This window comes from Ceratotherium simum, chromosome 3, assembly GCF_057802395.1.
Source record: "Ceratotherium simum simum isolate JZ-2026a chromosome 3, ASM5780239v1, whole genome shotgun sequence".
NCBI lineage: Eukaryota > Metazoa > Chordata > Mammalia > Perissodactyla > Rhinocerotidae > Ceratotherium > Ceratotherium simum.
This window is the reverse complement of record NC_141902.1, coordinates 71,528,874-71,669,248: the sequence shown is the minus strand read 5'-3', so window position 1 is coordinate 71,669,248 and position 140,375 is coordinate 71,528,874. Positions and strand designations below refer to the sequence as shown.

The following is a 140,375-nucleotide window of genomic DNA, read 5'->3' as shown; positions in this document are numbered from 1 at the left end:
TTGATACATTCATCAGTTTATGGACACTTGGGTTGTTTCCACTTGTGTTTCTTAAGTCTTCCCCTCCCCAACATCCAATTAGTCACACGTTTCACTGATTCTGCCTTAGAAATATCTCTGAAATGTACCCCTACCACCACTGGCCTGTACAACCTCCTAATTACATCTCATCTGAATTTAAGCAATAGCCTCCAACTCCTGTTCTCTTCTCTACATCCCCCACATCCTACCCAATTGATCCTCCAGCTGCTTCTTAAAACACAAATTGAGCAGGTCAAACCTCTGTTGGCTCCCCATTCCTACTGGAGCAGTTCTCAAACTCCTCCAATAAGAATACCTGGAGCATTTGAAAAATTCAGAGTGCAGGTCCATAATCTGGCACAGTAAATCAGAATCTCTAGGGGATGAGCCTGAGCGTCTATTTTTAATAAGCCCCCAGGTGATTCTTATTCTCAGAATAGTTTGGCCTAAAACAATGGTTCTAAACTGGGGCTGACTTTGTCCCCCAGGGGACATTTAGCAATGTCTGGAGACATTTTACGTGGTTATAACTGGGTGGTGGGAGTGTAACTGTCATCTACTGGCACTGGGGATGCTGCCAGACATCCTACAATGCACAGGGCAGCCCCCACAAAGAATTAGTGGCCCCAAATGTCAATCATGCCAAGTTGAGAACCCCTGGCAGTGTTTGTAGGAGATAAAACACAAACTGTTGCATCTGAGGCTAGCCAGTTGGTCCCCAACTCTATCAAAGATCTATTGCTCCATAAGAAACATCCCCAATTTAGTAGGTTAAAACTATTTACTATTTCTCACAATTCTTTGGGTGGACTGGACAGTTCTGCTCTCCCCTGGAGTCTCACATGGAGAAGCCGCAGGTAACAGTTAAGCTGTGATCCTGTTCAGTTGGGTCTCTCAGTCCACATGGTCTTTCATAGCGTGGAGGATACAAAGGGTGTGAGCTTGAATGCCACCTCTGCCATGTTCTATTGATTAAAGAAGGTCACAAGACTGACTGAGATTCAAGAGGTAGGGAAATAGACCCTATCTTTTAAAGCAAGGAGGTTGCAAAGAATTTGTGGCCATGTTAATCCACCCACCAGCGGACCTTTTCAATACTGTCTCTAAGGGCCCAGTGACTTCTAACCTCAGTGGGAACTGGCCAGGGAGGGGTAGGGCCAGAGCAGAATCTGAGGCTCTGCTTAGTGGGGCAGGAAGTACCCTTAGAGAAACTTCTCACAGACTTGTGTTTATCGTGCTTCTTCTAATGACCGTTTCAGAGTTTAAACTAAAGATTCTCAACCTTTTTGGTCCCAGGACCCCCTTATACTCGAAAATTATTGAGGCTCTCAAAGAACTTTTGCTTATGTGGGTTATATCTATCAATGTTTACTATATAGGAAATTAAAAAGGAGATATTTAAACATATTTATTAATTCATTTAAAAATAGCAATAACAAATCTATTATATGTTAACATAAAGAATATTTTAAAAACAAAAAATAACTATATTTTTCAGAATGTAAGTCAGAAAGAAGAGTGGCAATGTGTTTCATTTTTACACATCTCTTTTCTAATGTTTGGCTTCCCAGAAGACAGCTTGATTCCCCTATTTGCTTCTGCACTGTGTCTGTTGCAATGTTACACATCATGTAGCTTATGGAAAACACCACTACACACTCATGAGAAGATAGTGAGAAAGGCAAATAATGACTATTATAATGAAAATGGTTTTGACCTTGCAGACCCCCTCAGGGGGTTTCAGGGACCCCCAGACGCCCATGGATCACACTTTAAGAACCACTGGTCTAAACCACATTGTGTTGAGATAGTGTCTTAAAAATGTTGAAAGGGTGCTGCACTTGAAGAAGATACTCAGGCGAGCAGCCCTGTCAACTCACGGCCATGCTTCTGCCCATCTCCTAACATTCATTACATTCAGTTGCCAGTGCTTTTCATGACCTCAGTCTTGTGTGTGTCCTCTCTGCTTATCCCTACCAAACTCCTACTCATCCCTCAAAACCCAGTATAACCGCCTGCTCCTTGGTGAAGGCTTTCTTGACTTCTATAGGCAAAATTAGGACTCCTCTGTTTTGTGTTTTCATACACTTTGTTCCTCTTTCTGCAATAGCACTTACCATGTTAAATTGAAATTTATCAGTCTGTATGTTTGCCTCCTCTCTAATTAGACCAGAAAGTTGTTTTTCTGAAGTTTGATTTTTTTTTCCATGTTGTCATGAGATGAGGGCATAAATTGGTCCATTTCCAAATCTCTAACCAATTATTCTAACATATTTATCAGTTTTCCCCTTCCTCATGGTTTTGTTGGAGGACTCCTTTATCGTATATTAACTTTTTGTGCATAATAGATTCTAGATCTAGGCTTTTCCACTAATCTTGTTCTTCTGCTTCAGCATTGTATTTGTTTTTTTGAAGACTCATGATACTTTAATATCATTGCTTTATAATAAGTGTTAGTATCTCCTGGATCTTGTCTTTCCATCACCTGTTGCTTTTTTTCTTCTGAACTTTATTTGAAATTCTGATCTGTTTATGCCTCCAGGTTAACTTTAGAATAATTTTGTCAGTTTCCAAGAAATATCCTGCCATTTTAATTGGGATTGCATATACCTAAAACAATTTGAAGGGGCAGGGAGAGAAATGTGTATTTTCACAGAATTTGGTCAGCCCGTAAAGAATTTTGCTGGGTTGTTTTTTCTTTTCATCGATTCAGCTTAAAAAAAAGTCTCAATGTATTTTGTTTCCTTAATCTTATATAACTTAGTGAAATATTAAAGAGAAATACACATGATCATAGTATTTCTCATTAATAATTCACTTACTTATATTATGCTTTGTTGACACTATGGATGAAATTTTGTTTTTTCTTATATTTTTAAACTAGTCATTGATAATATATTATAATGCTATTTAATTCTCTTTACCTATTTACCTGACCATTTAATTGATCTTTTTTTTTTTAAATCTTGGCAAGCCCTTTATTTTTATTTTTTTATTTTTTTTATTTTTGTTGAGGAAGATTCGCCCTGAGCTGACATATGTGCCAATCTTCCTGTATTTTGTATGTGGGTCGCTGCCACAACATGGCCACCGAAGAGTCGTGTAGGTCTGCACCTGGGAACCAAACCAGGGCCACTGGAGCAGAAGTGCACTGAACTTAACCACTAGGCTATGGGGCCGGCCCTAATAGATCTTTTAAAATAGTTTCTAATAACTTTTCAGTTGATTGTTTTTCGTCATTAATCAGGTAGTATTTTCCCTCTTCCTTTCCAATTTTTATACTTTTTATGTTTCATGTCTTACTGCTGTAGACAGCATTTTCCAAGCAAAATTAAATAATGTTGACAACATATGACACTCTGGACTAGTTCCTGACAAATGCTGATTTAATCCCAATAAATACCTTTTTAAAAAAATGATGCTAAGGAAGTAATTTCTATTTTTATATTTAGTTTTTATTAGAAATGGCTATTAAATTGTATGACTGACTTTTCCCCATCTGTGATCATTTCTAAGATCGTTTTCAAATTTGATCTTAGTTGTAAAGTAGTATATTAATAGATTTACTTACTGAATTTTTCTTACATTACTTAACATAGCTACAGTGAGTTTTTTATTTTATTAGATGGTTTAATTACATCTGCTAATATTTTATTTTAGATTTTTCATCTATATCTACTTGATATAGCCCAATTCATCGGTAGTATCAAATGAGTTTACATTAAATGATTCTAAACTCCCATCTTACCTATGGTAAAGGTTTTTCTCCCTTACTGTCCCTTCCATGATAATTCCAGGAGACTTGCTTGGGCCAAAGGATGCTTACCCTCAAAGAGAGAAAACCAGAACATCAATCAAACCAGCAGAGGAGTCTCTCTATTTGTTTGGTTGTTGTTGGTGCCATTGCTCCAGCCATCAGTGTCCCTGTAGTCTTATCCACGTGCTTTCTTCTCCAGCAGTAGTTCATCTGGGCAGAAGAGGAAGGAGCTAGGAGATCTGCTCAGTGGCAGGCTAGTATTCGAACACTCCCCACCCTCTCCCGCCCCAGCAGTAAGGAGGCAGCTAGGGCTAAAGGCTCTGCCTGGACCAAATGCTTCCCTTTGTCTCTCCAGGTCTCAAGTTCCACCTGCTTTAAGATGATCAGATGCAGGAACACCCATTGCCTTGCCCCCTGGGCCCATTGACAGTTCCAAAAGTTAGGGTGTTTATAATTTCCAGTCTTCTCCATGATGCTTATAATCTCCTAAATACGTATTTTCATATGTGAGATTGGTTTTCCGGTATTATTCTTGATAACTTTCTCAGTCTCTGCTTGACTCACTAGTGGAGTCAGGTTTTTCACTTCATGTTTTATCAATTTTGACAATATGTATTTTTATAGGAAATGGTCTATTTCACTGAGATTTTCACATTTGTTAGCGTATGCTCATACTGTGAGTCCTCTGGGGCTAATGTGAGTTGCCTCCAAGCACTGGGATGTAAAGTTGTCTGCTGAGATTAAACTGTAAACCCAACTCATAAGGATCACAATAGAGATGTTTAAAGGTTGTAGTCATCGTTTTAGGTTGTGGACCTCTTTGAGGGTCTGATGAAGGCTGTAGATTCTCTCTTTAGAAAACTGCGCAAACTATACGTAAAGTTTAGAAAGTTGTCATACCCCCTAGGACCTATCTGTGGACCATGGACCTATCCCCATGAACTTCAGAGCTCAAGAGAGAGTGGCCCTCAGGCCTTCCATTGTTAATGTAGCCTTTTCTAATGCCCTAAAATATCCAAACAAAGCATGTGTCAATCAGAAAGGGGGGAGGGTTGGTCACCATGGAATCAGACAAAGGAGTGTCAGAGATGCAACCATTGGCGGTGCCCACTGCAGCACTGTCCAGGGCATAGGCGGGTTCAGCTGCTGGATTTCATATACGCTGGTTTAGCTGGAAAGACCATCCTTATTATAAGATGAAAGTGTTTATCCAGTTTACATTCTCTACAAGGCTATTTTGATGATTAAATGCTCAATTTATCTGACTTCCTTTGTTAGGAGTTAATATAATTGGGCTGTGTTCTAGCCTCAGTTATATTTCTTATTTTTAATTTATAAATTGGTGCTTAGATTTATACATCAGTCTTGTGAACTTGGCTAATGTGAATCTGCCTGTGAGAAATGGATCTGATGACAAAATTAGCATTCTGAGATGCAAGACTGAGGGCCTGATGTGGTAACCACGGGAGGGTAGGGAATGCTGCCCCATGAAGCCTCTCAGGGGACATCCCACTGGCCTCATCCTAATGACATTGTGATGGCCAAGCTAGCCATTCTGTACACCTAGAACTCTCCTAAACCTACCTGTATATCCTTTCTCTTCATTCTAATTGTAATTACTCCCAATCCTTGCCTAGAGTTCAAAGGATTGTCTGTTTTTCTCTCTTTTAAAATGTACCTTCTTGTATTTATCGATTCTACTCTTTTTTATAGCTTCTAATTGATTTAAGTACTTTATCCTAATTACTTTCTTCCTAATAGTTTCATGAGGACATTTCCCTTCTCCTAAAATCATAAATTGAATGTCTGTTTTCTTATTATCTCTCTTATATGGAAGGCTTTTTGATAGTGAATTTACCTCTGAGCTGTGTGTCTCTTCTATATGTAGGTCCCACACTGTTTGACTTCCATATTGGCTTTGTTTCTCCTACACTAGGCTCCTCTCATTTGTATTTCCATAACTTTACTTCTTTTAGCCTATCGTAGTCTGAAAAACTGTCTAGAAGAGCCTAAGGACACATGACAACTAAATGCAACGTGATATCCTGGATGGGTGGGATCTTGGAACAGATAAAGGACATTAAGTGAAAACTAAGGAAATCTTAATAAAGTATGGACTTCAGTTAGTAACAGTGTATCAATATTGGTTCATTAATTCTGACAAATGTGTACCATAAGATGTTAATAATAGAGGAAACTGGGTGTGGGGTATATGGGAACTCTCTACTATCTTCATGACTTTTCTGTGAATCTAAAATGATTCTAAAGTAAAAGTTTTATTTTTAAAAAAACCCTCTCGGTCACCCCTCAGACACCCATCAGAACCTGTTTCCCCTCCGGTGAACTCACATGCATCAGTGACCTGCTTTGACTGGGCCTTGGGCCAACAGACCCCACTCCTGGCCACTTCTTACATGTGTCCTGTTCAGTGAACAAGACGAATGGACGCCCAGCCGTTGCTGGGAACCCAGCACTGATCTGCAGAAGACAGGGTGCTGGGTATTTTTGTTTGCCCCTCTGGATACAATTTTTTCGTATTTCCCCCAGTTCTGTGCCCTGAGAGGCTGACCCACATGGACTGCATCAGTGAGTGTCCTTGGCCCTGGCTCCATGGAAACACTGGCAGGAGAGGGGAGGGAGGAAGGACTGTGAGGTTGGGTATTTATTCTTGGTTCTTGCCTTGCTAGCTCACAGAAGATTGGTGATATTCTTCTACCAAAGGCCACAGCTTCTATCAGTGTGGGCTTTTCCGTTCGGCTTCTCGTCTGGGTTCTCCTCACAGCTCGTTCCCCTCAGCTCTTATCAGCCCAAAGCACAGCCTTCACTCAGCACTGTGGGTATCGAGCTTATAGGTAGCACCTGGCAACCCCACCAGTGCCTGGTACCAGGCAGATATGTGCTTCCCTCATTTTGGGCCCTCAGTAAATGTTTGTTAAGTGAATGAATCAGTCAGTTAATCACAAAGTGTTAAAGTTACCAGAGACCCTTGTGACAAAACAGCGCAGTGGTTAGAACACTGGGCAGTCAGTGCTGGGCTCAAATTGTGGCTCCTTCACTTACCAGGTGTGTGATCTGGGGCAAGTTGTTTATGTTCTCTAAGCTTCAATTCCTAATCTTGAAAGTGGAGATCATATTTTCTTCATTAGGTTGATTAAATGAAAAAACAGTTTATGCAAAGTGCTTAGCACAGTGTCTGGCACGAAAATAAATACTCAGTAAAGAGTAGATATAAATGTTATCTAATCCAGTCATGGCTAAAATTGGATGGTCTTTTGCAATAGTTAAATGAGTAAGGACACACACAGCCAGTTAGCAAGCAACTAAAAGTAATTGGCAAGCAAAGTTGTAAACGTGTTCAGCTACTAGCTAGTAAGCAAGGAAATGCAAAGTAAAACAACAGTGAGATACTATGTCTTGCCTCCAAAATTAGAAAATTTATTGAATAATATTTAAAGCTGGAAAGGACGCAATGAAACAGGGACTCTCAATCAGTCATTTTGGGGCTCCAAAATACCAGAAGGCAATAGTTTTCCAAATTTAAAATGCACCTACCTCTGACCCAGTAATGTGTTTTTAGTAGTCTAGATCACAGAAATACACAGAAAAAGTGTGAATAAAGAAGTTTCTTTGGGCCGGCCCTGTGGCTTAGCGGTTAAGTGCGTGCACTCCGCTGCTGGTGGCCCGGGTTCGGATCCCGGGCGCACACCGACGCACCACTTCTCCGGCCATGCTGAGGCCGCGTCCCACATACAGCAACTAGAAGGACGTGCAACTATGACACACAACTATCTACTGGGGCTTTGGGGGAAAAATAAATAAATAAAATCTTAAAAAAAAAAGTTTCTAACACCATTGTTTGTGATAACGATAGACAGCTAGGTAGCTAGATAGGCAGACAGATAGATGGATAGAGAGAAATCCACTTAAATATCCATCAATAAGGGAACACCTAACTAAATTATGATACAGCCATCCTATGGATTGCTATGTACCTATTGAATACAATCAAGTCCATCTCCAGGGCTGCTGCATACTGGTGTTCAGGTTGTTCACTGCACAAGGGAGCCACAGCCAAGAGAGCTTCATTGACATCTTAGACACATACTGAGACATGAGAGCTCACAGATCCTCATGTTTAAGTTAGCACTGGCACACATGGCCATGCGCACACTCACTGACATACACGTATGCAAGTAAAAGTAGTTAAAACCTGGCCCACATGTGTTCTGGGAGCCCACTGAAGTCTCTTCTTGTTCGCCTCCTGCCCCAATTCCTGCCTCCTGTCCAACTCTAAATCTGACACCGATTCCTCATCTGAAGATGGAGTGTGCACTCTTTGGAGGCCCAAGCACCCAGGTGGCTGGGGAGTTCACGGTATATGCGGGTGAGAGTGTGGGTGCCTGTAGGGGCACAACCAGGCTGCTGCCTGTCATGCTCTGGGACACATCCTTGGCAAGCTGATCAGATGGAGCAATAATACACTAACAAAAATATTTTATTTGAGGAAGGAGTGCCTTTTTCTAAGTCTGGTAAAGAGTAAAGGCATTGAATAGGTTAGTGGAGGCCCTGTTGATTTCTGTGTGTATGGCAAAGGCGAGCTGCAGAACAATAGGTGCAGTGTGATTCCAGTTAAGCAAATGTCTACGTAGATGTCAACGCAGAGAAAAGAAACTGTGACTCGTGGCTGTTGCTGGACAGGAATGTGGGTAGGGAAGAGAGGAAGGCAGACTGTGAGATTTTGCTCTTTTTTCTTCTTTATAGTTTGAAGTTTTTACAATGTAAATGTACCCACATACTGCTTGTATAATTTAAAAAATATCAGGAATAAAATAAGAAATAACAACAACAAAGAAATGCCAAAGCAAATTTCAACAACTATAGCCATTCAGTAGAATATTTCAGTTTACAAAGAGTCTGTGAGCTATCTTTGAAAGTTAAGTAAATAAAGCAGAAGAGAAAGTTCTATGAATATGAAAACCTGTCAATAATATATTAAATGAAAAAGGCAAGTCACAGGACAGTACTATGTTAAGATCACGTTTGTGTTAAAAATATGGATACATACAAATAAAATAAACGCCTGAAAAGATAGATACTAAATTGAAAATAGTGTTTATTATCTCTGAAGAATGGGTTTGAGTGGTAAGAGGAAACGTATTTCTGAAGTATTTAAATTTTTTAAATGAATATATAATATATAATAAAAACTAAATTATATATAAATAGATGTATAAATTATATGTATTTATATTTATATATACATATGCATGTACATATATTCCTAGGAAAATAGATGGGAATGTTATATACCATAAATGTTAATAGTTTTCTTTTAGTAATGAATAATGGGATTGTGGATGATTATTACTATTGGCTTTTTTAAATGTATTTTCATGTTTTCACCAATGATGTTGTATTTTATAATCTCAAAAGAAATTTTTAAAAAAACAAAAGTTAAAAAAAGAAAATCCCAATAAAACTGTATAGTATGATCACTGGTTGGTGAAAATAAGCAAAAACTTTGTACATGGAAAAAAATCGGGGAAAAACTAGAATCAGTGGAAATTTAGATGTTAAACATTTTTCTTCCTCTTCTGAATTTTCCACGTTTACTATTGTGAATGAGTGTTATTCTTGTGCTAGAAGAAAGCATAATCGTTTTCATTTTTTTAATAAGACAGTTAGGTGTGCTCAACGATGATCATTTTAGAGATGAAGACGCTTACGGGCAAGCATAGCATTTGCTGCCAGAACGGGTGTAGCCCTGGAGCCTGTCTCACAGCTGGGTCCCAGAGCTCCTTCCCGTCTCCCTCCAACCTGCCCTCACGCTTCTTGTCTTGCGTTTGGAGAGTCCACAAGCACCTAACTGAGGGCAGACTCCCTCGTTGGCCCCCAGGTCCTGGTTGTCTGATTCTGTTTAGTACTAGGGTGCCTGAGATCAAACAGCCCTTAGGTGGTGAAGTAGGGTGACCAGTTCATCCCTGTTTGCCAGGGAATTCCCCAGTTTTAGCACCTAAATTCCTGCCTTCAAGGAAATCCCTCAGGCCCAGAAAAATTGGGACAGTTGGTCACCCTACAGTGAATTGTGATTCCAAGGACACCACGCTAGGAATCCGGGGAGCACTGTTCTCACTCCAGCTCCCTGGGATGTAAGATATCTCGCAGTAAAACAGTACTACCTGCTCTGACTTCACCTTAAAGGGTCATTTCAAGGAACAAAAGAAAACAATGCTTGTGAAATTGTATTCTAGACTGAGGGCTATGTCCACATATGGAGTTGGAATGGTTGGGGTGGACTTTCCCCTTGGAGGAGTCAGTCAGCTGGAGCCATGGAAGCATGCCCACAGCTTTCTCATCACAGGCAGCTCTCCATTCTTCTCTTTGACACCCAAGATCATGCCCACTTTGAACAAGGTAGAGAGTTGACTTCTCCAAAATTCTCTCATGGGCCCAAGCCAACACATCTTCAGCTCTGGTGAAATGTTACTCCCTACGGTTGCTCTAGTGTAGGGTTCTACAAACTTTTTCTGTAAAAGCCTGGGATGGTTAATTTTATGTGTCAACTTGGCTGGGCCATGGTGCTCAGATATTTGATCAAACATTACTCTAGATGTTTCTGTGAAGGTGTTTTTAGATGAGATTAGCATTTAAATTGCTTTGAATATTTAGATTTAAACATTTAAATACTTTGAGTAAAGCAGATTGCCCCCCATAATGTGAGTGGGCGCCATCCAATCAGTTGAAGGCCTGAATAGAATGAAGACTGACCTCCCCCAAGCAAGAAGGAATTCCCCAGCATATGGCCTTAGGACTTACAACATAGACTCTTCCCTGGGTCTACAATCTGCCAACCCACCCTACAGATTTTGAATTTACCAGCCTCCGTAATCACAATGGCCAGTTCCTTAAATCAATCAATCAATCTCTGTCTCTGTCTCTGTCTCTGTCTCTGTCTCTCTCTCTATATATATATACACACACACACACATACACATCCTATTGGTTCTGTTCCTCTGGAGAACCCTGACTAATACAAAGCCCAAACAGATAATATTTTAGGCTTTGCAGATTATATAGTCTCTGTCACATATACTCAACTCTCTCGTAGCTCAGAAGCAGCCATAGACAATATGTAAAGGTATTCTTGACCTCGGCACTATTGACATTTTGGGCTGGATAATTCTTTGTTGTGGGAGCTATCCTGTGCACTATAGGATGTTAGCAGCATCCCTGGCTTACCCATTATTTGCCGGTAGCACCCGTCAGTTGTGATAATCCAAAATGTCCCCAAAGGGGCAGAGAAGGGAGCATAACCCCACCTCCCCTTTGAGAACCACTGATGTAAATGAATAAGCATGGCTGTATTCCAATGAAGCTTTATTTACAAAATAGGTAGTGAGTTGGATTTGACCTGTGGGCTGTAGTTTGCCAATACTACTCTGGGCAATGAGGACAACCTATACCAGTGCTGACCTGGAGCTCTGCAGAAGGAGACCTGTGGGTGGACAGTGATGAGGGGCATTGCAGGAGACCCATCATGTCAAACTATATCCCTTGCAGAACCTTGGACCCAGCCAAGTCCCAGGTCAAGGATCCTGGCCACATCACAGGTAGAGGTTTTTGGGGCAGATGATGATGCTCTGGCCTTGACAGTACCATTGCTGTGATGAGGGGAAGCCTAAAACCAGCTTTCATATTCTTCCTATGCATCCCAGTTGGGGTTCAAGTGTTGGAGATGACAGGGATAGTAGATGCCTCGCCACACTTCCCCTGGGCTGCCCTCGTGGCTGCCTCCTTTCCTTCTCACCATTTCCAAAGTCCTCCACCAAGCAAGAAACTGTGTTTCCTAACCTTTAATAACCATTTTCATTTGGCAGCCAAAGTACGTTAGCCTATTTCATGTGGAAAGCGATTGTTTTTCACGCTTGTTGGCCTGGCATGCAGATAGGGAAGGGAGAAGGAGGCAGGGGAGGTGTAAACAGAACCCAGGGAGGAGGGAGGAGAGGTACCACAGAGGCTGCCATGGAAGGATTCATTAGCTATGGCCTGTCCTCATGACCCCCACACTGGCACATTTCACTCCCTGACAGCTCCAGTTAATAGGAGCTCCATGGTAATTTACATTCCAACAGAAGAAGATCTTCCTGGTCAAGCTATGGGCTAAGGGGAGGGGGCACTGAGCCCCACTCCAGTTGTATCTGTAAGATTGAGAACATAAAGTCCCCTTTAGGGAAGCCAAGTCTTCCAGGAGCCTTTGGCAGGGTGTTGTGCGAGGGTCTCAAAAGCAGGTGGTAACCAATGGCACCCAATCAGGCCGGCCACCTACAACATGCAGGGGTCAGTCCTGGATTACAGCAATGGTTCTCAAACTCGAGTGTGTATCGGAATCGCCGAGAGCTAACACAGCACACTGAGGCCCAGGCTCATTGAATGAGAAAAGGGTCTGGGCCTTTATTTTTTTACCGTGTTCTCCACCTGGTTCTGATCCAACCGAAGTTTGAGAACCACTGGGTTAAAGCCTTGCTGGTCAAGTGTGGTTTGTGGACAGGCAGCATCAGCGTACCTGAGAGCTTGTTAGAAACGCACCACCTGGGCCGGCTCCGTGGCTTAGCGGTGTTAAGTGCGCGCGCTCTGATGCTGGCGGCCCGGGTTCGGATCCCGGGCGCGCCCCGAGGCACCACTTCTCCGTCCAACGCGAGGCCGAGTCCCACGTACAGCAACTAGAAGGATGTGAACCTATGACATGCAACTATCTACTGGGGCTTTGGGGGGAAAAAAATGAATAAATAAAATCTTTAAAAAAAAAAAAAAAAAAGAAACGCATCACCTCTGTGCCCTCCAGGACCTACTGGATCAGCATTGCCATTTTAACGAGATCCCTAGGTCTTTTTATGCAGCTTATACTTTGAGAAGCACTAGGTTGGATCAGAAACTGACTGGGTAGTGGGTGGGCCCCTCAGAACAAGAGTCTGGGCCCAAAGAAGTGACCTTAGCTGAGCAGGGCCAGCGACCAGAATTAGTTCAGGGCGGGGTCACTCATCTGAACTGAGAGGGACACGGAAGAGTCCAGTCAGACAGAGCTCCCTGGTGGGGAGAGGAAGGAGTGGTCTGTTACTCAAGGAAATGGATCCCGGGTTTGGGGTGGCAAAGAAATCTTGGGAAGCAACACAGGCCCAGACCACAGCCAGAGGCCACTTACAATAGGCCCCATGCATGCTTTCTATTTGCAGGGCCTCTCACAGGCTATCTGTGAACTTTGCCCAGGCTTCCTGCTCCAGGCCAGCAGCTGCCTGAATCCTGAGCCCTCAAACTTGGCTTTCTTAGCCCCAAACTCAGCCTTTGGATCTGATGGTGAAATCCAGATTCTTGGTTTTACAGGTCCTGCTTTCCAGCTTGTATTCACTGGTAGTTGCTCCAAGAAACTGTCCTGAAGACCCACTCCTGCCCCGGGGCCCACCCTAGCATTGGGAGTCTGGGGGTGGGGAGTGTATCTGCAAGCCCCTGGGTGGTCCTGATAGACAGCCTCCTATACATGACTCCATCTTTGCAGGTTTCCTCCCCTCGTCCTTCAGGGCTACCGAGTAGGAGCTCCACTGCTACCTACGGCAGGTCACTGCACCACCTGGTTCTCAGGTATCCCACCCACAACTTAGTCCCTTCCTAAATAAGCCTTCCTCACATTATCCTAATTTGAGCGAGCTACCTGTTGGGACCTGATTGACACAACTGGGAATGATCACTTCCTTCAGGAGAGCTCTCACCCCAACCACCCTGGTGGCCACGGAGCTCATCAGAATCCAGGTGTTCACCATCAGAACACAGCATGCACGATAACTTGCTTGCTTCCTGAGAAGAGATGAATATGTGGGGAAAACTTCCTAACAGCAAGAATGACCCAGCCAGTAACCAGACCCCGGAAAGGGCATGAACATCCCATCGAGGCAGATTTAAGCAAAGGCTAAAGGCCCCTTGATCTGCAGAGTGCGGCAGGATTCCTTTGCTGCACAGGTGGGAGGCTGGGCTGAGTGACCCAGACAGTTCCTTCCAGCTCTGAGGTTGTGCGACTACAAATAGCCCCACGGTCCTCCTACGCCCTCCTCACAGCTCTCCAAGGACTCAGCTGCTAGCCGGTGGTAAATGTGTTGATTAGGAAGAAGAGGGAAGATTGGCCCTTCTCTTGGAGCCTTGTTTTCACTTCATCAGCTGGCTAATTGTAACTGACCCTGAAGGTACAGCTGGGTGGGGGTGGGGACAGAACCCACAGGAGTTGGCAGCTCAGAAGTTCAGAAAAGTCAACATATAGATTTCCCGGAGGAAGCGTAGGATAAAACATAGGATCCTCATCTAGGCAGCTGCCAGACTTCAGACTGTGGGCGACTGGGTAGCCAACACTCTGGAGATCTGCCCAGGAGGGGGAAACCCCGGCACTGGACCGTGGGAAGTCTGGCAGGAACAAGGCAAGGCCAGGGACAGAGTGTTGTCAGATACGGGCCAGGGGCCTGGGCAGCTTAGAGATTTCCCATGGGGTGAGAAAACGAGAGAGGGCTGGGTTCCAGGAAACGTGGGTGCGCTGGGCTGGTCCCTGGGGTCTGGAGGTCCTGTGTCCAAATGGCAGCAGAGAAGACCCAAGAAGGGAGGCACATGTCCTGGGTTAGGGGCTTCCTCTAAGCCCCACTGAATGGAGAGACCAAGACCACTCCTAACTCCTTCATTATTGAGCCCCTGCTCCACGGAGCACTGTGCTAGCTGTGAAGGATAGAGTGAGGAACAAGAGCAGCAGGGCCTCCACCCTCCTTCACGGAGCTCCAAGCTGCCTTTCCTGCCTCTATCAGGACTGATTCAGCAGGTGACGTGTGGCTGAATCAGCAGGCAGCAGGTTTGAGTGGCCTGGATCCTGGGAGCTGGGGAGCTGGGGCTGCCGGATCAGAGAGGCAGGTGCTGACACTAAGATCCTTCTGTGCAGCAGTTGATGCCTCCCTCTATTAGCCCTGATGCAGACCAGCTGCCCTGGAATGTATGCGAGTAGGCAAGTGCAGCAACGGGCGCAGACTGTAGGGAGACCCACTGTACTGGTTTACCCAGGACTGAAGAGTTTCCTGGGACAGTGCTAAAACTGAACCAATCCTGGGGAAACTGGGACAGTTGGTCACTCAGTACAGAGTGGTGACGCTCAAGGATTGGTCCTCGGGCAGCTGAGAGTGAGAAGTGGATGTGTACCAAGTGAGGCCATGTACAAAGTGAGTAATTGCTGGCCCCAAGGCACAGCCCCCAGGCTTGATCCCTGGAAGTCTGAATGCTGCAGTGTTGTTGTTTGTTCCCAGATGCTCTAAAGGACCACACAGCTGGGTGTGTGGGAAACAATTAGTGGCATCTCTGACCCCAATTCCCCCAACTCTGGTTCATAAGTCACTCTTATACATGAGGAAATGGAGTCTAGAAAAACATTGAAGATCAAATAATACATTATTTTGGTTTGGGTGTCTGCTCCCAGTGTCCCCTGGGCGCTGTGTTCTCTTATCACTCTGGATGGTGCGTGTTTATTGTCTCGCTGTCTTTCCCACCAGACTCTCCTACAGAATCTCGAGTCTGGTGACTTAGTGTCTAGCACATAATGGGGACTCAGTAAATGTTCAATGAGCAAATGCACAAAGACGCAATTTATCTGTTGCAGAAACGAGGAGCCAAAAGGGCAGAATGAAATGGTGAAGCTGATCATTTTGAAACATGGTAAAGTCAAAACGAGAGGACCAGAATAGGCGCTATAGGAAGTCTGGTTTCAAGCAAGCAAACAGGAAGCATTCAGGCAACGACCTCACAATCACCCACGGGGCTTTGTGTTAGATTTCCTGGCAAAGGTTCTGTTTGTTTAGGGGCCTCCCCAACAGCTGGTCTGACTGCCAGGTCCAGTGCTCTCTCTTCTGCTGGCTATTCGTTCCTCCAACACGCATTTGCTAGATCCTACTAAGGAAGCACTGGGCTCCCTAAGGTGCTGGGCAGGGCATTGACAAGGTGTAGAGGCTATAGAAAAGGGAGCTATGCACCCCCCACCCCTGCCACAGGGGTGCCTGTGTCCCAGGGGAACTCAGCTCAGACAGACATGTGCACACGCACAGAGCCGCAACGCAGTAGAGAAGTGCTGAAATGTCAGGTGGGGGTGCTTCCTTTCGAAGGCCATGGACCTGGCAGGTGTAAGCCAGAACCTTCGGCATAGCCAGCAGAATGCCATCCCCAGTGGCTTGGGCCTGCCTTGTGGCTCCTCCTTGAGTCTCCTGCACCTGCATCCTTGCTCACCTCTGCTGGCTCTGGGCTTGTCTCCACGTGTGACTCTCAAGGGCCACCGGCATGTGCGTGCTCCACTTGGCTCTCAGCCTCTTCCGTGCCAGCAGATGCTGGCCGTTGACTCGCGCTTTACTCACTCCCGACTCCACCCTCTCCTGCCCCCCTGACTTTGATGCTTGGTGTTTGCCTCCCGTGCCTACTAACTCAGTAAATATTTACATGCAATCCTTCCTCTGTGCAGGCAGTGGGCTGGGTGCTGGGCTGTATTGGTAAACAAGACAAGTGCCTGTGGAAGTCATTATGGGAGAGGAGGAAGACAATAACCAGTCAATTATACAATGTGCTGAGTGCCATGATGGGTGTAAGCACCTGTGCCAGAGGGTGGAGTAGGGGTTGGAGGTGGGCAAACGTGGAGTAGGGACATTGGCAAGGAGGCTAAAGCTCTGTTTCTCAGTTGTAGATTGTGCCGTGAATTACATACATACAATCATATCTTGTCCATCTGTCCCCATCACCCAACACTTCATTTATTCATTCATTTGTTGGCTCATTCACAAACTATTGAGACACCTATTATGTGCCACGTACTCTGCTAGGTCTTGGGAATACAATGATAAAAAGGCTACTTCCTGTGCCACATAGGACTTTTAGGTTCCCAAATAGGTCCTATTCCTCCCTGCCTTAGAACCTTCACACTCACTGTTCCCTCTGCTTGGAAGATCTTAGTTTTACCCCCCATCCCCACTCCCATTGCCAATTTACTTCCTCCATTCTTTAGACCCCAGCCCAAAGGTCACCTCCTTGTGGAAGGCTTCCCTGGCCCCTTGACCAGTTTAAGGCCCCATTATGATGCTCTCATAACAACCTGTCATTTTCTTTCATAGCGCCTGTAATTATGTATTTATTAGTGGAACTATTTTATTAATGTTGGCTTCTCAGTCATCTCTGTCAGACTCATTTACTGTAGTATTTAGACTGTCTAGAACCTAGTAATGCGTTTAATAACTACAGATTGAATGGATAGATGGATGGATGGATGGATGGATGGATGGATGGATGGATGAATGGATGGTTGGATGGAAGGATGGCTGGATGGATGGATGGATGAACTGGAGCTGAGGCAGAGTGAAGGCAGGGACCAATTAGGAGACTGACCCCGTAGTCAGGGAAGGAAAGAGATGAGAATTGGTGAATAGGCCAAGGCAGCAGAAGGCAGGTGAGGAGAAATTTGAGGAAAGGAAAGCTGAGGGGAGAATTGAGAGGAGAGAATCGGCAGGATTTGGTCTCTAGTTGAATGTCAAGCGTGAAGCAGAGGGAGGAATGCAAGTTGATAACCAGGGTTCTGACTGAGGGCTGGGGAGATTGAAAATAAAAGGGAGAGCCAATTTAGAGGTATGGGATAAAGAGGATGACCTGCTGATTTTGAGATATCTGTTGAGGCAATGAAGTGGAAATTTTAAATTCTTTTAGGCCACTATAAAGTTTGAATAATACAAGCTGCTCTAAGACAAACTCCACAATAAAAGTCTGTAACTGCAATAAAAGTTTTTTATTAAAAAAATTGATTTTTGGTTTACATGATGGTCCAGTACAGGTATTCCAAGTGAGCATGATGACGCAGTGTTTAGGGACCCAGGATCCGTCCATCTTGTGGCTCCATCACCTCGGGCCTCGGAGCTGAAGGGGAGAGAAAGTGGAGAACACACACTTGCTTCTTAACCACCTTGGCCCCAAAGTGCCACCTGGCATCCAAACCCTCTTCCAAATTTTATGAGGCAGAACCTACCTCCCACCATAAAGCTAGAAATCAGACTTGCTTTCTCAGACTTCCTTGAGTCCAAAGCGTGGACACACGACCCAGGCTCTGTCATTCAGACACTTGACCCCCAGACTTCGGTTTGGAAGTTAATGACTCAAAGAAGCAGCAGCCAAGCAGAATCCACTCAGGAGAGGGAGGCAGCGGCCAGTGTTCAGAGGCTATGGTGGCAGCTGTTTTAGCTGCAGCATTCACTATTCAGTCTCAGTGATTAGTGGCCCAAGGAGCTATGCCTGTGTCCACTGGTGGCAGTTTTGTGGCATGATCTTTGACGCTGTTCTTTGCTATGCTGCCTGGTTGCCCTTTCAGGGATTCTGGGAGCTACTTAATATCTTTTTAAATGGAGTTTTTTCTGCTTGAGGTGTTTTCTGTTGCTTGCAACTGGACACTGGGTCTCATACAGACCAAGTATAAATGTGCAGACAGCAGTTGGATACACAGGTGTAGAGCTTGGGAGATCTGGGCCAAAGATATCCATGGAGGTGTTTGAAGCCATGGGAGGGGATAAGATAGCTCTGGAGTCTGTGTCATGGCAATGGAAAAGGGCCTGGCCTGGAGACTTGACAAATGAGCAGATGAGAAGGAGCTAAATGTTCAGCTCTGTTCCTAGCCCACTAAGGCCCTGCGGGGAGTTTGCTGTTTGGGAAATCAACTGCTAGTCCAACGAAATAGATCACTTGTTTCTTCAAGCCACCTTTTCTTTCAGGTGATTTTCTGCTGCTTCTTTAATGACAGAGTTTTGTCGTCCTAAGGCTGCCCCAGAAGACTTCTGCCATTGTGATGATAATTACAACACCCACTCATCTAGAGTGATAATATCAAATATGTGACATCTGTGACACCCTCCTTACCATTGCCCTCCCAATGCCAACAATCTCTGGTAGTCACAACAGGCATTTCTACCTAACTGCACTATTTCCCAAAGAACCCAGATACAGCCTCAGAATCCTTCTCAACACAGTTTTCCAGACAGCCCTAATAAATTCATGGAGTTGGCTCATGAGATGCAGCCTACTTGCTAGCTCAGGCCAATAGTTTTTCAGTTTACGCAAGTGTTTTTATATACATTATCTCATTTGCTTTTCTCAACAGCTTTATGAAGTAGTTGGTATCAGACCTGTTTTGCTATCTCAAGAAGTTAAATGATTTGCCCCAAATTATGCATATAAATCATGGGAGGGTCAAGATGTGAACTCAGAGATCCTGATGTAAATCCCAAGGATACCAACAAGATATTCCTCACCTGTGTGTCTTATAGGTTACAAGGGTTTTTTAATGCATTTCAGGAGACAGAGCAAGTCGAGACCAGTTGCTAAACCTCTTGAGCTGGCCCAGCAGACAGTAATGGTTCATCTAGCTGAGAAATGTGATCATGTTCTAGATAAGCAGCTGTAACCTCCCCATCTCTAGTTGGAGTTTAGGAAAATGTTTGGTTCCGTGTTCTAAAAATCCGTGGGTAGAGCCGGCCCCGTGGCTTAGCGGTTAAGTGCGCACACTCCGCTGCTGGTGGCCCGGGTTCGGATCCCAGCGCGCACTGACGCACCGTTTCTCTGGCCATGCTGAGGCTGCGTCCCACATACAGCAACTAGAAGGATGTGCAGCTATGACATACAACTATCTACTGGGGCTTTGGGGGCAAAAAACAAAACAAAACAAAAAAAATCCATGGGTATATACCAACAGGAGCTAGAGAACAGAAACTTTTAAATGTCCGGGAAGATGGGCCTTGAGCATCTGGAAAGTTGGATCATGGGGAGTAGAGCCATAGCCACTGAGATTTAGGGACAGAATTTTGTCCAATAATTCACATTTTTAAAAAAGTAAATGTGTCTGGTCCTTTAAGGACACACACCAGGCCCAGTGAAAGGCACCAGAACATGTATGGTGAATACTTGGATTGATATACACACACCCATTCTAAATGAGAGGCTGGAGCTAAAAATGACATTTTCCAGACTCCCTTGTCCCTAGAATACAAGATGTGAATCAGCTTCTACCAACCAGACGGACTCACATGTGACGTTGAATTATGTAGAGAGAGAAACGTGGCAGGGATTGTGGTAGAGGCTGTATAGAACTGGTGGCTGCTGGTGGCTTCCTGATTTAGGAGGTGGCTTATTGGAGATGGCTGGGGTGGCGGCTTCCTGCTTCTGAAGCTTCTTGATCACGCATAAGCAGAAGATTCCCTGGCTTCACAGTTCTGTGTTGTGGTTTTGGGAGTCCTTCCTGGAGGTTCATTTCAGTGTCTGTTTCTTTAGTCTCTCCAATGATTCTGTGATCTGTCTTTAACCCTTAATAAATGCCTTCCTATTCAAACTAGCTGGGATGGATTCTGTGGTCTGCAACCGAGAACTCGAACCAAGACCCCAGGCCTGGGAGGAATGCATTTGCCTGTAGCTGAGTTCTTCCTGGTGGTAACTCAGAGGCCTTCAGAGGCACATTCTGAGCGTGGAGCAGATGTGCTGCCCTCCACGGGGACCAGGACTGTGCCACTACTCTGGTTCTAGCTGAGGAGGTGTCCTTTTCTGAACCAGAAGCCCAGCTCTTCTGGGAGTTATATAGGCTTCCGACTGGGGAGGTGGTTACTGTTCCTAATATCGCTGGTAGAAAGGAAACAGAAGGAAGAAGTGTCCATTCTGCTTCTGGAAAGAAAATAGAGAGCTGTACCTTGAGCACGTCTTTCAAGAGCCCTGGCCCGGGGGCTGCGGTCTCTGCTCCTACCGTCCCATGGTTGGGTATGGAGTGTGCGTGTGTGTGTGTGTGTGTGTGTGTGTGTGTGTGTTTGCGTGTGTTAATAAGTGAAGGACCAATCCTCTGGGGAATTCACTCACATTAAATACTGGGCTTGCCCTTGTATTAATCATGGCTTCTGTTTGCTATATTCTGATGCTTTGATATCTTGGGGCCCTGCTGAGCCTGGAGGGACTGCCCTTCCCAGGGTTAGGCAATTCCTGGAGATAGTAAACAACTCACCTGGGAGTGTGCCTTTCAAATGCAAACCAACCAATCTAGAGCCCACACCCCCACTACCTCCTCTATGGGCTCTCACACTCCAGGCCACTATCCACCTGCCCAAATTGCCCCAGGACCGAGAAGCAGACAACTAAAGACAGCCCCTCTTATGCCCAGAGTCGGCTGACGTTATTCACACTAACCAATCCCAAGCCTTCTCACCCGGCCTCACCTGTTCCTGCCTGTGGAAACCCCAGTAAAGGTTCTTGCTCACATTTTCCCCTCACTCCTTCTGCCTCCTGACCAACCTGGGGCTCTCCTGCGTGTCCCTCGTGGTTTGGCGTGCCCCCTTCTCTTGGGATCTGTGAGTATAACAAACTATTTTTTCAACGGCAGTCGCCTCCTGGTCTGTTGGCCTTGCCATACCTAAAAAATTATAAAACCTGTATTTTAAAACACCCCTCCGTTCATCCATCCATTTAAAGAATGTCTACCTAAGCCTCTTAAGTGCCAGACATGATTCTAGGCCTCAAGAATCCAGTGATGAGCAAATCAGACACTGTTGCTGCCTTTATGAAGTATAATTAAGGCAACAGACAAGAAACAAATAATCACATAAATAAATGTGTAGTTAAAGAATATGACAAATTATATGAAGAAAAAAATTGCAGGGTACTATGTGAACATGAGGGAGTAGGATGTGGCTTCTAAACTAAGACCTGAAGCATGAGCCAGGTAAAAAGTGGAGGAGAGGGATGTTTTGTTTTTTGTGTGTGTGAGGAGGACTAGCCCTGAGCTAACATCCAATGCCAATCCTCCGCTTTTTTTCTTGAGGAAGATGGCCCTGGGCTAACATCCGTGCCCATCTTCCTCCACTTTATATGGGACGCCGCCACAGCATGGCCTGAGAAGCTGTGTGTCGGTGCACGCCCAGGAACCGAACCTGGGATCCCCGGGCCGCCACAGTGGAGTACGCGCACCCAACCGCTGCGCCACCAGGCTGGCCCCATGGGGAGAAGAATGTTTAAGGAGAGAGAATAGCATGTGCAAAGACCCTGGGGGCAGAAAAGAGGGTATGGCAGAGGAGAAGACAGGGTTAGGATGGCTAAAGCATCACGAGTGAAAAAAAGCAGTTCCAGAGAGGGTGGCAGGATCAGTTCACACAAGCTTCAAAGGACATCTTAAGGATTTTAGATGGCCGGCCCTGTGGCTTGGTGGTTAAGTGCGCGCGCTGCAATGCTGGCGGCCCGGGTTCGGATCCCGGAACCCCGGGTGCGCATCGAGGCACCACTTCTCCGTCCATCCTGAGGCCGAGTCCCACATACAGCAACTAGAAGGATGTGCAGCTATGACATGCAACTATCTGCTGGGGCTTTGGGGGGAAAAAATAAAATAAATAAAATCTTTAAAAAAAAAAAAAAGGATTTTGGAATCCTTCGTAAAAGTAACAACATATCTTTGAGGGATTTTAAGCAGAGAGTTATCTAATCTTTTTAAAAAGACCATTTGGCTGCTGTGAATGGGTTACAGGGAGGACAAAAATGGAAGCAGGAAGAGCGATAGGGAGACAAGTGCAAAGATGCGGACTGTCGAGGACCGGGATGGCGGCAGGAGAGATCCAGAAAAGGGAGTGAATTTGAAATTTGCTTAAAATTAGACTTGGCCGGACTTGGCGATGGGTTGAACGTGGCAGTGATGGAGAGGGAGGAGTGGAGGCTGTGTAGGAGCTCAGTCTAGAGCTCGGCCCGCTGCAGCTGTGGGGCCCTGAGCAGAAGGGATGTGGGGAGGATGACTCTTGGTCTAGACAGCCTGAGTTTCTCCTGTGTAGCCAGCTCTACCTTTACTGGAGTACAGGCCCTGGCAAAGCCCCAGGCCCACCTCCTGAGCCCAGCCTCTCTTCCCAGGGGTCTAAGCGATGCTGGCAGAGGGCTGTCGATTGGCTTAGCTCCCTGCCCCTGACCTGTGCCACCAGAGGACTTGGCCCAGGGACCTGGACCTGGGCTTACCTCTGCTGCCTTGACCCCAGCAGAGCTGCAGGTCCCACAGGGAAGAAGGAGCTGCAGGAGAGTAGGATGTGAATTTTCTCCTTTTCTCCCCACCTATCTTTAAAGTTCCTTGAAAGGAATCATTTGTTCTTTTTTTTTTTTTTGGTGGGGTCAGGGGTAGGGTAGAACAACTTTTCCAGGGCTAATAAGACCTCCCTCCTCCAGGGAGTACAAATTAGGTAATTGCGTTTTTTAAAAGCTGGACACCCTCCTCCACAACTATCTACTTCTGCCACTTCATGCATGGAGAATTAGTTTTTCTGTTGCTAAAGAAATGAGGCTGGCTGTTTTTTAAAAAATCAAATTCACTGAGATAGAATTTACATACAATAAAATGCACCCATTTTAAGTATACACTTTGATGTGGGTTGTCTTTTTTTCAGGTCGACGGATTTTTACAGGTGTCAACTCCCCCCATGTAACTGCCAGCCAGCACGATCGAGTTACAGAATATTTCCATCACCTCAGAAAGTTCCCTTATGCCCCTGTGGAGTCAATTCCCAGACCCCAGCCCGGGAAACCACTGATTTGCTTTTCTCTGCCGTCACAAGAATAGTTCCGCCTGTTCAAGAATTTCGCGTGAGTAGAATCATATGACATATAGTTTTTTGTGTGTCTGGCTTCTTTTACTTAGCATAATGTTTTAAAAATGTCTCCCTGGGGGCCGGCCCGGTGGCGTAGGGGTTAGGTTCACGTGCTCTGCTTGGGGGACCCAGGGTTCGCAGGCCCGGATCCCAGGCGCACACTGATGCACCGCTTGTCAAGCCATGCTGTGGCGGTGTCATATATAGAGTAGAGGAAGATCGGCAGGATGTTAGCCCAGGGTCTATCTTCCTCAGCAAAAAGAGGAGGATTGGCAACGGGTGTTAGCTCAGGGCTGATCTTCCTCATAAAAAAAAAAAAAAAAGTCTCCCTGGTGCTGCATGTATGGGTAATCCGTTTTTATGGCTGATCAGTGTTCCATCGTATGGATGTACCATTTTGTTTATCCATTCTCCTGCTGATGGACATTTAGGTTGTTTCCAGTTTGGGGCTGTTATGAATAAAGCTGCTATGAATATTTGAGTACACTTCTTTATGTGGATGTACGTATTTTTATTACTCTTGAGTAAAATACTAAACAGTGGAATTGTGAAGTTGTATGTTAAATTGGTATTTAACTTGATAAGAAACTGCCAAGGGGCCAGTCCCGTGGCTTAGCGGTTCAGTGCGTGCTCAGCTGCTGGTGCCCAGGTTCGGATCCCAGGTGCGCCCCAACGCACTGCTTGTCCGGCCATGCTGAGGCGGTGTCCCACATATAGCAACTAGCAGGATGTGCAACTATGACATACCACTATCTACTGGGGCTTTGGGGAGAAAAAAGGAAGAAAAGGAGGAGGATTGGCAATAGATGTTAGCTTGGGGCCGGTCTTCCTCAGCAAAAAGAGGAGGATTGGCATGGATATTAGCTCGGGGCTGATCTTCCTTGCAAAAAAAAAAAAAAAAAAAGAAACTGCCAAACTCTTTTCCAAAATGATTGTATCATTTTATACTCCCACCAGCAGTGTATGAGAGTCCCAGTTCTCCATCCTTGCCACACTTGGTGCTGTCAGTCTTTTTTGTTTCTTTTATTTCTATTTCTGTTATTGAGAAGTAATCTCTCAATGTGTTTTTTTACTTTTATTCTTTTCCATTTTTGAGGTATAATTGACAGAAAAGATAGCAGTATAGTTAAAGTATAACCACGTGATTATTTGATGTATGTCTATATTGTGGAATGATTCCCACAATCAGGTTAATTAACACCTCCATCACCTCACACAGTTACCTGTTTTTGTGTTTTGTTTTTTTTATTAAGAACACTTAAGATCTATTCTTAGCAACTTTCATGTATAAAATATTGTGGTATTAACTATAGTCACCATGATGTACATTATCCCCAGAACTTATTCTTCTTATAACTGAAGTTTGTACCCTTTGACCAACATCTCCCCATTTCCACCACCCCCTAGTGCATGGCAACCACTATTCTACCCTCTGTTTACAGTTGGCCTTGTGGGTGTTGCATCTGGGGATGTAGTGGGCCAGCTGTATTCATCGTACTAGGCTATTTTATGTAACGGACTTGAGCATCCATGTATTTTGGTATCCACATGGGTTCCTGGAACCAAGCCCCTGAGGATACTGAGGGACAACTGTATATGAGTTTGACTTTTTGGATTGCACACATAAATGAGATCATATGGTATTTGTCTTTCTCTGTCTGACTTTTTTTTTCACTTAGCATAATGCCCTCAAGGTCCATCCATGTTGTTGCAAAAGACAGGACTTCCTTTTTTATGGCTGAATAATGTTCCATTGTGTATATATACTGCATTTTCTTCATTCATTCATCCGTTGATGGCCACCTAGGTTGTTTCCATGTCTTGGCTCTTGTAAGTAATGCTGCAATAAACATGGGGGTGCAGATACCTCTTCCAGTTAGTGATTTCATTCTCTTCAGATATATACCCAGAAGTGGGATTGCTGGATCATATGGGAGTTCTATTTTTAACTTTTTGAGGAACATCTACACTGTTTTCTGTAGTGGCTACACCAATTTACATCCCCACCAACAGTGCACAAGGTTTCCCTTTTCTCTACATCTTCACCAACTCTCTCAATGTGGTTTTAATTTGCATTTCCATATTGACTAATGATATCAAGCTTCTTGTCATGTGCTTATTAGCCATTTATCTATTGTGAAATGCCTATTTAAATCTTCTGCCCATTTTTAAAAGCTGGGCTGCTTGTCTTTTTGTTATTGAGTTATAAAAGTTCTGTTATATTCTGGGTGCAAGTCCTTTGTCAGATATATGAATTATGATTTTTTTCCTTCCAATCTGTGACTTGTCTTCTCATTTTAACAGTGTCCTTTGAAATTTTTAATTTCGATGAAGCCCAATTGATCAATTTTTTTCTTTTATGGTTTATGAGATGGGCTGGCTTTTTTGTGAAGCTGTCAGGCTCTTCCTGATAGGAACTGTAGGGTTATTGTAAGAAAAAATGAGAAAATAAGGACTTCTGGTCTACACGAGTAAAGCTTGTGTGTAGGAATGTGGAGGAGCCTGGGGAGGAAGGAAAACTTAGGAGGGAGGTTCCAAGTGCCAGGACCTTGTACCAAGATAGTGGAAACAACGATAATAGCAGCTAGTATCTATTGAGTGCTTACTATGTTTGAGGCCCTGTTGTAGACTTTTCAGATCTATTAATCATGGAATCTTCACAACAGCCCTGTGGAATGGGTACTATTATTATCCCTATTATACAGATAGGGAAACTGAGTCATGGGGTGATTAAGTAACTTTCCCAAGGTCATGCAGCTAGTAAGTGGCAGAGCCAGGATTTGAACCCATATACTGTGGCTCCTGGCTCTTAACCACTACACTTTGCTATGTCTTGTCAAGTAGGGCTGCTGGCTGGTAAGCATCAGGCAAATAAGCGGAAAAAGCCTGCTGCAGGGGTACTGTTTGAGTGTCCATTGGTATCCTCGCCAGAGTACCAGCCAGGCTTCTGTTTCCCCCAGATTCAAAGCAACATTTTGTGGCGCACAAAAATACAGAACTCATGCCACAAACAGGGTAGGGAGACCAATGACCTCTGATTCTGCTTCTTGACCTGCCCCAGGAATGTTCTCATAGAATTTTACCTCCTACCTCCCACACTCTGAAGCCATTTCCATCCCTGCTGGGGAGCTCCCTCAGTCCTGGACATTGCCCCTCTATTTGCATCTCCTGCCTCTACCTCCTCCTCCAGCTGTTTTATACCAGTTTGGTCCCTTGGCCCCATTTGTTCCTCAGTTCTGAGGGACTGCCTCCAGAATCTCACCACCCCGCTGCTCACCCCCACAGGCTGAGGGCTGGGAGGAGCAAGACAATGTGGTTCTGTCTTCTATTTCTGCAGGTTGAGTTGCTGCCACTCTTTATAAAGATGTGAAAACATTATACAGAGCAAACATATTTCAAAAGATCACTTGAAGAGAGAAAACTTTTTTTCCACTTTTTTAAGCCAGGAGAAAAACCTGTACATTTTGAGATTATTAGAGTCAGGATGGTATCTGGCTTCTTCTTTATCATAGAAAGAATAGCTGTGTCTAAGCATTTGTAGATAAACAGTTGACAGTAGCAGAGGAGAGAATAGAAAATGGAAACTGAAAGATTATTGTGTATAATTAAAATACTGCTCTTTCTGAAGATCTGGGGTAAAAGAACTCTTCAAGTGGTCCAAGCCAGCAGACAATTGGATGTAATGGAGCCTGAAGGGCCCAAAATGAGAGAGATGAACTATTGAAAATATTAATGAATTCAAGGGTTTGATAAAATTTGAAGCTAAAATGAAGTTTTTATTGAACTCACCTTTGGTGAGGTTTAAGCGAGACCCCCTAGGCCACAATAACCCATACGTATCATGACAATTTATCCTTAATGGAAGATTAATTCTGAATGTGGACAATTTTTTATTTAAAAGTTTCAAATTATATTCTTTTCATTACGTGGTAGTTATACATGACTGAGTTTCATTTTGAGCCACCTCTGCCTCATTTTCCTAAATGTCGTGCAAAACGTATTAGTCCATCAAATTACAAAGGCCCTGCTTTTGAACTATAGTTACAATCACTTCTGGTTTTTCTTGTGACGTGTTTAAGCATGGAGCAATTAACTCCCAGTAGATGGAGCGGGTCAAAAGGGTCAACAACCTGCAACTAGATGTGCCCATGGTATGGAAAACACAGAGGATATTGCCAGGAGATAGGGGTGGTTCCGGGTGAATGGTTGGCCTCTGGGAACAGTGGTATAACATGGACAGGGGGATGCATATCCCTGTACTAACATGCCTCTCTCCCAACATTTCAGCTTAATTTACTCATGTTATACCAATATCCTGACTTTCCAGAGCAGGGAACGAATGTATTGGCAAAAAAATGTGATTGGACATAAAACATGATAGAATATGGTATCAACTATGCAGCTGGATTCCAGTGTTTTATTGTTCTGCTACATCCCGTTTTGGCTTTTATTCAATCAGGATAAAGATTAAAAGCAAAGACAAACTCTGGGTATTACCTTTTGCCCAGGAGAGCATGCAAGAAATGACAGGAATCCTCATCAGTTATGTAGCACAGGAATGGGAAGGTAGGAGCTGGCACTATCTGGAGACGCAGGCAGGATCCACAGATTCTAGGAGAGAGGGGCCCAGGCAGAGAGATTCAGGTCCCTGTGACACAGGGGCTCTGGGATATAGGACCAGCAGCCAGATCGCCTTGTTGCTGAAGCCCCTCAATACCTCTGGGGTCCCCTATGTCCCCCCTGTCCAGGATTGTGGGGCAGATGGGCGTCAGAGAGCCACAGAAAGGAGAGGAGTAAGGCAGGGAGCCTAGCAGGTGCTGACATGCTCCAGATGAATGGTCCACGTAATGTGGCTTCCTACTCACCGCTGTGTACTCATCCTCTTTCGCTGACCTGCCAGCTAATTTGAAGGATGTTTGTTTATACTCAGTTTTTTACTCATCTCCTTGGAGAGGAGGATTTTCAAGACATTCCGCCAACCCAAGAACTTTGTGGTGAGGAACTGAGGTGCAAGGGAGCGGGGTGGGAGGAGGGATTGAAGAGACCCGCCTGGACCGCCACAGGCCTTCGACACATTTTGCCACCACTATCCACAAAGCCTGCCTCGGTAAAATCTCTGCAAACAGTCTGCCCTTTCCATATTTCATATTTCGTAGCAACTGGGACCTGCCCCACCTTGAGATCACCTCATCCCACTAATTACCATAATGGCTTAATTCTTTCGCCATTTTTGCCCTGCCTCAGTAATGATGATGAGTGGAGGGGTGGAGCAAGTCAGTTGGAGATGTTTGAGGAACCCTTACCAGGGCTCTCTAGGTTGCTGGGGGGAGAGAGGTGGCAAAGAAGCCAAAGACTGGGTAGTGGCTCCTCTTCTGGAGTCCTCTCATTCGGGCAAGGAAAGAAGCATTGCACAGACTCGAGGAGTCTGTTATTGAAACAATGCGTGGTTCACGTTATCATTTAGCAGGGCCTCTGGAATCAAGACCCAGATTCTTACAACATTTAAAAAACAAAGTTTCAAAATTACAGGAAAAAATGATATAAGGAGATAGTGTCCTCTCCAGGAGGTACAGCTTTTTGCAAAATGGAAGAGGACTTCCCTTTTTCCAGCAGACCCAGTGTATGCCAGGGTAGACACCTTTGCCCTTTTGGCTGGGTGCCAGTGCACGGGGCACAACTTTCACAGTCTCATGTGGTAGCTGTATTCATAGTCTCTCATAATCTGGCTTCGACTGTCCTTCCTGCTTCATCTACCATTGCTGCCTTCTTTGCTGTGGGGCCACCAGACAACCCTCCCTGTCCCCACCGGGCCACTGCTCTGCAGGCCCCATATCTCTCCGATGCTCTTCTCTCTGTCGTTGAAACCCCTTCTCTGCCTGGTTGAAGTCCTACATATTCTTTTTCTTCCCCCCAGTAATTTTTAAGCCTCTTTTTTTTTCTTTTTTAAAAATATTGTGAAATGTAACACTCACTCAGAGAAGTGTGTAAAACATAAATTCACAGCTCCGTGAGTTATTATAAAGCAAATATCCAAATAAGCAACACTCAGGTCAAGAAATAGAACATTCTGAGCATGCCAGCATCACCTCCTCCCACTTCTGCTCCCCTTTTCCCAAAGCCTTGTCTAATTACAATCCTTTCCCTCCATCATTTTGACTTTTATGGAAACCACTTCCATGCTTTTTCTTTTTTCTTTTTACCACATGGGAATGGAACCCTAAATTCTACAGTTTAGTTTGGCCTGTTTTGAACTGTATATAAATGGAATCTTACAATATGCACGCTTGTGTTTTGCTTCTTTGGCTCTATTTTATACTTGTGAGATTCATCTATGTTGCTGTGCGTAGGTGTAGGTAGTTCACTTACAATGTCGTATAGATTTCCTTTGTATAAATATGCTAAAAATTATTCATTATACTGTGATGGAAATTTGGATTATTTCTAGTTTTTGGAGATTATGAATAAATGCTGCTGTGAACATTCTTTTGCAAATCTCTCGCTCTATACGTGCATGCATTTCTGCAGGGTGCAAACCTTGGAGTGGAATTTCTGGATCTTAGGGTATGCATACTGTCAACTTTAACAAATCCAGCACACTAGCGATTATATCAGTTTATATCTCACATCAGCAGTATATGAGAGCTGCAGGTGCTCTCTATCTGTACCAACACTGGTATTGTTGGTCTTTTACATTCTAGCCATTCTGGTGGGTGTACATGGTTTTAATTTGCATTTTCCTGATGATTAGTGAGATTGAACACTTTTGCATATATTTATTGGCCATTTAGTATTCTCTATTGCAAAGTGCTTATTCAAATGTTTTGCTCATTTTTTTACTGTGTGCTCTTTTTCTTTCCTTATTTTGGATATATATATATGTATATATACATATATATTAAAAAAATATATTTAATAAATATATGCATGTATACACACATATATGTATGTATATATACATATATGTACATTCATGTATATATAGAAAATAAACACACATCATAAATTATGTATATATTTATATATGTAATTTTTATGTGTATGTAAATATGTACATATATCTTTATTATATACACATACAACATATACACATATGTGTGGATAATTAGTTCTTTTTTTTTTTTTTTTGGTGAGGAAGATTGGCCCTGAGCTAACATCTGTGCCAGTCTTCCTCTATTTTGTATATGGGTCGCTGCCACAGCATGGCTTGATAAGCAGTGTGTAGGTCCACACCCAGGATCCAAACCCACAAACCACAGGCTGCCGAAGCAAAGCACGTGAACTTAACCACTACACTGCCAGGCTGGCCCCTATAATCGGGGCCTATATATAATCAGTTCTTTATATAATATGGATATGATGCTCTTTGTCGGTTACGTGTTGCAAATATCTCCACCACTTAGAGACTTATCTTTCTCTTCACGTCATCCTTTGATGAAGAGAAGTTTTTAATTGTTATATAGTCAAATTTACCAGTCTTTCCCTTACTCTGAGTGCTTTAATGTCCTATATAAGAAATATTTTTCATGAATATATTATCCTACAGTATCTAGTAGGAGCTTTTAAAAGTATTTGAAATGGAGATATAACATGTATAAAGTGTGTAAAGTGCATGAAGCTTAAGTAAAGAGCTTAAAGAATTTTTACATATGTATACATCCATGTAACTACCACTTAGTGCAAGATAGATTTCTCTTGGGTATAACGTATCTACAAAAAAATACCCATGGTAAAATTATCATATGACCCAACAATTCCACTCCTAGGTATATACTCCAAAGAGTGGAAAACAGATGTTCAAACAAAAATGTGTCCATGGCAGCACTAGTCACAATAGCCAAAGGGTGGAAACAACCCAAAGGTCCATTAGCTGCTGAATGGATAAACAAAATGTGGTCTATCTACACAGTGGAGTGTTATTCAGTCGTACAAGGAAATGAAGTACTGATACATGCTACAACATGACAAACCTTGAAAACAATACGCTGAGTAAAAGAAGCCAGACACAAAAGGCCACACATTGTTTGATTCTGTTTTAGTGATTGTCAGAGACTGAGGAGAGGGGAGAATGGGAAATGACTGCTTAATGGGTACAGGGTTTTGTTTGAGGGTAATGAAAATGTTCTAGAACTAAAATAGTGGTGATATTTGCGCCACATTGTGAATGTAACTAAAGGTAAATTTTATGTATATTTTACCACAAAAAAAATTAGCAATTACCAAATGTTGGTGAAGAGGTATGGCAACTGGAATTCTAGTACCTTGCTGGTAGGAATGTAAAATGGTACAGCCACTTTGGAAAACAGTTTGGCATTTTCTTTTAAAGTTAAAAGTATACTCACCATATGACTCCCAATTCTACTCTTAGGCATTTACCCAAGAGAAATGAAAATATATGTTTATACAAAGTTTTGTAAAGAATGTTCTTAGAGGGGCCGGCCTGGTGGTATAGTGGTTAAGGTTGGCATGCTCCGCCTCGGCAGCCTGGGGTTCGTGGGTTCCGATCCCAGGCATGGACCTACACACCGCTCATCAAGCCATGCTGTGGCAGCGACCACATACCAAATAGAGGAAGATTGGCACAGATGTTAGCTCAGGGCCAATCTTCCTCTCCAAAAACAACAAAAAACAGGAGAACTGATTATACACACATAAGTGTATATGTTATATGTGTATATAATAAAGTTATATGTACATATGTACATATACATAAAATTACATACATATATAAATATATACATATCTTTGCTATGTCCACCAAAAGACATGTACAAGAAGGTTCATAGCAACTTATTCATAAAGCCCCAAACTGAAACAATTCGGATTTCCAACAACAGGAGAAAAGATAAACAGAAGTTAGAACGGTGGTTGTCTTAGAGAGGGGGGGTGTAACTGACTGGAAAAGGCAGTGGGAAGCCTTCTGGTTTGTCATAAATATCTATCCTTAGGAATGTGATGACCCCCGGGCAGAGAGTCTATGCTGATAGCCATCATCAATGACAACTGAAAGATCAGGGTATAGGGCTTTGCTCTGGTCTCTGGTGCATATCCAGTAAAACCAAAGACTATAAGGAACTAAGACCAGATGTCTGCCCCCTACTTGGAGATCAGATGTCTGCCCCAACCCAGAGACCAATTGCCTCCTCTACCCAAAGATCAGCCCCCTATACAACTGGCCTGTAGTCTTTGTTCTGTAAGATGGTTCTTTTGGACATTAGTGGGCCATCTTTCCCCTTGCTTGCTTGCTTGCTTCCCCCTTGTAATAAAGTCCTTTCTCACCCACCTCCTTGCTTCTTGACTATTGGCATGTCTTGAGGCAGGCAGATGACCCCACTTGGGCGGTGACACATACTCATGGTCTCTACCTTAATTTGGGTCCCAAGTATGTCTCCCCTAGTTACAAAAGCATTAGAAAATTACAAAAGCGTCCTAACCAGCCTCCATCATTTCCAGTCCTCTCCCATACAGACTCTCCTCTGTTCCTGGAATGTTCTTTCTTATATGCAAATCTGACTGAGTCAGTGCCTTGCTTCAGGCCCCATTGCCCACAGGATAATGTCAACTCTTGTTAGCATGCCTTAAGACCCTTTATGACCTGGCCCGTGCCCACTTCTAGCCTTTCTTCCTCTGGTTGTTGAGACTCTGGCTATTTGTCTCTAGTTTATATTGAAATACTTGAAGTTCCCCCAGCTTCTATTCTCTTTCCCACCCCCATCCCTCTGCCTCAGCCATCTCCCGGTACCTCTTTCTTAGCCTGGCAAACTCCTACACATGCTAAAGCATCAGCTGCATGGTAATCTCATCCAGGAGGCTTTCCAGTTCACCCTGTGTTCCCCTCCATCAGAGCACTTGGCACATGGGATTACGATTGTCATGCACTTGGCTATCTCCCTCACTAGATTGTAAACAACTCAAGGGCCACGTTTTCCCTCACAAATCACCAGTGCCTAGCAAGAGGCTGTCACAGATAAGGAATTCCTTAAAATATTAAGGATGTTTACTGCAAACACAACAGACATAGCCACTCTGATTTGCAGGTGTTTCTTGTGAGGAGTTACTATTGCCATTTGTCAGAGGCCTCTGGTTTTCTTCGTCCAGGTCAAAACTTTGGTAATGGTGCCTGCAGCATTTCCACTCCGAGATTAAACACAGAGAGGAAGGGGCTCACAGCCTGCAAAGGCTTCAGTTCCTCTGCTGCAGTCCCACTTGGAAACACGAGGTGGCGCTCTGCAGAGGCCTATGAGATAGGCTCTGAGTGATCAACCTGCCTCGCCCTGCAACAGTGAAGCCCCAATAATCCAGAGTCAATGACAAGACTGATACTCGATTTGACTGTTATGATGAATAGAGCTAACAAATGTGTGCATTTATTCATTCATGTCCATATGTGAATTTAAGAAAAATTTACAAGTAGCATTTTATCTATGTATTTTGGAGTCAGACAGTCCTGGGTTTTATTCCTGGCTCTGCTACTTGTTAGCTGTGTAACCTGTCAAGTTCTAGGTGTCAGATTCCTCCTCTGTGGAACAGAGTTATTAATACATTTTACGAACTTTAAATGAGATGAGGTTTGCCAAGTTCCCAGCATAATTCCTGGCACATACTAAATGTTCAATACATATTCATTTTCCCTTTTAAACATCCTTATATCACTTTATTTGCCTCCTTGACACCCATTGCTTTCTATTTTGTTTTATAATCGCTTCTATGTCTGTCTTGTTGCTGCTTATTCTAGTCTGGGAACCCCTGGAGGGTAGGACTTGTCTGATTTTTCTCTATCTTCAGCACCCAGCTCAGAGCTAAGTACACAGCAGGTGTTTGGTAAACATTCAATGAAAGGATGGCGACTGAATATACTCCTTCCTCACCTCCACCCCAGTGTCCTCTTCCTGGGCCAGATAAAAACCTAAGTTATTCAGGTCTAAGTTCTTGGCTATTTTTGCTTAAAACACACGATTGGGAAAATCTGGTAAAACCTGAACTGGTACTTTTGCTGCCAGTGACCCCCGAGGCTTGTCTGCCTGCACACGCCATCTGCACAGGTTGGAAAGAGCCAGGCAGCCTGCCTGCAGTCATGTCCTTAGAAAAGCGATCCTCCTGGGGCAGACTTGCTGGCTCTGAAGAGAAGCGCAGCTCCTCAGGGTGACACATGATCACCTGTTGTGGGTGGGAGCCAGCAGGGTGGGACTTGCCACTTGGCTTGGCGGGCAGGGAGGGCACAGAGCCAGAAAGGGCAGGTGGGCTGGAATCGCCCTCCCTCTGTTTGGGTTTCTGTCTGAGTCCCTCTAATCCTGCCAGCCCCTGTATTCCTGAGGAGAGAGGTTCAGGCATCTCCCCTAAGAGGCTTTTCCTACCCGGGATGGGTGGCATCCAGATTGCAAAAGGGGAACAGACTCAAGTTCCCTTTGGTTGAGGGAAGGCCTGAGCAGATGGCCCTGCACTATGAACAGTGCACCAATGAACGGCCGTTGAGATGTGAAGAGACTGTGCACAGGCCGTGAGGTCTTCAAACCACTGCCTTGGGGCCAGCCCCGTGGCTTAGTGGTTAAGTGCTCACGCTCCACTACTGGCGGCCTGGGTTCGGATCCCGGGTATGCACTGACGCACCTCTTGTCCTGCCGTGCTGAGGCGGCATTCCACATATAGCAACTAGAAGGATGTGCAACTGTGACATACGACTATCTAGTGGGGCTTTGGGGAGAAAAGGGGGAAAAAAAAAAAAGGAGGAGGATTGGCAATAGATGTTAGCTCAGGGCTGATCTTCCTCACACACAAAAAAAACAACAAACCACTGCCTTGAGCCCTAGCACATTGTCAATACGCCCAAAGTGCTGCAGAACACAATCCCCATAAGGAAACAGGGCAACTCACCTCTGACCATAAACTCCTCCATGCCTGGACCAGGATTCCTAATGGAGATTCAGCTCCAGGGATGGGGCTTTACCCTCACTGGGAGGCCGCCTTAAAGCCCCCAACTTGGCCAAGAGGTTGAGTTTTCCCCTGTCTGTGACATTTTTCTTTACATAAGTGATAGTTCAAATGACTTGAGAAGTGAGAAGTGGGACTAGAAGATTCTGGAAACCCCCCAAGCTTTTCTAATCCTGAAGCAGTATGGCTGTTGAAACTGTTGCAAGGATGGAGATGGGGATACCAAGGATGACAAAGGAAGGGAGTTTCCTTTGGAAGGTACCTTTTACTAGAATGGTTACTTCTTGAGAATACTAGAAAACAAAGGTCATAAAGACACTCAAATTCAATGGGGCTTCTATTTTTTAAAAACCTTTTTTTTTTTTAGATTTTATTTATTCAGTTTTTTCCCCCCAAAGCCCCAGTAGATAGTTGTATGTCATAGGTTCACATCCTTCTAGTTGCTGTACGTGGGACTCGGCCTCGAGTTGGACGGAGAAGTGGTGCCTCGGGGCGCTCCCGGAATCCGAACCCGGGTCGCCAGCATCAGAGCGCGCGCACTTAACCGCTAAGCCACAGAGCCGGCCCTTAAAAACCTTTTTTATCATGGAAACATTTTAACATGCACAAGACAGAGAAAGTAATATAATGAACCGCCGTGGACCCTCCACCCCCGTGGACCCTCCCTCCAGCTTCACAAATTTCCAACATTTTGTCCTTCTTGTTTCATTTCTTTCCCAAGTTTCTTTTTTTCTTTTTGCCAGAGTAGAAGCAACTCAATTTATTTGAGGAGGCTAATAAGCCATTATAAAGATGTAAGATAAGGATCAAGGAATTTATGGAGCTGGGAGGGAATCTGGAAATGTTCTGGTCCATTTTTTTAGGTTACAGGCGGAAAAACTGAGGCCCAGAGAGGAAAATGAGCCCTGGAAGGCAGAGTTTGAGCCTGGCCTGGAAACCAGGCCACCGAACTCCCCGTGTCTGGAGTCTTTCAGCTCCAAGCGATGAAGAGCCACTGAACGAGGCAGCAAAATCTGCTGTGAAGGAGGGAAAGTGCTGGGAGAACTCCGAAAGATCTCAAAGTCCTTAGAGCAAATGAAGCCGCTCACACTGATACTTTCCAGTTTATGAAACATCCTCATCTTGATTAGTACATCTGATCCCCACAACATCTATGAACAATAGGCATTATCATTATAAATATCATGGGAAATTCCAGAAGGTAAAGTATTTAAGTTAGTGGCAGAGCCAGAACTAGCATCCAGGTCTTGAAATGTCTTTTCCAGCCCAGGGCCTTTCTCTCTGCTGGGCTGTGTCCCTGCTGCAAGGTGGATGCTCTACAGTTGAGCCCCTAAGTGTTAATTGCAGTCTTCGCCTGAAGAGGAAAAACCACAAAGCCAGTGGCTTTGTGAAGGGAGGAAATCTGGTCTCCTTTATAAGATCCTGTCGTTGCTGATACTGTTGTGACTTCTGACTCAGGCCAGGGTACAGGGAGTTCCCCGCCAAACGGGAACAGCTTCCCTGGTATGGCTGAAGGTGATACAGGAAGAGTAAGGGGACAGAGCATTCCAGAAGCCTTTGAGCATGAAGGGCTGCAGGCTTGATCTGGAGTGAGTCTTCTCTCTCACTGCCTGCTGGGCAGTGTCTTGAGGGGAGGGAGAGGGCTAGCACCTTACTGCTTTGGGTAAGGTGAGGACATTTTCTGGGGCCTGAGGCAGCCAAGCCAGCCCTGTCACACCATCCTGCAAAATGCTATATTCACAAGTGCTCTAAGTCCCAAATATCTAACCTTCACAGGGTCTTGGGACACAGGCACAGCCATCAGGGAAGAGGCTGCTGCTCCCCTATTCTGCCCTTAGCGTGAAGGGGGGTGTGCGTGGAGAAGCCCGCCCTGACTGACTTTTTACTAGGGCCAAAGTCTTGTGCTAGATCCTTGACGTTTTTTTTTGTAATTCTTGAAACATACCTATTATTGCTATTATTTGTCCCAGTTTACAGATGAAGCAACTGAGGCTCAGAGAGGTTAGGAAACTTCTCCAATGTCACAGAGTTGGAGACTAGCCAAGCTGGGATTGGAGCTCAGTTTCCCCCAGCTCTTTCCACTCTTGCCAGCTGGCCCCAGCGTGCAGAATATAGACTCCCCTGTCTCTGTCTGCCTCAGCTCCTGGAGGACGAGGTGACACTGCTGCTGCCGGCACATGTGCTCAGGGCTGCTGTCCTTGTCTTTCTTCTGACGACTGTCCCTGTAGCCCTTTTGTCACTCACATGGCCCTCCCTGGCCCCCTTCTCTCTACCTCCCACCTCTATCACCCACCTCTTCAATACAACTTCTTCTCTCTGTTGTGTTAGCCCTAAGCTTCACGTATATTTGCATTAGTCAGGACTTTTTTTTTTTTTTGTGAGGAAGATCAGCCCTGAGCTAACATCCCTGCCAATCCTTCTCTTTTTGCTGAGGAAGAACATCTGTGCCCATCTTCCTCTACTTTACATGGGACGCCGCCACAGTATGGCCCGACAAGCGGTGCGTGGATGCGCGCCCAGGATCTGAACCCGGGCGCCAGCAGTGCACTTAACCACTATGCCATGGGGCCGGTGAGAGTCAGGACTTTTTAATTTCTAAGTGACAGATGCTCACTGAATGTGATAAATTGGATTATTGTTGCCAATTCTTCACTCCTTGCCTGTAATGAAGTTATTATCAATCCATGCCTTTTTTCATATAACTTAATAGAACTTCCCACTAGAGTAGGTGTGTATATTTCCCTGAGGTTTCAAATGTGCTTTGTAGTTTGGTTTGGCCTCTTGTGCTTCTGCTATCTGTCGTGAGAAAAGTGTACCCTATGTATTAGCTGCTTCTGGAATACGAGGCCTGGGGGTCTGACTGGAACTCAACCCACAGTCTGAACCAACTTGCAGACCTGCACGTGAGGAAAAGAAATGTTTGTTTCTGTAAGTCGCTAAGACTTGTGAATTGTTTGTTACACAGGATTATTACAGCAATAGCTGACAAAACATTGACTTAAACAAAAAAGAGAACTTTATTGGTTGACATAACTGAGAAGTCCAGCAGTATATCTGGTGCAGGTAAGGCTGGAGTCAGGGGCTCAGATGATGTCATCATGGCTCGGTCACTCTCCATGTCTCAAACAGGCTTTCTCCACTCATTTGTATGTTCCTTCAACAAATAATGATGGCATGCCCACTCTGTTCCAGGCTCTGAGGTTACAGTGGTGAACACAGAAAGGCCTCTGCCCTCGGGGAGTTTATGTTCTAGTGGGAGACACAGACAGTAAGATAAGTAATCTAGTGCCAGGTGGAGATAAGTGCTATGTAGAAAATAAGGTGAGGAAGAACGCCAAGCAGATATCTGGAGAAGGGCATTCCAAGTAGCTTGGAACCATCCGTGCAAAGGCCCTGAGGGCAGGATGCGTATGGGGTATTCCAGGGCAATGGGAGGGGAGGCAGGAATAAGGCAGATGGGGGGCCAGGGACCAGACCACCTGGCCTCTTCTAGGTACGGTAAAGAGAGTTCAGAATCTTGTTCCAGTGTGAAAGGAAGCCATAGAGGGTTTTGAACAGGAGAGTGTCATAAAATATTCTAGATATATATATATTTTTAAATCTTGACAGTACATAAAATGTGCATTTTATGTGTAAGGTGCCAGTTTTTTAATACAAACTATTTAATAAGTAGACTTTCAAGTCTGCTTTGGAGTAATGAGGTAGACATCTTCCAATTCAATATGATTCAGTCCGCCTAATGGTAATCAAGTATGTAATCTTTAGTTTGAAGATTAATCAAACTAGCTTCTGGGTCTCCTCTCTGACAGCCAAGATTGCTGCGGGTACAGTTACAGAAAAGTCATTAAAAGTCAGCTTGCTTGCAAAAGCCACACACTGTCAACACTTTCCTATGCAGAGTTTCCTGACAATCTAGCCTTTTCCTTAGGCACCCTTGTGTCCTGGGTGACACCACTAGCAATATCACACAGGACCGGTTTTTAGGTAGTTTCAAAGATGCCAATAATGGACAGTTTTCCTATTACAGTCAATTCATAATATAGCTTCTTAATACTTAAAGTAGCTGTGTGTGTGTGTGTGTGTTTGTGTGTGTGTGTGTTTGTGTGTGTGTGTGTGTGAGAGAGAAGAATCAGCAAAATAAAAGATGTCTTCAGTTATTTTATAAAGTAAAATAATCTGTTGAAATTGACATCATTTCCTTCCACTCTTACTTTCCTACTCTCCAAAAGGTTAGTCTTCCCTTCCAATGAAACTATTCTTCATAAAGTCAAATGGATATGATCCAGCAACTCCACTTAACGGGTATATATCGAAAAGATTTGAAAGCATGGACTCAAACAGATATTTGTACACCAGTGTTCCTAGTAGCATTATTCACAATAGCCAGAAGATGGAGGAAACCTAAATGTCCATTGACAGGTGAATAGATAAACAAAATGTGGTATATACACACAGTGGAATATTATTTAGCCTTAAAAAGGAAAGAAATTCTGGTATATACTACAACATGGAAGAACCTTGAGAACATTATGCTAAGTGAAATAAGCCAATCAAAAAAGGACAAATGTTATATGATTCCACTTATATGAGGTACTTAGAGAAGTCTAACTCATAGAAACGGAAAGTAGAATGGGTGGTTACCAGGGCTGGGCTAAAAGGGGAATGGGAAGTTAGTGTTTAATGGGTTTGGAGTTTCAGTTTGGGATGATGCAAACGTTCTGGAGATGGTTAGTGATGATAGTTGCACAGCAATGTGAATATTGTTAATGCCACTGAACTGTACACTTAAAAACAGTTAAAATGGTACATTTTATGTTGTGTTTTACCACACGTACATATACACAAAAGTCAAATGGATTTTCTGCTCCAAAAACTTTGCTAAAACCAAGTTCTGGCATAAATCTGTCTGCTACAAATTCCATGTTTTGCCTCATTAAAATGCAATTCATTCCAATAAACCACAAGGCAAGACCTCGGTTAGGAACTCTTGTTCTATCTTAATAACACCGATAATTATTTCTTTTACTTTTTACTCTGAAGGTTTGTACAAGAAGTATTTAAATATTAGGCAGGCAAAGTCACAGTGTAAACCTCACTCTGCCTAGTAATTCATTGGAAAATGTGATCGTAGGCCTTGATCCTCATTTCTTGAGGTAGAATGCTAGTGCAAAAGCGCCAGTGGAGATTTCCTCCACTGCCCCAAAGGCTACCACCTGTTCTCCATAAATAGCTTCTTGTCCCCAACCAGGTCCTGTCAGCCTTCTTTACACAGGGCATAGTTTCAATAGCACGGAAGAGAAAGGCCTCCTCTTTGCCATCTTTAATGCGTGTCAATAAGGAGACTCTATATTTCAGAATGCAAGTTGTCTGTGTCACCTTGAAGCCACAGAAACGTGTTGCTTCTGTAATCTGTACTTTTGGACTAAATCACTGCACCGGGGTTTCATATCCAGCTCCATCACTTACTGCAATGAAAACCCGAGCCTGTGATATAAAATCTCTCTCCACAGGCTTCAGGGCTTCCAGTGCTGAAAGTCCTTGGAGAGATCTACCTCCTCCACTGTCTCAAAGGAAGCCTCAGCTTTCTGGTACATCTGCCAAATGCCATGGTATTTGACAGGAAAAATGGTACACAGCTGTGATTCTCGCTCAGTAGCGGTCCATCGTCCACGCAGGTGGCAGTACTTTAGTTTTAATGGACTTGGGAAACTCCTGGAAGCTCTTCCTCTTGCTCTCACTCCTTATCTGCCAGGCTGAGCCTCTTCAAGGGAGAGAGGTGACCTGTTACAGCTGGTGGTTAGGTGACAGTGGCAAGCAGGGTGTGGGCAGAGAGAATGACGGATGACGGGTGGGGGAGGAGGTGTGTGCAAAGTGAATGAAGGGAACTGGTGGTCCTGGGAAGCACAAACTGTGGGGCAAGGATGGAGGCAGAGACAGCAGGTGGGGGACCATTGCATTTTCAGGCAAGAGATGATGGTGGCTGGACTAGCACTGGTGGCAGTGGAAGTGGTGAGAAGTGGTCGGATTTGGGATATATTTTGAAGGTCGAGTTGTTAGGATATGCTGATAGATTGGATATGGAATGGGAGGTGAAAAGAGAAGACAAGCATGGTCCCAAGTGTTTTGGACTGAGAGGATGGTGATGCCTTTTCCTGAGATGAGAATCACCGTGGGAGGAGTAGGTGAGGAGGCATGTGGGAAATTGAAAGTTCAGTTTGGACATGTTAAATCTGAGGCGCCTGTTAGATGTTCAGCCAGCCCTGGTAGTCTAGTGCTTAAGATGCTGTCACCGCTGCAGGCCGGGTTTGTTTTCCCGTCAGGGAACCACACCGTATGTGTGTCTGTTGTCATACTGTGGCAGCTGCATATTGCTGTGATGCTACGCCACTGAGTATTTCAAATACCAGCAGGGTCACCCATGGTGGACAGGTTTCAGCAGAGCTCCCAGATTAAGACAAACTAGGAAGAAGGACCTGGCCACCCACTTCTGAAAAAAGATTGACCATGAAAACCCTGTGAATAGAAGTGGAGCATTGTCTGATGTAGTGCCAGAAAGTGAGAGGATGGAGCAAAAAGACTGGGCAGGGTTCTGCTCTACTGTACACAGGGTGGCTGGGAGTCAGAATTGACTCAATGGCACTAACAACAAATTAGATATTCAAGTGGAGAGGTCAGGTAGGCAGTTGGAAATTTGAGTCTAGAGTTAAGAGGAAAGGCATGCTGGAGACAAAGATTGAGTGAGAAGAAGTCACAGATTTCGGCATGTTCTGGATCACGCCACTCCACACCTGCCACATCTACGTTGGTAGGAGTCAAAGATAGAGTTCAGAAGTTTCTTTGATGGCCCCCAGTTCACCATAGGCCAGAATTAAGAAGGTTACGTCTTGACAAGGACAGTTTTGGTGGAATAGTGAGGATAAAGGGCAAATTGGAGTGGGTTCAAGGGAGAATGGGAGGGGAAGAATTGGGGACAGAAAGTATAGAAAATTCTTTCAAGGAGTAACAGATTCGGTAGTAGCTATAGAAAGATGGGAGTCAAGGGATGTTCTTTCCCTTATTTTTAAAGATGAGAGAAATTCCAAATGTTTATCTTGCTGATGGGAATGATGCAGTAGTAAGGGACAAATTTGGTGGTCTAGGAGATTGTGGAGATAATTGCAGGAGCAAGGCCTGGGCAAGAAAGGGGAAGGATCCAGTGCCTTCACTGTTGGGGAGCAGAGGGAGCAGGAGGGGAATGCCAAGGACAGTCTTACCCAGACCATGTGGAATTGTACCCCCAGAAAAGTGCAGCTCCGTTAACCAGAAGAATAGAGGTCATGGGATAACCTTCTCGTGCTGGGAAAGGATAAACACCCGAAGCTCACTATACATCCAACTCATGCCAGCAACTGTTCACTCCATTCTACTATGAACAGCATTTTGTTCTCAGGAAACTTTTATCCTGACCCTTTTCCAAGAATGTTTTCAGTAGAGCCTTTTCTTCTCCTGATGGCACTGTGCTAGGGAAATACATTTGTTTGAAGCCCTTAGTTAGAAATGACAATGAAACAACTCTAACTTTGATGAAAAGGAGAATGTATTGAAAGGACTCTAAGATGTCCCAAGTACCTAAATATGGGATGGAACAATTGGAACCAAGGACATGAGGGCCACTAGGACCCTCTCCCCGTCTGTCATCTCCTCTGCTTTCTGCATATGGGCTTCATTCACTTTTACCAACTTCCTTTCCAAAGTAAGAAACCCAGCCACCAAAGCTCTTGGGCCCCACATCCAGAACCTGCACACCAGAGAGGGCTGAACTATCCTTACTGTGTTATCAAAATTCAGAACCTTGAGGGAGGGATCAAATTGGCTCTGCTTGGGTCAGATGCCTACTCTTGAATCAATCAACTATAATCAGGTGGCTGGAGGGTTTCTAGCAAACCTGATACCTCCAATTGGAACCATGTGATTGGAATTAGTAAGTGGAAAATTTCTCGGAAAAAAAGAAAAGTGCTGCTTCTAAAAGAAGGGAAGGGCACAGGGAAGACATAACAATAGATGTCCACTACAATAACCAGATTAGTAAAGATCCAGTTTTTTTTTTTTTTTTTTTTGGTAGCTGGCATAATAGTTTAGATTAGGTGGTAAATATTCACGCCCCTCCCACTAGAGGATCAGCCGTGTGACTTGCGTTGTCCGAGGAGGGTGTTAACAGATGTGACTCAAGCAGAAGTTTGAAGTGAGTTTCTGTGGTTGGGCTTGCACTCTTGTGCTTCTGCCATTTCCAGGAGAAAAGTCACGTAGGCCCCTAGTCCCACAAGAATGAGAGACATGTGGGGCAGAGCCGCCCGAGCTGACCTGCAGACCTGGAACTTGAAGCAGAATTGCCCCCGTCAATCTGCCCAATCTGCCCGCAAACTGATGGGCATGATGCTGAATGATTATCAGTGTATTGCATTGAGTTTTGGAGGAGTTTATCATACAGCATTATTGTAGCAATAGTCAGCTGATACAGCTGGTGCTAGAAGTCCTAGTCCTCAGGAAAACTGCCCTTGCCCTTGACTGAGGGCCTGAAGCCATAGTTGGGAAAAAGCAGGCAATTCTTCACACTCCACGCTTTCCACTGACTTCTCCTGAGAAGGCCTTACCTTCACAGACTCTTTAAGGCTCAAGTGGTGGCAATGTTTGTAGGCAAAATGTCACCCCTCTACTCTTTCCCCAGTGCTACTTCTGTGCCACTGATGCAGTCCCTGTTCTCCACCAAATCCTGTCAAATCTGTCCCCTCAGGTTCTCTTGACTTTCTGCTCCTCTTTAGTCACTGCTATAATCCTGGTTCGGGCCTTATCTTCTCTGACTGAAATCACCTCAAGAGTCTCCATTAGTATCCAGAACATGTAAAGAACTTTAAAACTTAGTAATAAGACAAACAATTCAATTTTTAAAACAATGGACAAAAGATCTGGACAGTTGCTTCAGAGCAAGATATGCAAATGACCGATGAACACACAAAAAGATGCTCAACGTTATTAGTCATGAAGACACAAATTAAAACCACAATGAGATATCACTACACATCCACCAGAATGGTAGAACTAAAAACACTGACAACATCAAATGTCGGCAAGGATGTGGAGCATTCAAGCCTCTTATACATTGTGGTGGAAGCACAAAATGGTACGATCACTTTGGAAAACAGTTTGGCAGTTTCTAATGAAGTTAAACTTATCCTTATAAAAAAAACAAAAACATGGAGTTGGGCTGGTGGCACAGTGGTTAAGTTCGGCACACTCCACTGCAGCAGCCCGGGGTTCACGGGTTCACATCCCAGGTGTGGACTTACACCACACATCACGCCATGCTGTGGCAGTGTCCTACATACACAATGGAGGAAGACAAGCACAGATATTAGCTCAGGGTCACTCTTCCTCACCAAAAAAATAAAAAAAAAGAACAAAACAAGTCTTATCACGTGACCCGCAATTCCACTCCTAGGTATTTACCCGAGAGAAATGGAACAATGCGTCCACACAAAGACTTGGAAAGACAGCTTAGCAGCTTCTTATAAAGTTTCTAAGAAAGTTAAACATGCACTTACTATATGACCCAGCAATCCCTTTCCTGGATGTTTACCTAGGAGAAATGAATACTTATGTTCATTAAAAACATTTGTATATGAATGTTTATAGCAGCTTTATTCACAGTAGCCAAGACATGGAGACAACCTAAGTGCCCATCAATGGATGAACGGATAAAGAAGATGTGGTATATATATATGCAATGGAATACTACTCAACCATAAAAAAGATGAAATCTTGCCATTTGCAACAACATGGATGGACATTGAGGGTATTATGCTAAGCAAATAAGTCAGATGCAGAAATACAAATACCACATGATTTCACTCATATGTGGAAGATAAAAAAAACAATAACAAACACACACAGATACAGAGAATAGATTGGTAGCTACCAGAGGGGAAGAGGGTCGAGGGAGGGCATAAGGGTAAAGGGACACAATTGTACCAAAAAAAACAAAAAAAGAAATTTAACTAATTTGATCGTTTTCATCTGAGGGTAAGAGCAGAGAAATTTGGAGTCTTAAAGGAGTGCCATTATAGAAGTTTGGAAAAAAAAAATCTACATGTGAATGTTTATAGCAGCTTTATTCATAATAGCCAAAAACTGTAGACAACACAAATGTCCATCAGCAGGAGAAAAGATAAACCAGTTAGGGTATATGCACACAATGGAATATATTACTCAGTAATAAAAACAAACAAACTATTGATACACTCAACAACATGGATGAATCTCAAAATCGTCATGCTGAGTAAAAGAAGCTAGACATAAAAGAGTCCATACTGGTTGATTTCATTTTTATGACATTTTGGGATAGGAAAAACTAATCAGTTGTGATGTCAAACAGATCAGTGGTGGCCTATGGCCAGGAGGTAGGATGAGATTGATTACAAAGGGGCCTGAGGCAACGTTTGGGTTGGTCTAAATATTTTATATCTTCATAAGGATGTTTACATTTGTCAAAAGTCTTTGAAGTGTCCACTTAAAGTGGACGGATTTTATATTTGGAAATTATACCTCAATAAAGTTGATAAACAAACTCTGTTATCCCTGTCTCCTCGGAAAACAATCCTGCAGATGTAGTACTGTCCAAATAACCTTCCCCAAATGCAGATCTGACCATGTTACTCTCCTGCTTAAAACCCTTCAAAGGCTTCTCTTATTTTTCAGACAGTTCCAAACTCCCAGCCCAGTACACAAGGCTGCTATGACCTCACTTCTGATCTATCTCCCAACGTATCCACAGCCCTTGATTCTACATTTAGCCTCATCAGAAGTAAACTTCTGGATTCATACCTGTGTATATTTACCAATGCTGTGCTCTCTGCCTGGTAGCATTTTATTCTTCCCATAAGAGCCAGCTTGAATGCCAGCCTCTTCTGGGAAGCCCTCTAATGTTGTTATGTATTGTGACATTTAACATTCTGCAGTTGAATTTTCTGGTGGTTTGTGTGAAACCCCATTACACTGTGAGCACTGTGTCACTGAAACAAAACCTGTGTATCTGCATCCCTGGACCCAGAACAGGGCCTGGCATGTGGTAGATGCTCAGTAGAGTTCGTTGAGCAATTGGCTGAGTGAGTGGCTTTGGCTCTCAGTACTTTGCCCTTTGAAGGTATTCTCAGTTCTTGGCTCTCTGCAGAGAATTACCCTTGAGGGGCTCAGTTTCGCTTGCTATCACAAAGCACACTTCTACTTCCTCCATTTGTACCGTATCTTTTGCCATTCCATTTAAGGCAGTGGAAAGTCCAAGGCCCGCTGCCCAAATCACTTGAAGCTCCTATTCAAATAGGCTTTTCTCTTGAACATTCCCCAAGATGACATTTGGGGAAAGAAGAAAATTTGACTTTTGCTTTGCTGAGTAAAACTCAACAGAAAAACTAGTATAGCTCCAGCCACAGTATCAATTTGGTTGTGAAGTAGGCCATTTGCAAAATACTCGACGTTGTTGACAATGATACTCATAGAATCCAGTCAACATCTATCATGAGCCTTGCATGTGACCATCACTGTGCTGGCCCTAAGGAATCAAAGATAAGTAGGACAGCCCTCTTCCTAGAAGAGCTGCCAGCCTGGAGTCCAGCAGTGGGTACAATCAGCACAGTAGCTGCTGTATAATATACACCATGAGATTTGCTGTTACACAGGCACAAATTCCTGTGGAAGTGCACACTGAGAGATTTTTCCTGGCTAGGGTGGGTAGAGAAGGCTTCATTTGACTGGGCCTTGATGATGGAGAGGATTTGGAGAAATAGGGGTGAAAGGGAAAAGCCATTCTGGTTAAAGACAACAGAAAGAACAAATTCCTAGAGCCAGGAAAGCACCCCGCAGAGTCAGGGCAAGGATCTGGAGTGGGGTGAGATTAGGTTGACTAGGGAGGTCAAGCCAGAGTAAGAAGATCCTGTTAGGAGTTTGGGCTCCTCTTCATAGGCGACAGGAAGCCGTTGGAGGATCCTGAGCTGGTGAGCAGAATGATCAATGGGTATTCAAGTAAGATTCAGAGAGGGTGAGGAAAGACTGGTCTGAGTGCACATCTGTACACACAGATGGGAAGGGATGAAGGACAAATTAGTACATTGTTCCACGTCGTACTCAGAAATTCTATCTTATGTGGGACTATTCATAATTTTAACCTCCCTCCTGGCTTTTTTTTCCCTACTCCTTCCTCTTCCTTCTGTTTTATGGCCTCTGCAGCCTTAGTTAAAAATCCCACCCCACTGGCCACATCTGTTGACACCTCTCTCCTTCCCTCCTTGCCTCTCAGCTCCCTTGGTTCACAACGAGTTGTTCTCTCCAGCGCCCACTTAAGCCTTGCTCCCAATACAACAGGAGAATCAGGGGAAATCCTGCTTGCTTATTTGCTCAAAGGATTTCCGGGAAATTAGTTTCCTCAGATAGAAACGAAGCTCCCACCAGGAGCCTTGTCACATCGGACCATTGGCTTTTCTTGACGAGGAGTGGACTTGCTTCCATTGTGTTCTCTGATTGTCAAGGCTTGGCCCCACTGGACCAAGGGAGATGACAGGGAGGCAGGCAGGTGGCTTCTTGTGCATTTCCCCCCTCCCGTTAGTATTACAATGGTGCTACCATTGAAAACCATTGTTCCCTGCAGAGAATTTTCCAGGCCTTGGAAAAGGGAAGTAGTCACAATAAGCTCAGAGGAGCTATAGAGTAAATCAGGGCTGGGAGTTCCCCTGAGCCACCTCCTCTGAAGCAGCCAAAAACCCACCAAGTTTCTGCCCAAGTTCTGCCTTGGTGAAAAGAGAAGTTGACTTCAGCAGTCTCTCCCCGAGGTCACGCACCCAGGATCCTTGTCCTGGAGCATGGATTCCTCTGGCCACTCATCAGCCAGAGTAGCTTCAAGGTTCTTCCCTCATGTTCTCCATCAGAACTTACCCTTTGTCAGTCATTGCTTTCTGCTTCCTGGTCAGAGCAGGAAGTGACCTAATGACATAATGAGATCCCTGTGATCAGGAGGGAGATAAAATGAGATCTTCTCCAGGCAATCTTGCCTCAACCGAGTTAGAACACTTCTATCTTCAGAGGGTTCTAACCCAGGGGACTCTCAGCCCTGTGGTAGCCGGCAGGGAGAAGAGGCCGGCAGGATGGCATTGAAGTACCTTCTGGTGCCTTAATAGCTCAAAGGATTGTATGAGGATGACATTGATTAAATTGTACATGATTGTGTGTGTAAGTGATCTTGCCTGTGACTTGCACACTGTGGCAGTTTTAAAAACATGGCTGCAAGTTCTTTGTCACTCTTCCTATCTATAAAAGTGGTCTCTATTTCTTCCCCTTGAATTTGGGCAGGCTTGTGACTACTTCTACCAATAGAGAATGATAGAAATGTTGCTTTGTGAGTTCTAAGCTGTGTTATAGAAGGCCTGTCATCTCCTACATTTGTCCCTGGAACATTTGCTTTTGGGACTTTGAGCCACATGTAAGAAGTAGGACCCATTTGAGATTGCCAGACTGAAGAGACCACACAGAAGGATCCTGAGGCTACACTAAGAGAGAAACCTGGCCAATCCCAGTTGTTCTAGTCTCGACTCTTTGAGTCATCCAGCTCAACCCCAGACATCGTGGAGCAGAGACCAGTCATCCCAACTGAGCCCTGCCCAGATTTCACATTCATGAGCAAAATATATGATTATTATTTTAAGCCACTAAATTTTGGGGGGTGGTTTGTTAGAAAGCAATAGATAACTGAAACATATGTGTATAAACTTATGTAAGCATATTGAATAGACATAAGGTTGTAGTTCACATATATGTATGTGATAATTGCAACAATGTAGCCAGAAGCACTTTACAAATGGAAGAAGTTGTTGATTATTAGGATGATTCGTACTCTTCTTATTGTTATTCTCATGACAAACATTAGTAGTTCCCTCAGCCCTAGCCAGGACTCTATGCTTCTACAGTAGAAACTTCTGGACAAACAGAGCATAGAGAAAAACCTTCTTCAGGCCATAGGTACTTGTTAGGTGTGGACAGATTTGGGAAATCATTTTCTATCATCACTCGCTCCCCAATCCCTCTGCCCCTCTCAATCCACAATAGACCAGTGTCACTCATGCGCTTTCCAGAACCTTAGAATTGTTACATGGCCACAAACCTGGCTCCATGGCCCCAGAATGGGTTCCAGGAAGGGTCCTCATGTTTGAAGCTGTACTGTAGCAACTTCCTCTAATTATTCTCTTCTGCAGTTCCTTTGACTGTCTGTAATATGGCATAGTTTCTCCCAGACTGAAAATACTTTAGGGGCAGAAATTTTTATCTCCAGCACCTAACACAGTCCCTGGTACTCAGTAGCATCTTAGTGTATGCTTATGGAATACTTGAATACATATATGGTCTCCAGACCCCACCTGTTCTGGTTGACTCTCTCAGAGTGTACCTGGGGTGGACCCCTAATTTAATACAAAATTCCATGTGTGGACAGAGTGGCTCAGGGGATGGGGAACCAGGTGCCAGTCCTTATGGCCTGTATACTAGACCTGGTGAGTGCAGATACAGATTATAGTGGCACTGAGAAAGGATACCTCCCTTCGTCTTCACACCTGGTTCGTGGTCAGCTACTTGTCTCTGTTCCACACTTCCCTCCCCCCCATCCCACCCCACTCCAGTCTTTTTGCACTTTATTTACAAAGAAATACTTCTTTTTGGAAAACACTTTGTCTTTCTCTCTCTCACCTATCCTTGAAAAGTGATTATTTAGAAACTCTCCAAAATAAACTAAAGCAGGCTACCATATTTAAGAATTTTTAAAGCAACTCCTTTTTGGATCCAGAAGATCAGAAATATAGAGCCCTAAATGTAGTTGGCCCCGGTTGTGTTGTACGTGCATTTTATTTATTCGATAAAGATCAACTACCTGCCTTCCCTGGGTCCAGGCTTAGGCTCTGGTGAGAGAGAGAAAAGGTAGACCTTGCCCTTGGAATGTTCATTGCAACTCTTAAAGCACGTGCTTATACTATTTTTCCAGAAATGCTCATCATCATGGGAACGTAATGGGGGGTAGAAAACAAATTTTCCCATCCTTTTGGTGTTTCTTATGATGCTCAACGATGATTTGAGGAGAGAAAGCTGCCTGTTCTTGGCTTCATGCTCCTGTGGGCCAACAGACATAGTCTAAGAGGGAGTGGGAGGACCTCCCCAGGGGAAATCCTGGAGAATTGGCTTGACCACATGTCTGTATGCTCTTTTGTTCTATACAGGTCCCATGTCAGTTCAGTACTCCCAGAAGAAAGCCAAGAGAGGATTAGATGTGTAAGAGATTTATTGGGGGAAATGCCTGTAAGGGAAAATGGGAAGGGAGGTAGAAGAAGCTGGAAGAACTGTCAGATCACAATGCAGGGCTGACCTTGGCGAAGAGAGAGCAGGAAGGAAGATTGGGGAGGAAGAATCTTAGGCTGTAGTGTGGTCTAAGAAAGTTTCCACAAAGCTGATGGCAAGTCATTGAATCAAAGTTACCCTTCAAAGGAGGTTGACTTTCAGGAACTGGTCTTAGTATTCCCGCCTTGCTCAGTTGTTGACTCGGAACAGCCTGTGGGGAGCATGAACTCAGTGCAAAATCGGTGGTAGATTCATATCCTGGCAGCTGGGGCCCTTAGTCAATTATATTCCTGCAGTAGGAGGTCTGAGAGGTGCATTTTCATGGCTGCCACAAGTCCCTATTAACCAGCACCCTAAGCAGCATCTCTCCCTTCCTCCTAACCCCTTGGTGATAGTTCAGAAATACAAGTTATATGTGACCTTTTTTCCCCCTGTTTGCAGCTGTTCATAGACACTGATGTAACAATCAAAGTCACTCCATACGTGGATGGAAAAAAAAGTGAATTCAATTTCTCCAGAAACCCTGAATTGTCTCCTCTTTCTCCCACCCACTACTCCTGCCTAATAGCAACACTGACCCTTCAGTCAACAGAAAGATGCAGCTAGCAGACAGGAATATGGTTCTCTAACTGCCTTAATTGTCATGTACTCTGGTGAGGAGACTTGAAAGCTGCCTTCAAATCCCCAGCGCTCCTCTTAACCAGTAATTTTGCCATGTCCGCCAGCTGTTTCCCAAAATTGCTGCCGAAGCTAAATAAAATGAGAGATTTGCATTTCACTTCAAACTGTGCACTTATGAAGTTATGCCCTTACTGGGAAGCCCAGTTCCTCATTAGTCCATGAAAGAATGATGGGGAACTAGCATTGATTAAGCGCCTGCGTGGTGACAGGTGCTACATAGGTCGTCTTGTTTCACTTCACCTCAACCCTCTGATGTCAACATGTATTGTCCCATTTTACAAACCTAGGGCATACAGTGAGTAAGGAAAGAGGGATTTGGACCAAGTCTGGGTCCTCTGACTCTAGGTCCGGTTCTTTCTGGTCCCACAATTTCTGATCCATACATGAATTAACGGTGTTGGCTGAAAGCAGGACTTCGTTTTCTATCTATAAAAGTTCTAGAGTAATCTCCATTCCAAATTTTCATTCATCCAGTTTAGCCACTAGGCTGCATTTAAGACTTTTTTTTTGAGGTAAAATTCACATAATGTAAAATGACCCATTTTAAAGTGAACAATTCGGTGTTTAGTATCTTCACAAGATTGTGCAACCACCACCTCTATGTAGTTCCAAAACATTTTCACCACACAATAAACCCCTGTACCTATTAAGCAGCTACTCCCCCCACCCCTCGGTCCCCAGCAATCACCAATTTGCTTTCTGTCTCTATGGATTTCCTTATTCTGGATATTTCATAAAAATGGAATCATACAATATGTGACTTCATATTTGGCTTCTTTCACTTGGCATAATGTTTCTGAGGTTCATCTATGTTGTAGTATGTATCAGAACGTCATTCCTTTTGACAGCTGAATAATGTTCCATAATTTGTTTATCCATTCACTTGTTGATGAATATTTGGATTGTTTCTACCTTTTGGCTATTGTAAATAATGCCGCTGTGAACATTCATTAGTCCATAAGTATTTGAGTACCTGTTTTTGGTTCTTTTGGGTATATCCTTATCACTGAATTGCTGGGTCATATGTTAATTCCATATTTAACTTTTTGAGGAACTGCCAAATTTTCACACGGGCTGTACCATTTTACATTCTCACCAGCGATGTGCTAGGGGTCTAATTTCTCCACATCATTTCATTTAAGACTTTTAAAGCTGAATTAATCATTTACAGGATGAGGAAGTGGCCTCTCCGAAACATTTTCCTCTTTCACATTTTAAACTTTCTCTTTCACATACAGCCTACTCATGAAAGTAACTAGGAGGAAGGATATTATCAAGTGATGCAAACAGAAATTCCACCAGCCTCCAGATATCATTATGTGTCATATCCCGTCAAGTTCTGTGAGCTTTCGCTTCAAATCGCCTCAGCCACCTCCAGGTGAACAACAAGCTCAAGACTTCGCGTTTCAGCAGGCAGAAGATGACGGACTGTGAGTTTGGATATATTCACATGCTGACCCAGGACTATCTGAAGTACGTCCTGCAGATACCACAACCCGGATCTGGTCCAAGCAAAACATCCAGAGTGTTACAAGACATTGCTTTCTCAGTTCAAAACGAAGTTGAGAAGAATCTGAAACCATGCTTGGACAATTTTGATGTTGTGTCCATAGATTCTGCCAGAACAATATTCAATCAAGTGATGGAAAAGGAATTTGAAGATGGCATCATTAACTGGGGAAGAATTGTGACCATATTTGCATTTGAAGGTATTCTCATCAAGAAACTTCTACCAGAGCGAATTGCCCCAGATGTGGATACTTACAAGGAGATTTCTTACTTTGTTGCTGAGTTCATAACGAAAAACACAGGAGAATGGATAAGGCAAAATGGAGGCTGGGTATGTGTGATAGAAATATTCTTCATTGTTCTTTACTTTGAAATAAGAATCGACAGTTTTCTTGGGAATTAAAAAAAAAATCTACCTAAGGATTGTATTTTCTTTGGGTGGTTTGTTTTAAAAGTTTTTAATTTTTAAAATAAGAAGAAATTTCTGGCTCATTTCCAATGAATCCTAGAACTTTACAGTTAGAAAACACTTTTGGTTCCAGTTTTTATTCCTAACTGTAAATTACAGGAAGGAGGTTTGGGGACTTATAAAGCAGCTCTCTAACACATCTTCAGAGGCAGCAGTGCAGAGTCTAGTCTAGGACTTAGCTCTTGCTAGCGTTGGTTGTCATGACAATGTAGAATTAGTACAGGAAGAGTGGTATTAGATGCTGTTATTATGTTGTAAAAGATAGGTCTAAATTTTTGCAAGTTTATTGCTTACAAATTGATTTTTTCCAGTTTTCCAGTATAACAAATTCTGGCTATTGACGATTGTTGATAAAAAAAAAATAATGTACTGCACCAATAGCAAGAAAGGTTATTCAAGAATTTCCTAATAAAAATTCACTTTATTATCAATGCCTCAAAAAGCCAAGACCATATAGGGGGTCTATATTAGAACTCATGTTGATAAGTGGCCTTTCACAGCTGGATGTTTATGTTTTTCTTTATATCCCAATACACTTAATATTTTTTAAAGCACTTATGTCTCCATGGATCCTCTCTCCAACCCCCAATCCTGGCCCTCCCCTCTCCCCAGAGGTAACCATTGCTATCAATTATTTTACATGCAAAATATGCCTATTGAATATATCCATAGAAAATATACATAGTATTTCTTCGTAAAAAAATTTTTTCTTCCATACTTTTTTTTTAATTGAGATCATAATAGTTTATAACATTGTGAAATTTCAGTTGTACATTGTTAGTTGTCAGTCACCATATAAATGCACCCCTTCACCCCTTGTGCCCACCCCCCAAAATTTTTGTATGTATAAATAGTACATGGTACTTTTTCTGCTTTTTTTCACCCAACGGTATTTAAAAATAGTATTTTCAAGAGTGCTGTTGTATGTAAATACTGTCGAATGGCTGGCCATTTCTAGCTGATGGATATTTAGGTTATTTCCAGAGTTTGCTATCACAAATAATACTTCATTGAATATCTTTATTCATACCTTCCTCCCTTTCGCATGTGTTTTTCTAGGGTGGATACTGCGATATAGAATTACTGGGTCAAGGTGTGTGTACATTTTTGAATTTACTAGATCCTTGCCCTCCACAGTGGCTCTACCAAGTCACCCTCCTGTCTGCAGCTTGTGGAGCCCCCGACACTCCCCCCGCCCCAGCTGACTAACACTAGGTTATAGCATTCTGTCATAATTTCCCCACTCAGTTGGGTTAAAAAATATACCTAATTTATCTTGTTATTTTAATTCTTATTTCCTTGATTGCTAGTGAGGTTAAACATCTTTTCACATTGAGCATCTTTTCATGTTTATTGACCATTTGTAATTCTTATTCAGGGAATTGCCTGTTTATATTCTTTACCCATTTTCCTATTATTATGTCTTTTTCTCGTTGATTTGTAGGAATTCTTTGAATATTCTGGATAAAATTATTTTTATATATGTGGCAGATATCTTCTAACTGGTTGTCTTTTAAAACTATAGATGTCTTCGGTCATTATAAATGTTTTAAAATTCGATGCAATCGTATTCATCTTTTGCTTGATGTCTTTTGCATTTTGTTTAAGGCCTTCCGGCGTAATGATAGGGCTTACTGGAACCGCTGCCCTTTCTCAATCACCTTTTCTTTCCGGAACTCTTTTTTCTAACTCAGCTTACTTGGGGCCGGAGGAAGCATGTGAGATATTTAGTCATATTTTCTTCCGGTTGGCTGTGGAAAGCTATACTGAAGGACTGGTGGAAATTTCAGCTATGATGTGTAGGTTTCAAGTGAAGGCAAAAGTTATCTAGCGTGGAGGTTCACGTGTGAGCCTGTAGAGAAATACTAGTTTGGAACCTCCCTGCGGGCTGTCAAGAAAGATAGTTTGCAAGCTCTCTATGGGCTAGGATTGTATTCCCAATGCCTAGCAAAGTATTTGGAACACATAGACAGTGATAAATATTATTAAAAATTTAACTTCTTCACAATAAATTTTGTGAGCCTCTAGAAGTCATAATCACTGGAGGGTGTGGAATTGTCTGAGGATTTCTAGAAGTGTACTCATCTTTCGGGGGTGGTACAGGTATAAGTGTGCATATGGCAGGATGACCCTATCTTGAGTGGAGATATAAATACACACATGTGCCCGCACTTGCACACTCAGCCTTCATGAAGTCCTTAAGTAGGTTTTAAACTCTTGACTTTTACACCTCAATAGCTTAGGTCTTAGACATGACAGAAAACACTTTTTAAGACGTCATTTCAAAGCAACCTCAATATTGCTTTCCCATCTCAGACATTGATTCTGTTAACGGAAGGCAGTGCGTTTTTGAGTCAGTACATATTAGCATGGCAAACTGGTATCTTCTTTTCATAGTGATGTTGACAAATCTGCTCCAATGAATGAACTTACTCTTGAATGCTTCCTTTCAGGGGAAGCAGCACAATCACACGCCTATGCTAGTAGTCAGGTGGCTCACAGGAAGAGGGGAAGAGAAGAGGCACTTTACGTTATCAAGACACGAGCACCAGCTTCCCACTTTTCACCCTCCTGAAAAAACTCCCAAAATCACTGATTATAAAGCACATGAGCTATTGTCCTGTCTATAGTCATCTATATTTGCTTGTCATTGGCTTCAAATGAAAAATGCATGTCTAAATGAAAGATGAGAAGAGCATTTAACCTACAACTGGAGAATACCTATAATTTAATTAAATTCTAAAAGTGGTCAGAGGCTTTATGAAAACTTTTGTATTGAGAATGTGGTATATGAGGACAGCATATATATTAAGAATAAAGTCTGAATCAGATGGACCTGGGTTTATTTCTGGGCTCCAGTGTTTACTACCTGTGTGACGTAAACCAGTTACTCAACTTCTCTAAGCCTTGTTTCCTCATCTGTAAAATGGGGAGAATACAGCTACCTATCTCCTAGGACTGGTATAAGGATTAAATCAGTTAATATTATATATAAAGCACATAGAACAGTTTCTGCAAATAAATACTCCATACAAGTTTAGGGTTATTGTTATGATTAGCGGTAGTAGTGTTGTCTAACTTCCCTGATTAAATATATTTAGTCTCCATAAATTATGTGATCAACTACAGTTAGAGATTGGTCACCATCTAAAACAGATGCCCAAAAGGGAAAAACAACACCAGCGTATCAATAATGGGACTCATAATCTCATAACTTATTCTTGTTCTCATTTTTATTAGTTTGAGTTCTTTCCTTCCCCCCACTCTTCTTTCTTTCTTCCTTCTGCCCTCCCTTTCCCCTCCCTTCCTTCTTTTCTTTTTTTCCCTCTTTTTTTTTTTTACTGCTTCTCATCTTCTTTTTCTTCCTCTTCCACATTTACCATTATTTCCTCCTGTCCCCTGTGCCAGTTTGAAGTGCTGAAAATGGATGGGCTCTCCTGAGATCTGAAAGGAGAAGTAGTGCTATTTTTCAGCTGTCTTCAGCATTCATGAGGCAAGAATGGTTCTTAAAAACCATTAGTTCCGGTTATAAAATAACTAAGTCATGGGGATGTAATGTACAGCATTGCAACTATAGTTAATAGTACTGTACTGCATATTTGAAAGTAGCTAGGAGAGTAAATTACAAATTCGCATCACAAGGAAAAAAATTTTGTAACTATGTGAGGTGATGGATGTTAACTAAACTTGTGATGATCATTTTGCAATATATACAAATATGGAATCATTTTGTCATACACCTGAAACTAACATAATGTTGTATGTGAATTACACCTCAATTAAAAAAGAAAACCCATCAGGAGAATGTGCAAGAGGTGAAACTCATGTCTCACACTTTGGGATCACCTTTACCTTTGAATCAGGTGGCTTTCCTACTTTTGCCCTCTTCAATAAAGCATTCCCTTGTGCCTGTGCTGGTGGAGCAGAAAGAACCCTCAGCCCTCAGCTCCACACAGGAGGAATCACGTCTACCTAATGCACCACTGTGTACCCCATGCTTGGCTTAGGGCCTATTATATAGAAGGTACCCAACAAACATTTGTTGATGGAATGATTGAATGAACTAACATTGAAACTGAGGTTTGAATCCTGATTTTCTCATTCACTAAAGATATGATCTTGGGTAAGTCACTGAGGTAACCTGAGACTCAGATCTCAGATTCCTTATATAATGTATATAATATAATATAAGATGATATAATATAATATAATATAAATTATACACATAATATGTAATGAAGACAATAATACCTACCTTAGAAGGGAAGTTAAAAGATTAAAGACCATTTCTATAAGGGTGCTTTGTAAACTGTCAACTATAATACAACTATGAAGGTTATTTGGGAAATTCCAAGAAGTTTAAATATACAATTCTTAAAACTCCTCTCATACCAAAAGAAAGCCCCTTTGAAAGTAGGGATGTACAGTCAGAGTTGGTGCTTTCCCAGTAGCCAGCATATTAAAGCCTGAGTCATAAGAGTTCACCCAATTAGGTTTTATTTTTTTTATGATCTTCTTGCTCTGAATAACGGTCTGGTCAATTTGAGGCCAAATCAAAGGAAGTATGGAGACACACAGATGATTGACTGTTCAGTTTGGCAAAGGCATTTCCAAAAGGTGTAAAGATCTAGTAGTGAGGTGATACAATCTCAAGTATTCTTATATATCCTTTTTTTAAATAGATTCTGGAGCCAAATTCTTCTTATATTTCTTTTGAATTTTAACTTGAGATTCTAAAAATCATTTAATGAAAAGTAAGGTGAAACATAATTGAAGGCTCCCTGTGAGTCCTTCAGGAGCACTCTCTAAGTGCTGGCTCTCTAACCTTGGGCGTCATCCTTGACCCCTCTCCCTTGTACCCTACATCCAACTTATCAGCAAGTCCTGTTGGCTGCACCTTCTTCTACCAAGTGCCCCTGGGCCTCTTTCCCCTCTCACTTGACTGAGTCTTACCAGTTTCCTTGCTTTCATTCTTGCTCTGTTATGGTCTATTCTCCACATAGCAGTGAATTAGATCACGTCCTGGCCTAATTAAAACCCTCCCAAACACTCCTTCACCCTGGGAATAAAAATACAAAGTCCTGACCACTGTACCCAAAACCCTACAGGATCTGGCCCCTAACTACCTCTCTGACCTCACTTTCTATAAAAACTTCCTGTGCTCTCATAGCTGCAGCCTCCCTGGATAAACTAAGCACATTCCACCCTCAGAGCCTTTGCACTTGCTGTTGCCTCTGCCTGGAATAATCTCCCCCCAGAAGTTTACATGGCTCCCTTCTTCCCTTCACTCAGGTCTCTGCTCCAAATTTGCCTCCTCAGAGGACTCTTCCTTAATCAGCCCATCTAAGACAGTACCACTGCCACTCTGTCACCATACTCTGCTTTATGCCCCTCATAACTGTTCTTGTGACTGGACATCTCCTTACCTATTTATTTGCTGGTCTGTTTTTTGTCAGTCTCTGTGATGAGAATTTAGGCTTAGTGAGGGCAGGGATTCTGTATGTTTAGTTCACCAGTGTGTTTCCAGTGCTTAAAACAGTACCCAGCACGTAGTCAATGCTCAGTAGATATTTCTTGAATGAATAAATGAATGAATAATTGCTAGAAAAGTGGGAATAACATCATGGTATTTTTCTGTATCTTTAAACAATTCTGAAGGTCTGATGTTCTTCCAGTTATTGATACAGGATATTGTTTTATGCTTAAAGCTTTTTTGAAGCCAACATAACTGAATCTAATAAACTGTTTCCAGAAATAACCAGATCTGGGCATTTCTTGTTCATTACTGCATTACTGACAGGGTATCAAATCCAAAAGTATGTTTATTTCTACATAATGGTTTTAAAATACAAATAGCATCATTAAAAAATATTGTTTGAAAGAAGAAAAATCACTCCCATTACCCTAAAGTGTCTACATGCGTGCGTTGTATGCAATTATAATCAAGGTGAACATAAGAGTTTTTTCATGTGACATTATATTATAAATACTTTCAACACTGTCTCACATATTCCACGTTAACATTTCTAATGAGTATTCCACCAATGTTATGCATCAGAATTTACTTAACCAATACCCAGTTGTTAGACAATTGGGTTGCTTCCTGTTTTCCTTCTTAGAAATAATGCTTCAATTCTGAACATGGGTATATTTTTCCCTCCACGTTTTAGAAGACTACCTCATGATCAACTTCTAATGGAATAACTGGTTCATAAGATACCAGTGTAATGACACTCCTCATACATGTTGGAATACACATTGCTTTCCAAAAGGATTATATCAATGGAACAATGTCACAACAGCGTTACTGGCGTTGGGCAATAGCATTAAATATAATTTTGAGAGTTTAATAGACTTAAAATAACAAGGTCAATTTAATAGGCCTAAAAAGCTGTAAGATTGTATTAATGTGTGAATTTCTTTAACTGGTAGTAATGTTGGATTTTTTCCATGCACTTGTTAATGATTTATATTTCTCTTTTCAATAGGCTTTGCCTCTTTAACTATTAAAGGCTTGATGGTTTTTCTCTTACATTTGAATGAAATCTTTCATGGCAAATGTAAAGAGTTTCCTAGTCTTCTTGTTCTTCTTTTTTTCTTTTGTTAAAATACGCATAATATATTTACCATCTTCACCATTTTTAAGTGTCGAGTTCAGTGGTATTAAATACATTCACATTGTTGTGCAACCATCACCACCATCCATCCCCATAACTCTTTTCATCTTGTAAATCTGAAACTCTATACCTATTAAATAGTAACTCTCCATTCTCCCATCCCCCTAGCCCCTGGCAACCACCATTATGCTGTCTGTCTCTATGAATTTGACTACTCAAGTACCTCATATAAGTGGAATCATACAGTGTTTGTCTTTTTGTGACTGGCTGATTTCACTTAGCATAACATCCTCAAGGTTCATCCATGTTGTAGCATGTTGCAGAACTTCTTTCCTTTTTAAGGCCGAATAATATCCCATTGTAGGAATATACCACGTTTTGGTAATCCATTCATCGGTTGATGGACACTTGGATTACTTCCACGTGTTAGCTGTTGTGATTCTTATTAATTCTTATTTAATCAGATTCTTATCTGATTAAAAGAATAATTCTGTCATTCTTTTAATTTTAGCTTTTTGTAGTTGTTAAAAAATTTAATCTTCATACAGCTGAATTTGTCAGTTTTTTCCTTTGTTCATTCTCTTTAGTTTAGAAGTTGAATGTATGTAAGATGACATGTTAACTGCCCAATCATAATAGACAATGATAAATGTCACAATAATAAAAACTCATTTTAGATTACCTCATTCATATGGGGTTTATGAAAATTCTAGGAAGGGGAGCATTGAAGTGGATGCATGCCTAGAATATGTGGGAAATGTACGTGTAAGGGCAGGAGGAGAAGAGGAAGAAGAAAGAAGCAGCCATTGGTTCCCTCTGTTCGGGCACGACCGCATGTGTCTGAGAGCATGACTTTGCATTTAACACATAGGCAGAAGCTGGCTTTCTTGGGCAATCTTTTAAGTGGAAAATTCCCCTGACTGGCATTAATCTGTTCTGTGCTGCAGGGGATTCTCCAAGAGATGATTCCAAGGCACAGCAGAGCTCTCAGTTCTCCTCCAGCTATCAAAGAGTTATGTGTGGTTTACTTTTAAGAATTAGTCACACTAGGCTATGAACCACTTGAAGGCATTTGTAACCCAGAATCTGGAAATTGCTAGAGGTAGAACAAATGTTTACTAGATGAACATTTAAAAAATTGTTTTAACAATTTCCTAATCCTTTTGGTGGTTGTTTGGAAATTTATGGAGTGAAAAGAACAGTGTTTGCATTCTAGTACAGTCCAGGCACTAAGTTGGGTAACCTTAGGTAATTTATTTTTTTCTGGGCCTCAGTCTCCTCATTTGTCAAAATAAGAGAGGACATTAGGCTGCATGATCTCAGAGGTACTTTTCAGTGAGGATGTTCTATAACTACAGATCATAAATTAATTAAATATAGAGTTCAGTTCACTGTGATACTCTATTTAAAAAGATTTTTTAAAGCTATGTCTGATTGGGGCTGGCCCAGTGGCACAGTGGTTAAGTTCATACACTCTGCTTTCATGGCCTGGGGTTCTCGGGTTCGGATCCTGGGTGTGGACCTAGACCCCGCTCATCAGGCCATGCTGTGGTGGCAGCCCACATACAAAATAGGGGAAGATTGGCTCAGATGTTAGCTCAGGGACAATCTTTCTCACCAAAAAAGAGCACAAAAACAAAAAAAAACCTATGTCTTATCAAAAAGAGAATGAACTGTAATAGAAACAACAACCTTTTCGTAGGCTCAGAGGCACTGATTTTATTTAGCTTTATTGTGGGTCCTCACAATACGGTTTACAAACATAAAGGCATATTTTAATGTCAGACAATTGAAAAAGAGAAAAAAAAAATGAGACTTTCTCTCCTCTAGAGCTGTGCTGTCCAATATGGTATCCACTAGCCACTTGTGACTATTAAATAGTTGAAATGTGGCTAGTCTGAATTAAGATATGCTGTGAGTACAAAATACACATTGGATTTTAAAGATTTGATACAAAAAAAAGAATGTAAAATATCTCATTAATAATATCCGTATTGGCTACATATTGAAATCATAACATTTCAATTAATAATTTTCAAATAATTTTGCCTTTCTTTTTACTTTTAAAAAGGTGGCTATTAAAAAATTAAAATTACATATGTAGCTTGCTCTGTAGTTCTATTGGTCAGTGCTGCTCTAGAGCAGTCTGGACTTGGAGATAGCAAATGATGATGAGGATGAACAGGATAAAACTAGTGAAAGTACACAGATTAACTATCTGCGTTATTTAAACGAAAGTTTCTTTGCTTTTCATTCCAGCAAACTTAGTCTCCGCTGATTTTTAAAATGTTAAATTTATTCTCTTGTAGGAAAATGGCTTTGTAAAGAAGTTTGAACCCAAATCTGGCTGGCTGACTTTTCTGGAAGTTACTGGAAAGATCTGTGAAATATTATTTTTCCTGAAGCAATACTATTGACCAAAAAGGACACTCCATCTTGGGAAAACTGCCTAATTTTCTTGACTCTAACAAGAAGTATTGCCAATACTTATTTCTTCTAAACAAACAGCTTTGGTGATGTACGTTGACATTCCAGAGTTACAGAAATTTTGTCCGTTTTTTAATGAATAAATTGTATGTATTTGTCTCTATATGTAATTTGTGTCCTGCCTGGAAGTCTTGTTAAAGGATAAAGCTCAGTACAGGCGACAGGTATTGAATTAAAGGGATGATGACCAAGAAGGTGGTGTCCTTTCTGCCCCTTGGCAGATTTTCTTAAATGTATGCCCATTACCCAAAAGTCATTTCTGCTAGTCTACACTGCACAGTGGGTGGGGTCTGCTTCCCACCTCCCTCTGGGCCCCATGCTTTCTGTAATACCCAGTGCCCCTGGATGCTTGGGGTTTTCCACTGACACTCCCCCACCAAACTTCACTCCCTGGCCTGCCATTTGGAGTTGGTGGATATGGCCACCAGATTTGCAGAATACTCTGGGCTAGCTTGAACAAAGACAGTTAATTAGGTAAATAATTCAATGTTGAGCCACTGTTAAACTTTACATTTAAAAAAAATTCACTAATTAGAAAATTATGTTTCTTGTTAGACCCTATGTTCCAATTTTTAGGTCGGCAAATTTTATTGCAATATGGAGCACTATACCTTGTTCTAGACCTTCCCACTCTTCCATTTCTTCCCACAACACAATCTCTACCCCCATGGGGCTTGCATTACCTTTCTGAGGAAGTTGTTGATAGATCTAGTAGGGAAACCAGAGCCCCTCCCTCTCAGGGCATGTGCATTTTCGTGGGGGATTTCAGTTAATTCATGCTTAATTATGGGGAGTAGGATACTGGGGCAAGTCAGTAGGGAAATATCTTGGGCAGAGGTAGCTTTGGCTTACTTACTGAATCACATCTGAGAGGCAGCTGCCTATGCCACCTGGAGCTTGTATCTACAGAGGACAGGGAGCATTTTCTTTCACCTCATTCAGCCAAGTGCCTCCCCTCCCCCTGCCCAACTGTGTTAAGTTTAATTCATTTTTGCATTTATCAGAGCTAAGTGGTGGGAATGAATAGTCATGAACGGACGTAACAGGAAGTACGTATAGGAGTACTGCTACCTGGAAAATATTTGCACAAGAAACCACAAACCCTGGCTTTTACACTACAGTGATCTTGTTAACAAAGTGACACTGGGAAATCAGTGACCAGTTCCAGCTTGGTTTTGACCTGGTTTTCAAACTGCAGCTTATTACATGTGTTGTTTCTTACTTTACTTAGGAAAAAAAAAGGCTTTTATGAAACGCAACTCTTACCTCACAGCATACACAAAAATGAAAGTGAAACAGACCATAGACCTAAAAGTAAATTAAAACTATAAAACTCCTAGAAGAAAACATAGGAGAAAGGCTTCATAACCTGAAGTAGGTAAAGATTTCTTAGCTACAGCACAAAAAATCTGAACCAGAAAAGAAAAAATTGGTAATTTAGAACTCATCAAAATTTAAAAATTCTGGGCCGGCCCGGTGGCTTAGTGGTTAAGTGCGCGCGCTCCGCTGCTGGCGGCCTGGGTTCAGATCCCGGGCGCGCACCGACGCACTGCTTCTCCGGCCATGCTGAGGCCACGTCCCACATACAGCAACTAGAAGGGTGTGCAGCTATGACATACAACTATCTACTGGGGCTTTGGGGGGGAAATAAATAAATAAATAAAATCTTTAAAAAAAAAAAATTTAAAAACTCTGCCCTTAAAAAGACACCATTAAGAACTCAAATGGAGGGTATGTGAATTATATCTCAATGAAGTTGTTAAAAAAAAAAACTCAAAAAAGCAAGCCACAGAATGGGCGATAATATATGTCACACTAATGTCTGACAAAAGACTTGTATCCAGAATATATATAACACTCATAATTCAATAACACAACCATCAACCTAATTTAAAAATGGGCAAGAGATTTGAATATACGCTTCACAAAAGCAGATAGTCAATAGACACGAAAAACATGCTGGACACCATTAGTCATCAGGGAAATGCAAATTAAAACCACAATGAGACCAATGCTCACCCTTCAGAATGGCTAAAATGAAAAAGACTGACAATACCAAGCTTTGGGGAGGATGTGGAGCAACTGGAACTCTCATACACTACTGGTGATAATGTAAAATTGTACAACTACTTTGGAAAACAGCTTGGCAACTTGTTATCAATTTAACCATACACTTACCGTAGGACCCAGCAATTCCGCTCCTAGGTATTTACTCAAAAGAAATAAAAACGTATGTCCATACTATTCATAGTAGCTTTATTTATAATGGCCAAAAAAACTGGAAACAACCCAAATGTTCATCAACAATTGAGTGGATAAACAAATTGTAACATATCCATATAATGGAATATTACTTAGCAAAAAAAGGAATGAAGTACTGATACATGCAATGGAATGGATAATCTCAAAAACACTACGTTGAGTGAAAGAAGCTACTCACAAAAGAGTACATAGTATATTATATTATTTACATGAAACTTTAGAAAAGACAAATCTAATAAATAGTGACGAAAGCAGATGAGTAGTTGCCTGGGACTGGGGTGGGGAGATTGACTGAGAAAGGATTTTTAGGGTGATGAAAATGTTCTCCATCTTGGTGGTGGTATAAATTTGTCAAAATTCATAGAGTTGTACACTTAAAACAAGTGCATTTTGTTGTAGATAAATAATATCTCAATGAAGGGATTTAGAAAAAAGCTTGTTTTGTGGAAAAATGATAAACACTCATTATAAACAATGTAAACAATAAGGAAAAGTACAAAAGGAGAGAAATAAACATCGCCCCAAATACTAATTTAAAGTGGAATGCTATTAATGCCCAAATAAAATCATAAAGCACTCTTATTTAATCCTAAAAGGACATCGTCATTGTACATTAAAGCCTTGTTGACGCTCTACCAGGCTCTCTGCATGTTTGGCCCTCACTTCACTTCTCACATTTCATGTCAGTTGTGTCCTCCGTGGTGGTCTGTCTCTTCCGCAGCTTCGTTGGCCTGTTTTCAGCACCTTCTGCCACAGACTTTGATGCACGTTGTTCCCTCTGATTAGAACACTTCTCTACCTCCTCACCTAGTTAATGATTATTTGCCCTTCAGATTCAATTCAAAGGTTACTTCTTTAGGCTTGCCTTCCTTCACTAGGTTAAATTCTCCTATTATAGTCTCTCAAAACACCACTATCTCAATTACACTTTTATATTTGTGTGACTTTTAAATCAATATGTCTGTTTCCTCAACAGATAGTAAGTTCTATAGGGGCAAGAACCCTGCCTGTTTGTGCTCACTGTTTTATCTCAGAGCCAGATGAAAGCTCAATAAACATTTATTTAAAAAATAAAGAATGAACGGTAATTGGTTTTGGAATAGGCAACACCTGAGGCTGGGGTGAGGCTGGCCATCACATTCCCAGTAATAGCATGGAAGACAGTAACGGCTGTTTGCTGATTGTTTTCTGCATGCTAGGAACTTTAGATACATAATCTCTTTCAGTCTTCATGGCAGTCCTCTGAGGTAGATATTACCCCATTTTACTATTGAAGAACAGGCTTAAAAGCAGGAAACAAACTTGCCCAAGGTCATAGAGTTGGGTGGGTGGGTCACAGAGGACCCACACTGGTACTCACTGCCCTGGGCCTCCTCTTTCTGTGGCACTTCCTCCTGATCCCATGGTGCCGCCCAGACCTTTTACTTCCTTCCCCATCCCTTTCACAAGTTGGAACTGTGTGTGAAAGCCAGCTGGGTGAAACTGGTTTCCGCACTGATGGCGTGGGTATTCAGCAGCCAGGTGGGTGTCCTCACCCTCCCTCTTCGTTACCCTCCACCCTCTTATGTGTGCCCTCCCTGTAGTATCGCCCCAACTTAAACTAGTCGTCACTATTTTGAATCTGGAAACTTTTTGCTGAGGGCATAGAGTTACTGACAGGGAAATGTTGCTTTGTATAATTCTCTGGAACATGAAGATAAAACAAATGTTTTCTTTATAATCAGTAGCTCTGCTGGAAGATGCTATTAGGGACACAGCATCAGGATGGGCGTGGCTAAATCATTTTTCCACAGTGTTGGTGGGTTTTCTCTGATTCATCTACCTTATGACCAAAGGCAGGATTTTTAAGACAGCTGACTGAGTCTTGGGCTATGATTTATTGCCTTAACAGAGTAAATCTAACTGGCTCACACGAGAACCAAAGCCATGACCAATGTTCTCTGGAACTGTTCTGAAGTTGAAGGCTAATGACTATGCTATTTGAGCAACAGAAGACTGTATATACAGGAAGCGTTTATTATAGACACTTGCGACACAATTATTTTGACACAGTTTAATTCCCATTGACTTTGCTTTCTGTTTCACTGAGCACTTCCACATGTCCTCCCCACCATATCTACCAACTACTTTGCATCTTGACTGGTATATTTTTCTTCCCTCCTATTGTTATTGTGAATCAGTTGTTTGAAGGCCAACTCCTAAACTTGTGTATTAAATCTCATTCCTTATTGCCTCCTTAGGAACATCTCTTCAGCATCACAGAATTTTCTCTTTCCACTGAATCAGTCTCATAGCACATGGACTTGCTGTAATTTCTCCTAAGATAAAAAGAAATAAAACCAAACACACAGTCTTTCAGCAACCACCCTATTTTTCTGCTTTCCTTCACAGGAAAACTCCTCAAAAGAGTATCTATGCTTGCTGTCTCCAATTTTTCTCCTCTCATTGTCTCTTGAATCCTTACTACCAGACTTTTATCCCCACTACTAAGTTCAAGGATGAATTCTCAGTGCTTGAATTTCTTGACATAATGACATTTGACACAGTGGATGACTCTCGCTTTATATTTGACTTCTGAGGCACCGCTCTCTCTTGGTTCTCCTCGTATCTCACTGGCCACTCTTTCTACATCTCCTTTGATGAATCTTCCTCATCTCCCCAAGCTAACTGCCTAACTCTAAATATTGGGGTGCCCCTGGCTAGTCCTTGGCTTTCTTCTCTTCCTTATCTACACCCACACTTCAAATATCTCATTCGGTATCATAACTTGAAGGATCAACCACATGCTTATGACTCTCAAATTCCTATCTCCAGCCCAGACCTCCCCTGGGAAATGCAGACTCATATATTCCACTGCTGATTTGATTTCCCTCTACTTGGATGTTTAACAAGCATCTTGAACTCACTACGTCCAAATCTGAATATTTGATTGTCACCACCCCTCAAACCTGTAACCCTGCATCCTTCACCGTCTTAGTTAATGGCATTTCCATCTTTCCACCCACTCAAGCAAATTTTTTGGATTCTTTTTTTACTCTCCTTTTTTCTCACACCCCAAATGAAATCCTGAGGGTCTTTCACCACCCTGAGACTTTTGAAGAGTACTGGTCAGGTATTTTGTAGAATGCAATCTGGGTTTGATGTTTTTTCGTGATTAGATTGAGGTTATACATTTCTGGTGGGAATACCACAGAAATGAAGTTGTATCCTTTTCAGTGCATCATATTAGGGGGTATATGTGTCTTATTATTGGTAATGTTAACATTGATTACTTAGTTAAGGTAGTGTCTGCTAGGTTTCTTCACTATTAAGTATCTTGTGGAGGAATACTTTGAGACCACAAAAATGTCCTGTTTCTGTTTCTTATTCTTTGGCCCACTAATTTTAGCACCCATCAATAGTTCTTGCCTGCAATAATTATTAATACTATGTTTGCCTAATGGTGATTTTCTACTTCCATTATTCCTTCCACATTTATTAATTGAAATTATATAAGGAGGTATATCCCTTCATGTATATATATATATCTATCTATATATATATAGATATATATATGTCAGTATGGACTAATGGATATTTATTTTATTCCATGGGTTATAATATAAGATTATTTTTATTTTGTTGCTCAAATTGTCCTAGCTTTGGCCATTGGGAACTCCGATTTGGTTCCTGGCTCCCTTTTGACATGTTTGCTTCCTTTTCTTTTTTTGCTGAGGAAGATTCGCCCTGAGCTAACGTCTGTTGCCAATCTTCCTTTTTTTGTATGTGAGCCGCCGCCACAGCACAGCCACTGACAGACGATTGGCATAGGTCCGTGCCCAGGAACTGAACCCGCACCACTGAAGCAGGGCACACTGAACTTAACCACGGGGGCTTGCCCTGTTCACTTCCTTTTATTTTTTTGGAGGCAGATTGGCCCTGCATTGACGTCTATTGCCAATCTTCCTCTTTTTTCTCCCCAAAGTCCCAGGACATAGTTGTGTATCATAGTTGTACAGTTGTAGCTCTTGTATGTGGGATGCTGCCTCAGCATGGCTTGATAAGCAGTGAGTAGGTCTGTGCCTAGGATCCGAACCCATGAACCCCAGGCCACAAAAGTAGAAGCCGGGAACTCAACCACTAAGCCACCAGGCCGGCCCCCTTCGCTTGCATTTTGATCACTTCCTTACTTTTTGGCACCACAAGATGTTCCAGGCCCAACTTTTTCCTGCCTCAATTCTAGAATCAACCATTTCTCCAAGAAGCCCTGGTTTTTAATTGGAGAATGATGTTTAAAAACCAAGATCTGGATGCTAGATTTCTTTGCTACTGGAGTGTCATTGCTTCCAGGCCCTCTCGTAAACAGAGCTAGGAAATATATCTATATGTATTTAACATACGTATCTCTATTTATTTCTGTATCGATCCATTTGTATCTAATATTTAAAACCATGAGTTCATACTGACATTTTAAATTCCAATCCAACACCACAGAGTTCAGTCCACCCTTCTCTCTTTCCTTATTTCTAATTTTTTTTTCCAACAGGGAGACAACCTGACTCATTATCCACATATATTTACTGATTTGTTCAATTCTAGAATAAAGTATTTTCACAATTGCTAATTTATGCCCCATGAAAAATAAATGTACTAACTAGTGTATAATATTTGTATAAAGTCATTTTTGACTTTAGCCTTATGGTATACAGTCAAAATACCGTTTTCTAAACTTACTTAATTTAGTTCATTTCTTCTCCACCCACTTTGTTGTGGTTATGTTAATCATTTTCAATACAGTTCAGTTTGTCCCTGCTTGTATTCTACTGTGGCTTCCCACCACCCCCTGGTTGTATGTACGTACGTATGTATGTATGTATGTAAAACATTACCATGGTTCTAAGAGAGCTATACAAAAAATATAACCAAAGAAATGTCTCTTTCTCCTCCTCTCTCCATTCCCACTCTCCCATTCTTTCCACCCTGTTCTCACCCATTCCCTGTAGTACCCAAACTTAGTTTCTGCTTTATGCTTACTGCATTTTTTCCCCCCAGAAATGAGTAGATACATGTATATTTCCTTTTATCCCGTTATTTATTTTATGGAGATATAATTCACATAAATTCACCCTTTTAAAATGTATAATTCAGTGGTTTTTAGTATATTCATGCTGTTGTGCAACTATCACCTCAATCTAGTTTTAGAACATTTTCATCATCCCAAAAAGAAACCCTGTACTTCACTCCCCATTCCCCCCGCCCCAGCAACCACTAATCTACTTTCTGACTCTATGGATTTGCCTGTTCAGGACATTTCTTATAAATGGGATCATATAATATGTGGCCTTTTGCGTCTGGCTTCTTTCACTTAGCCTACAATTTACAAGGTCCATCCATGTTGTAGGATTTTATATTCCCATAATTATGAGGGTTCCAATTTCGTCACTTCTGCACCAACATTTATCACCTTTTTTTTTTTTTTGATTATGGTCACCCTAGTGGGTGTGAAGTGGTATCTCCTTGTGGTTTTGATTTGCATTTCCTTAGTGCCTAATGGTGTTCAAATCTTTTCGTATGCTTATTGGCATTTGTATATCTTATGTGAAGAAATGTCCTTTGCTCATTTTAAAACTGGATTATGTTTTTTTTATTGTTGAGGTGTAAGAGTTCTTTATATATTCTGGATACAAGTCCCTGATCAGATATATGATTGTGAATATTTCCTCTCATCCTATAGGTTGTCTTTTCATTTTCTTGATGGTGTCCTATGATGCACACGTTTTAAATTTTGATGAAATCCAATTTACTTTTCTTTTGGTGCTTGTGGTTTTGGTGTTATAACTAAGAAACCATTGCCTAATCCAAGGTGATGAAGATTTATGCCTATGTTTTCTTCCAAGAGTTTTATTTTAGCTCTTATATTTAGGCCTTTCATCTATTTTGAGTTAAATTTTGCATATGGTGTTAGGGAAGGGCCCCAAAAGCCAGTCCTGGTGGTCCAGTGGTTAAGAATTGGCGCTCACTGCCGTGGCCTGTGTTCGTTTCCTGGTCAGGAAATCACACCGCCCATCTGTCAGTCGTCATACTATGGCAACCGAATGTTGCTATGATGCTGAAAGCTATGCCACCTGTATTTCAAATACCAGCAGGGTCACCATGGTAGACAGGTTTCAGTGGAGCTTCCAGTCTAGACACACTAGGAAGAAGGACCTGGCCATCCACTTCTGAAAAGATTGCCTATGGAAACCTGATGGATAGCAGCGGAGCACTGCATGATATAGCGCCGCAAGGTGAGAGGATGGCGAAAAAAGACCAGGCAGGGTTCCTCTCTGCTGTACATAGGGTCACCAGGAGTCAGAATCGACTGTATGGCACTAACAACAAAGGGGTCCAACTTTCTTCTTTTCCATGTGGACGTTCAGTTGTCCCAGCACCATTTATTGGAAGACGCTATTCTTTCCCTATAGAATTACCTTGGCACTCTTGTCAAAAAAATCGATTGACCATAAATGTAAAGTTTTATTTCTGGACTCTCAATTCTATGCCATTTGCCTATCTGTCTGTCCTTAAGCCAGTACCACACTGTCTTAATTACTGTAGCTTTGTAGTAACTTTTGAAGTTGGGGAATGTTTTCCGACTTTGTTCTTATTTAAGATTGTTTTGAGTATTCTGTGTTCCTTACATATCCATACGAATTTTATGATCAGCTTATCAATTTCTGCGAAAAAGCCAAATTTGATAGGAATTGCATTGACTCTATAGATCAATTTGGGGAGGATTGCTATCTTAACAATATTAAGTCTTCCAATCCATAAACATGGGATGTTCTCTCATTCATACAGGTCTTCTTTCCTTCAACAATGTCATGCAGTTTTCTGAAGTTTAACACTTCCTTTGTTAAACTTATTCCTATGTATTTTATTTTTTTTGATGCTATTGTAAATGGAATTGTCTTTTTAAATTTCAGATTATTCATTGCTAGTATATAGAAATCTGTATTAGTCAGGGTTCTCCAGAGACACTGAACCAATAGGATATATATTTACCTAATCTTATTATATACACCTTATATCTTACCATATATACCTAATAATACATAATTACAAGATATATAACATATTAATATTATCTGTTACATATATATATAACAACAGAAGCAATAGGCGATATCTATCTATAAAGAGATTTATTACAAAGAACTGACTCATGTGATTATGGAGTCAGTTCTTTGTAATAGCAAGTCCAAAGTCTGCACAGCTATTGCCCCAGTTTGAGTGCAAACGGGAGAAGCTGCTGTAGAATTAAGAAGACCCGAAATATGTCCCAGTTTAAAGGGTGTCAGGCAGGAAGAGCTATATTTGTACATTGATCTTATACAACTGTGCTGAACTCATTTATTAGTTCTAGTAGTTTTTTATGGATTCCTTAGGATTTCCTATATCTAAGATCATGTCATCTGTGAACAGATACAGTTTTACTTCTTGCCAGTCTAGATGCTTGTTATTTTTCTTGCCTAATTGCTCTGTACCTCAACTTTTTTTTGTGTGTGAGGAAGATCAGCCCTGAGCTAACATCCATGCCAATCCTTTTTTTTTTTTTCTGCTGAGGAAGAACGGCCCTGAGCTAACATCTATTGCCAATCCTCCTCCTTTTTCTCCCCAAAGCCCCAGTAGATAGTTGTATGTCATAGTTGCACATCCTTCTAGCTGCTGTATGTGGGACGCCACCTCAGCATGGCCAGACAAGCGGTGCATTGGTGCACAGCCGGGATCCGAACCTGGACTGCCAGTAGCGGAGCGCGTGCACTTAACTGCTAAGCCACGGGGCCGGCCCCTGTACCTCAACTTTTAAAGAGTTATTAAGAGAGATTAGCCCTTTGTGGTATATGTTGCAAGTATCTTCTCTCAGTTTGCCAGCTGTCTTTTAATTTTGTGTATTTTTTTATGATACACAAAATCTAAAAAACTTTTATGTAGTCAAATTTATTAATCTCTTCTTTTATTGCCTCTGGATTTTGAGTCATAGTGAGAAAGGCTTTCTTTCCCTATATCGAGGTTAAAGAGGAATTGTCCTTTTTTATTCTAGTACTTGTATATTCTGTTTTTACACTAGATCCTTAATCCATCTGGAGTTTTTTCTTATGCACAGTATGAGATATGGACATAATTTTATCTTTTAAAAAATGCCTATCCATTTGTCCCAGCACCATTTATTAAAAAGTCTCTGCTTGCCCCAGTGATCTGAGATGCCACTTTTATCATATGCTAAATTTCCATATGGTTCAGGTCTATTTCTGTGCTTTCTATTCTATTCCAACCTTTCATTGTGATTCAAGTGGCTGTAAGTACCACACTGTTTTTATTATAGAGGCTTTATAGTATGTTTCAACATCTGGAAGGGGTAGTTCCTGTGGTTTTTCATTTTCAGTGTTTTCCCAGCTATTCTTAAGTGTTCATTTTTCCATACAAACCTTAGTAAAATTGATTTATTAACATAAACTTTACTAAATTTTCACATAAACTTGCTAAATTTTCTCTAAACTTCCAATTATTTTAAAGTTTCATTTCTTTATCCTTTGAATAACTAACCCTCTCACCTGTTCATCAGATCACTGAGTGACAACATGTGAGGGGTGAATCTGACATACAAGAGCCTTTCTCTACACCTAGTTATTCTCGAGTTACCATCTTCTCTCATCTTAATCCAGGTCAAATGCCTTGCAAAAGAAAGAAAACTTGGTGTCTCCATTTCCTTATCATCTGTTTCTGATGGAATAGAGCTTTTATAGTAGGAGCAAGTTCATTATTCTATAGTGAAAATGTTGTTTGACCTCGAGCCTGTAACAAGCAGGGCAACTTACTTTGAGTCCTGCATTTTCTAGTAAGGGAAAGTCACTCTCTGCATCAATGATCTGTCCTGCCCATCACCAATAAACCAGCTCCCTCCTACTGTCACCAACTAGGCTCCTCCAGAAGCTCAAAGGTGGGTTTGCAAGCAATCAACTGTTTTTCCAAGCTGTTTCTTTTCCTTTTGTATGTTAAAGAGATGTAACCACCTACCGTGCTGAAACTGACCAAGCCTCACCACAAGTGCTAAGTCCATGACCTTTGCCTTGTTTTTAATCCAAAGATTAAAAGCAGCTCTGCAGGAGGAGCTCAGGCCTCCTTATGTGGAAGCACGTTCTCCAACTGAGCCTCTGCAAGCGAATACCCACCCCTCCCTTTGGAATATTCGTTCCCCAACCGAACTAAAAGTTCCTGCTTCCCTTTCTTTGGGAGACGCCATGACCTTGAAAATGATTCATGGCCCTCTATTTGCTGCAAATACACTTCACTTCGTGATACAACTTCCACTGGCGTAGAGTCTCATTTAACTCACCAGGAGGCGAGACCACTTTGTTCGGTAACACTACCTACCGGAAAAGAAGATAGGAAGATGTTTTGCAGAAGAAAAAAAAAGTCATTTGCCCTTTAACCAGTAGGACTGCGTTATCATACCTATTTCTCTCTTCTGCCTTCCTTTCAGGCCCTTACAGCCCCAGCACTACACCACACAAGGCACGAAAGGAATCAAGAACATCGTCGCTGGCCTTTTACTACAGGCCCGGCGAGGTTAAGCGGGCCGAGGTGTCCACGGTTGCCGAGCTAGCCAGTAGCAGGGCAGACGCTGCACAGGCTGCCATTCGCTACTCGCCGTGGGAACGGCGGGAGCAGACTGTGAGGGCGGCACAAAGGTCGGGCCCAAGGGCGGGAGGCGTGGTGCGGCCCGCGGTCCGGAAGCGGGGGCGCGCCTCCCCGAGCCCGGACTCTCCCCCAGACCGGCCGATCCCGCGGCGTGCGGACAGGGGCGGCGGCTAAACCCGAGGGCGTGAGGGCGCGGTCGGACTCGGGAGATGGCGGCGGCAGCTGTGAGCGGCGCTAAGCGGAGCCTGCGGGCGGAGCTGAAACAGCGTCTGCGGATGATGAGCGCCGAGGAACGGCTACGCCAGTCACGCCTCTTGACCCAGAAGGTGCGAGACCATGAGGCCCGCCACTGCTGCAGACCGACTCGCTGAAGGCCAGGCCGCACCTGGCTTGCGTATCTGCGCAGGCGCAGGCCTCCAGCGCGCCCTCTGGCGCGCGCACGTCTCCCCTGGCGCGCGCACGTCGCCTAGTGGCTGTAGCGATGCTCTAGGCCAGCGTGTCTGGTGAAGAGCGCGGGGTGAGAGTCGTGGGGCTGACGAGGGAGAGGATGGGAGTGGGTGACAGACTTCTGCCTGGCAGGGGAGTTGGTTGGATGGATGCACCTTGGCGTTGAGAACTCCTTAATGGGGAAAACGGAGGTGCTGAGGTAAGCAGCGTGAGAACAGAAGGATCTGGTGGGCAAGAGAGGTGGACACCTGAGCGCTAAGGTGCCTTCAGTGAGTTTTAAAGATAGTGAACTACGAGTAAGAGTCCAGTCATCTCAGTAAAATGACCAGAGAAAGATGCAGTTACTTGAGACGAGCGGACACAAAAAAGGGTGTAGAGATGCCCAAGGACAGAAGACGAACGTTGACTGCACGTCACCAAGCACGGGGAGGGCCTAGCGTTTTCCTGTCAGGCAGAAGATGACCCTTAAATGCTTTTTTGAATTAGTGAAAGAAAGAACTGATTGTCATACTTAGGCTGCCCAAGACTATAGGAAGCAGAAGACAGAAGTTAGGGGAATGAGTGAGATGCCCTGTCTGTTGGTTATAAACACTTTGGTTTTGTTACTTTCACCGCCCAACTTGCTATATATTTTCAGTCTGTTTTTGCAATGTCAGTTTTCTTGTCAGTAAAATGACAGTCGTATCCTGTCGTGAAGGCTTATTCTGAAGATGTCTGGGATTTTTGTTGGATACGGGAGGAAAAAATATCGATGTCTTATGAATAAGTAAATATTAGTAATTCTAAGTCAAACTAATTATGTCTTCCCCAACAGTCTGTCTCTGACAGAAATACCATTTGGAAATTAGCATGGGGATTCTTTTCCTTGATGTCCCTTGAAATTAGATATGCCATAAGAATTTCTTGATTACCCTTCACGATTCTATCATCCACTAGTTTTTCAAATTCAAGGTTCCTATGGGTTAAAGCAGTAAAGCAAATACACACATTTCACCCACCTCTTCATGTATGTAGGTGTGCATGAGGGGATCTATACAGATGTTAATTTATTCGTTCAAAGTGAATTATTTTAGTTACTATGAGGAAGGCATTGGTGGGTGCTTCAGTGGATGCAGAGAAGTGTAGGATCTTATCCTTACCCTAGGTGCTTCAAGTTTAGCTAATTAATTCACATATATTCAACACCTACTGTGGTCCATACTTTACTGTGTACTGGGTTGTAGGGATGAAAAAGATATGATCATTGCTCTAAAGGAGCAAGCAGAGAGTGTAGAAGAGGAAACAGATATATGAATAAAGAATTTCAATGCTATTATATATGATAAACTTAAACACCAAAGCTGTGGAAACATAGCTTGGGGGAGGGGGAATCAGACGTCTTCCTATAGGAAGATGTTTGAGATGAATTTTGTAGTACAAGATGGATTTTGTCAGGTGAAGGGAAGATGAGATGGGTGAACATGAGCAGGAGTATTTTGGTAAGAGAGGGAAGGACACGATTTAACATGGGCTTTGGAACTGCACAGATCTGGATTTAATTTGACTCCACTCCATTTTAGCTGTATATGGCCTTGGACAAGTCTCCTAATCTTTTTGAGCCTCTGGTTCCTTATCTATAAAAGGAATATCCTTGTAGTTATATTGTGAGGGTTAAAGAAAGAGATGTGTAAGGGGATGTATTCAGTGCTTTACATATTTTTGATATATCCTTTAGGAAGAGTGTATTGGCAGCATTTTGGAAAATGAGTTGGGGAGGGAAGAAAGAAAAAATATATGGAGACCAGAAAGGGGCTGTTGTGATAATTCAGCTGAGAGGTAATGATGTAAACAAGGGCATGGGCAGTGAAAATGGAGGGGAAAAAAAGCAGGTAAATGGGAGTCTGTGCAGTGAGAACCAGTGGGGCTTATCCGCTAATTGGATAGAGGTTAGAGAGTACTCGAAAAGGAAGAGGATCACTTGTGATTCCAAAATTTAGAGCTGGGGACAAAGGTATTTACTAAGCACAAGGAATGTAGGAGTTGGAGCAGATTGTGGAGGGGCATGGGGAAAATAAAGATGAGTTCAGTTTGGTTTCTTTGTCTGTAGAATATTAGAATTTATAAACTACAGGTGGGAACAGTAGCTATATAAAGGCAGAACCACTGACAGCAACAGTGACAACTGAGAGCTGGCATCAAAGGAGGAGAGAGAAAAGTTAAAAAGCAGACCCATGACTCTCAGTAATAAATACATTTTACCCCATACAAACAAATATACACATATAAGAAATATGTTTCGCAATCTAGTGTTTCACAACTCTTATTATATACAATAAACTTTAATATTTTCTATTTCATTTAAAAAGGCTGATTGTAACCCACTGTTGATTTCATGACCAACCAATGGATCATGGCCCGAAACATCAATGTACTGTGACTAGAACAGTGTTTTGCTATGGTGCATGTTCAGTAAAGGTATTAAATGATGCCTTTCTTCCAATAATTGAGAAAGGCATATTTATTCTGATTGACACAGCACCTTTTGTAGAATTTAGAAATTTATCAGAAAAGTAATGTATGGTAAAGAAATTCAACTTTATGCCATATCTTGACTCCTTAACAAATAAGATGAGGAAATTAGTGCCCCTGAACTCACTTTGTCTTCCATTCTATCTGCCAATTTCTGACACCTGTGTCATTATACTTACATTGTCAAATTTTATATTTGTACTCTGTTCTATAACTGTAATGAATCTACTGAGCATTTTTTGTGGCTGATTTCCAAACTTGAAGTAAATAGTATTTACAATATTTTAGTTATATAGATAGTATTCACTGTAGAACTAAGTTGTATGATTGGATATGTAAGAAAAGGATATATAATTCTGTGTCACTCGATGTTTGTGGCTAGGAGGGGAGTGTTGTCAAGTGTCAATACCAAATATTTTCTTTTTTCTTACGCTCTACAGTTGCTCAAAATCAAGCCATATTTCAGTTTGTTCCTATTTGGAGTATAAATTTCTAATTTAGCTCTGTGTTTTTCAGGGGGTTTCTTATTGCCTTTGTTTTTCCTTTTTTGGCAAAACAAGAATATGCCTTTATCTTATTAATAGATTCTTTTTCGTTTTGTCTGTTAAAATAATCCAGTTTCTTCTTGAAAGCACTCCAGCCTCCTGCTCGGTCTGGTCTGGTTGCCTTCTAGCCTATTGCATAGCCATTGCCCTGGGGTTCCTCTTACTCTGCTTTTAAGTTAGGACTGTTGGTTCAATACAGTGTGTTCTTTCTCGGATTTCTTTCTTTATTTCTTTTTTTCTTCATCTTATTAGAGTATATATTCAAGTAATTTTTTTTTGGAAAATATATATGGGGGTAAACTTTTTAATAGTTTATACATTAGAAAATGTCTTTACCCTCATATTTGATTGACAGTTTGAATTTCAGGTTTAAAATTATTTTTGCTTGTTCTGCTCACCCCCATGACCTCCATTCCATCTGAAGACTGATAACCTTTATCTATTATATCTTTGATTACTTCTTTTCCTTTGTGCCTTTCTGCAATTCCTGTTAATTGAATAGTAAAAACTCTAGATTGATCTTCTATGTCTCTTAACATTTTTTCTCATTTTCCCCATTTCTTTGTCTTTTTCCCCTACTTGAATGCTTTCTCCTGATTTGTTTTAGTTTTGGTAATCTTAATTCCCAAGTATTATTTCTCAATTCTCTGATTGCTTTCTTTCCATACCAGCCTGTTGTTGTTTTATAGATGCAACTATTTTCTTGAATTTCTCTGAGAAAACTAATTAGAATTTTAAAAAATTCCTTGTTCTCTGAATTATCTCAGTTTCTTGCTGGGTCATCCCCCCTTTTTTTATTCCCTCTATTTTGTGTTTTGGCTTTCTAAAATGTTTGATGAACTTTTGTCTGTACATGCTTATGAATGAAGGTGTAATAGCTAATGGGGATTTCCTTTGCCTTTTATAGTCACTTTGGGGTTTCATGAGAGGAATGGATTCTACCTGACCTATATGCATGTTCTCTGAGTGTTGTGATCTGCTGCTGTTTTGTCTGTAAATACTGTCCCATCCACTGTCTGTCTTACAGAAAGTAGTCGAGTCTCTATTCTCTTGTTCTCAGTGCTATAATGGTTTTCTTTTTGTGCATCTTTACTGTCATATAAATGAGATTTGAGAAGGGAAGAAAGATAAATGTGTGTGCACAGTCTCACGCTGAATTTTAACTATTACTGCTTGTTCAGCTCTTGATTTTCTGTATTCTGCTGTAAAGAGAACAAGATAGACACTTAACTTTCTCAGAAAGTGCCAAAAGCCTCAGATCTGCCCAAGGTCTGGGTTTCACATTTCCATTTACTTTGCCTATTTCAGGCCTCATAACAGCTTAGGAACTTGTTGGAAAGGTGGAGTTAACTTCCTGACTTATTAGGACTGGTTTGCTGTGCTCTATCTGCTTAATTTCTGTGTGTCCTTTTTTTTGTTTTTATTTATTTATTTATTATTATTTTTTTTGTGAGGAAGATCAGCCCTGAGCTAACATCCATGCTAATCCTCTTCTTTTTGCTGAGGAAGACCGGCTCTGAGCTAACATCTATTGCCAATCCTCCTCCCTTTTTTTTTTTGCCAAAGCCCCAGTAGATAGTTGTATGTCATAGTTGCACATCCTTCCAGTTGCTGTATGTGGGATATGGCCTCAGCATGGCCGGAGAACAGTGTGTTGGTACACGCCCGGGATCCGAACCTGGGCCGCCAGTAGCGGAGCGCACGCACTTAACCGCTAAGCCACGGGGCCGGCCCTGTGTGTCCTTTTTTATTAGGAACAACTTGACTTTCTGTACCTGTATCTTTCTGCCAGTCATATTTATAAGCCACTTTTGCAGTATCTTCTTAGCTCGGAGAACATGGAAGAAAAGAAAAGGAAGGGGGAAAAAAAGGAGCTAACAGCTAACTTCTGAGTCTGAGAAGTTCTGAGATTGTTAGCTTTTCTGTGGTAAGCAAAGCTCAGCCCCCTTCTGCCTGATGAATGGTTAAACTGAATATGAAGGGATTCTTTCACCCAGGTCCACGGTCTCACAACTTGGCACTTGCTTTTAGGGGGCCCTTGCCTCTCCAAAATCCCCTCGCCTCCCATCTTTGTGAACATTTTAACATTCATTTGAACAGAAGAGTTTTCGGAAATGGGATGGAGGTGGGGAGAGCTAAAAGAATTATATGGCATGTTCTCTGCCTCCCAGGAGCTTATGGACTGGTCAGAGTGCTACATATAGGGCACATGAAACAATTAGTAATCAAGTCCTGACAATACATAATTAAGTGTTAAGTTGTATGTTAACTCTAAACGTTGTAAGCATTCTGCAGAAGTCAGGAGAAATTAGGGCTTGGGTTGGGCTTGAGTGGGTAGAATTTAGAAAGAGAGAAGCCTGACAATCCAAGGAGTGAAGAAGCTTGTGGGAGCCAAGGTTCAGAGTTAAATAAAGCAAAGACTCTAGGGGAAGTGTGTGAGATGACTGAGAACTGCTAGAATGGGTAGATGGAGGTCAAGCCTGGAATTCTCTAAACAGAGAGCAAGGCCCCACAGTGGCTTTTTAGAGTTTTCACAGTTACTGGAGTAGGAGTGCCAGGGAGATGTAAAGGGATCAGAGAAGTAAGTGTTGGGTCCAGGACTAAAAGTCAGGCTTCAGGATGCAGCACTGTCTGACCCACTATACCACTCTGCTTTTTTTTTTTTTTTGCTTTTGGATAGTTGAAAAGTTGGAGAAGGCTGAGCGAGAAGGGGGAAAGTGTTAAAACTATTAAGGGGAGTCAGTATTTTTGAAAGTGTGATCTTGGAAAATATAATTGCTATCATTTCCCATTAGGTGATTGCCCACAGTCAGTATCAAAAGTCCAAAAGAATTTCCATCTTTCTGAGTATGCAAGATGAAATTGAGACAGAAGAGATCATCAAGGACATTTTCCGTCAAGGCAAAACCTGCTTTATCCCACGGTACCAGTTCCAGAGTAATCACATGGATATGGTGAAATTAGCATCACCTGAAGAAATTTCTTCACTTCCCAAAACGTCCTGGAATATTCATCAGCCTGGTGAGGATGAGGTTCGGGAGGAGGCCTTGTCAACAGGTGAGTGTTACGGTATTGGAATTGACATTTTAGGATGCTGTCAGACTGTGACAGGTTGTTAGACCTCTGATCCACTTGTTATGTTGGGTCAGTGGGGGTTGCTTTTCCTATAAGAATGAATTTGTGTTTCATGTATATACCAGGACACCCACATTGCCTGGCTTAGGATGAGACGCCCTCGGTAAGCTGTGAAGAGTCAGCTGTAATAGTGAGGTATTGAGGTATTGTTGCCTTTTTGCAGACTCTTGCCCTCACCCTGTGGGTTGAATTATACATTTTCACTGAATAATATTATCATTTCCCATGGTTTCAATTATGATCTGTATGTTAATGAGCACATTATTATTAATGTTAATAAACATTTGTATCCTCAGTGCGGACCTGTCAGCTATCTTCTGGACATCTCTACTTGGTTGTCACATGGGCATCTCAAACACAACATGTTCCAAACTGAATCATGTTCCCCTTAACCCCTGGTACCATCTGTCTCTTTTAGTGCTTGGTACCATCAGCCACCCAACTGACCATGCCAGAAATCTCAAGATCAGCCTTGGCTCCTCTCTTTCTCTCATGCCCCACGTGTGGTCTGTTGCCAAGTCCTGATGATTTTAGTCACTGAGTGTTTATTGAATCTATCCACTTCTCTCTGACCCCACTGCTACTACTGTAGTCTAAGCTACCATCTTCTCTTGCCTGGGTTATCGTAACAGCTTCCAAACAGTACTTCCTCTCCTTGTCTTGTATTCTCTCCTCCCTCTCCATCCTTTATAGACATAGTAATTGAAACAACATTTCAACAACACAAATCTGACCACTTCTCTCCCCTTTAAAGTCTTTCAGTGACTTCTTGCTGCCCTTAGGTTGAGGTAAACACTCCTTAACAAGGATCTTCTTGATTTGGCCCTGCCTGTCTCCATTTTCACACCTTTCTCCTCCTCCGCTTCATAGTCTAAGTTCCAGCCACTCTGAATCTCTCTCAGTTTCCCAGCCCCACTTTGCTTTCTCTACTGCTGGAACTTTATACATGTGCTTCCCTGGCCAGCAGCCACTTGGGAGATTTAATCATTATCAAGCAGACAAAGAGCTGAAAACAAAACAAGCTAAGGGTACTATTTTGAAATAGAGTGCCTCAAACCTGTCTTAGAGATGTATATTTTTGACTAAGACTTAAATGGTTGCAACAAACCCTAGATAGCTTTATGCAGTCTTCTCCCAATTTCTGTCCCCTTCCGAAATAACAATGTAAGCTATGAAATCAATATGACAGGGTGGGAGGGGACGGAGTCAAGGGCTCATAGTAGTAGGGGGATTATCTACTTTGCTACTTTAACTTACGCTGTATTATCCAATCCTGTGCTTTGATAGATGTTAGGTACCAAAGGTACGCTCAGATCTACCTCCTTCGTGTCCTACATGAGTAGACCAGATGAATGCCAACATTACAAAACTCTTTCATATCTTCAAGAAGAAATATGGCAAGCATTTTAAGACAATGAGACATAAGGGAGTATAGCATATCTTGGGCTAAATCATAGCCCAGATTTATAGATAAGGAAAGACAGGAATTGTAGGCTCTGACATTGCTCATACTTAATGCACCTACTTCTCCAGACTCAAAGGTGGAGCCAGGATACTCTCCCAATTTTGGTTTACTATAGTAACAGCTCCTCCAATGCTTGCATCATCTCTGTAATGTCTCTGCTATTTGAAATTCTACTTGGTGTCTTCCAGTAACCTGTTCTGCCAGAGGCAGCCCACTGCCTTTGTAGAACAGCTCTGCCCCTTCTTGAGTATGTTCCTAAGGTTAGCTAAAATGTGTCACCCTGAACCTTCATGTATTTGTTCTATTTCTGTTTAAGTACAGCAGTGGGAAGAGTAAGGAAGAAGCATGATCATTCCTTTTGATTTAGTTGCACTTCACGGTTAGGATAAACTCAGTCCAAGTCAATGAGCTAAGTTATTTTTGTATGGCTTTTAGCACATCATTTGGTGCATAGGAGCTGTTCAGTAAATGGTAACTATTATTGATTTTAAGGAAGGAAGGTAGAATTATTCATTATATGATCAATACATTGCTGGTTGAGTGTTTAACATTTTAATAATTTCCAACAAACATTTTCTGAGCATCTACTTTGTGTCAGAACTGTGTTACCTCTGGAAAGATAAGGTCCTGGACTCAGGGGGCTTACACTCTAGCTGGGGAGACAGCAAACATATGTAAATAGAATAAATTTCCCAACCTGCAGTATATGTCAAATATAAGTGTCAAGTAAAAAGATGCAGAATATTAAGAAAATAGACGTTTGGGGCTTGGCCCTGAATAGAAAAAAGTCCACAGAAAAAACCGGTGGTTCATTTTTTTCCTCCTCTATAACATTTATCCATGTATATTTGTGGGACAGATTGCTTTTTTCCCCATGTGTTTTTCTTTGCAGATACTTGCAATCTGGGTTGGAAAAGGATAGGCGATTATACCTGTAGTTTCTTGCAACTGCAGTCTGGGAGCTGACGCTCTTCTTCACTGTTGTTTATAGAAATGTTCCAGTAGGCAGTCTCTGCTATTTGTTATCTCCCAGCATCACATTCTGCACTGTGGATTTTTACTTGCATCAGCAGCTTAGAATGTGGCAACTCCAGTGCTAAAGCATAAATCGAGCTTCACAGTGTTTGGGACAAGCTGATTAGAGCTCAGATTGTCCCCGGTATAGTTTATGTAGTCTATTTTTTTGGTTTGCTCAAGTTATCTCAGCTTAGAAAAGAGTGAGCTTTACTGTCTTCAGTTGCAATCATAAGTTCCTAAGCAAAAATTTTACATGGGGCATTTTTGAATTATGTATACAGCAAAATAACAGATGGATAAATGAAGTAGAGGGGCTGCCTCTTTACTGAATTTATCCTCAAAGTGAGGGCTGCTTGGGCAATTAGATTAGCCGAGAATTTTTCCGTTGAAAGTACATAATCTGATTCAACCTGGGCTTAAGCAAAAGTGGGATTTTTATTGGTCCAGAGACTGAAAAATCCACAGAGAGCTAGCTTTAGATATGGCTGGATCAGAGTCAGTAAGATCTACTCTATCTCTGCCTTTGACTCTGCTTTCATCTATGTTGGCCTCATTTTTTGATGCCACATGGTGGGTCCATGGCAGCTCCCGGTTCCACAGCATCCTTACTGCCAGCAGTCCCAGCAGAAAAGAGCAAGTGTGTTTTCTAACAGTCCCAGTAAAATACTGGTCTTAACTCTCATTGACCCAAATTGGGTCAAGTGGCTATCTCAAAATCAGTCTATGGCCAGGGACATGGACTCGGCTGAATGACTTAGGCCTAGGTCTTACATGCCTGTCCCTGTGCCATTCACTGTGACCAGGGAGCAGGGATGTGCTGACTGACTAGGCTGGGTCCCACGCCCACCTCTGCAGCCCTACCCAAACCACTGAGCTAAGAGTGGGGTGGGAGTGATTCACCACAGGAAGAACAGATGCTGTTTCCAGAACAAGGGAAATGGATACTGAACAGTGAAAAAATCGAACTCACTTATGCTGTCAGTTACTTCTGGGATTCTATAGAATATAACAAGCTCTTTGCAGTCGTAACTTTGTCAGTGCTGAATTTTATTTCTGATCTTTCTGGAGGCTCTTTAGGAATTCGTACCTATTTGTGGGTACCTGACACATGACCTAAATAAATGATCACAATGAGGACTTTCTAGTCCTCAACCAAAACATTTTAAAGTAATTGAATGTGGCAGGGTCAAGGATAGAGTCTGAACATGACATGTGCAACTTCCTTCCAGGTTGTTCATGATCATTACTTTTGGGAGGGTTAGGATTGGTTCATTGAAAGTAATTACCATTAAATTGACCTCATTTCTTTCTTTAATAGGGTTGCATGACATCTACAAGAATATAGTAAAGAGAGTGGGTATGAATTTCATGAAGGCATTTGACAGAGTCATGACATCCTTGAGGATAGGCTGAAGAAATTTGGATTGGATCGTAATACCTCATTCAGAAAATGTTTATTGAACACCTAGTCTGTGTGAGGTGTGGTTGGGATGTAGTAGGGGACAGGAGGGACCTGGTCCCCGCCGTTGTGGAGTTAACCAGCCTGTTGTCCTCACGGAGGCAGGCTTGTGCCAGCGTGTCACAGGGCTCTCTCCTTTGTGCTGTCCTGTTCAGGGTTTTGTTGCCACTTAGGTGTCCCACTGTCCCTGAATTTAAGCATGTCTAAATTCATTCTTATCAATCTTTGTGTTTTTTCATGTTTCTGTTAGTAGCCAGTTTGCAAACATAGAATTGTCCTTGTCTCTTCCACTCATCCAGTTATCAAGTATCAACAGATTTTTCTTTGTAATGTTTTTATTACCTGTCTCTCTCTAATTCCAGTTTTGGGGAATCCTTTGTCTAGGATTTTGATTCTTCATATCTGTTCCATGGGAATAAACTTCAAATTGGTTTCTTGGCCATATTAATTTTCCTAAAATACCTTTTTGTACAAGTCACCTACCTCGTTCAAGCCTTTCCCTGTATACTGGATAGATCTGTATACCTGAGCAGGCCATGGTTCCTGCCAGCTAATTGTTACCAAAAGAAGGGACATTGGATAAAATTTCAACATTCAGATCACTGTCTGGACTTTACCTGTCTTTCCACCTTGACTCCTGCTTCTTCTGATGTGGTTCCTCTGCTTCAACCAAAGTGTTCTGCTGGAAGACAGTATTTCACAGCAATCGAGAACATAGGTTTCAGAATCACATAAACCTGGATTTGAGTTCTGATTTTGCTCCTTTCTAACTGTGTGGCTTTGGAAAGCTTGCTTAGTTGCTCTGAGTTTTAGTCTTGTCACCTACAAATGGTTATCATGAAACTACCTCCCAGGCCTGTTATGAAGCTTACAGGAGATGCTGTCTGCAAAGTGCTTGGCCCATGGTGGGTGCTCAGTCAAGGTTGCTGCTGTGGCTGCTAATTTTTGCTGCTGTTGAGTTGTCGTCTGAGAACATACTATGTGTATTACTGTGAAATTTGCTGGTACTGTTTCTCCAGGCTACAATGTCTTATGTGTTCTTTCAAGGCAGTATCTTTTAGTTTCACGCTTAGATCATTTCCTTTTGAGTCAGACTGATCTGAGTTCGAAGCTACTCTTTACCATTTGGGCAAATTATTTATCTCAAAATACAAATTTTTTCATTTGAAAATTGGGGATAATAACAGCACTCCTCACTGTATTGTTGAGAGGGTGAAGTAAGATGATGTATGTGAAGTGCCTGGTACGGCCCATCATGTAGTTAGGTATCAATAAATGGCAGTTATTATTAATAATAAGCTGCAATTATGTTCTCCAAGCCTTCCTTGGCTGCCCACAATACATTAGTTCCTTTCTACCCTAATTCTCACTCACCTGGCATTCGACATAATGTATTCTCTTGTTTTATTAATTCTCATTGGAGGTGTGTTTCTTTTCTTTGCTGGTAGACTTTATGATATTGTTATTTAAGTAAGAAATATATATTTGGTCTTTGTCCCTGGTTCCAGGCACAAAGCTCCTAAAACCCTTGGAATTTCCTAAGTGATAAGAATGATAAAGATGTCTTGATAGTCATAACAAACCTCTTTCAACCGCATTTGAGTTATGTTAATGAGGTGACTTTTGGACCCCACCTAAGGATGGGGGCTGGTTGCCAGGGGAACCAACCATGTAATTGGAAGGTCAGAACTTTCAGTCCCCCTCCTCTGACCTCTGAGGTGGAGAGAAGGGCTAGAGGTTGAATCAGTTGCCAACGGCCGGTGATTCAATCAATCATGCCTATGTCATGAAGCCTCCATAAAAACCCAAAAGGATGGGATTCAGAGAGCTTCTGGGTTGGTGAACACCTAGAGATTCAGGGAGAGTGCTATGCCCAGAGAGAGCATGGAAACTCCACGCCCTTTCCCCATGCCTTGCCTTATGCATCTCTTCCATCTGGCTGTTCCTGAGTTATATCCTTTTATAATAAACTGGTAATCTAGTAAGTAAAATGTTTCCCTGAGTTCTGTGAACCACACTAGCAAATTAATCAAACTCAGGGAGGGGGCCCTTAGAACCTCTGATCTATAGCCGGTCAGTTGGAAGCACAGGTGACAACCTGGACTTGCCATTGGCGTCTGAAGTGTGTGTGTATGGGGCGGGGCCAGTCTTGTAGGACTGAGCCTTAACCTGTGGGATCTGATGCCATCTCCAGGTAGATAGTGTCAGAATTGAGTTGAATTATAGGACATCCAGCTGGTGTTGGAGAATTGCTTGGTGGTGTGGAAAAAACACACATTGGCGGCTTGGACTCTTGAAGAGCAGGGACCTTTTCCTAAATCATCCATATTCCTGGTGCCTAGCATCTTGTGTTTCACATCATAGACTTTCAGTAAAAGTTTCTTGAGGTGAAGCCAGCACTATTATGAATTCAAAGAATGCTTATATAAATATTTTTCACCCATTAAAGGAAAGCTGGATTATAAAAATAATTATAAGCATGTACATAGGGGCACTTAAAAAAGTATATCAGAAATAGTTGTTTTATAAGATACTGTAACATTTTTATTTGGTATTTGTAGGTAAAGGATTAACATCATTCCTTGGCTAGAATAACCTTGGAGTTGATCTTCTCTCAGCACTGGTTTTGGGGAAGCTATAGCATTAAGATCAAGGCACCTGCCGTGTTGCTGTGTTCTGCCACACCTGGGTTGGGAGCTGTGAGTCAGTGTGTAAGGCCTTGGGTCTCTGGGACTAGATCCATGTAAAAGACTGGTAGGAACTGGCAGGTTTCAAGGGGACCTCCATGTACCTTGGCTCTTGCCATTTCCCGTGTGGATGAGGGGGCAAAGAAGCTGTGTACTGGGGTAGCTGCTGGGCCCAGGATGAGGTGAAGATGCTGTTCTGTGTCTTCCTCTAATGCTAAGTACACATAGTAATACCTAGATTGAATGCCTATTGCGTCGCCTGAATCAGATGCCAGGTGAAACCTGAAACAACTGCTGGGTCCAGTCTGTTGGTGTTATCTAGGAATGTTCTGTGGAGACTTTAACACTACTGCCACCACAAATGATTGTCAGAGTGTCCATGACAATTTTTTTTTTTTTTTGGTGGGGAAGATTAGCCCTGAGCTAATGTCTGTCGCCAATCCTCCTCTCTTTTGCTTAGGAAGATTGGCCCTGGGCTAACATCCGTGCCCATCTTCCTCTACTTTATATGTGGGACGCCTGCCATAGCATGGCTTGATAAGCGGTGCATAGGTCTGTGCCCGAGATCTGAACCTGCAAATCCCGGGCTATGGAAGCGGAGCATGTGAACTTAACTGCTATGCCACCAGGCCAGCCCTGAGAATTTTTTGTTTGTTTAATTTTTACTAAGCCAAGAAAGAAGTAGTTATAAGATTGTACATGGTTTGATGTTTCGATAAGATTTACAGCAACAGCTTATGCTCTTACTGGAAGTGGTGTTTCTAAACCTTTAACACATGTCTCTCTTGCTTCATAAAAATCCCCTTCACTAATTTTGTTTGAACTTTCAAAATAACTTATCATGACTAGCAATAAATTAAAGCAATTGTAATTTTGGAATGTGCTTCTGCACATTGCATATGGCCCTGCAGGAGTTTTGGGTGACCTCTCTCCCTGGACAGTCGAGAATGTTGTCCCTGGAGTTAGGGACTATGGCAGGTAGAGTGAATCCTTATGGCCCTTGCTTTGTCTTTCTTGTTTTCAGATGGGATAATTGAAGCCCGGGGAGGTCAAGTGACTTCCCTAAAGACACACAGGCAGTTAGTAATACTGCCATGGTCACCCAGGTCTCCTGTTTTCCACTCCAGTGCCCTTTGAAGTGCCTTCTTAACACCTTGTTCTTTGAGATTGCTTTACCACTCGTTATCTCTCCTGACAGTGCACTGCATTAGAACCGTTTTTCATGGGACAGGTACCCTTGGTGACTGTATTCATGGGAACATTGTCACGTTTTCCCAAGGAAGAACTTGCACTTAGTCACGTGTATCTAAAAGTCCACTGGTCTTGAAGGTAAGCTTTTTTAAGTCATTTTATATTCAAGTAAATGCACAGGAAGAAGAGCCAAGGCTTTCATTTATAACAGGGCCTTTCATCTGAATGATAAGTGTACTCATGATAGGCCTCCTTGGAGTTGTTCCAAAATCATCTATTTTATCTTTGCAGCAACAACTTTAGAATATATTCTCATTTTGGAGAGTGGTAATTTACTTTTTGTTAACTCCCAACCCATTAAAATTAAAAGATACTTCCTTAGGGGTTATGGCCTGTTATTCTTGCCAAGTTGGATTAGCCTGCTAAATGTTCTATTTAAGTATAATGATTCATTGAATGTACTACTGAACACTTAAGTATCATTAAAAGGACTAAACCAGGTGACTTAAAACTCCCCACATATAGAACTTTAGGTGTTTATAAACTCCTTTTCCAGTTCAATTTTTATTTTATTACCTTTAATTGAGGCATTAAAATGTTTATTAGGTTTACGTATGTTTCTGTATAATGTTCAACTTAAAAAAGAGGCAGAATTTTTAAGAGGAGTTTGAATTAGAAAAAAATAAATTGTTTTTAGTTTAGTTTTCTGACCCGTAAACCTCAAGCTAGAGTGGTGAAAACCTTTGTGTAAATAAATGCCACCATGGGTTTACATGCCATGAGAAAATGTGCTGGGGCCAACCCTGTGGCTTAGCGGTTAAGTGCACACACTCCGCTACTGGCGGCCCGGGTTTGGAGCCCAGGCACACACCGACGCACCGCTTCTCCGGCCTTGCTGAGGCGGTGTCTCACATATAGCAACTAGAAAGATGTGCAACTATGACAAACAACTATCTACTGGGGCTTTGGGGAGAAAAAGGAGGAGGATTGGCAATAGATGTTACCTCAGGGCCAGTCTTCCTCGGGAAAAAAGAGGAGGATTGGCATGGATGTTAGCTCAGGGCTGATCTTCCTCACAAAAAAAAAAGAAGAGAATGTGCTTTGTCTTCCAGTTCTCTTCATCAGCAAGTTCTCTCTCATTCCCTCTCTCCCTCTCTGTCCATCCCTCTGTCCTTCCCTCCCTCCATCTCTTCTGTGCCACCCCCCGCCCCCAAGGATTAATGGAACAATCCTGTAGTAGGCCTAGGGAACTTCCAACCCCCAGACTGGATATAACTTCCGTCTTATTCATTTGTTCTATGGGCAAGAGCCAAGAGAATCTATTTCTTTCAATGCCTTCAGCAGCGATAACATTTCTTTAAAATTCTTCATTATAGCATTTTGAATGGTCATAAGACTGGGATGTTTCTTTATGATGAATTATACCATGTTCTTCTTTCCAGAAAAATGAGTTAGAGAATTTTCTCCATTGAAAAATGAGGACCAGAGATGATGTCAAGGAAGTTGTGCTGGTAAAGGAAGTGAAATTTCACTTTTGTCTCTAATGACCTTGGCAAATGTTGAGGTTGAATTCTTTATCTAGGTTATTGCAGTGACCTCCTAACTGGCCACCCTTCTCCAAACACTTGTCTTAGTTGCACGTTTCTGCCAAAGTGACCTTTAAACTCAACTGGGTTGTATTACTCTACCACTTGAAAACTTTGCCTTCATTGCTCAGAAATAAGTCCAGATTCTGTAGCAAGATTCAAGGAAGAGGAAAAGAGGGATGTATGTGTGTGTTTTCTCTTTTTGAGAAGGTCACTTTGCCTTGCTCCTTTGCTTCCCTCAACCTGAAATGCACATCTTCTTTATCTGCGTTTTGGAATCTTAATCATCCTTTAAGGCTCAGCTGAAATGCTGCCTCCTCCAGAGCCTCCTGAGATTCCGTCGTCAGATTTAAACACTTCTTCCTTTGTGTTTCTACTTGTGTTCTGAAACCTCAATATTATTTGTTATTGGATTGGCTTTATTACATCCCATGTCTGTGATTTAAAAGGTTTGCTTTTTTTTACGTTAATACTTGCAGGGATTGGGAGCCTACCACTGAAGGGGGAAGCCCATTCCACTGCAGAACACTTTATGAGGTTAGAGGGTATTCTCTATATGCCTTCATGTGACTTGCACCTGGCAGTCCTTCTCCCACCCCTTAGAGAAATATGAATCGTCTTCAAACATTTCCCTTGTGTTTGGGCTCAGCACAGTACCCCAGTGAATTTTAGGTGTCCTCTTTTTCTTCACCAGCTTAGATATCCTTTTGAAAGTACAAGCCTAGTAATTGTGTGTTGAGCAGATGACTGATAGTAACTGCAAAGAAATGCAAACATAATAGCACATAATCCACCAGTATTTATTTTTTATGCTCATCGTCATCTACAAAACCAGATATGTATCTGTAACTAAGCAAGCCAAACAAGGCAATATTACTATTGCATGAAGTAGGGAGCGAGCTATGAGATGGAAATTGAACAGAAACAAAAACTATCTTCCTGATTGCCCATCTCATTACTTTGGTTTAAAACAGTGAAATCCACTATAAAAATTTAAGTGTTCTTTGGGTATAGTGACACAGGAAGCCAGAATAACTTATAAGAAGTCTTGGGATGAATTAGTTTATCAGATTGTCTAGACAAGTTGTTTTCAGACTTTAAGCCACAACTCGCTAGTAGCTTTTAAATTCAATTTAGTAGCATTAAAAAAAGAAAAAAGCAAGAAAGAGATAGAAAAAAAAACCTTTTATTTCAGTTACGGGTTGGGTGTATGTATGTGTGTGCGTGCATGCATGCACGTGTGTGTGTCTGTGTGTGTGTATATATAAAAATGGGTCATGAGGGGCCGGCCTGGTGGTGTAGCGGTTAAGTTCGTGTGCTCCGCTTTGGCAGCCCGGGGTTCACAGGTTTGGATCCCGGGCGCAGACCAACGTACTGCTTGTCAGGCCATGCTGTGGCAGCGTCCCATATAAAGTAGAAGAAGATGGGCCTGGATGTTAGCCCAGGGCTAATCTTCCTCAGCAAAAAGAGGAGGATTAGCATCGGATGTTACCTCAGGGCTAATCTGCCTCACACACACACAAAAAAAGGGTCATGGTGTTTTTCTTACTGTAGGTTCCAAAAAGTTTGAAAACTACTAGTTTAGGCCTCTGCTTCTGAAAAGGGTATGTATCTTTTAGGGGCCTGGTGGAATATCAGTGGGCACATAAAGCAATAGGACAAACATGGTACATTTTCTTCAAGTGTTAATTTTACTTAAATGTTTTGGTAAAAACAAACCCGGAAAAACAAACACACAAACAAAATCCCACATTATTTTTTATACCAAAACAAGCGCAAATGTAATCTGTTGTAGAAGATAAATAAAATTCATGAATTTTAAAGATAAAATTTTAAAGACAAAACACAAAATAGTGAAAGATAAACAACTTTCGCTGTGGAGGGCCACCTTGGGCATGCTTGCAGACAGATCTTCCAGGGATTTTTGGCCTTTTCTGTAGTTACCCTCGTGGAAAAGTTTGGGAAGTACTGGTCATTTAGTGGGATCGCAAAAGCATGGAATACATGAGAGAGGAATTTTTTGTGTTAAATCTTTTTTAGTGCATAATTTTAATTCCTCTGTTGATTTTTTTTGCTGAGGAAGAGTCTACCTGAGCTAACACCTGGTGCCAATCTTCCTGTTTTTGCTTAAGGAGGATTCTCCCTGAGCTAACGTCTGTGCCAGTCTTCCTCTATTTTGTATGTGGGACGCCGCCACAGCATGGCTGCTGACGAGTGGTGTGGTTCTGCACCCAGGAACCAAACCTGGGCTGCTGAAGTGGAGTGCACCCAACTTAACCACTGGGCCATGGGGCCGGCCCATTAATTCCGCTGTTGATTTATTTTTTATGTTTTTTAAATTTTATTCAGGTCATAATAGTTTATAACATTGTGAAATTTCAGTTGTACATTATTATTTGTCAGTCACCATATAAATGTGCCCCGTCAGCCCTTATGCTCACCCCCCAATCCCGTTCACCTCTCGTAACCTCTGAACTGTTATCTTTGTCCACGTGTTAGTTTGTCTTCCACATATGAGTGAAATCATATGGTATTTGTCTTTCTCTGTCTGGCTTATTTCACTTAACATAATACCCTCCAGGTCCATCCATGTTGTGAATGGGACGATTTTGTCTTTTTTTATTGCTGAATAGTATTCCATTATATACATATATACCACATTTTCTTTGTCCAATCATCAATCGATGGACACTTGGGTTGCTTCCACTTCCTGGTTCTTGTGAATAATGTTGCAGTGAACATAGTGGTGCATAAGTCTCTTGGAATAGTTGATTTCAAGTTGTTTGGGTAAATACCCAGTAGTGGGATAGCTGGGTTGTATGGTATTTCTATTTTTAGTTTTTTAAGAAATCTCCATACTGTTTTCCAAAGTGGCTGTACCGGTTTGCATTCCCATCAACAGTGTATGAGGGTTCCTTTTTCTCCATATCCTCTCCAACATTTGTTGTTTTTTGTCCAGGTAATTATAGCCATTCTAATAGGTGTAAGGTGATATCTTAGTGTAGTTTTGATTTGCATTTCTCTGATGATTAGTGATGTTGAACATCTTTTCATGTGCCTGTCGGCCATATGTGTATCTTCTTTGGAAAAATGTCTGTTAATATCCTCTGCCCATTTTTTGATCAGGTTGTTTGTTTCTTTGTTGTTGAGTTGTATGGGTTCTTTATGTATTTTGGAGATTAACCTCTTGTAGGATATATGATTTGCAAATATTTTCTCCCAGTTAGTTGGTTTTCTTTTTGTTTTGTTCCTTGTTTCCTTTGCCTTGCAGGAGCTCTTTAGTCTGATGAAGTCCCATTTGTTTATTTTTTCTTTTGTTTCCCTTGTCTGAGTAGACATGGTATTCAAAAAGATCCTTCTAAGACCGATGTCTAAGAGTGTACTGCCTATATTTTCTTCTAGGAGTTTTATGGTTTCAGGTCTTACCTTCAAGTCTTTGATCCATTTTGAGTTAATTTTTGTGTATGATGAAAGATAATGGACTACTTTCCTTCTTTTGCACGTGGCTGTCCAGTTTTCCAACACTATCTACTGAAGAGACTTTCCTTTCTCCATTGTATGTTTTTAGCTCTTTAGTTGAAGATTAGCTGTCCATAGCTGTGTGGTTTTATTTCTGGGCTTTCAATTCTGTTTCATTGATGTATGTGGCTGTTTTTGTACCAATACCATGCTGTTTTGATTACTATAGCTTTGTAGTATATTTTGAAGTCAGGGATTATGATGCCTCCAGCTTTGTTCTTTTTTCTCAGGATTGCTTTAGCTATTTGGGGTCTTTTGTTGCCCCATATGAATTTTAGGATTCTTTGTTCTATTTCCATGAAGAATGTCATTGGGCTTCTGATTGGAATTGCATTGAATCTGTAGATTGCTTTAGGTAGTATGGACTTGTTAACTGTATTCTTCCAACCCATTTACATGGACTGTATTTCCATTTCTTTATGTCATCATCGATTTCTTTCGATAACGTCTTATAGGTTTCCTTGCATAGGTCTTTCACCTCGTTGGTTAAATTTATTCCTAGATATTTTATTCTTTTTGTTGCAATTGTAAATGGGATTGTATTCTTGAGTTCCCTTTCTGTTAGTTCGTTATTAGAGTATAGAAATGCCACTGATTTTTGTAAGTTGATTTTGTACCCTGTGACTTTGCTGTAGTTGTTGATTATTTCTAATAGTTTTCTGATTGATTCTTTAGGGTTTTCTGCATATAAAATCATGTCATCTGCAAACAGCACAAGTTTCACTTCTTCATTGCCTATTTGGATTCCTTTTATTTCTTTTTCTTGCCTAATTGCTTTGGCCAAAACCTCCAGTACTATGCTGAATAAGAGTGGTTAGAATGGGCACCCTTGTCTTGTTCCTGTTCTCAGAGGCTTGGCTTTCAGTTTTTCCCCATTGAGTATGATGTTGGCTGTGGGTTTGTCATATATGGACTCTATTATGTTGAGGTACTTTCCTTCTATACTCAATTTATTGAGAGTTTTTATCATAAATGGATGTTGGATCTTGTCAGATGCTTTCTCCGCATCTATTGAGATGATCATGTCATTTTTATTCCTCCTTTTGTTAATGTGGTGTATCACGTTGATTGATTTGCAGATGTTGAACCATCCCTGCGTCCCTGGGATATAAATCCCACTTGATCATGGTGTACGATCTTTGTAATGTATTGCTGTGTTCTGTTTGCCAATATTTTGTTGAGGATTTTTACATCTATGTTCATCAGCGATATTGGCCTGTAATTTTCCTTCTTTGTTTTGACCTTGTCTGGCTTTGGGATCAGGGTGATGTTGGCCTCATAAAATGTGTTAGGACGTGTTCTGTCTTCTTTGACTTTTTGGAATAGTTTGAGAAGGGTAGGTATTTAATCTTCTTTGAATGTTTGGTAGAATTCTCCAGGGAAACCATCTGATCCTGGACGTTTATTTTTTGGGAGGTTTTTGATTACTGTTTCAATCTCTTTACTTGTGATTGGTCTATTCAGATTGTCTGTTTCTTCTTGGTTCAGTTTTGGGAGATTGTATGAGTCTAAGAATTTATCCATTTCTTCTAGATTGTCCAATCTGTTGGCATATAGTTTTTCACAGTATTCTCTTATAATCCTTTGTATTTCTGTGGTATCCATTGTAATTTCTCCTCCTTCATTTCTAATTTTATTTATTTGAACCTTCTCTCTTTTTTTCTTAGTCTGGCTAAGGGTTTGTCAGTTTTGTTTATTTTCTCATAGAACAAGGTCTTTGTTTCATTGGTCCTTTCTACTGCTTTTCTGGTTTGGATTTCCTTTCTTTCTGCTCTAATTTTTATTATTTCCCTCCTTCTGCTGACTTTGGGCTTTGTTTGTTCTTCTTTTCCTAATTCTATTAGGTGTAGTTTAAGGTTACTTATTTGAGATTTTTCTTGTTTGTTAAGGTGGGCCTGTATTGCTATGAATTTCCCTCTTAGGACCACTTTTGCTGCATCCCATATGAGTTGGTATGGTGTATTTTCGTTTTCATTTGTCTTCAGATATTTTTTGATTTCTCCTTTAATTTCTTCAATGATCCATTTGTTGTTCAGTAGCATGTTGTTTGGTCTCCACATATTTGTCACTTTCCCAGCTTTTTTCTTGTAGTTAATTTCTAGTTCATAGCATTATGGTCCCAAAAGATGCTTGATATGATTTCATTCTTCTTAAATTTATGGTGGCTTTCCTTTTTTCCCACCATCTGATCTATCCTTGAGAATGTTCCATGTGCGCTTGAGAAGAATGTGTATTCTGCTGTTTTCAGTTGGAGTGTTCTAGCTGTATGTATTAAGTCCATCTGGTCCAATTTTTCATTTAAATCCAGTATTTCCTTGTTGACTTTCTGTTTGGATGATCTATCCATTGATGTAAGTGGGGTGTTAAGTTCCCCTACTATTATTGTGTTGTTGTTAATATTCCTTTTAGGTTTGTTAATAGTTGCTCTATGTACTTTGGTGCTCCTATGTTGAGTTCATATACATTTTTAAGAGTTATATCTTATTGGTGGAGTGTCCCTTTTATCATTATATGTTGCCCCTCTTTGTCTCTCATTACCTATTTTATCTTGAAGTCTACTTTGTCTGATATAAGTATGGCAACACCTGCTTTCCTTTGTTTGCTATTAGCTTGGAGTATCGTCTTCCATCCTTTCACTCTGAGCCTGTGTTTTTCTTTAGAGCTGAGATGTGTTTCCTGGAGGCAGCATATTGTTGGGTCTTGTTTTTTAATCCGTCCCGCCACTCTATGTCTTTTGATTGGAGAATTCAGTCCATTTACATTTAGAGTGATTATTGGTATATGAGAGCTTAATGCTGCTGTTTTCCAGTTGTTCTGTATTTCCCTTGTTTCTTGTTCTGTGTGTTTTGGACTACCAATTCAGTTTGGTAGTTCTCTATGATGGTTTTCTAAGTTTTCTCTTTATTTATCATTTGTGTCTTTGTTCTTATTATTTGTTTAGTGGTTACCATGAGGTTTGTATAAAAAATCTCGTAGATGAGATAGTCCGTTTTCTGATAGCCTCTTATTTCCTTAGACCAAGTGGATTCCATCCTCCTCCTTTTCCCCTTCTAAGTTATTCTTGTTACAACTTATCCCATCTTGTGTTGTGAGTTTGTGGGTAAAATGACGAGATTATATTTATTTTTGATGTTTTCCTTCCCTTTATCTTTGATGTTATAATTAATTCTTTGCTAACCTGTTCTGCTAGAGAGCTGCAATTTTTCTGACTTTGTCTACCTATTTTTCTCCTTGCTTGAGGCTTTGTATCCCCTTTCTCTTTTTTTTCCTTAGGTATGAGGGCCTTCTTGAGCATTTCTTATAGGGTGGGCCTTGTGGCGATGGACTCCCTTAGCTTTTGTTTAACTGGAAAAGGTTTTTATTTCTCCATCATATCTGAAGGATATTTTTGCTGGATGGAATATTCTTGGCTGAAAGTTTTTGTCTTTCAGAATGTTGAATGTATTATTCCACTCTTCCCTAGCCTGTAAGTTTTCTGCTGAGAATTCTGCTGAAAGCCTGATAGGTGTTCCTTTGTAAGTTATTTTCTTCTGCCTTGCTGGCCTTAATATTTTTTCTTTGTCTTTGACTTTTGCCAGCTTTACTACTATGGGCCTTGGAGAAGGTCTTTTCACATTGATACAAATAGGAGTTCTATTAGCTTTTTTTACTTGTATTTCCAGCTCCTTCTCCAGGTTTGGGAAGTTTTCAGCTATTATTTCTTTGAGCAAGCTTTCTGCTTCATTCTCCTTCTCTTCTCCCTCTGGAATACCTATAATCCGTATGTTGAATTTCCTAATTGAGTTGGCTATTTCTTGGAGAATTTCTTCATTTCTTTTTGTCTTAGTTCTCTCTCCTCCTCCATCTGAAGCATTTCTATATTTCTGTCTTCCAGACTGCTAATTCTCTCGTCCATAATATCAGCTCTGTTATTCCAGATTTTTCTTTATCCATCCATTGTGTTTTCCATCTCCAACATTTCTGATTGGTTTTTCTTTATAGTTTCAATCTCTTTTGTGAGGAATTCCCTGTTCATTAATTTTGTTCCTGATTTCATTGAGTTATCTATCTGTATTTTCTTGTAACTCATTGAGTTTTTTTATGATAGCTATTTTGAATTCTCTGTCATTTAGATTATAAATTTCTGTGGCTTCAGGATTGATTCCTGGGTGCTTGTCATTTTCCTTCTGGCCTGGTGTATTAATATATTTCTCCTTACTGTTTGATGGCGTGGATTTGTGCCTTTGCATAGTGATAGCATCTGGTAGCAGCTTCCAACTGCTGCCACTGGTTGGGGGTCAAGGGCTGTGTATTCTGACCCTGCTGTGATCCCTTTCATCTGTGCCTGACCTTAGAATCTATGCTGACAGGTCCCACCCTATGATTTCCGGTTTGCTTGCTCGCAGCTGCTGCTTTTCTAACCTGTGGGTGGGTGGGCTTGCTGACCGGCTGAGTTGGAGTTCTGGGCAGGGGGAGGGGCTCTTTCTTTTGCTGGTGTGATCCTGAGGATGTTTTTGCTCTGCCTTCGCTATCTGCACTCCTGGGGTGCTGGCTCGATGAAGACACCCCCACAGTAGCTTAGCCACCTCTGTGTGGGGCTTACCTCCTTCCACTTCCTCTGGGGGATCCAGCACCTACACCATCAGATATATGGCTGTGTGGGTCTCTCAGACATCTTTTGTGTTGTGTGAATGTCCTCTGTAGATTTTTGAATGTTTGTTTCATTTTATCTTAGGGAGGAGAGTCTAAGGGAAGAGCTCACTGCACCATGATGCTGACATCATTCCTCCTCGAAGATCACTTTTTCTTCCTCTGTTGATTTTTTTTTTTTTTGGTGAGGAAGATTGGTCTTGAGCTAAAATCTGTTGCCAATCTTCCTCTTTTTGCTTGAGGAAGATCGTCTCTGAGCTAACATCTGTGCCAATCTTCCTCTATTTTCTATATGGGATGCTGCCACAGCATGGCTTGACGAGTGGTGCGTAGGTCCATGCCTGGGATCCAAACCCGTGATCTCCGGGACTACCAAAGCAGAGCATGTGAACTTAACCACTACACCACTGGGCCGGCCCCTCCCCTGTTGATTTTAAGTTATGCTTTAAATTTTTTTAGTGGTTGCTGGAAGGATTACATCTTTAATTTAGCACAATTTGCTTCAGTTTAATACCAAATTCCAGTACAATATAGCAACTTTTCTGCTACATAACTCCATTCTCCCTCCCCCATTTGTGCTTTTAATATCATCTAAATTTCATCTGTATATACTATAAATATAATACAGTGCTATAAGTATTGCTTTAAAAATTTTTTGTTTTGAAAAGGAATTAAGAAAAACTATATAATCTTTTGTATATACCTTCGTATTTACCATTTCCACTGCTCTTTATTCCTCCCTGCAAATTTGAGTTACCATCTGGCGGCATTTCCATTCAGCCTGAAGGATTCTCTTTAGTGTTTCTTGGACAGGTCTGCTAGTAATGAATTCTCTCAGTTTTTATTTATCTTGGAATGTCTTTTATTTTACCTTTATTTTTGAAACAGTTTTGCTAAATATAAAATTCTTAGTTGACTTTTTTTTCCCTTTCAGCATTTTGAGTGTTATTCTCCTGCCCTCTGGCCTCCATTGTTCCTGATGAGAAGTCTACTGTTTGTTTATTTTTGTTTCTCTGTTTGTGATGGGTTGTTCTCTCTTTGTTTTTCAGCAGTTTGACTGTGATATGTATAGACGTGGATTTCTTTGTTTTTATCTTGCCTGGAATTTATTGAGAAGGATTCTTGGTTTTGTAGATTAATGTTTTTCATCAAATATGAGAAATTCTCAGCCATTATTGCTTCAGTTCTTTTCCCTGCCACTTTCTCTTTCTTCTCCTTCTAGAATTCCCATTCCATGTATATTGTGCTTGATGTTGCCCCTCAAGTCTTGAGACTGTTCATTTTTCCTTCAGTCTTTTCTCTCTGTCCTTCATGTTGGATAATTTGGGTAGATCTATCTTTAAGTACACTGCTGGTTTCCTTCTGTCATCTCAAACCTGTTGTTGAGTGCATCTAGTGCATTTTTCATTTCAGTAGCTGTAATTTTCAACGCTGGAGTTTGATACTTTTTAAAGTTTCTATTTCTCCACTGTTATTCTCTGTTTGTTGAGTCGTTGTCAGGTATTCCTTCATTCTTGGAACATAATTTCTTTTAGTTCTTTGCACAGAATTTTCTCTAGTACTGACAAAGTAGGATTTTCAGATTTTTCTACTGTGTCCTTCTGGAAGTGATTCTGAGCCAATGATTCTGACAGTGGTGGTTTTCAAACACCTGGAGCCCATGAATCTCCACCCTCTTCTGATCCATGTGTGTGTAGGTGCAGAGCACATCCGAGTTTCAGCACTTCTCACGTTGGCCTTGGCCTTTACTTTCTGCCAGGCTCTGTCAGGTCTCCCCTGTACATACCTGTAGTTTCTAGTTAGCCAGGTATGCAAGAAGAGCTTATCTCAACCCTTCTATGGATCTCTCATTTTAGTATATCTATATTAAATTTCTGAGTATTCTGCTCTTGCACCAACTGGGATTGCAACCTTGGCAAACAAAGCTGTGGTTTTCCCTACTAAATTTGCCATGTCTAGCTGACAAAGCCACCTGCCACAAATCAAGTCTGCCTCTTCTGGAAGCACAGCTACTGGTTTTCCTGGCCAGCCCTATGCTAGTTAAACTGCCATTCTTGAGGACTGAGCTGTGGGACCAGGAACTTCACCAAGCAAGAGAGCCAGAGTCTTCTGCCATTCCTGCCTAAAGCCTTTTGTTGATTTCTAGATCTCTGAAATGGCTGTTTCTGGACAGTTTTGTTATATCTATCTATATATATAATCTATATTTTTTTCAGAGAAGATTCACTGACTTCTTCATACCACCGTAGCCAAAACTAATGTTCAAGAGAGGAACTTTTTGATTTTGCAGGAGTATGTGGTACCTTGGAGAGGGAGGCTGGAAAGGGTGGTGACATCGTTTGATGTAGGGGCAGGTGTGGTTATGTGGGAGAGATGCACAATATAATAATGGCAATAGTACAAATTTACTGAGTGCTTACCGCATGCCAGGAACTATGCTAAGCAATTTTTATGCATTGCCTCATTTAATTCTTTCTATACCCTGCGGAGGGATGGGTGCTGTTAATTTCCTGCCCCTCTCTTTTATAGATAAGGAAAAAGACTCAGCTTAAGTACCTTGTCTGTGATCATACAATTCATGAGTAGCAGAAATGAGATTAAAACCCAGGTCACTTTGGCTCTAAGACCCAAGTTCTCAACCATGGCATCATATATCTATACCTGGAGTCCTGGCACAAGCAGGCATCACAATGGGATTGAGATAGGAATACAGAAAGGAGGGTGGATACTGAAAGGTGGAGGGTCCTGAAGCTCTGTCCAGTCTCTTTTGCTCTGTTCATTCTTTGTTTCCAGGAGGTTTTACTGCAGGCCCTTCAGTATTGACTGCATCCTACTGGGCAACTCTTGTGGTCTGGCTGTCAGATTCTGGGTGAGGGCTGGTCCAGTGCTCAGCCAGCTCTGATCTCACCAAGTTGTCTGGGCCTGCAAAATCCTTCAGCAGTGCACATTCTCCATGGTGAAAAGGCATCCTTCCCCACATGACATTTCCCAAAGACCCATGATCCCTGACCCTCAATACTAGAGGGTCCACAGCTTTATCTAGTGATGTCATAGAATTAGACCAGAGAAAACAGAATGTCTTCATTGTAGCATACCTAACTGTCTCTATAAATAAAGCATAAACAAGCCATGCAAGTTCAGGGACTTATTTTTATTGAACTGCAGGATTTCTGTTTGGGACTCATGTGATATGTGTCCTATTAAAATGAAATAAACTAGTTGTAATTTTTAATTTTAATAGTATTTAAAATAAGCATTTTCTTTTCTTTCTTTCTTTTAACCAAGCATTTCAAAGTGGTACTTCAAACATTATACAAAGTTTCCTTGAACTTAAAAGTGCTATTTTTGGTTTTTATTTTCCTTGTAATCAGCTTTAAGTTTGATGTTAGTGTTACCACGCACAAACACAGGTTCTTTACCCGTCACACAAGAGGGGCCAGATAAAACTGGAATGCCAGGCTTATGGCAAGGAAAGCGTTTTTATTTTGGGTGACGTCAGCTGGGAGACAAGAGTGAGCCCTCAAATTCATCTTGTCTCCCTGAAAGATGGGAGGCAAGGGGTATTAAAGGTTGTGAGGAATGCGGCTGCTTGTAGGGAGGGGGAGCCTGTGGCCTTGCTGGCTGGCGCTTCCCCACCAGCCTGCACTTGGCCTTGTGAGGCTGCTTGCAGGGAGGAGGAGGGTGAGATAAGGGAATCACAGGTGGGTGTCCTTTAGCCATCTCTGTCTCTGTGGTGGCTGGTGGATTCTGGTGCCAGGAAGCCAAGGAGTTGGGGTCTGGGAAGCTTCAGCTTCTTGATAGTCTCTGGATATCAGTTTCCCTGTAACAAACCTCAAGAACTGGGAATTAGCCAAAACTTCAGTATGAGCCCAGCATGAGGCCACCTGGGCTTTTAACAATTTGTAACTTGTATCTGCCTTGTGAAGTTCAGGGATGCAAAGGTTTATTTATTTATTTTTTTGTTTTGTTTTTTATTTTTTTATTTTATTTTATTTTTTTTTTAATTTTTTGTTTATTGCAGTAACATTGGTTTATAACATTGTAAAAATTTCAGGTGTACATCATTGTACTTCTATTTCTGCATGGACTACATCATGTTCACCACCAAAATACTAATTACAACCCATCACCACACACATGTACCGAATTATCCCTTTCACCCTCCTCCCTCCCCCCTTCCCCTCTGGTAACCACCAATCCAATCTCTGTCCCTATGTATTTGTTTATTGTTGTTATTATCTACTACTTAATGAAGGAAATCATACAGTATTTGACCTTCTCCCTCTGACTTATTTCACTTTGCATTATACCCTCAATGTCCATCCATGTTGTCACAAATGGCTGGATTTCGTCGTTTCTTATGGCTGAGTAGTATTCCATTGTGTATATATACCACAGCTTCTTTATCCATTCGTCCCTTGATGGGCACTTAGGTTGCTTCCAAGTCTTGGCTATCGTGAATAAGGCTGCAATGAACACAGGGGTGCATGTACCTTTGCAAATTGGTGTTTTCAAGTTCTTTGGATAAATACCCAACAGTGGAATAGCTGGATCATATGGTAGTTCTATCGTTGATTTTTTGAGGAATCTCCATACTGTTTTCCATAGTGGCTGCACCAGTTTGCACTCCCACCAGCAGTGTATGAGAGTTCCCTTCTCTCCACATCCTCTCCAACACATATTGTTTCCTGTCTTGTTAATTATAGCCATTCTGACGGGCGTGAGGTGATATCTCATTGTAGTTTTGATTTGCATTTCCCTGATAATTAGTGATTTTGAACATCTTTTCATGTGTCTGTTGGCCATCTGTATATCTTCTTTGGAGAAATGTCTGTTCAGGTCTTTTGCCCATTTTTTAATTGGGTTGGTAGTTTTTTTGTTGTTGAGATGCATGAGTTCTTTATATATTTTGGAGATTAAGCCCTTATCAGATGTATGGTTTGCAAATATCTTCTCCCAATTGTTAGGTTGTCTTTTCGTTTTGTTGATGGTTTCCTTTGCTGTGCAGAAGCTTTTTAGTTTGATGTAGTCCCATTTGTTTATTTTTTCTATTGTTTCTCTTGCCCGGTCAGATGTGGTGTTTGAAAAGATGTTGCTAAGACCGATGTCGAAGAGCGTACTGCCTATGTTTTCTTCTAGAACTTTCACAGTTTCAGGTCTTACATTCAAGTCTTTAATCCATTTGGAGTTAATTTTTGTGTATGGTGTAAGGTAAGGATCTACTTTCATTTTTTTGCATATGGCTAAGGGATGCAAAGGTTTAAACCACCAATATTTACATATGAATGCAACTTAGAGAAGCAGGGAAAGAGGATGAGTGCTTTTGGATTTAACCCCCTATGTGCTGGGTTTAGTGTAGGGGAACTGATATCAGGGCAGCCTCATTAGTATTTTCCTTGTCTGACAATATCTGTATCAATTCATTAATTTTATGATTCAGCAAAACTGTAAGTGAATGATGAATTACAAAAGAAGTAATGAATGAGAGAATAAAGTGGAAATTGCACACTAGAGGGATTTAACATTTTTACTGCTTGTGACTTCCTGGAGTTTTTTTTTAAGCAAATTATTTATCATAAAGTACTAACTTCGTGTAGTGTTTTAATTGATGTTCAACTCTTCCAGAAAATTTACTGTTGCATTATATTCCTAAAATTTTATAAATGGCAAGTAATCTAGGCTGTTGATGCCTAGCTTTATAGTTCATTCAATGGCGTGTGAGTTTGTTCAGTTGACTTGCTTTCTTCCTGACTTCCAGCTGAGGTCAGCTATGCTAAGTGGTTGGGAATTCTGAGGGCTGGGAGTAAAATGGGTGGACAGAGGGAGCATGGGGTCCATCAGTGTTGATGGTGAAGGAGGCAAGGGCAGGCCTGGATGGGGCTAGGAGACATTTAGACATTAAACACTTTGGGTAAGGGTCGGGAGGACATGAAAAATGTGAGAGATGAAGTCCAGCTCCTTTTCCTCCTCTCTCCAGTGACCTTTCTCTCCCTTCCGTTCTTCTGTCTTCCTTCTCTTTCTCCCCTTCACCTCTCTCTTTCCCTTTTCCTCCATATAATCCCCTAATATTTTTTAATTTTCAAGTAATTTCTGTTTTTTTAAACCACTTTATTGAGGTATTATTGACATACAAAGCACTGTACATAGTCAATGTGTACAACTTGATGTGTTTGGAGATAAGTACACACCCATGAAACTGTCACCACAGTCTATGCCATAAACCTCTAAAAGTTTCTTCCTGCCCTCTTATTATATTATTATTATTATTTTAAGACCACAACATAAGATCTACTCTCTGGCAAAATTTTAAGTATACAATACAGTATTGTTAACTATAGGCACTATGCTGTGCCTATAGGAGTTAACTATCTCTTCGTCTCTAGGAGTTAACTCATCTTGCATAACTGAAACTTTGTACCCTTTAACTAATACCTCCTTGTTTCTTCTTCCTCCCATTTAGTTAAGTAATTTCTGTTTTTATCTCTCCTATACCTTCCTACTCTCTTGTGATTTTTTTTTTAAGACTTCTTATTTATTTTCATTTCTTTCCTGTTTGTTAGTAAAAGCATTTAAAGTTTCTAATTTTTTTCCTCTGAATATCGCTTTAATGACAGTCCATGGATTTTGACATATAATGTTCTTGGTCCCATTATGATAATAGTATTGGATGCTTCATTGGCTCAAGAGATATTTAGTTTTAAAAATTTCTAAAATATTTTGACCGCTTTCTAATTTTATTGCCCTGGAGTATGAGAATATTGGCACATATAATTTATTGTTTTTGGAATTTATTAAAATTTTCTTTGTAGATTAATACATTTTGGTTATTATGCTTTAGTTGGGAATTGTAGTGGAATGTAGGAAACAGAAATCCTGTGAAATAGGGGCTTAAACAAGGAAAGGGGTTATTTTTATTTTCATGCAACAAGAATTTCAGTGGCAGGTGGTGTTTGGCATTGGCCCCTCAGCTTAAGGATGTCAGGAGTGCAGTCTCTGCAGTTTTCTTGGCCTTTCTTTCATGGTTGTAAAATGGCTGCTTCAGATCCAACCATCACATCTGTACTGGGCAAGAAAAAGGAGGAATGGGGCAAATGGCGGTTGTTGAACGTCCCCACTTTAAGGAGCTTCCCTGAAAACCCTTACATCTCATTGGCTTGAACTGTGATGACCCCTATCCATAAGGGAGGTTGTTAGGAATATAGTTTGTTTTTGTTTTTTTAACAAATCGTAGTTCTGTTAATAAGGAAGAGCAGATAGGCTGGGTTTTGGATCAGTAACTAACAGTTCCTGCTAGTGTTGTATAGATTTGAAAAGAATCTGTATTCTTTGTCTAGGGGACAAAGTGAGGTGTCTAGTTGCGTATCCAGACATATATTCCTGTGCTTATAAATTATGTCATGTAAGCTAACTCCCGCGTATCTTTAGTTGTGTTTATATGTAAATGTGAAAATTTGAGAGAGTGTTATTGTAATCTCCCACTATAATTAAGGTTTTGTTAATTTCTCTAACTTTTCTCGTTTTATATGTTTCAACACTATGTTTCTTAGCACTGAAGACTTCTTAACTGTTGTGTATAATTGCAGATTTTTTAATGGATATAAACCAATCCTCTTTTTCCATGTAAAGCCCTTTGTCTGGAATTGTACCTTGTTATCAATTTTGCTAGCTCTCCGTGTTTGAATATGCCTTTGGCTCTCTCCTTATTTTAATCTTTGGTGCCATTTTCTGTGAGCCATGTCTCTTGTAAACAGCATACAATCAGATTTTTGTTTTGGCACCCACCTGGGAGTCTTCTTTCATTGGAGGAGTTCAACCTGTCCTCCCTTTAGTGATAACTAGTGTGTTTGGCCTTCCTTCTCTTACTTCTGTCATCTTGTTTTCTGTTTTTGGAAAAAAAAATTTTTTTTCACCGTTTCCTTTTCTTTGTATCCTTTTTCCCCTCTAGTACTTGGTAGTTATGCATTCATTTCTACTATTGGTTACATTAAAATATTTTTGAACCTCAAATTCTCTCTAGCATTATCAATATAACGTCTATTGACTTTGCTTCTTATAAAAGATAAAGTGAATGTGCTTTTTCTTCCTAGTTTTTATCAATATAAACTGAGATTTAAGGAATCTACTTTTTAAGGAATTTTTTTTTGACATTTGATTATTTTCTTACTATATTAATAAAGAACAGTCATTTAAACTCAACTCTAAATTTTCCTGGGTTCATGGTTCACTGCTTCAGCTTTTAAACCATGTCTTCTTCATTCTTTATTTATGTATTTTTATTAATTTCTTGGTCAGATGGAGTATTCCTTTAAGTAATTTTTTTCAGTGTGATCTATGGGTGCTATGTTTTCAGAATGCTTTTATTTTTGAGACTGTGTTCACATCAGTGAATTCTTGAATGGGGATAGAATTTTTGGGTCACACTTTTATTTTTTTCACTCAAAATTCTGGATCAAGGGTTGGCAAATATTTTCTGTCAAGTGCCAGATGGTAAATATTTTAGGCTTTGCCGGCCGTGGGATCTCTGTCACAGCAGTTCAACTGTGCTGTTGAAATTCGAAAGCAACCATAGACAGTATGTAAATAAATCCACATGGCAGTGTTCCAATAAAACTTTATTTACAAAAACAGGCAGCAGGCCATATTTGGCCCTTGGGCTGTTTCTAGACAATTGATCCATTATCTTGTGGCATTTAGCATTGTAGATGAGAAGTCTTGTGTCATATCTATTTTTTTCTTAATAAGAAACTTGCATTTTGCTGCTTGACTTCTCTTAGGAATTTTTGTTATCTTTGAAATTTACAAATTTCATACTCGTTACTTTTATGAGTTTATCTTTCATTTTAAATTTTCATGTCTTTTTCAGATCCAGGGAACTGTCTTCAGTTATCTCTTTGATTATCACTTCTTTGCTCTGTTTTTGGAATTATTATTATATTTACTTTGGTTCTCCTGGATCTGTGGTACATTTCTCTCAACTTTCTATCTCCATCATTTTCACTTCTTAAATCATTTTGAATTCTGATAGAATTTCCCTATTTAGTCTGCTATTTCATTAATCAGGATTTTTCCTCCACCTAGTCTGTTATTCACTTGCCATTATTAAAATTTTTAAATTATCAATCTTTTCTTTTTAATCTCTAAGCAATTGTTACAGACCTCAGGTTATTCCCTTTTTTTATTTCGGTGAGGAAGATTAGCCCTGAGCTAACATCTGTTGCCAATCCTCCTCTCTTTGCTGAGGAAGATTGGCCCTGGGCTAACACTCATGCCCATCTGCCTCTACTTTATACGTGGGACGCCTGCCACAGCATGGCTAGATAAGCGGTGCATATGTCCGCACTTGGGATCCGAACCTGCAAACCCTGGGCCACTGAAGCAGAGTGCACGAACTTAACCACTATGCCACCAGGCCAGCCCCTAGGTTATCCCCCCCCCCTCTTTTTTTTTTGTGAGGAAGATCAGCCCTGAGCTAACATCCATGCCAATCCTCCTCTTTTTGCTGAGGAAGACAGGCCCTGGGCTAACATCTGTGCCCATCTTCCTCCACTTTATATGGGATGCCGGCACAGCATGGCCTGACAAGTGGTGCGTGACTGCGCTCCCAGGATCCGAACCTGGGCCACCAGCAGCAGAGTGTGCACACTTAACCGCTACGCCAGGAGGCCGGCCCCTAGGTTATTCCCTTTTTGATGACTGTGTTATCCAGTTTCATAGATGCAATGTATTATCAAATCTCATTTTTTTAAAGCTTTCTCCCAGAATATGTCTATTTTAAAGGGAGATATTTGCACTGATTCTTCAAATTAGTCATTCCCTCATCCTTATTGTGGGAGTTATGTAATTCAATTTTTAGAATGGTAATTAAATACTTCCACAGTATTTAAGTAAGTAAGAAAGTAAGCATACTTTCAGAGTTGTTTTCTCTTTTAATAAGTACAATGACTAAAATTACTTTGTTTGCTAAGAGTCTGCTTTCCTTCCTTTTCTAGATTTTATGAAATCCTGGTGGCCTAAATACATATAGCCCTTCATTAAATATGACCTGTTGTAGCCCCAGTACCCCAAAGCTCAAACCATATGTATTACCAACTAAACTACCAACAGTCACTATTCTTTCATTTTTCATGAAAAGGTCTACATTTTTTAACATGCCTAGAAATACCTCTGCTTTCCTCAAACCCATCGAAATACAAGTTATCATATTTTACTTTGATTCTAAGAAGATTATCTTCTATGAAGAAATAGTCTACTCTGTACAGAAACCCATCACAGAGCTCCTTCAGTGATGACTCATTTTCACATCATGAAGTTATAAATGAATTTACAGAAGATTTATTATACCATATTAAAATGGAGGAGAAAAAGTTCATATAAATTAAAAACTATTACATATTTTATTTTCCTCCCTAATTTCTTTTATTCAATGGAAATTCCTATTTAAGTTTAGGGTGCTTAAAAACAAACTAGATACTTCATTCTGCATGCAGCACCTTGCTTATTGCTTTTACTGTCTCCTAGCACTGTGCTACAAGTCGCAAAGTATTTAGAGAACAGCCAGACCTCACTCAAATCATAAATCAAAAATACCACAGTGGTCCATACCGACCTTGGATTGCTGATTGCTATGGCAACACCCCCCACACTCCCCACATATACCCACACTCTCCTGTCTCTCTCTCTCATACACTTAGACCAGAGCTTCAGTGTGCATTCTTCTATGATCCCAGTAAATTGTAGGTCTGTGTGTTAACTGGAGATAACTTTCCAAGTTGAAGATTTCGAAAAATTCTATGGACTTAGAATTTTACATCTTTAGTGCTGATTCTTAATCTTCATATTTAGAAACTTGTAATTTCTAGATTGGACAAGTTATACATTTCATAATTCTGATAGAAACTTTCATTAGAAAAAGTTTTTAGAATTTCGATTAGATATTTATGCCCCCCACTCCACACTTGTTCTAGTAACTCACTAGTGACTAGGTGTCTTAAATAAATGTGGTTGGAAAACTTCTGTTAGTTTTTATGACCATCATTATGTTTTCCTATTCATTTCACTTTTTACTAATCTACATTAAAAAGATTTCAGAAATATTTCTGAATTTTATTATTATAACAAGTTATAAGAGAAAAAGGATTTAACTGGTTATATAAGAAAAATATCTACTTACAGAATAATGAGTGAAAGTGATATTCTATATTTGTCATATATGACGTATGGAAATATACTTAAAAAGGCATATGGGAAACTTCATTGTCTCTTGACCGTTTTTTTCACTATGCAATCTTATTTCTTCGTACAGAGCATATTGATTTTACTCTGTTGCGAGTTTGGCTTTCTACAATCACCTCAACAGTTAATTGATGAAGGGAGTCAACCAAGAATTGTACTTCATTTGTAATTTGCTAACTTTTAAGTTTCTATTGAGTTGGAAAAGGTAGTGATAATAGTGCTGACAATACACCTGAACTACCTTGAATAGGAATATTTAAAGTTGTATTAAGCTATTTCAAAGCAGAGGTGAGTTAGATGGAGGCTGGCTAGTGGGGGAAACTGTGAAGTAAGATAAATAGTTGAGGTATATGGTTTTGCAAGTTTGCCTTTTTGATACTAAAAGAGTATGTTTTTATTACTAGCAGTTCTTGTGGAACAATGGGTTGGAAGTGGTGTGTTTGGGTTCATGTTCCTTGTGTTCATGCTCACTGATAGATCACATGGCCCCAGGGTCATGCCTACTGAATAGATCCTGCACACCTGGAGTCTTTTATTTGGTCAGCTTGGCTGTTTCATCAGGCTGCTGTCTGTCATCCCACTGTATTGTAGAAGCATGCACATCAGCTCCCTTTCTGCTTTTGGGTTCTGTCCAGATCCTAACTTCTGACAAGAAGTTTTGCATTATGCTCCATCCAGGACTCTTTCGCAGTACTGTTTTCCAGTGCCATTGAGTTACCTCTGGGACGTGTCGATTCAAACTATCCCATCAGGGTAAATGTTTGGATAATGTACTTTACAGATGCATCTAATATTTGGAAGACGTAAGAGACAATCAAGGGAAAATTGAGGATGAAAGGAAACCGCCGAACTCAAAGCAGTGGTCTTCTGGGCCCCTGAGGAGCAGGGCCTCCCAGGACAAAAACACAGACCCTTTATTCATGAGGCCTGCCTATATTCCTTCAGCTGGATTTATTCTCAGCTGTTAGCCTCTCAGAGGCCCTCGTAGCTGTCACACTGGTAAAAAGATGCTCCTGTTCCTTCTCCTTCTAAACCTTCACACTGCAGTGATTTTTCTCTCCTCTCATCTGAAAGAAGTTTAGATTTGTCCCATGTTGGTTCTTCTGATGGGATCTGTTATTCAGTCCCAGATAGAGAAAGAAGAGTTTAAATTTGTTAGTTTATTTTGCTTGCTTAGAGATGTAAACTGAGGGGAGCAGGGAGCAAGCGATTGTTGTAGGCAACTGCTGGAGGGAACTTGGCCACTGTTTGCAGAGTTTAATTTCCCCTTATAAAATAAATAAGCCATGGGAATGTAATGTAGGGCATGTTGATTATATTTAATAATACCGTATTGCATATGGTATTCTAGCTGGAGAGTGGATCTTGAAAGTTCTCATCACAAGAAAAAAATTTTGTGACTGTGTATTTTGACAGATATTAACTGGACTTATTGTGGTGATCATTTTGCAATATATACAAGTATTGAATCATTACATTGTACACCTGAAACTAATATAATGTTATGTCAATTATACCTCAATAAAAAAAAAAAAAAAGTTTGTTTTCTGCATAGTAGTGGCAGCCCGGATTTGCAGGGGCAGAAGCTCCATGTTGTGGAGCCTTTGTTAGGAGATGTGGCCCTACCTACACCTTACTTAGCACACTGCACTAAGGGTAAGCTGGCATGAGGGCCCAGGCGATCTTCCTCATTAAGTTGGCTTTGCACTTGGTGTCCAAGGCCCCAGAAGGGTCAAGATTTGCTTCCTGGCTGTTTGCTGCCCAGAGACCCATCTTTACATAACATACCTGCTCCTCCCGGCTCAGGTTTTGACTGAGGTTCTGCTGAGGTTTCTTCTGGCTGTTCCCAAGGCAGCCTTTTCTTTAGCATGTGATTTATCATCTTCCCTTTTTCCTAAATTGTATCTTGCAGAAATACCCTAAAGTTGCAGACATAGATATGGCATCCTTCCCTGGTTTCTAATACTAATAGGTATTTTTTCCCGAGTTTATTTTCCTTTGTTCATTTTACTGGGAAAGTAGAAAGTCGAATATGTGTGCTGAGGTCCTCATCTTGAATTTTCTGAGTAATTTCTTAATAATGCAGTCTTACAAGTTCAGGTACATTTCTACTTTGTCTCCTTGTAATGGAAATTATGTATCTCTTACAAATCAAGATTTTCTTTGTGAACAGTAGGAGTTATATTATTGATAACATTTTGGCTTTATCTGCAAAAGGTTGCTGCAGTATTTTCTTTCGTTATGAACTCCTTCCCTGAAAGAAACAAAAAGCATATTACAGTATTTGGAAATCTGCCTGGACTAAACAATTAATTTTTTTTGTGTTTTTTTTAGTCTAGGAAACAGTAAATGCCAGCCATAAAAATACCCTCTATTCCATATGCCTAAGCCCAAAAGAAATAAGAATTAGGCAAATGAAAATCAGGAACTGAGCCCAGTGGTCAATTATACACACTCTGCCCTTTTCTTTTCTGTTCTAAAATGCTTTATTTGTTCATTCATTTATGCAGCAGATATTTTCGGAGCCCTGCTATGTGCCAGACACTGTGTCAAGCTTGGGAGTCCTAAGTTGGCATAGCCTGGAACCTGCTTATAGTTATGAGTCAAGTTTCTTAGGCTCTATTAGAGGAGGCACTATAAAGTGTGCAAAGGACTATGGGAGCTCCATTTCTGGAGATTTAATCCTAGTGTGTTCAGAACGTGAGGCAATAGTTTCCCAAGGAACTTTACATACAGAGGCAGAGATACTGATAGATAATTAGCAGCTGCCCTTTGAATGTGTACTAAGTACTAAGCGTTATACTAAATGCTTTTATATATGTAATCTCATTATTCATCATGACAACAATATCATCCCAGTTTCACAGATAAGGAGAGTGAGTCTCAGAGCATTATTTATGGGCACACTGCAGTTAAAAGGCAGAGCCAAGAGTTTCTGCCAGGTCTGCTTTACCCAAAGGCATGCTCTTTGTGGGACAGCACAATGCCCTTCCATGCTGCCATTATGTGCTGTGGCTGTGGATAAGAGGAGGGCATGCTCAGCCTATCGGTTAGAATTAGGTTTGGCTGCATATGGCAGAAAATCCCAAAGTGACAGTGGGTTACTTGGAAGAGAAGTCTGGGAGTAGTATTAGTAGTCAGGGGCTGTCATGGAGGCCACAGTCATCAGCGACAAGTTTGATGCATCTGCCATATGGTCTAGCATGGCATCTCAAGCTTCACCTGTCAGCTCTGCATTCCAGGCAGTGGGAGGAAAGAGAGGATGATGAGGGAAAAAAAGAGCGCCTCTTATGTTGTAAATCTCCTTTGCTAGAACTTGGGCTCAAGGACGTTATGTAGCTGCCAAGGAAGCAGAAAACAATAGTCTTATAGTGGGATTTATGGCCTCCTGAATAAAGTCCTAGTTCTGCTACTAAGGAGGAAGGGGAGAATGGATGTTTAGGTGGGCAACCAGCACCCTCTACCACACTCAGCCGAAGGCAGGTTGTGATTCGGTTGGTGGTCATGGGTTTACTCGGGGCTGGAGGAGACTGGCAGGCCCATGTTGTGAAGGGTATTCTATGTCATGCATATGGGGTTGAACTTTATTCTGTAGGTCCTGGGAAGTTATTGAAAGGCTTTAATCAGGGGAGTGACATGACCAATTCTGTGTTTGGGAAAGATTGCTTTGCCAGCCGTAAGGAGGACAGACTGGGGAGATGAAGGCCAAAGAGACTAGGAGTGTGGCATCAACTGGGAATCTGATGGAGTACAATGGATGAGAAATGACAACCACGTGAAGAGTGGAGAGGGTGAGTGAGTTCTGGCCTGTGCAGAAGGTAGAGTCTGTAGGCTTTGGTGACTGACCACTTGAGGCTGTTGAGGGATGGTCTGGCTTTGCCATCTGGGGGTGGGGCTATTTTATTTATTTATTTATTGAATTGTAATTGACATACAATACTATATTAGTTTCAAGTGTACAACATAGTGACTCAATATTTTTATTTATTACAAAATGATCACCACAATAAATCCAGCCACCATCTGTCACCCACACTGAGTTATTATAATATTATTGACTATTCCCCGTGCTGTACACGACATCCCCATGACCCATTTATTTTATAACTAGAAGTTTGTACCTCTTAATCCCCTTCACCTCTTTTGCCCAACCCCCCCTCCCCTCCCTTCTGGCAGCCACCAGTTCGTTCTCTGTATCTTAGTATCTAAGATCGATGAGAGTAGGAACAGTTTGTTGCTGTTTTTTTGTTTGTTTTTTTTTTTGGTGAGGAAGATTGGCCCTGAGCTAACATCTGCCAATCCTCCTCTTTTTGCTGAGGAAGACTGGCCCTGGGCTAACATCCATGCCCATCTTCCTCCTTTTTATATGGGACACTGCCACAGCATGTGGCAAGCGGTGCATCGGTGCGCGCCTGGGATCCGAACCGGCGAACCCCAGGCCGCCACAGCAGAGCACGCGCACTTAACCACTTGCGCCACCGGGCCAGCCCTCTGTTGCTGTTTTGTTCGTTTTGTTTTTCAGATTGAGTGTGGGGCTATCAACTGAGGCAGGGAATGCAGTAAGGAGAGCAGCTTTGGTGGGGTTGGGGAGCAGATAGTGAATCCCATTTGAGGTGGCTCTGGGGCCTCCAGGAGATGCTGGTAGGTAGCTAGTTGGATGTAGAGTTGTGGAGGTCAGGAAATAGGAGATATTGATTCAGGAGTCATCAGAGTGTGGTTGTGGGGTGAACCCTAAGATTACAAACAGGAGCCTGGTATGTAGAAGATGAGGCTATGACAAATATGGGCCAGACTAATGTTAATTTCCCTTTCTAGGTGAGGTTTTCTAGGTCACATGTTTTTGAAATTCTTTCTTAGATTAGTATAATTTGCAAAAGAGAGAAACTATAAATATAAATTTGGAAAGGGTTAGCTAAAACGAGAAAACAGCAGAATCTTTAAGTATATGAAAATGGACATTAATAATAGGCTAGAATTAAGAGACTACAGATAAAGGTAGTTTTTTTTGTACCTGTGCTTTTGCTGTAGAAAGGGCAGGATAAAAGGATAAAAAGACACTGGAATAAGGAATGGCGTCATTTGGCAAGATAGTCTTTCATTACGGCTGATATGATTGATGAGAGTAGGAAATTAGAAATATAAGAATTGTCCTGCCACTCACCCATCAGCTTTTCCAATCTCTCCTTCCAAGAGTAATTATTAATGTTGTATTTTCAGTTACATGTTCAGATAGTGACAAACCATAAATAAAAGCAGATTTAACCAGCTGCTCTAGGTAAGACTTGCCTCTCTTATTTTATGTACCCTTTGTAGGTTTAACAAATAAAATGAAAAATGTTGAAGGAAAGGATGATTTTACTTATATTATTTATTTGTTTTTTGGTGGTGGGAAGGAGGCATGTCCCTGAACAAGCTGCCAAATCCTTAAGATAAGGATATAGTCTTTCATGAAAAAACTGGAATATAAGGGGATTGATAGATAGCTAGCCATCTTGGCCAATCCAAGTTAACTGTACTTCATTTCAATTTGTGTCGTGTGGTGTTTAAAAACCAAACAAAATAGAAAAATCCCCAAATGGTAAAGCAACAATTCATTTATTCATTCATAAAAGTAATTACTCACCTGTGGTAAATAATTTCAATGGTTTAGAAGGTCATAAAATGAAAAGTAAAAGTCTTACCCCACCTCTCTTCAGCCTGTTCCCCAAATGTGACCACTGTTAACATACTTGAGTATCCTTCTGGATCTATGTGTGTGCATGCTTTAAAAAAAAAATTATACAGACAGGATCATATTCTACATTCTGTTCTACATCCTGCGTTTTCACTTGTTGGTAAACCTTAGAATGCTTTTCATAGTAGGACATGTAGATCTTCTGTATTGTTTAAATGGTTGCATAGCATTGATGTGCTCTAATTTATTTAACCAATCCTCTGTTGATAGACATTTAGGTTGCTTCCATTTTTTAAATGTTATAAACAACGATATAAAGAACATCCTGATATATTTTTACATACTTATACAAGTAAATCCATAGGAACATACTTATACAAGTAAATCCATAGGATCAATTCGTAGCAGTGGAATGGCTATGGATTCTAAATTTTTATAGATATTTCCATATTGCTTCCAAAAAAGGCTATACCACTGTACATGCTCACCACCATCATATAAGAGTATTTTGACCTTTCTCTTGATGAATGAACATGTGAGTGAAATAGTGAATGCATGCACACTCATGACCACCTGTTGTGTGCCAGGCCCCATATGATGCCCTGGAAAGGAAAAGATGTGTAACAGGCGGTAGTCTCTGGCCACAGAGAGCTCACAGTTTGTTGGGGGAAAGCAGCTGTGTGGAGAGGGAGGATGAGAAGTGATTAAGATGGGGGTTTTGTCTCAGATGGAGCTGGGTTTAGTTACTGGTTCTGTTGCATACTAGCTGAATGGACGCGTATGTAAACCCCTTAATTTCTCTGTCTCTGTCCTTTTATTTGAAAATGGAGATAATAATGTCTGTCTCACTGTATTCTTACAAGATTAAAGAAGAAAGTTTATGTGAAGCTTTTAGTACAATGCCTACTACATAGTATGTACTTGATGATGATGACATGATGACGATGATTACTATTATACGTGAAATAGTGATTTCAGTCCTGGTGATAACGATCACAGTGGGAATGTGCCCAGAGTGCTCTGGGGACCCAGGACGGAGAGTTCTCTTTGCCTGAAAGTGTTTGGGGGGCAGTTGTATCTGAGCCAAGTCTCTAAGCGTGAATAGTAGTTTGCCATGAGGTTGTATCAGGAGGAAATACATCCCTTTTAATAAGTTTCTCAAGAAAAGTACACAGCAGCAGGAAACCTCACTGATATATTGAAAATGTTGGGAACAGTCTCAGAAGAAATTCATTTGGGGCATCTTATGACCCTTGCTGCTTGAATTTTCAACCTTAGAAGTATCTTAGTTTAGTTTTGATTTATCATTGTTTCTGGTTTTGTTTTGAAGAATTAATCAAAAGAGTAATTCTTCAATTTTGTTTTAATTTCCTCCTTGCTTCTTTAAAAAATTACAATGGTTAATATGTGCTCATTATGGAAAATGTCAAAATATGTAATCTTTTCTATGGTTTTTAACCTAATTTGTCTTTTATAACGTGATATTCTTTGCCCCATTTCTTTTGGAGAATTTATTATTTTTTTTATAGTCACCATTTTCTTTATGGTTGGTAACATCTCTTTATATATTAAATTTAACCTTGAGTCTCACATGTATGCTGCAAATATTTTTATCCATTTTATTACTTTCTTAATTTCGTATATGTTTTTATTTGGAGGGATACTGATGTTTTAAAATTTTATTAGTGAAATCTCTCAGTCTTTTCCTTTATGATTTCTGCCTTTGGTTTCACTTTTAGGAAGTCTTTCTTTGTTCTTGAGAATCTATAAACTTTCATTTTATCCTAGCGTTTTATATTTTTTAATATTAAAATCTTAATCCTTTTTGAACGTGTGTTGATGAATAGGGAAGGAGTCTAACTTTTTATAAATGATGGCCAGGTGTCCCAACACCATTTAGTGAATAATTTACCCTTTCCCTGCTGGTTTGAAATGCCACCATTTTCATGTATTAAATCTTGTTTGGGTCTGTTTCTGGACGTTTTAGTCTTTCCATTGATCTGTTTACCTCTCCTGGCGCTAGTGCCATGGTGTTTTGTTAATATAGCTGTATAATGGCTGTTTAATGCATTTTAATACCTGGTAGGATAAGTCCTGCCCTATTATTCTTATTTTAAAAAATTTAGCACTATTCTTAAACATTCATTTTTGAGATTAACTTTAAAATTACGCAGTCAGTTTCTCCCCCTAAATCCTCCAGAGATCTTGGTTGGATTTCTATTAAGTTTTTAGATTAGTTTGGGGGAAATGGATTTCTTTATAACATTCAGTCTTCTCCGGGAATATGGCACGCGTCCCCAGTTGTTCAAGGCTTTTTCTGTGTTCCTTTGTAGATGTTTTTGCTTTTAGTCATGTTGTTTCTGCACATTTCTTGTTAAGTGTATTCCTAATCAATTAATATTTGTTGTTGTTATTGTGAATGGAATTTTTTTCCGTTATAATTTCAAGCTGGTTATTTTTGTTGTATAGGAAAGCATAGGAGCATAGGCTCAACTTTCCAAATGGAACCAGAAGCCTCTGAAGTAATTTTAAAGTTATTTTTTTCAAAATTTTCTTAAGTGTGTAAAATCGAAGACATCCTTGATAACATGTTTTCAAAGTGAGGTATCCAAGAGTAAGTTTTTTTCTTTTTTCAGTTTTTTTTATTGAGGTCATAATGGTTCATAACATTGTGTAATTTCAGTGTACCCCCTCCCACTCTGGTAACCACTAATCTGTTCTCCTTATCCATGTGTTTATCTTCCATATATGAATGAAATCATGCGGCATTTGTCTTTCTCTGTGTGGCTTATTTCACTTAACATCATACACTCAAAGTCCATCCATGTTGTTGGAAATGGCACGATTTTGTTCTTTTTTATGGCTGAGTAGCATTCCATTGTATGTATATACCACATCTTCTTTATCCATTCATTAGTTGATGGGCACTTGGGTTGCTTCCATATTGGCTATTGTGAATAATGCAGTGAACATAGGGGTGCATAAAATTCTTTGGATTGTTGATTTCAAGTTCTTTGGAGAAATACCCAGTAGTGGGATAGCTGGATCGTATGGTATTTCTATTTTTAATTTTTTGAGAAATCTCCATGCTGTTTCCATAGTGGCTGCACCAGTTTGCATTCCCACCAGCAGTGCATGAGGATTCCCTTTTCTCCACATCCTCTCCAACATTTGTTATTTTTTGTCTTGTTAATTATAGCCATTCTGACAGGTGTGAGGTGATATCTCATTGTAGGTTTGATTTGCATTTCCCTAATACTTAATGGTGTTGAACATCTTTTCATGTGCCTGTTGGCCATCTGCAAGAGTAGGTTTTTAGAGGCTCCTATTTCTTAGATGGGCTGAATAGTTTTCCCAATTTCCAGCAGATGTCAGTGTTTTACAAATTTATTAGTCAGAGGTGGTGGTTTTGTCTGCAGTCTCCCACATTTCTGTATCCTTTAGTTACTTAATTAGCGTACTGGGGATTATTTGAACTGGGAGGGATTTTGGAGGTCATCTAAGTCAGTCCTTTCACTTTGCAGATGAGGGGACAGGCCTAGATGGGAAACGACTTGTCCAAGGTCACACAGTCACACAGCATGAGGCCGAAACCCAGGTGTTCTCGTTTCTAAAAGACCCTCTCTCTAAACAACTGGTAAAAGGTAGTCACCAAATTCACAGAGAAGAAAAACTGTGTGGTCCAATATAGAAGTTATATTTGGGAGGAAGGGAAGCAGATGCTGTTCTATTTGTTTGGGTAGGTATATATATTTAAAAATTCTTAATGAATAAGATGTTAGATTCTTGGATTATAATTATAATTGAGTGAAATGAATTGAAAACAATTTGCTTTTGTTACCTGCATGTAGAATTATTGGATGTGAAAGTGACCTTTGATAGAATGTTCTGCTCTTCATACTGACTATGGATATAATATCAGTACTTGTATATGGTGAGTAGAATAACTCCCATCCCCCTCTCTGTACAGCCTAATTGGTTATGTTGAAAAGAAATAATATAAACAATTTAGTTCCACCTATGTCAGAAAATACTATCCAGGAATCTGTAATCTTTTCCAATAAATACACCGAGTAATAGAAACATGTTGTTTGTTCTACATTATGAGAAATCAGGGCAAAGAAGCCAGAGGAATACTTAAGGGCAGCTTTCAACAATGTTATGAAGTGGGCAAAATACCAGTTTTAGAAAAATATCCTTCCTTAATCAGCTGACTCCGCCCATCAAAATCTGCTTAGAGAAAGGATATGGGCCATTTAATCTTTAGTGCACAGGTGGGAACTTGCAGGGTGCATATAGTAAGCACTTACTTCTCTGACACTAGTGCTCACCAGATTTTGGAGAAGTGAGAGCCCATGTGCATTGGTGTGAAGGTGAAGGAAGTAACTGTGGATTGAGTCATAAAGGAAGGGTAGGGATTACATAAGTACAGAGACTCGAAAGGTGGTGCATGTGTGTGGAAGGGCGGAAAGTGAATTTGTCAGGGCAAGCGGTGAACAGGTTATTATGTTTAGTGTAAGGTCAAACAAAGGAAGGTAAGATTGAAGGCAGGTTAGAGCTGGTTTGGTTTTAGACTTTTTGAGTTGGAAGTCACGTAATGTTTCTCTAAAGATTTTTAAAACTTTTTATTTTGAAATAATAAGTTGCAAAAATAGTACAGAGAAGTCCTGTATATCCTTCACCCAGCTTCCCTCGATAGTAACATCTTACACAATTGTAGTACAGTATCAAAACCAAGACATTGACCTTGGTACAATCTACAGCCCTTATTCAGGTTTCACCAGTTTTTACGTGTACTCGTTTATGTGTGTGTGTGTGTATGCATATTTCTATGCAGTTTTGACACGTGTATATATTTGTGTAACCACTACAACAATCAAAATACAGAGCAGTTTTATTACTACAAAGGAACACCTCTGTAATCCTCCTTCTAAAGGTTTTAAAAAGCTTTAAAGGAAATCCGGTTTTCTAGTTGGATGAGTGGGGATATAACCCTGGTGTCCAGAGTCCAGGGACTTGTTTGTGTTTGTAGTCCGAGACCTGGCGGGGAAGGGCCCCCTCAGGAGTTCTCCTTACATATGGTAGGTAGCATGTGGGAAGAGCAGGCAGTTTTGTAACAAATTTTATGAGGAACGAAACTGCTTAACTAGGAATATCCTACGTAGAGTTTTTTAAATGGCAGAAAAGATCTATTCACTCTTTTTCCTGGAATCTCAGAGATGCTTGTTCTGTGACTTCCCCACAGGCCAGTGGAGTTCTGATTTTCCTGGAGACTCAGCTTCGTTCTCTGAAGTCACTGATCTTTCCTTCATTTTCCTCTCAGAGGCCAACCAAGGGGTTCACTGGCTCAACCTGCAGAATTAAGTAGATTTCTTACCCTGGCATTGGAGGCACTTCTCAACGTGGTCTAAATGTATCCTTCCAGCCATCTTGCTTTTATTTCCTTCCTAAGTCCTTCCAAAGAGAACCAATCAGAAAACATACTCCATGCTTTCCCAAATATGTGCCTTTGCTCGTTCTGTTTTTATTTCTGATACTCCATCTCTGCCTCTCTGTCCTGACCCTTCAAGACCCTACTCATCCTTTCATTGCTCGTACAATAGGCCACCCCCTTGGTGAGGTTTTCTTGGGCTTACTCCCTTTCTCTGTGGAATACTTTCTTCCTTTTTACTTCTCACGTTGTCACTTACATTACTCTGCCCCTTTTTACAGTTATTTAATTTACTTATACACACAACTTATTGGGTGTATTTCTAGCTGCCCAGGTTTTTAGATCCCAGAGGGTATGAATAGTTACTTCTCTCTCTGTCTTCTGCGGTTTTTCGGACAGGGCCTTCCATGTAGTAAGTTATTAGTAATACTGTTTATTAATTTGACTCCATTGAATTTTGATTCAGCTGCAAATCCTCAGAATTTTTTTTTCTGCTTCCTTTTTCCTATCAAGCTGCTCTAACAGGTTTTAGAAACATTAAGAGTTTCGAGAGCAAGTTTCTCCCCCACTAGAAGAAGACTTATTGAAGCAGATAACAAGGATAGTTGGAGTGAAAAAAGCATTTGGAACTCATTGGAAAAAGACGTTATATAAAAATCAGGTACTATTATTTCAAGATAATAGCTTACTTTATCTCAGGCTTGCAGTAATAGAATTTGTTCTAGATGGCACAAGGCTCATATTAGCCGAGCTGCGAGTCCTCCTAAGCGTAGAAGAAGGGAGCAAGCAGAAGAAATATAATGTACCGTGTAATTTTATTTTAGTTAAAGGTACTGAACCAGAAAGTTTGCAGAACTTTCAAGTGCTCGTTTAACGTCTTGGTAAAACAAATGGTGGAAGCCAGGGAGAAGTTTCCATTCAAGGCTTAGGAATCATGCAGTGCTATAATTATTTAAAATAATGACTTTGAGAGCTCATCTTCTAAAAAGTAAGAAAAATAGAAAAGCTCTGGAAGCACGCATGTATTTCTGTATCTGAAGAAATTATTCTTCACTGCTTTCGAGAGTAAACCAGGCTTTTCTTTTCTTTCTTGAGCACAACCTCATATGAACCTGCGCCGTAGGATGGGCTGCCCGCCAGATGCAACCAAATTTACCCCAATGCCTAAGTTCTTTCTTTCATTCTTTTTTTTATTGTGGTAAAAAACATATAACATAAAATTTACCGTCTTAACCATCTTTAAGTGTATAGTTCAATATTGTTAAGTATACTTACGTTGTTGTGAAACAGATCTCCAGAACTTTTTCATCTTGCAAAACTGAAACTCTGTACCCATTAAACAACTCTCCTTTTCCTCCTCCCACCAGCCTCTGGCAACCACCATTCTATTTTCCGTTTCTATGAATTTGGCTATTTTAGATACCTCATGTAAATGGACTCGTACAGTATTTGCCTTTCTGTGAATGACTTTATTTATTGATTGATTATGTCACATAAATAGGCTGGATTTGTCCTTAAAATTCTCAGAGTCACTAAGCTTTGAATCTAAAGAGATCTGAGAAATTGAAGGATTCTATCCATACATTTTGTAGATGAGAAAAATCAGACAATCAGACGTTGCCTAAGGTTAGTGAAAAATCTCTGGAAGTTCTGTAATTTCTTCTCAATTTTATTGAACTTTTTTAGGTCTATCAGTTCATTAATGACAATGAAAGTATCCCAAACTCAGAGCCAAAATAAATGTGACATTTAGAAAATGCCATTTGGATAAAGCTGCTGCTGCTGATCCTATTTTCTGCAAAGCACTTTTGTATACCTGCAGTAAGGCCAGTTTAATTCTTTTTTTCCAATAAGATTTATTTTGGTCAATATCTGCTAAGATAGGATAAGCTGAAGTATAGTTTCTCTCTCTCTCTCTTTTTCTTTTTTAACCTATGGTAGATGCTCTAAAGCAGGGCTTGTCAAACTTTTTCTGTAAAGGGCCATATAGTAAATATTTGGGGCTTTGTGCGCCGTACAGTATCTGTTGCAATGATTCAACTCGGCTATTTTAGTATGAAAGCAGAGCATGGCTGTGTTCCGTTGAAATTTTATTTACAAAAGCAGGCAACAGGCCAGATTTTGCCTGCAGGCTGTAGTTTGCCAACCCCTACAGTAAGGTATTGGGACCCTCACTTCTACTTTTTTGGTCTTTGGCACCTAGCTTGCTATCTTTAACATAGGAGACAGTTGGTAGTTGTTGTTTCTGGTGATGGTGATGATGATGATAATTAAGAAAATAATGTAAATCAAATGATCATTTCCTGCTGACTTACAGTTTTGGAGTTAAAGTTGGCCCTCAATATCCGCCCGGTCTGCATCCGCAGATTCAACCAACTGCGAATTGAAAGGCCTACAATGGTTGCGTCTGTACTGCACGTGTACAGACTTTTTTTTTGGTCATTATTCCCTAAACAATACAGTATAACAACCATTTACAGAACATTTACATTTATTAGGTATTATAAGTAGTCTAGAGATGATTTAAAGTATAGGAATATGTGTGTAGGTTATCTGCAAATACTACCCCATTTTATATAAGGGACTTAAGCATCCATAGATTTTGGCATCCACGGGGGTCCTGGAACCAATCCCCCTCAGATACCAGGTAATGACTATATTTTCTATATACGATGCTAGCCTTATGATATAATAAGAAACACTTAAGAAAAATAACTAACGTTTGAAGTACATCTTCAAAAGAAGGCTGGAAATTTTTCTGAGTATTCATAAAGATGAATTTTCCAAAGGAAAATAGCTTTGTTCTGATTGTAAAGATAAGATATACTCAAGCAATACAGAGAGGTATAAAGAAGAAATAAAAAATAAGCCCAAATCCCGAAACCCAGAGGTTACCACTGATAATAGCCATATGTAAATCTTTTGCTGGATCCTTTCACTTGGCCCCTCCAGATCCACTGTCTGCCTTTTCCACTTGCTTAGGACCCGGGAAGGTCTACCTGTATGGACTACATCAACAGGTGCCCTCACCCAAGTTTCTGGTTCTTCAGCCAATGAGGGGGGCCAGTGGAGACCCAGGGGTGTGGGAGAGTGAGATGGGGTGTTTACTCCCCTGTTGTCCCCCTCCCCCAGTGCTTCGTCTGCCAAGAGCCTCAGTCCTGTCAGCTAGTTCCTCTAATTGCAGCCCTTTTGGTGCCTGTAACCTCGCCCTCCCCACCCCCACCCCTTGCACCTTCAGGTCTGGGAGTGGTCAAGGCTCCCCAGCAGTTATTACTGTGGGGGACTGCACCACCACTACTGCTTCCTCACTGCCCTACCTACCCTTTGAATCATCCCGTTATTAAACTACTCTCACTTGCCCAGTTTGAATGTGTCATCTGCCCCTCACTATGGCCACCTGACTGATATGATGTTGTGTCCAGTTTGACTGATCCCCCCACCGAGGCAGATGAGGACAATGTTCCTTGTCTGCTTTCCTTCTCCAGTCAAGAAACAAAGAGCTTCCACACTTCACAAGAGCTAAGAAATTAAAGTTCACATTCCAGCTCTTGCATTTACTAGCTGTATGACTTTGGACAAATTACATCATCTCTTTGACCTTTGGTTTTCCCATTTGAGCAAGGGGATGATAATAGCTATCTCATAGGACTGTTGGGAAGATGAAATGAGGTTGTGTCTGTGAAGTGCATTAGCACAATGTCTAGCACATGGCTTTTAAGTGCTGAAAGGGATTGTAAAAGAGCGACTCCATTTTCCTTGGTTTGTGAACAGATTCTCCTCAAAGAATCCTTTGTAAAGGGAAAGACCATTTGTAACAGGGGGAATCTTTTCCACAGCACTCATTTCAGAGACTTCATATTTCAGAGAGTCATCATGGCTCCCTGCTCTGCTCAGGGCTCCAGCTATCTCTTAATGGACGTCTCTGGCCTGCGTGTTTCTAGCTGACAGCAGGTGACAGTAGAGAGTCATACCCACCCTTGCAGGTAGTTTGAGCTAATAGGAAATCTGCATAATTTAACTCTTTTGGAGTGTTAGTGTTAGGACTTTTTTGAGTACTCAAAAAGAAATAACTTTCAGAGTCAACAGAAAGAGAATAAGTATTATTCACACCCCTAAGTATAATAATAGCTAGCATTTATTGAACACTTACTAGAGTTTTTGCATACCTCCATTTATTTATTTATCTATTCAGTCACTCTATTAAAGTACGTAGTAGTATTATTTCCATCTTAAGGAGAAGAAAACGAGTTTTAGGAGAGGTTAAGTAACTTGATTCGTGTTTCTTAGCTAGTAAGTGGTAGCTACTAGCTACTTTGGGATTCAAACTCAAGCAGTCTCTCTGGAGGCCTGCACACTCAGCTGCCGTGCTGTACTGCCTCCAAGGTTCTTGTCCTGGAAATGCTAGATGGTTGATATTTTAAAAGAGTTTAAAAAAATTTGGTTATATATACACATGGTAAAAATATTGAAGTTGCACAAAAGGATGGAGTGAAAGTATAAAGTATCTTTCTCATCTTAGTCCTCCTGTTCCCCAATTCCTTTCTCCAGAGCCAGCCACTGTTGCCAGTTTATTTTGGATCCTTCCTGAGATATCCTTATAGGGCTTTACCAGTATTATAGGTAGAGGGGTGATTGGTCCTTATAATCCATCTTAACTTGAATTCTGTCGTATTGTCCTTGATATTTTTCTAGGCTCTCTGGGTTAGGTAGGAGGAGATGCTGTTAGAGAGATCCTCAGCAGCTAAGTCACCAAATACTATTCATGTTTCTTATTTCTTTACCTAGAAGAATCTAAATTCCTGTCATCTCCTACTTCCTTCATTTAAACACACAGTCAGTGTTCACAGGGTTGAATAAAAGCCTTGAACTCATAAACACTTAGGTTTCAAATATAAGGCACAATATATAAGGCACAAATATAAGACAATGCAGCAATTGTCTTATATTCTGAATTCCTCATTAGCTGATTAGTGCAGTGTCCTGTCATACCTGGGGATACTAGGGAGATGGCTACCTTACATGGTGTGGGGTACTTGTCCCCAGTGCTCTTGTGACAAATACATCCCTGTATTTTGACTTGAATGTTAGGACCTGTGTAAAAAGAAAGGATTTTATAATAACAACAAAGAAATGATCAATCACATGATAATCTTGTCTTTAATACGTGGTTTTTACTACAGTGTGTTTGATTCTACTTGGAGATTCCCAAATGGCCAAAATATGTTGTGACCAAAAAGGCAGAAAGAGTGAAGGTACATTTACAACGTCATTAAAAAAAAATTAGCATCTACATGAGGTGGTTTAATTGAATATTCCTGAAGAGCATTATGGATTTGCAGGGAAATATGTTTTTTAAAAACACAATTTTTATATATAATCAGAAGTCAAATATATTTTATGATTGTAATCACATAAATAAATGATTTTGTTTATTACCTTGTATGCTCTGTACTGTTTTACTATTAAGAGTGATGCAAGGAGGTGGTACTTCAATCTTTCTGTCTAAGGCAACCATAAGGAGTTCAAAGCATATGGTATTGATTTTTGAGAGGTCTGCTACAAGAGTTATTATCGTGAATTATTGGTTCTGTATTTTATGTTAGGATTTCAGCTTCATGTTTCAGAAGCACGTTTGGTGGAAGTGCCTGTGTTGTTATAATCAGATGCGTGGCCTAAGGAGTCTGCATGCAGCAACTGATTAAGTTGACATTTGGTATTAATAGCTTAGAGACTCTTTACGTCATAATATGCTTATCCATTTTAGATTTTAGGTGAAGGCAATTTTGACTGATGTTTCCTAGCTAATAAGAAGCAGTGCTGGGATTCAGACCCAGGCAGCCTGTCTCGGAGCCTGCACACTCAGCCCCTCTGCTCTCCTGCCTGTATAGAGACCTTGCGGCCTGTAAAGCCTGAATGATTTACTCTCTGGCCTTTTATAGGAAAAGTTTGCTAACCCCTATTCCATCACGTCTCCCCTGGTTTTCTTCCAAACCGTGGAGCTGAGGGAACATTTAAGAGCCAGTTCTCAGGTAAGGCTGTAAAAGCTCTGGTTAAAAATCACTTGAAGTTAAAAATCACTGGAGAAGCTCCTAGCGCTTCCCTGCTACCTGGCTCAAGAAATAGTGTCTGACATTTCTTAATTAAACCAAGAAAAGCTGTCATAATAAATGTAATGCTCGTAAATGGCGTAATCTGAGGACTGTGCTGAGGAGCTTACAAACATAATCTAATTTAATTTTCATGACCAGCCTTGTGAAGTGGGTGTTGTTTTTTAGCTTCATCTTAGATATGGGAAGGTTGAAGCACAGAGAGGATATTAGGTTGCCCATAGTCACACAGCTAAGTAATAGCCTCAGGGCCCATGTCCCTGATCATCATACTGGACTGCCTCCAGAGGGCGCTGGTGTTTCAGAACTAGCACCAAATGAAAAGACAGATGTTGGTGAGCAAATACAATGTGTGGGGCTGAGTGAGCTTTCCGAAGGTTAGCTTTGCAGTTTTGGAGTGCAGAATCACCTTAGAAAGCCAAGAAAGCCTGGAGAAAAACACTCAACAAACCATGACTCTGCAGAACAATCTCGTGACTTCCAGAGAACACTTTCTGAATGATGAATTGCAATCCTGATGCAGTGGGGGCTCTTTGACTGTGCTGGTCACATTCTATGCTAGCAGGGGCCTGCGAAGCAGGTGCACACAGGAGTAAACAAGATCAGGTTGACTTCTCTTGCATGTTGTGCTAATGTCAGTGTCCTCTCTTAATGAGCCTTTGAAAAATTTGAAAAATAGAGCCATGCTAGAGGCTTATAAAGAACATGTCCATGGACCAAGACTTTTTCTCTCCATCCCTCTACTGAGTGTTGACCTTGCAGTGTGTTAGGGTGGGTCTGAGGTCTACCTCTGTTAGTGGGGATGACCCAGGTGGGACCAGCATGGGCAAGGGGAGCTTGTTGACCCTGTACGTGATTTTCAAGCCCTGTGGATCCTTCATCTTTGGGGAGGGAAAGCATGCAGCACGGTGTTATGAAAGTGTGAAGAGCACCAGGTGTGTGTGTAGCGGGGAGAGGGGGTATGCATGTGATGATGGTGGTACAGCACAGGAAGAACTTCAGGGGTGACAACAAATGGATGAAGTCAAGCAAGGAAAACACTTGGATTCACCAAATAGCAGAAGCAGACCAGGAAGGGGGTCTTAAGGACCTGAAGCCAGGGGCAACAGGTGACCCTGTGGTTGAAGGGAGCAGCAGTACCAGTCCTGTGGTTAGAGGGTCCAATGGCAACACCCCATATAGGCTGTCAGGACCCCTGCTTGTGAAGGGCCATTTCAGAGCCTTTCGTCACCTGAGAATCCCAAAGCCATTCTGTTTTTTGCTTAACAGTTGTACAGCTCACTTTGAACAAGCAGTCATGCAAGATAATGGTTTCATCATTTTCTTGTCCCATAATTTGCCTCCTTGGTCCAAACCCATATAACTTGGAGTTATTAAAGTAGGGGATGTCATGCTAGAATTGATCCATTCTGCAGATAATATACTCGTCTTTCAGAGTTTCTTTGGCCTAGAATTCTATTAAAATTCAAGCATGATGGATGACTTGGAAAACATTATGGCCCTCAAGGAAATTTTCTGTCTGGTGGGCAGACAGAGACATACAGTCGGCTGTAGAACAAGGTAGACTTTAGAGAGAGCTATAATCAAAGTACAGGGAGTAACAAGAATAGAGGGAGCAAGATGAATTCTAACTCCAGGGATTTGAGAATGTTATTTTCTTACCTGTTTCCTTTCTTCATTCTCTTCTACCAACTGCCTACAGGCGGATGCTCTGAAGTTCTACGTTTTCTTTCTTATGTGTTGACTGTGGTGGAAATCCTGACTATTCTCCTGGATTTCCTTTTGGTGTCTTTGCCTTTTTAAAAAAATTGTGGTAAATAACGTATAACATGAGATCTGCCCTGTTAACACATTTTTAAGTTTATGGTACAGTATTGTTAACTATAAGCACAATGTTGTACAGCAGATCTCTAGAACTTTTTCATCTTGTGTGACTGAAACTTACACCCATTGAACAGCAACTCCGTGTTTCCTCTTCCCCTCAGCCTCTGGCAACTCTCATTCTACTTTCTGTGAGTTTGGCTACTTGAGATACCTCGTATAAGTGTAATCATGCAGTATTGTGCTTCTGCAACTGGCTTATTTTGCTTAAACTAATGTCCTCAGGGTTCTTCCATGTTGCAGCATATAACAAGATTTCCTTCTTTTTCTTGGCTGAATAATATTCTGTTGTATGTACTACATTTTATAGTTCATTCATTCTTCAGTGGACATTTAGGTTGTTTCTGCCTCTTGGCTATTGTAAATAATGCTGCAGTGAACCTGAGTGTGCAAATATCCCTTTAAGACCCTGATTTCAATTCTTTTGGAATACCCAGAAGTGGGATTGCTGGCTCCTATGGTAGTTCTATTTTTAATTTTTTGAGGAACCTCCACACTGTTTTCCATAGCAGCTGCACCTTTTTATATTCCTAGTAACAATGCACACCGGTTCTGATTTCTCCACATCCTCACCAGCATTTATTATTTTCTGTTTTTTCTTTTTTATAATGAACATCCTAATAGGTATGAAGTTGATTTGCATTTCCCTGATGATTAGTGTTGTTGAATGTTTTTTTATATACCTCGTGGCCATTTTTATGTCTTCTTTAGAGAAATGTCTATTCAAGTCCTTCGTCTACTTTTTAATCAGGTTGTTTGGTTTTTTGTTACTGAGTTGTAGGGGTTACCTTGCCTTTAATTCCCAGATCTCCATGCCACTACCTGACAAACTCTGCACCATGTCTTCTGCTACTCCTCAGCCTGGTCCTTCTGCCCTATTCCCTTCTCATCACCCTGCTCCTGCCACCCTTCCCTTGGTTTCTGAAACATACTCAGACCCAACTCTGACATATCCTGAAAAATCTAGGTCAAGTCAAAGTTCCCCATGGATCCTTCCCTGACCACCCAGCCAGAGTGGCTGTCCCTCTGCTGAAGTCTCCGGCACTTCCTGTCTCTATTGCTTTGGGGCAATTGGCAGAGACCGCTGCCTTGCATTGGAGTGGATGTTACACGTGTGCGTATTTTATGTTAACTAAACTCTTGTCTTCTGAAGGGCAGGGGCTGTGTATCTCCCAGAGGACTTGACCACCTTGCCGCACTGTAAAGGGGCAGGAAGCCTAGAAAAAGGTGTGTGTGTGTGTGTGTGTGTGTGTGTGTGTGTGTGTGAGTTCTGGGTACAGAAGACAGAGCTGAACTTGAAGCCTGGGTGTGCTCTGGCAATAGAAGGAGGACATGGAGGGAGCAAAGTCTACATGCACAAGCCACTCTTACTCCCAAGAGAGAAAGGTTGCCAGGACAGGGACAAAGAGGAAAGGTGAAGCTCAGTAGCAGGGCCTTTTAGCCAGTTGGGATTGGCATAGACAAGCAGGTCTACGCGAGAGGGTCGTGACTGTAATCTGAGACGTGCTCTGCTGGATTTTGGCAGGCAGGGGTTGACAAGTGTGCTGGGAGCCAGAGAGGTGAGTTCACCTCACAATTCTGCAGGTAGTCAGAACAGCTGCTGATAGCGGGGCCCAGCCTAGCTGGCGGTCTGAACATCTCTACTCCGAACACCCTGTTCTGGAGAATTTATGGCTTCTAACCCTGGTATGTGCTTGCCAGCAGTGCTGTATGAGTGGTTAGTCAATGGCTAAACTGTAGGTCACCCAGAAGCCCCTAGGACAGCCTTCAGGAGGCCAAAGCCCAGGGCAGGAAGGCCACAGGACAGACCACAGGATTGGACGTGTAATGTGGCTCTTGAGTAGTGCTGGTCCATCATGCTCCCTGCCAGGGGCTGGCGGAGCATTCCCTAGGCCTCACAAAATCCATGGAGATCCTCCACCTTGTGACCTTCCTTGCCTTCTTCATAGGAGTCCCCCCCCACCTTTCACTGTGGTCAGGTTTTTATAGCTTCCAAGACTCTGCCTTCCACCCTGAGCCCCAGCAACCTGCTCTGTCCTGATGATGCCATGGCCGGTTCTGGTCTTTGTGTTCCCTTGGAGCCTTCCAGCCAGAGCACCAATTATGGGGCCCCATCTTGTACCTCTGAAAAGTCCCTGAGTAGGTCAAAGGTCACTCTCACATGAATCCAGGAAAACCTGACAACCTGGCCTTGCCTCTCCAGTGGGAGAGGAAATGAAGAGGGTAGCTTGGTTCTCTTGACAGCTAACTCTCTTCCTACTCGCTGACTTTGAGGACAGCTTCATTCTTTCTGGCTTCTTTCTGACCCTTTCCTACTCTTCCTGTTGCCCTTATCCTGGACACTGGCCTCCCAACCTGGCAGGGGTGGAGAATCACCTGGATGCTTAGAGAAAGAAAGGAAGGAAGGAAGGGAGGAAGGGAGGGAAGAAGGGAAGAAGGGAAGAAAGAAAGAAGTTCTTAGGCCCTGTCCCTGGAGATTCTCTTTAACTAGGTGTGGATGGGGCCTGGGAATCTGGCATTTTTGTACCTAGATATGTAAAAGAACTGGAAGGATGGATGATGGACTTACTGGGTTGCTGAGTCATTTTTATTTCCTTCTTTGTCGGACTCTGTGCTTTTTGGATTTTCTAGAGTGATCATGCATTTCTTTAGAAATCAGAGGAAGAATAGGTGTCATTAAAAAATAAAAACCAGATCCCAGATCCCAGAGTGATCAGTCTTTCAGAAACCATTAACCCTCGTAAATTTGTTCTTCTTTTCTGCAGGGGGACTTGATCTCATCTTCATGCCAGGTCTTGGGTTTGACAAGCATGGCAACCGGTTGGGGAGGGGCAAGGGCTACTATGACACCTACCTGAAGCGCTGTCTGCAGCACGGGGCAGTGAAGCCTTACACCCTGGCCTTGGCTTTCAAAGAACAGATTTGCCTCCAGGTCCCTGTGGACGAAAATGACATGAAGGTGGATGAAGTCCTTTACGAAGACTCCTCAGCATCTTAAGTCCTGATGACTACAGCCAAATAATCAGTGTTTTGTACCAGAGAAAAGCAGAATACGTGTATTTTCCCTTGTCAAAAATTACTTGAAATGGCACACTAATGTGAATCCGGACTGTGTTGTTTTTAATGTAATTATAAAATACCTAACATAAAACCATCTTTAAAAATCAATAGAATAGTAGAATGTTAATTAAAATGGAGGCCATTGCCATATGGTTTTCAGGTTAACTTCCTGGTATTAACGTGACAAGCTGATCTTTCTGCTTTGAAATTTAAGTTAAATATTTATGAAGAACTGGGCTCCAACTCAGAGTGTGAAAGGAAGGTAAGCTCATTGGGAGCGGACACTATTTCATTAAGTCCTATCATAAGCCTGCTCAGTCTCTGGCAGGCATATGGCGACTCTGCAATTATTAATTGATTTGTTGGTGTTTGCTTTGCATACACAGTTCCCCAAGAATGTTATACCACTTCATCACGACTTTATTTACTGACCCTGAAATTTTATGTCTGATACTTTATAGCTTTTGGTGGTTAATGGACTGGAATTTTTTATGATTTAAATTTCACCTGTTTGGTTTCCATCTCTGCTGATCTGTATGTCAGTTACTTATGAGTTTGAGATCTGATATCCTGTAAGTTAGAAATTGTTTCTGTTTATTTGTGTTTTCTGCTTTAGAAATGAAATCTGCTGTGGGCTGAAAGTTGGCAGATGGCATCACAGCTAGGGAGTGGTAATGTTGTGGGGGAAGATTTGGTTATAACCAAAAACCCAGAAGTCTTCCTAGACACTGCTCTCTCACTCACACCCCATGTCCAGCCTGTCACCAGGTCCTGTTGATTTTGCCTCTGAAATGCCTCTTACATCTGTCCTCTCCTCTCCATCATCCTGTTGTTCCTATTGTCTAGCTGCTCAGAATTTCTAAGCTGAACTTGGCAAGAGCCTCATCCCTGGCTTCTCTGGCTTCAGTCTGGACCTCTCCAATTTGTTTCTCAAACTATAGTCAAAGTGATCTTATAAAACATGAATCTGATTGTAAAGCACCACTGATTGGAATCTTTCAGTGGCTGTTCAGAGCCTCCTGGGTAATGGCCACATGCCTTCTCTTGTGTACAAAGCCCCTTAAACGAAGTCTCCCACCTGTCTTTTTCTAGCCTCTTCTCTCCCCACTCTCATATTCTCCTTCTGCACCACTTGTACAAATGTACACGTAGTTCCCTGAACGTTGCAGGCTGCTTCTGCCCTTTGCACCTTGTAAGCGTGCTTTTTCCTCTGTCTGCAATGCCCTTTCCTCTTTTGTTCATCTGGAAAACTCCTGTTTATCTTTCAAGACTCAGCTCCAGTGTCATCTCTTCTGTAAAGTCTTCCTCTGTGTTCTCGAGCAGACTTAGTGTTCCTTCACTTGTTTAAATAGCCCTGGCCATTGTCCTCTTTATCATATGGTCCTACATATCAATTATTGATTGTCATGTCCGTCCCCTTCACCAGACTGTGAGCTCCAAAGAGCAGGGATAGTCTTTATATTTCTCATGCTTAGTAGACACCAAGGCATATAGTGGGTGTCTGAAAATTTTTTTGAATGAGTTAATTGAATACATTTGGAAGTGTTTCTTTTGAAGCATGGATCCAGATTCTTTGGATAATAGCATATGATTTGATGTTTTGTGCACAACAAAAGTAAAAACACTTTAAAAATGTCAATTGAGCTGAAATTGAACGTTCACAATATAATATGAACAGTGAGAAATGGGAGGGAAACAGGATGTCTGCAAGCTATAAAATCATGTGACTGTGCTGGTTAGAAACCTTGTTAAGGGTTACTTCAACCATAAGGTTAAGGTGAATGTTAATACAGCTGACACGACTGTTGAGGGCTGAAATGGTTAAACAGTAAAATCCCCCAGCTGCTACAGGCCTGGAAACTTAAGCACCATTAAACTCAATCTGTTATTTTACCCAAGGAGAGCATTTAAAAAACACTCCCCCGCTCCTCAAGTACAGACAGAATACAGAGTCGACTTGCCAGAAGACCAAAGGTGCTGAGATTCAGGAAAGTCAGAGGGCTGCAGGGTCTCTCACGTGGAAAGAGGGCCATTTCCTAATGAGCAGTAATGAGCAGTGGTCATTGTGCAGACTGTATTGAAAAGGGAGAGAAAGCCCCGATGATGCAGGTGATAGCGACACTGTAACTCTGATTAGCACATTAGCAGAGGCAGGGGGCAGGGCCTCGAGCCAGCATGATGAGGGTCTCAGGTGAGGGGATTATCCAGGTAGGAGAGAAATGGCGACTAGATCTGAACAGAAACAATTTTAGTGTTGGGGAATTGGAAATATATCGGAGCCCCAACATATGTCAGTGATTGCTGCCTATTCTAAAGAACTGTGCTTAATTTAACTAGAAAGTAACCTCTGTGAAGTTCTAGTCGATCTAACAGATATCAGTGAGAACAGTGCACATTCAGTCATAAAGTCCTACTAAGAAAATATGTCTGAGCATGGGTGGCTTGATGCAGAAGCTCAGTTCCTGGTCCCTGTTCTTTTTTTCTTTTGGAGATCGTTGAAATTCAGTGAATCACATTGCATTTTAATCATATGTTTACATGCTTATTGCCTCCACTTGCCTGTGAACTCCTCAAAGGCAAATTCTCTGCCAAATTTGTGGTTTACTCCAGGACCTACCAGAGGCTCGAGCACAAAGTAAATAGCCAGTAAATTCTTGATGAGGGAATGAACCAGTGTGCTTGTTGCCCTGTGTTTTGCACTTGCTGGTTTTTACGTTGGTTGCTATTTGCTGCTGAGATTCTATCCTTTCAGCATTGTCTCAGGGTTGGATTGTTCTAGAACAGGTGTTCTGTTACTGCAGTTGCATTGCCTTCCTCTGCCAGTCCATATATGTGTGTGTCGCATTATCGTTGCTACCTGGCCTCGTTACTGCTTTCCTTCTTTGCATCTTTGTGATCATCTCCTCTCCTATGCACAGGCGGTCGCAGCTCCCCTGCCCTTTAAGGGCAGTTGCTGATCCCTGTGAGCACCCGCCCCAAATAAATGTTTGTTTATATGCTTAAAAATAAATAAATTTCTTTCCAAATAATAATGTCTTATACACATTAGAAAACATACACAAAAAGGAAAAGGATGAGGTAATTGAAACAGAGTATATTTTCTTTCCTTTTTTTTTTTTTGAGTTAAACCAACGGTTTTATTGAAAGGTGAGAACAGAGCCCCGCTCCCTCCACCATCCTGGCAGCGTTGGCCTCAGGCGCCAGGCATTCAGGCGTCCTGCAGCCCCAGAGAGCTAGAATATATTTTCTATAATTTATAATCTACTTGATTTTTAAAAGAGAAAGCAGTGTCATGGAAATTTTTGTGAAATTTATTGTTTTTGAAAACCCTTACTTTAACCCCTTTTGAATGATTCAAAGTCTGGTTCTAATTTCAGTTTATTTCAATATTTGCTTTTAACCGCTTATAGCTACAGCTGAAATAGGTATCTTCTAGAGATAAGGAGATCCACATGGAAGCAGTACTACATTTACTAGACTTTTCAGTTCTATCTACCAATTCTGCAAAGTTTTTTTAATTGAGATTGGGCTAGTACATATCTGTTTTCTTGATGTGGATCAGTCATTCTTGCATGTTAATCAGAAGGTGCCATACAGTTACTTTGTTAACAAATGGGTTCACAACTTATTGAAACCCCTTGAAATATTTTAAACCAAGTTAGAAAAATTGTGCTTTCAAGTATTTTAGTTGTGCAGATATGAAAGTGTTTATAGGTGTCGTGAATAGTTTTTGGCAACATAATCATATAATGATGAAAACATTTCCAAATAACCATTTTCAGTCTGCTCTTTGCACAAGTCTCTTTCTGAAAGAAGTTCCTTTCTGTCTTTTTGAGGAAACATGCCTTACCCTGAAGATTCCAATTAAATGTATTTATTTTTTGGAGATATTTGCCTAGGTAGCAATTTACTGGTGGCCATTTATAATCTCAGAAATGTCAGAAAATTTGGGACACTCACCTTTGTGTAAAAAATATGTGCAAAACTCATCTTTAAACTTAATGGCTCTTTTAAAAGTATCTTATCTTGGGGGCTGGCCCCGTAGTGGTTGGGTTCAGCGTGCTCCACTTCGGCGGCCCGGGTTTGTGGGTTCGGATCCTGGGCGCAGACTGACACCACTCATCAGCCGTGCTGTGGCAGTGACCCACATACCACAATAGAGTAAGATTGGCACAGGTGTTAGCTCGGGACTAATCTTCCTCAAGCAAAAAATAGAGGAAGATTGGCAACATGTGTTAGCTCAGGGCAAATCTTCCTCAGCAAAAAAAACCCCAAAAATTTATCTTGAGATAATCAGAGAAATTTAGGTGAATCAAAATGTTTCTCATGGGTACTTCCTATCATATTGCAAAGTACTGTAAGTATTCTACTGTATCTTAAAGGTTTTAATTTTATAAAGTTCACTGCTACCCTCAGCATGTGGTGCGTTTCTTGTCCATAAATTATGTAGTGATATTATTGCTGAGTCTCTTAACAAGGAATCCACCATCCTCCCCCTTTTAAAAAAATTCCAGTCAAAGTAGCCATTCCATCAGGGGTTAGACTTAAATAGTTTTCCCATAAAACATAGTGGTTTTTTTCAGTCAATTAATTTTGAGGTATATATCCCCTCCCCTACTTTAAAGATTTTATTTATTTTATTTTTTCCCCCCAAAGCCCCAGTGGATAGTTGTGTGTCGTAGCTGCACATCCTTCTAGTTGCTGTATGTGGGACTCGGCCTCAGGATGAACGGAGAAGTGGTGCCTCGATGCGCACCCGGGATCCGAACCCGGGCCGCCAGCATCGCAGCGCGCGCACTTAACCACCAAGCCACAGGGCCGGCCCATCCCCTCCCCTACTTTAATATCTTTCTTCTTGTAGTGATACTGCAAACTGGAACGTGTTGGAAACATCTGTCCTTTCATCCAACCTCCCACCCTGAGAAATTTATTCCTGTACTTATTTCTCGAGATTTTCAGCAGTGTTTTCTAAATGTTGTCCGGTAGGACTTCCTGACCAAAAAGACGCATCATGTTTTTTTTTCCCCCTAAATTGTTTCACAAGTATATGATCCATATTTCCACGGCAGAAAGAACAAATGTTTTCTGAATGGTGTGCTACTTTTTGTTTTTTGCTATTAAGGGAGAAAACTTAAAAGACAGACATAAACATTTTTTATTATATTTAGTGAATGTTAAGATATATTAGAGTTAGTATTTTATGATAATTGAATATTACTGAAAACATTGTGGAGATTTCTCTGCATCTTCTGGATCTGTAGCTTCTGCTAAAGGCGTCACACTTTTCACTGTGCGTATGTAGAGCAAGATTTGTCATTAACCATGGTGAACACGTATCCCTACTTCGACATATCTTTGGGATAATTTCAAATTTTTGTGCTCATTCTTGGCAAATTTTACTGTTTTTTTCTTCTTGTATGGCTGATGAATAGCTTTTACCAGGAACAGAAGTATCAGCTATTGTTGCTCGCTTGTGCTTGTATTATTAGAATTATCTTTGCTCTGCTATTTCTTTGCAAGAGTCTTTTTAAGCCACTTACCCATTTTTAGAGGGTTGGTTTAGTGAAAACTATGTAGTATAATAGGTAAAACCACGTGCCTTGGAATATAGAAAAACCGCAATACATCTCAATACGCTGAAAGCAGCTAAACACCCCCTCCCACTTTATCCAACTGCTCTTTTCCCCTAGCACAGCTTCCTACTGACCTGACATGGGACCTTCTGATGTGCAGATGGAGTGAGGGGCCAAGGTCAATCTGTATTCTAACTTTTAGCAAAACTTAATTTCTTTTCTTTTAAAGACAAAGTTTCTTCTTCCCAAACCCCAGTGGATCACCTGCCTGCTTCCTGGGGTGTGTCATCTGTTTGGAGACCCTTGCTTTAAGGACTTGTACTCCTAGCTGGATAGGAGTACAAGTCCCCCCCCTCCCTGGTAGAGGGGGTTAGGTTCACTGGTCCCTCCGCTAAGAGACTATGCCTGAGCCGCAGGGCCACTGACTGCATCAGCCTCTCCTCTCCTTTGGCTCCTACTGACTGTGTATATGTGTCCAGCCTCTTGCTGGTGCTGGCCTCCCCGTGATACCTTCATCTTTCTGGTCCCCTGTGCCCAATACCAGTCCCCAGTCTCCTAGGCTTCCATCTGAATGCTCTGGTTGGGGCTGTTATCTTGGCCACAATATTTGAGTAGAAGGAATAACTCCTTTAAGTGGCTTAAAGAACCCTGTCTCCTAGGAAACAAGAGATCCCTGTCTTTGAGCTTTTTTCCTTTCAGACTTCCTCTGGCTAACCAGGATCCACCCTCTGGGTACATCAAAGGATTTCTGAGGCTAGATGAAAGACTAGAAACACTTTTTAAATCCCCCACTTCTCCTCTTTGCATTTTATTCCTCTTCCCACTACCAGTTGCAGCTGCTTTTCATTTTAATATTTGTCGCTTGTTGTGACAACAGACACATGAATACCAATGAACAAGATATCAGAAGGAAAATCCATCGTGTTTCATTGTTCTGATTATTATGTGTCCTGTGAATATCTTGTCTATACTTTTAGTCTTAAAATGATATATTTAAAAAGTACACTTTCAAAGCAAACAACTGTTTCAATGGTGAGTCAGATCCCGAAGAGTTCACTACTATAAATGGCGAAGATTTGGTTTATCACTGAGAAATAATATCTTCAGGATTGAAATGCAAAAAATATTTGTTATTTCCTACTATACTATATTATTCTGAAGATCTGGGTTGGGACACTTGTGGGTGTTGATGCTGTAGAATAGATATATTGCTGTAAGTCCTAAATTTTTCTTATTCCTCCAACCTAAGGATAAGATAAGATAGCAAGCGCTACACCCTGTAATTATACTTAATATAGGAACCAATGGACCATGCAGATGGGTTATCTGTGTGGCTATCTCCTCTAGACCATCTGCTATATCCATGCATTATTGTCATAAAATATAACTTTACTTGTGTCACTTCCCTGCTTAACAGCTTTTAATGGTTCTCTGTTGCCCAAAGAATAAGGTGCAAACCTATATGCTTGCATATAGGACCTTTTCCAACTTGGCTACAACCTCCCTTTATACCTCTCTCTCTCTCTTTCTCTCTCTCTCAAGACACACACACACACACACACACACACACACACACACACACACACTCCTCTTATTCCTTCCAGACCAATAATGCTATTTCTGTCAGAATTCAATATTCTGGCAAGAACTAGATTATATAATTGAGTATTAGAATTAGTCTATAACAAGAGAGGTGTGTTAACAGATAGTGGATGGTTCAGGAACGGGAGAGCTCAGTGAGGCACTAAAACGTTCTAGAAAGTGAGTATCAACCTTTATCGACGTACAGATCACCTGGGGATCTTGTTAGAGTGCAGATTCTGATTCTGGATTCTGCATTCTAGATTCTGATTCGGTCTAGAGTGGGACCTGACAGTTCTGCATTTCTAACAGACTTCCAGGTGCTGCTGCTGCTGCTGCGGGTTTGCTGTGCCCTTTGAGTAGCAAGATTCTAAGCTGCGTTGTCCAATACGATAGTCCTAGTCACATGTGGCTATTTAAATTGATTAAAATTAAATAAAATTTAAAATTCACTTCCTTAGTCACACTAGTTACATTTTAAGTGCCTGCTGAATTGGATAGCACAGAGATAAAACATTTCCATTATCACAGAAAGTTCTCTTGGATAGCACTGTTTCCTAGAGCACTATTTTGCAAGCTGTCTTCTATGGACCACCTACTAAATCAGAATCTCTGGGGATACGGAACTGGAAATTTGCATTTTAAACAAGTACCCCAGAGGGTTCTTATGCATGCTAAAGTTATAGGAACACTTCTACAGGGATCTAAAATCTGATATCCAGAAATAAATCTAATGTGGGAATAGGCAAATATCAGAGCCAGACATGGGGCAGCCCAGCTTAAATTGGAATGCCCTTCTTGCCAGCCATGAAAATCATATCCAGCTGTCTGCAGGTGCAATGAGTTTCACCTGCTGGAGCTGACCTCCAATACCCAAGCTACTTAGGGTAGAGGAGGGATAAGCCCTCAAGCCAGCAGCATTCTGCAGGGGTGCAGCTGGTCCCAGATGTGTCCTCTGGTCCCATATGTTTTCTGGTCTACCAGTTCCTAACATCTGGTGAGGACCAGAGGCTGCATTCACTTTCAGGGGTGACTGTCAACCCAGGTAAGTACAATGAGGAAATAGCTCTATTCTTTTTCTTTAGATCTTTTGGATATCCCCTTCCTGTTCAGGAAAATATATTGGGCAGATTCTATAGTTTTTTGGTCACCTTTCAGATATAAAAAGTTCCATTTTCAAAAAGT

General features: G+C 41.3%; 2 protein-coding genes and 1 pseudogene across 4 annotated transcripts; 2 read left to right on the top strand and 1 right to left on the bottom strand.

The window, feature by feature from the left end:
- Positions 1-23,262: 23,262 nt before the first annotated feature.
- BCL2A1 (BCL2 related protein A1) lies at positions 23,263-62,651 on the top strand. Its single transcript, XM_014780983.2, has 3 exons — positions 23,263-23,449; positions 52,698-53,299; positions 62,364-62,651. The coding sequence occupies exons 2-3, from the start codon at positions 52,880-52,882 to the stop codon at positions 62,469-62,471; spliced, it is 528 nt and encodes a 175-aa protein (XP_014636469.1). The 5' UTR covers positions 23,263-23,449; positions 52,698-52,879; the 3' UTR covers positions 62,472-62,651.
- Positions 35,547-48,350, bottom strand: LOC101394197 (ribonucleoside-diphosphate reductase subunit M2 pseudogene; annotated as a pseudogene).
- Positions 62,652-74,572: 11,921 nt separating the features above from the next.
- On the top strand, positions 74,573-133,929 carry MTHFS (methenyltetrahydrofolate synthetase). Of its 3 annotated transcripts, none has more exons than XM_014780981.2 (3): positions 74,573-74,789; positions 80,759-81,020; positions 131,742-133,929. In XM_014780981.2, exons 1-3 carry the CDS (start codon positions 74,673-74,675, stop codon positions 131,972-131,974), a joined length of 612 nt encoding a protein of 203 aa, XP_014636467.1. In that variant the 5' UTR covers positions 74,573-74,672; the 3' UTR covers positions 131,975-133,929. The 3 variants fall into 3 exon arrangements, with proteins under 3 accessions (XP_014636467.1, XP_087284912.1, XP_014636468.1); XM_087428786.1 differs by lacking the exon at positions 74,573-74,789 and adding an exon at positions 74,837-74,980; XM_014780982.2 differs by lacking the exon at positions 74,573-74,789 and adding an exon at positions 75,019-75,109.
- Positions 133,930-140,375: the final 6,446 nt, after the last annotated feature.

Excerpts from the sequence above, each read along its gene's own strand:
- BCL2A1 (XM_014780983.2), top strand. The coding sequence starts at position 52,880 with ATGACGGACTGTGAGTTTGGATATATTCACATGCTGACCCAGGACTAT. Across the intron at positions 53,300-62,363 it reads TAAGGCAAAATGGAGGCTGG|GAAAATGGCTTTGTAAAGAA; the intron begins GTATGTGTGATA and ends ATTCTCTTGTAG.
- MTHFS (XM_014780981.2), top strand. The coding sequence starts at position 74,673 with ATGGCGGCGGCAGCTGTGAGCGGCGCTAAGCGGAGCCTGCGGGCGGAG. Across the intron at positions 74,790-80,758 it reads CACGCCTCTTGACCCAGAAG|GTGATTGCCCACAGTCAGTA; the intron begins GTGCGAGACCAT and ends ATTTCCCATTAG. Across the intron at positions 81,021-131,741 it reads GGAGGAGGCCTTGTCAACAG|GGGGACTTGATCTCATCTTC; the intron begins GTGAGTGTTACG and ends TCTTTTCTGCAG.